This window comes from Amphibalanus amphitrite, unplaced genomic scaffold (genome assembly GCF_019059575.1).
Source record: "Amphibalanus amphitrite isolate SeventyFive unplaced genomic scaffold, NRLGWU_Aamphi_draft 000248F_arrow, whole genome shotgun sequence".
In the NCBI taxonomy this organism is placed as follows: domain Eukaryota; kingdom Metazoa; phylum Arthropoda; class Thecostraca; order Balanomorpha; family Balanidae; genus Amphibalanus; species Amphibalanus amphitrite.
In genome coordinates this window covers 413,588-534,180 of record NW_024881743.1, presented here as the reverse complement: position 1 = coordinate 534,180, position 120,593 = coordinate 413,588, and the positions used below count along the sequence as shown (strand labels likewise).

At 49.6% G+C, this 120,593-nt stretch overlaps 3 protein-coding genes and 1 long non-coding RNA gene across 7 annotated transcripts; 2 read left to right on the top strand and 2 right to left on the bottom strand.

Moving 5' to 3' along the window:
- The first annotated feature begins 7,816 nt into the window (after positions 1–7,816).
- LOC122386372 lies at positions 7,817–19,383 on the top strand. Its single transcript, XR_006257368.1, has 3 exons — positions 7,817–7,931; positions 18,306–18,440; positions 18,922–19,383. It is a non-coding gene; the product is annotated as an uncharacterized LOC122386372 (long non-coding RNA).
- A 9,808-nt stretch (positions 19,384–29,191) lies between these two features.
- On the bottom strand, positions 29,192–30,944 carry LOC122386371 (adenylate cyclase, terminal-differentiation specific-like). The gene is made up of 2 exons (XM_043375527.1): positions 30,710–30,944; positions 29,192–30,251 (listed from the first exon to the last, which is right to left on the bottom strand). Exons 1-2 carry the CDS (start codon positions 30,764–30,766, stop codon positions 29,334–29,336), a joined length of 975 nt encoding a protein of 324 aa, XP_043231462.1. The 5' UTR covers positions 30,767–30,944; the 3' UTR covers positions 29,192–29,333.
- Positions 30,945–45,887: 14,943 nt separating this feature from the next.
- On the top strand, positions 45,888–47,795 carry LOC122386370. The gene is made up of 2 exons (XM_043375526.1): positions 45,888–45,974; positions 46,886–47,795. The coding sequence occupies exons 1-2, from the start codon at positions 45,963–45,965 to the stop codon at positions 47,390–47,392; spliced, it is 519 nt and encodes a 172-aa protein (XP_043231461.1). The 5' UTR covers positions 45,888–45,962; the 3' UTR covers positions 47,393–47,795.
- Positions 47,796–49,377: 1,582 nt separating this feature from the next.
- LOC122386369 (transcription factor collier-like) lies at positions 49,378–99,081 on the bottom strand. 4 transcript variants are annotated; one of them, XM_043375525.1, is made up of 14 exons: positions 98,630–99,081; positions 92,823–92,979; positions 91,918–91,981; positions 91,545–91,600; positions 87,358–87,431; positions 86,374–86,442; positions 62,257–62,338; positions 61,320–61,437; positions 58,984–59,132; positions 52,154–52,280; positions 51,579–51,714; positions 51,037–51,182; positions 50,526–50,657; positions 49,378–50,189 (listed from the first exon to the last, which is right to left on the bottom strand). In XM_043375525.1, exons 1-14 carry the CDS (start codon positions 98,752–98,754, stop codon positions 50,089–50,091), a joined length of 1,536 nt encoding a protein of 511 aa, XP_043231460.1. In that variant the 5' UTR covers positions 98,755–99,081; the 3' UTR covers positions 49,378–50,088. The 4 variants fall into 4 exon arrangements, with proteins under 4 accessions (XP_043231460.1, XP_043231457.1, XP_043231459.1 ...); XM_043375522.1 differs by having other exon boundaries at positions 50,517–50,657; positions 92,820–92,979; positions 98,630–99,064; XM_043375524.1 differs by having other exon boundaries at positions 92,820–92,979; positions 98,630–99,064.
- Between the last annotated feature and the right edge of the window lie 21,512 nt (positions 99,082–120,593).

Here is a 120,593-nt window from a genome sequence, read left to right as displayed (position 1 = left end):
ACATATGAAACTTTTCCCGTAATTGACAAATTACGGATCTGCATGCAGATTCCGGACCCTTTCAAAACGCCTCAAAATCGGCATGTAGACCAAACAGGACACGCTGATCACGAATCTGAAGTCCGTTCCGCGGCACATCTGAAACTTTTCCCGTAATTGACAAATTACGGATCTGCATGCAGATTCCGGACCCTTTCAAAACGCCTCAAAATCGGCATGTAGACCAAACAGGACACGCTGATCACGAATCTGAAGTCCGTTCCGCGGCACATATGAAACTTTTCCCGTAATTGACGAATTACGGATCTGCATGCAGATTCCGGACCCTTTCAAATCGCCTCAAAATCGGCATGTAGACCAAACAGGACACGATGATCACGAATCCGAAGTCCGTTCCGAGGCACATATGAAACTTTTTCCGTAATTGACGAATTACGGATCTGCATGCAGATTCCGGACCCTTTCAAATCGCCTCAAAATCGGCATGTAGACCAAACAGGACACGCTGATCACGAATCCGAAGTCCGTTCCGCGGCACATATGAAACTTTTCCCGTAATTGACGAATTACGGATCGGCATGCAGATTCGAATCTGCATGCCGATCCGTAATTCGTCAATTACGGGAAAAGTTTCATATGTGCCGCGGAACGGACTTCGGATTCGTGATCAGCGTGTCCTGTTTGGTCTACATGCCGATTTTGAGGCGATTTGAAAGGGTCCGGAATCTGCATGCCGATCCGTAATTCGTCAATTACGGAAAAAGTTTCATATGTGCCTCGGAACGGACTTCGGATTCGTGATCAGCGTGTCCTGTTTGGTCTACATGCCGATTTTGAGGCGTTTTGAAAGGGTCCGGAATCTGCATGCAGATCCGTAATTTGTCAATTACGGGAAAAGTTTCAGATGTGCCGCGGAACGGACTTCAGATTCGTGATCAGCGTGTCCTGTTTGGTCTACATGCCGATTTTGAGGCGATTTGAAAGGGTCCGGAATCTGCATGCAGATCCGTAATTCGTCAATTACGGGAAAAGCTTCATATGTGCCGCGGAACGGACTTCGGATTCGTGATCAACCTGTCCTGTTTGGTCTACATGCCGATTTTGAGGCTATTTGAAAGGGTCCGGAATCTGCATGCCGATCCGTAATTCGTCAATTACGGGAAAAGTTTCATATGTGCCTCGGAACGGACTTCGGATTCGTGATCAGCCTGTCCTGTTTGGTCTACATGCCAATTTTGAGGCGATTTGAAAGGGTCCGGAATCTGCATGTACGAGATTGATATCAATCTGCATGCAATTATACAAACGTAAAAACGTAAATAGGCATTCACGGTATATATATCGGGGTTACATGAGCACAGTAAATACGTATTTAGCCGCTAATTCGAATTAGAAACGCATTACCGACTCATGTAGCCACCTGCTAGTACGAATCGGCGATCCGATCCGCGGTTACATGAGCAAAGCAAATGCGCATCACGATCGGATTCACCGCTAATGCGAATCAGGAGCGTACTACCGACTCATGTATCCACCTGCTAATACGAATCGGCGGTCCGAACAAAATCCGCTGGGAAAGAGGCTTAGAAGCGAATAGGACCAAGATACGTATTACAGGAACTATTTCTTCGCAAAAAGAAACATTAAAATGCAAAATAATTGGTATTTTTTTCATTTTCTTCTTTTGAAATAATATTAGAAAAATATGTCGGTATTTTGTCAAGTTTTCAACAATAAATATAGTGAAAACCAAATAGTAAATATCCACATAATTTCAGTTGAAACATTTTTCTGACAGCACTACAGACGAATCAAGAGAGGCAATTGCCCAATGAGTCAAAGCAAGACAACTTTATGTTCAACTTTTTTTTTGTTAAGTTAATTGAGAATGTTTTGAGCAGATTAAATGCAAAAAAGACATAAGATAATAAATTTTTAATTTAGTCACCTCTATTGCTACGGAAGTGCGCCACATTTGTATGCTATTCCGTTTGTAATGCGCATCGGGCCGAGAGCCAAACTAGATCCGTTTGACGTCACTGATACGAATTTGCTCATGTAGTCGGTGCACTGAATGCGTTCTTCGGGAGCTAATGCGAATTAGCGTAGTGCGTATTTGGAACGGATCGCTCATGTAACCGAAACGTCCGAGGCACACGATTCAGGCCGTATTTCACAAGAACTATTCTTTGCTGACTGGAAGCGTCAAAATTCAAAATACTAAGCATTTTTTTATTGGCTGCCTCGTAGAAAATAGCAAAAAAAATGTTGGTATTTTGGTTTAGTCTTTGGATGTGAAATAAAATGAATGAAATATTTTGATACATAATTTTTTCTGACTACCCTGCTGTCGCTGCATGGCGAATCAGTGCCCACTGACTTAAAACAAGAAAACTTTGTTTTCATTTTTTGATTTCATGTTAATTTTAAATGTTTTTGAGCCTATCAAATGATATAAGTATTTAAAATTTAGCTCAGTCGTCCCGGTAGGGGAAAGTGGGGTAAGACGGTCAAGGTAGGTAAGACGGGCACCCCCTCTGCAGACCAAACCAATAGCGCTACGAGCGAGAAAAATTAGGACCAGAATAGCCTTTCCCACTACACACCGCCATTGAAGTCTGGTGAATTTGTGTTCGGTCAATAATCTTTTATTTTGATTTCTTTAAAACACTCATTTCATTGAAAACATTCATAATGTATTGTGCAAGCTTTTGTGTGCAGCACTATAGAGTTAAAAACTGGCAATCACTTGTGGCACACTCATATGCCTCCAGTGTTCATTCACCGCGGATTTGCTTTGTCTGCATCAAATTGTCCACAGAGAAAAATCGTGCTGAACTTCTGACATTGAGTTTGGGGTAAGACGGGCAACTATGAATCCGATGGGTCTGTAATGGTAAAAATATTTTTGTTGCTGTAGGAAAAAAGAAGCATTTCTGATAAGAATATGTTCGATTCCGATACTCACAGACATGTTAGCAATATTCCTTCGGCACAGTTTATTCTCGAATAATGAATGTGAAAAACGGCTCTACATGGCTTCTGAACTAGGGCCTATATACGAGTATACGCCTTCTGCACGAATCTCGTATACTGCCATTTCCGAAGCACTTGAGACCAACGAGCGACTGTATCAATGCGGCTAATCTCGGGCATTTGCTGCGAGCTGTGCTGGTCGGTGAAAGAAGCTGGCCGTCTTGCCCTACCCATGTGACCGTCTTACCCCATGGAGTGGGGTAAGATGGGTTTTTGCAAGGTTTTGCAAAAATAGCTGCAGTTTATTTGTTGAGTCAGGTCTAAGTCTCATCTTCTGGCAAATGGAAGTAAAATGTCTGTAAAAGGTTTTCACTCAGTTTCCCGTTTCTATGATGTTTCTAACCGGCCGAAAAATGGCTCCAAAGTTAAGGTGCCCGTCTTACCCCACTTTCCCCTAAATGCCGCAACTGCGCCATGACTGTACGCTAATCCTATTCCGTTTGTGATGCGAATTACCGGCCGTCGAGGAGTCAGCCCGGGTGAGCCAAACAAGATCCGTTTGACGTAGATAAAACGAATTAGTCTCATGTAACCGGTGCCGTAGATCCGTTTGTGGGGAGCCGATGCGCATTAGCGTAGTGCGTATTTGGAACGGATCGCTCATGTAACCCCGGTAAATAGAGTACTAGGTAAAACCGGTTCGAAATTACAACACTAAGGTATTTTGACCACTATTTTAAGCTGACCCTTTAAGTCTAAAAAAGAGAACTAAGCAACAAATTTCAATGAGTTTTATTATTTGTATATATATTTTTGATTTATGATCAGACACCACGCCATGTATGAATCTGTGAAGCATTAATGAAAATAAATTGTTGGCTATCTCCGCCATTTCAAAAATTATATATCTTAAGTTGCAAGGATTGTTCATGAACAAAATTAATTTTTCACAATCAACATTTTAAAATTGAAGGACAAAAAGTAATATCAAAGGCCAACTCCCTTTTGTTGAATTTCGAAATTACCATGGTTCTGAGCTGTTCAGCCTACCGGACCTGCCAATGCTCTACCATGAATTGTCGAGTAACTTCAGTGATGTGGGGCTTACAACATGGTCAAAAAATATCAAAATTGAATTATCTATCAGATTCTGTGCCTTTTGTTGCCTTTTAAAGGTTGGAAACTGTGTTTAGTTGATGTGCAATACATAACCACCATTGCTGTCCATGGTCACCCTGTTCCACTATATGTAATAATTCTCAAAAACTAGTTCGATGTGGGGTCTAAATATTTCACTAAAATTAACAGAATCGCTTACATTATAACATATTAAAATGTCAAAACGTAAGAAACGCGGGAACTTTAAAAGATTTACGTCTAATTCTAAAACTTCAAATTTTGAATACAAAACAGTTCTGGACGAAAACATAGCTAGATGGCGAACTAGTCATTATTGGGCTCAAAAAGACCCTTTATTAAAATAAAAATTCAATTTTCTTCCAAAATATGTATGATTTATTGCAGTTTAAGAATTAAAAGATGCATTATTTTCACTGGCGGTCGCAGGGGGGGGGGGGGCCACGGGGGCCATGGCCCCCCCTTTGGTGCTGAAAGGTGGGGCCATACTATCTTTTGGCCCCACCTTTCAGATCGAACAAAAGTCCTAGAAAAGCTTTTCGAATGTTTCATTTTCTTTCTTGCGCCTTCAAAGGACGTAACTTTCACTCATGAGTGGGCTCAGTTTCGCATTCTGTCAATTTGGCGGTCAGCGTCGCTGGCACCGGTTCACGAGTATGGCCGGATCTTATATGGAATATCAGCGTGGGTTTACTTGAGGCTCTCGTAGGCCCAGCATTCAGCAATGGCTGGCATGAGACCCTCTTCGGCAGTGGCGGGTGGGCCCTGCTAAAGGAGATTGGCTCCAAGACACTAAAGTAAGACCTCATGGGTTGGTGCTGTGCACCTCAGAAGCCCGGTGGTGACGCCGTATGCCGGCTTGGTTTCTTAAGGATTAGCGTGGGACCTCCGGGGCCTGCATAGAGTTTGCATGAGCTAGTATGTAATCTCAGAGGCATGTGTGTAATGTGTACACAGTGGCGGTCGCGGGGGGCCGGGGGGGGGGGGGCATCAGGGCCATGCCCCCAAAGGTCAATAAAGGGGGCCATCATATCATTTCCCCCCCCCCCCCTCAAACAACCAATGGGCCCCCACATAGGTGTATGGGGCCCTGGCAATTATTCGATCGTCACGAGGCTAAAAAACCCACGCCCAGCTATTAATATAGCTCCCACGCCGGTCTTTGAACGTCCTACACTGACCTCTGAGGGAACTTCAGTGGCGGTCAAGCGCCCACGTTGACCGCTAAGAGCCTACATCAACCTCTGAGGCCCCATATCTGGCCTATGAGGGCCCCTAACCGGCCTCAGGGGTCCCAACCGGCGTCTGAGGGTCTCATACCGGTCTCTGGTGGCCTTATTTCTGTCTCTGGTGTCCCAAAACGAACCTTTAGGTGCCAATAAGGGCCCCGCACTGGCTGCTGAAGACCCGATGCCGGCCTCTAAGGGTCTGCATTGGCCTCTGAGGAGGGCCCATCTTGGCCTTTGAGGGCCCTCTGCTGGCCTCTGGGGTCCAACGACGGCTCATGCCGGTCTTTTAGGGCCCCACGCTGACCTCTGAGGGCCCATGCTGGCCTGTAATGAGTAAGGACCCACATTAGCCTCTGAGAGCCCAACTCGGTCTCTGATGGTCTCAAACTTCTGGCCTTTGTAGTTTGCAGGCCCTGTACTGGTCTCTGAGGGCCCTAAACTAGCCTCTACATGAAAACATACATGGGTGGGTTTCTGGAGATCAGAGAGCTCACGCAGTCTCCGGCACAGCCTTACGTTGGTCCTGATCGAGATTGCTTTACGTCCTGATGGTCCCGCGCTGATTCCCCCATATTTCGAGGTCGGGACCCCATGAGCCGGTGTGGGTCCTGGGGCTGGCAGAGACTGATGAAGTCCTTAGGGCTCAGGGCCAGTCTTTTTAGCAGTAGGACTAGGCAGGTTGAGTGAGCCCCAACAGAGCCGTTGCGAAGCCCCGCAGGAGTCGCGCGAGGCCCTCAGATGCCAATTCTGAAAGCTCGGAACCTGTGGGGGTCTCCAGAGGCCGGTGTACCTACTCTCTCCCGCCGCCACACAACTAGGTACCTATATGGGTAAATGTCATAGTCTAAAAATGCTCTCTGGGTTTCACATGCTTGTTCAAAGCAAGAGGTATCTGTACTTTTTAGCAAGATGTATCTGTACTTTTCCGAATTGTTTTATAGTGGTAAGGTCATGAATCCGCGTGCCTGACTGTTATGTCTCGCGGCCCACCATCGACACACCACCGCTCGGTTCCGACTGACTGTATTGTAGCACGGTGGTGGGGACGACAGGAGGGTCGTCCCCTCAGGCAGTCCCTGACCTGGGCAGGGACCGACCCAGGTATCACACACACAGTAGCAGGCAACTCACATATCGGCCACCGCCAATGCCCAGGCAGGGGTCTGCACAGGTGTGCACACGGCCCATTACATAACACCTCTCCACCCTATTTTCTTAGTATCGGCCTCGGCCTCAAGTTATAGCGACGCGGCGGATCATCAGGCTGCGGCTGAGTGGTACACTGAGCCGCAGACGGCGGCCGCGGCGGGGACGGCGGCGGCGTCTCGGCGTCCCCCGGCTGAGTGGTCCCTGGATCCGCAGACGGCGGCGGCGACGGCAGCGGCGCCGCGGACGCGGCCCTGGTCCCCGGCGGCCCCCCGGCCGCGGGATCCTTCTCCGCTGGTGCGGCGAGTCGTCCTCTTCCCTCCTCGGAAAGCGGTGTCCCAGGCGGAAGCGGCTGCATCCAACCCGGCGGCATGGACGGCGTCGGCTCATCGGGCAGCTCCATCTGACGGCTAGACCCGCTGGGCACCACGAAGTCTATCTCATCCTCGTCGCCAATGTTATGTCTCGCGGCCCACCATCGACACACCACCGCTCGGTTCCGACTGACTGTATTGTAGCACGGTGGTGGGGACGACAGGAGGGTCGTCCCCTCAGGCAGTCCCTGACCTGGGCAGGGACCGACCCAGGTATCACACACACAGTAGCAGGCAACTCACATATCGGCCACCGCCAATGCCCAGGCAGGGGTCTGCACAGGTGTGCACACGGCCCATTACATAACACTGACCTTCCAGTATACCTATGCTACACCGATCCGTCGTCATAGACGGTGCAGCGGCCCGACCGGTGGGCACACCGTGAGACGGTAAATGGAACTGGTGATTTTGCCTTAAATTGAGCTCAAAGATTTCACGCAAGAATGAGATGGATGAAGCATAAGTAATGCCAACTGTACGGCGCCTCGTGGACGTAAAAAATTAGCCGATCACCCCCCCCCCCCTCCCGGTGACGAATAAATGTTATGTCCCGCGAGTGTGACTTTGGCCCCCCCTTTTGCTAGCGGCTGCGACCGCCAGTGATTATTTTGGTCTGGTATGCGTTGGCTTCCTTGCCGCCTTAGGTCACACGGTGAGAGTTAATGGCATATTAATAGAAAACAAGACCGATGTGGGGTCTATTTAATGGATGATAGTAAACAAAATTGAATTTTGTATCTATTGGTATAGGTTTTTAAACAAAATAAACGCGGGAACTTTACGAAACGTGGTATTGAAAACTGCCGACCATAATTATCACCCGCAGTTGCGCGCAGTTTTCTGTACTGCTATCGCTAGCAAACGCCAGCTTTTGTATTTGATTGGTTTAACGGCGTTTCTTTTACTGATTGAGAACACTTTTAAGTTTCAAGCTATTCAGCATAGCTTTGGATTCAACTCAAGGCGCCCAAGGCTATAAACATTTTCAAATTGAATAAATTTTCTTGTTGGATTTGTTTTTGATAGGCCACGGAACAGGAAACGGATTTTGAAATGTATTTTTATTGTGAGTTTATCTGTGCCGGGTGGGGTGGATTTGTGTCAAGTTTCTTTTCTGTGGTTAGTTGAGATACAAATCAAAATAAATTTTTATTGATTTGCCATCGGAATTATTAGGTAGGTACCTATCCTACGAAGTATGTAGTCTACCTGAAGTCAAGTCTATATAAACCCCTCACCCAGATTCATTTTGGTCCTCTGCTCTCTTGTTTCCATGATCCTGATCCTCTCCTTCTCTTCTGCGTCTCAATCTCCTTCAGGTTGAGACCCTGCTGTGGTTGGCCATTTCGAGTTGTGCTTTTTTTTCTTATAGTCCGCCGCCCATGAACAGACGACCATGGGAGTGTCCACCCACGGTCCCGCACGACCACAGAACCATACGTTAACACCAAAAACAAAAATATGCAAGTCGTGACACTCCCTGCTAAGAAAAGGAAATTAACAAAAAAAAAGAAGCGAAAAAACCTGTGCAGCCAAATACAGATGCAAGTAGTGTTATGAGTCATGCATACAAGGGGCGGAAAGAAATCAAAGCTAAAAATAGCTTTGACTAGACACTACGTTTTTTTTTTTGTTTTTTTTTCTTCAGTACCTATACATTCATAGTTCATACCTTGGTTAGTTACACATTCGTACAGGGAGTTGGAACAATCACACAAGGACATGGGTATAAGCCGGTAGCATGCAGATCAAAAGGTCGGTGTCGGTTCCTGGTCAGGTTTCAGCATGGTCAAGTGCCCACCGAAATAGGCCACCCAGCTAAGCAAGCTTGTTGCTGGGCGAGCCTAACTCGGCAGGCGGGGTAGATGAGGGGCGAGTTATTCTAATATTGCTTTCTCTATCGGAGATAGAGACCACTACGGTATCTAAAACTTCTAGGACTTCCTCTTGCGGCAGGCGCAAAAAAAAAATCCACAAACGCACATACACAACATAAACGGCACATGACACATTTATCGGGGTTACATGAGCACAGTAAATACGTATTTAGCCGCTAATTCGAATTAGGAACGCATTACCGACTCATGTAGCCACCTGCTAGTACGAATCGGCGATCCGATCCGCGGTTACATGAGCAAAGCAAATACGTATCACGATCGGATTCACCGCTAATGCGAATCAGGAGCGTACTACCGACTCATGTATCCACCTGCTAATACGAATCGGCGGTCCGAACAAAATCCGCTGGGAAAGAGGCTTAGAAGCGAATAGGACCAAGATACGTATTACAGGAACTATTTCTTCGCAAAAAGAAACATTAAAATGCAAAATAATAGGTATTTTTTTCATTTTCTTCTTTTGAAATAATATTAAAAAAATATGTCGGTATTTTGTCAAGTTTTCAACAATAAATATAGTGAAAACCAAATAGTAAATATCCACATAATTTCAGTTGAAACATTTTTCTGACAGCACTACAGACGAATCAAGAGAGGCAATTGCCCAATGAGTCAAAGCAAGACAACTTTATGTTCAACTTTTTTTTGTTAAGTTAATTGAGAATGTTTTGAGCAGATTAAATGCAAAAAAGACATAAGATAATAAATTTTTAATTTAGTCACCTCTATTGCTACGGAAGTGCGCCACATTTGTATGCTATTCCGTTTGTAATGCGCATCGGGCCGAGAGCCAAACTAGATCCGTTTGACGTCACTGATACGAATTTGCTCATGTAGTCGGTGCACTGAATGCGTTCTTGGGGAGCTGATGCGAATTAAGCGTAGTGCGTATTTGGAACGGATCGCTCATGTAACCGAAACGTCTGAGGCACACGATTCGGGCCGTATTTCACAAGAACTATTCTTTGCTGACTGGAAGCGTCAAAATGCAAAATACTAAGCATTTTTTTTATTGGCTGCCTCGTAGAAAATAGCAAAAAAAAATGTTGGTATTTTGGTTTAGTCTTTGAATGTGAAATAAAATGAATGAAGTATTTTGATAGATAATTTTTTATGACCACCCTGCTGTCGCTGCATGGCGAATCAGTGCCCACTGACTTAATACAAGAAAGCTTTGTTTTCATTTTTTGATTTCATGTTAATTCTAAATGTTTTTGAGCCTATCAAATGATATAAGTATTTAAAATTTAGCTCAGTCGTCCGGTGAATGCCGCAACTGCGCCATGACTGTACGCTAATCCTATTCCGTTTGTGATGCGAATTACCGGCCGTCGAGGAGTCAGCCCGGGTGAGCCAAACAAGATCCGTTTGACGTAGATAAAACGAATTAGTCTCATGTAACCGGTGCCGTAGATACGTTTGTGGGGAGCTGATGCGCATTAGCGTAGTGCGTATTTGGAACGGATCGCTCATGTAACCCCGGTAATTTATCGGGGTTACATGAGCACAGTAAATACGTATTTAGCCGCTAATTCGAATTAGGAACGCATTACCGACTCATGTAGCCACCTGCTAGTACGAATCGGCGATCCGATCCGCGGTTACATGAGCAAAGCAAATACGTATTGGTATCACGATCGGATTCACCGCTAATGCGAATCAGGAGCGTACTACCGACTCATGTATCCACCTGCTAATACGAATCGGCGGTCCGAACAAAATCCGCTGGGAAAGAGGCTTAGAAGCGAATAGGACCAAGATACGTATTACAGGAACTATTTCTTCGCAAAAAGAAACATTAAAATGCAAAATAATAGGTATTTTTTCATTTTCTTCTTTTGAAATAATATTAAAAAAATATGTCGGTATTTTGTCAAGTTTTCAACAATAAATATAGTGAAAACCAAATAGTAAATATCCACATAATTTCAGGTGAAACATTTTTCTGACAGCACTACAGACGAATCAAGAGAGGTAATTGCCCAATGAGTCAAAGCAAGACAACTTTATGTTCAACTTTTTTTTGTTAAGTTAATTGAGAATGTTTTGAGCAGATTAAATGCAAAAAAGACATAAGATAATAAATTTTTAATTTAGTCACCTCTATTGCTACGGAAGTGCGCCACATTTGTATGCTATTCCGTTTGTAATGCGCATCGGGCCGAGAGCCAAACTAGATCCGCTTGACGTCACTGATACGAATTTGCTCATGTAGTCGGTGCACTGAATGCGTTCTTGGGGAGCTGATGCGAATTAAGCGTAGTGCGTATTTGGAACGGATCGCTCATGTAACCGAAACGTCTGAGGCACACGATTCGGGCCGTATTTCACAAGAACTATTCTTTGCTGACTGGAAGCGTCAAAATGCAAAATACTAAGCATTTTTTTTATTGGCTGCCTCGTAGAAAATAGCAAAAAAAAAAATGTTGGTATTTTGGTTTAGTCTTTGAATGTGAAATAAAATGAATGAAGTATTTTGATAGATAATTTTTTATGACCACCCTGCTGTCGCTGCATGGCGAATCAGTGCCCACTGACTTAATACAAGAAAGCTTTGTTTTCATTTTTTGATTTCATGTTAATTCTAAATGTTTTTGAGCCTATCAAATGATATAAGTATTTAAAAATTAGCTCAGTCGTCCGGTGAATGCCGCAACTGCGCCATGACTGTACGCTAATCCTATTCCGTTTGTGATGCGAATTACCGGCCGTCGAGGAGTCAGCCCGGGTGAGCCAAACAAGATCCGTTTGACGTAGATAAAACGAATTAGTCTCATGTAACCGGTGCCGTAGATACGTTTGTGGGGAGCTGATGCGCATTAGCGTAGTGCGTATTTGGAACGGATCGCTCATGTAACCCCGGTAATTTATCGGGGTTACATGAGCACAGTAAATACGTATTTAGCCGCTAATTCGAATTAGGAACGCATTACCGACTCATGTAGCCACCTGCTAGTACGAATCGGCGATCCGATCCGCGGTTACATGAGCAAAGCAAATACGTATTGGTATCACGATCGGATTCACCGCTAATGCGAATCAGGAGCGTACTACCGACTCATGTATCCACCTGCTAATACGAATCGGCGGTCCGAACAAAATCCGCTGGGAAAGAGGCTTAGAAGCGAATAGGACCAAGATACGTATTACAGGAACTATTTCTTCGCAAAAAGAAACATTAAAATGCAAAATAATAGGTATTTTTTCATTTTCTTCTTTTGAAATAATATTAAAAAAATATGTCGGTATTTTGTCAAGTTTTCAACAATAAATATAGTGAAAACCAAATAGTAAATATCCACATAATTTCAGTTGAAACATTTTTCTGACAGCACTACAGACGAATCAAGAGAGGCAATTGCCCAATGAGTCAAAGCAAGACAACTTCATGTTCAACTTTTTTTGTTAAGTTAATTGAGAATGTTTTGAGCAGATTAAATGCAAAAAAGACATAAGATAATAAATTTTTGATTTAGTCACCTCTATTGCTACGGAAGTGCGCCACATTTGTATGCTATTCCGTTTGTAATGCGCATCGGGCCGCGTATATTCGGATGCAGTATGAGCAGAGCATGGGTCCCGAAAAATTCCTCAGAAACTAGAGAAATTCTCGGACACACACGACGGGTACCATATGAATGCGGGTGAGACTAAATGCTTACTTCGAAATTTAAGCTGCGTTGCGGCATTGGCGGTTATGTGCGGCGTGTATGCCGCATGATTAGTAAGCGGCGACCACTAAATTAAAAACTCAATAGCTTTGACCTGTTTTCAATGGATAACACTGCATACCAAAAATGTCCATCGCTCTCGTCATACTCAGATATTTAGATTTAAATAACTAACTTATCTACATCATCGTTTTGAACCAAATTAATACTTTCAACTTGACCCTCGCCCGTATAGGTGTTTTTTTTTCCAGCCGCGAACGTATCAGGTATAACCCCTTGCCGTTTCGCTCCTGATCAAGCTAGAGCTTCGCGGAAAAAACCAGCGTGTTGCCCGTGACGAGAGGAAGCCGATGATACCCAATTTTAAGGTCCTAGGTCATCGGTTGACCTTCCAGGTCAGGTCAATGACCCAAAAGGCAGGAAAATTGGGACCTGTTAGAACGTTGGACGTGGTGAACGTGGGACCTGAAAAAGTTGCACCTCTATGTAATATGTGGGTTCGATATACTGTGTGACGTTCCAAGAACTATTTGGGAAAAGTTGCACCTCCGGAGAGACGGACGGACGGACGGAGAGACGGATGGACGGACGAAGAGACTGATGACGGACGGACGGAGAGAGTGACTGATGGACGGACGGATGGAGAAACGGACGGACGGATGGACGGACTGAGAGACGGAAGGGCGGACGGACGGACGGACGGACTGAGAGACGGAAGGGCGGGCGAACGGACGGAGAGACGGACAAAGAGATGGACAGACGGACGAGAGAGAGAGAGAGAGGGAGAGAGAGAGAGAGAGAGAGAGAGAGAGAGAGAGAGAGAGAGAGAGAGAGAGAGAGAGAGAGAGAGAGAGAGAGAAAGAGAGAGAGAGAGAGAAGGGTGGTGAGAGAGAGAAGGGTGGTGAGAGAAAGGAGGATCAGATGAAGGAAAAGACTTAGAGACATGGATATTACTTGTCAGAGACTCGGGGAGGACGGGAAGGAGACTGATACCTAAAGAGAGGAAAGATGATCGTGAGCAAGGGGTTTGGGAGATAGGTAAGGAGACAGGGGAAAATGAGATTTTATTGCTCCGGTCCCAATAACACTTCCCAAAATAAAATATAATTGGTCGTAATTATCGAATAAGAATCGGAAATTGTCAATTGAACGTCTGATTTGCTTACATCGATCCGCCCTATACCCTGATGTTAGTTGTCGGACTTTCGTCCCCGTCTTGAGTTGAGATGTTAGTTTCACAACGTTTCGGCCAGTTACTTCTCCGGCCGTCGTCAGGTGTTCTTTGGCCCTTAGAAGGACCTGGATGTTGGTGGCGTTGCGCCGTACGCGTCATACCGTTCGAAAGCTCCTGTAGTCAGCGGGAATCGAACTCGGGTTTCCCCGGTGATAGTCCACGGTTCTAACCACTCCACTATCGAGGCAGACATCGTTATGGAGCTGGAAACTTGGTGTCATTTATCCCCCAGATGTTTTTGTGATTTCCTTAGTAGTGGGAGCCATATTGGGCTGATGTCAACGCTTGGCTTGCTGATGGGGTTGCTAGCCAGCGCCATGTGTGCGGCTTCCTTGATTTTTCTGATTTTCCAGTGTGGCTCCTTGTCGATGATGGTGGTATCATCCCAAGCAGGTCTGTGATCTCCTTCAGACCATGCATGCTCCGCCACACCGGATTTCAGTGTTTCGCCTCGGATGGTGGCCTTCCTGTGTTCTTCGAGCCTGACCGTCAGTGGGCGGCCAGTCTCGCCCTTGTATGACCTGCCGCAGCTGCACGGGATGTCGTATATGCAGTTCTTTGTTTGCTCCTTGGTGGTTGGCGGTCTGACCTTTGTGAGTGACCTGCGGAGGGTGGTGGTACTTCTGAACACCGTCCTGATGTTGTATGCTCCGCAGATTCGCCTTAGCTTCTCTGACAGTCCTCTGTTGTATGGGAGGGATACTGTCGCGATTGGCTTATCCCTTGGTTGTTGTTGGGATGCTTCCTTGGGTTTGTGTTTCATGAAGCTCGTTGGGTATCCGTTTCTCCTGAAGGTGCTGGTAAGGCGTGACATTTCCATCTTTCTGGCTGCTTCGTCTCCACAGATGTTGGTGGCTCGGGTCTGCAGGCATCTTACGATACCTTTCTTGACTGTGTCTGGGTGGTGTGACTTGAAGTTGAGGTAGCGGTCGGTCGCTGTTGGTTTGCGGTAGACCGATGTTCTGAATGCTTCCTCAGATTTCTCCACTTGGACGTCAAGGAATGGTAGTTTGTTGTCGACTTCTGTTTCCATTGTGAATTGGATGGAGGGTCGGAGGCTGTTGAGGTGGTCTAGGAACGGTGTTATGTCCTCGCGATGGTCCCACAGGACGAATGTGTCGTCGACATATCGCAGCCACAGGGATGGTTTCAGTGGTGCTGTTTGTAAGGCCAGTTCCTCGAAGTGTTCCATGTAGATGTTGGCGATCACCGGTGACAGGGGTGAACCCATGGCCATTCCTTCAGTTTGTTGGTAGTAGTCATCGCCCAGTTGGAAGGCGGTGGTGGTGACACAGAATGTCAGGAGTTCCATGATGTCATCAGTCGGGATTGTCGTTCTTTCGGGCAGTGTATCGTCGCTCTCCAGTCTTGTCCTCACTATGCTCAGAGCTTCGGTAGTGGGCACATTGGTGAACAGACTCACCACATCGAAGCTTACCATTTGCATGTTCGGCGAAGGTCGCATGGCCTGAACCAGTGAGACGAAGTGGGCTGAGTTCTTGACATATGTAGGTGTTTTGCCACTCAGTGGGTTGATGATCTTGACGAGGAACTGGCTCAGAGGATGGCAGGCTGAGCCACGGCAGCTTACTATTGGTCTTAGCGGTACATTGGTCTTGTGTACCTTTGGCAGCCCGTACATGTGTGGAAGTTTGCTGTGATGTTGGCTCAGCTTTCTGTACTGGGCGTCCGTGAGTTGTTCCTTGTCCTTGTTCTTCTTAAGGAGCTTTGTTAGTTTGCGTTCGCAGGCCGGGGTTGGGTCTTTCTTCAGTTTGGTGTACGATCCATCTGTCACAATGCCGCCCTATACCCTGTTTGACATGTTTGCACCAAAGCCAACTTGCAGGCTATACATCGAGCCAGTGGTATATACTATACAATAAATACATCTCTCCCGGTGGTATACCTGCATAGAGCCGAGACCTCCGGCTGTATTTTCCCACGATCAGCCGGATTGCAAAGCCGTGTATTTTTCGTCCGTTGCAGGCGGCCGGCGCAATCTCCGTGAAAGAAGCGCTCCAGTGACAAAAGCACGAGCAGATCGCCTAAATGCCGGTGGCCGCGAGAATTTCTCTAGTTTCTGAAGAATTTTTCGGGACCCATGCTCTACTCATACTGCATCCGAATATACGCCATCGGGCCGAGAGCCAAACTAGATCCGTTTGACGTCACTGATACGAATTTGCTCATGTAGTCGGTGCACTGAATGCGTTCTTGGGGAGCTGATGCGAATTAGCGTAGTGCGTATTTGGAACGGATGGCTCATGTAACCGAAACGTCCGAGGCACACGATTCGGGCCGTATTTCACAAGAACAATTCTTTGCTGACTGGAAGCGTCAAAATGCAAAATACTAAGCTTTTTTTATTGGCTGCCTCGTAGAAAATAGCAAAAAAAAAAATGTTGGTGTTTTTGTTTAGTCTTTGCATGTGAAATAAAATGAATGAAATATTTTGATAGATAATTTCATCTGACCACCCTGCTGTCGCTGCATGGCGAATCAGTGCCCACTGACTTAAAACAAGAAAACTTTGTTTTCATTTTTTGATTTCATGTTAATTTTAAATGTTTTTGAGCCTATCAAATGATGTAAGTATTTAAAATTTAGCTCAGTCGTCCCGGTAAATGCCGCAACTGCGCCATGACTGTACGCTAATCCTATTCCGTTTGTGATGCGAATTACCGGCCGTCGAGGAGTCAGCCCGGGTGAGCCAAACAAGATCCGTTTGACGTAGATAAAACGAATTAGTCTCATGTAACCGGTGCCGTAGATCCGTTTGTGGGGAGCTGATGCGCATTAGCGTAGTGCGTATTTGGAACGGATCGCTCATGTAACCCCGGTAATTGATACAATACAAAGAAAGTGATACACATATAACCAAAACGGCAAACGACACTACCATAGGTACACAAATAATCAGTGGGTATTACCAAAATATTCCAATTTGGTATGACTGTAAAAACGGAACACTGAAATGTACCACCTCTCTCTCTCCTCAACTGATTTAACAAGACACTACTGAGAAAAAAAAACAGGACAGAAAAAATAGAAATAGTAGAAATGGAACGCAGACTAGCCCCACGTCCCCGGCGGCAGGCGCCGAGGGCCGGCTATCCGACCCCGACGGACCTATGCGGCAAACACAGCACCTCGACGCCCGCCGCGCAAGGTCGCAGGGCCATGAGGGCCTTCCTACCAGGATATCAGTAAGAATCTAAGGTAAGGTTAGGTGCATATGAATATCAGTACGAGTCTAAAAGAGAACCTCTTATTATATTTTTTAGCTGTCTTTTGGATGCCGGAATTGTCTGTATGTTCGGAAACATAGGACTGATTATTTGGTTCCAGAGCCTGGGACCAGCCCATCGTATCGTGTGTGTACGGTATAGTTTTTCAGTGAACATTTCATTGAAATGATGAGCTGAGCGCGTGACTCGGTCTGGTTCAGCTAAGGTAAAAAAGTTATCTAGGGATGTGGGCAAAGTTTCATTTAGCTTACGATGCAGTAAAAGTAATGATTGCTTTTGGAGCTTGCAGCAATGCGTGTTGCAAGTAACTCACCAGAAAAGATGATGCTCTGAGAATTAATAAACAAAAGCCCACAAAGTCCTGTAATTGACAAGTTACATGGATAAGTTTGAGTTATTATATCATTAAAAAAGTCTTGCAATGTGTGTAGCGATCATGAAATACATGCCCTCCGCGGGCTTTGTCCACCTCTCCCAAACATCCACCCTGCTAAGGGTTGGACAGACAACTATCCCATGGGGGAAGCCTGGAGGTTCCCCCAGGGTCCAATCTTATAAAATGTCTTACTATTCTATTCACGGCATTTGGTAACATTTATGGTGATGTCAGTGCTGTCAGTGCTGAGTCTGGGTGACTGAGTCTTGACAACTCACCTCAACCTGGGTGTCTGCCCAGACCAATGTTTCCTCATAATGTCTCCAGGTCTCCACTGCTCTCCTCGCCTGTTTCAGCTGTCTACCCCTGCACGCCTGATTCCTGACTCCCTCTCTCATTCGCTTTACCCAGGTTTTGCCAATGTTCTACTTCTGAGTGTGCAGTTGCTGCTTTTTGGTGCGCACACACCCCAGACTCTCCATCCAATTAACGCCTGAACAGTTGCTGAAAGTGCCTCCCACCAGACTTGCTGAATGGCTACTACTTGCATATGCTATCTGGACTGAAGCTTCCCCAACTAGCTGCCATGGCTCTTGGCAGCTGGGCTTAATAGGTCACAGGTCAAAGTTCATTTGGGTCAGGTTCATAAAATGTCAAGGACATGTGTAAAATTGATCAACTGGAGGGTACTGAAAGTTTCGTCGCAATCGGCGTCTTTTTTATGCGAGTTATGAGTTATCCGCGAAAAACCGAGGAGGGGTCCGTTCGACCCCCCCCCCCCATACGGGCGGGGGTTAGGCCACATTCGGAAAGTCAAGCTACATCTAGCTAGGCACATCAGCCTATCACGGGCGTTTGACTAGTAAAATATAGACATTTGCAGCCTTTTTTGACGTTGAATAAGCTGATTTAGTTATAGGTCGTCAATCGTCATTATGTGCCTGCCGCCGCTTTTGTCGTCTTCATTGTGTGCTTTGTGGTTTTTTAGTTTTGATCATATCATCCTCCATCAGGCTTGTTTCTGGCGGTGGTTCTGGAGACAGCGTGTCGATCCAGCTGTAGAACGTCATCCGGAGGTGGCAGAGTGTGATGGCCAGCCACGCGGCGCGCGTATCGACATTGACCAGAAACTATCACATCATCTCCAGGTCAGTACCTAATTGTGTGAGCCAACGCGTCCACAGGTCAGCTGTGTCCCTTTTCGTCACTAGATCAGCGACGTGATGGCAATTCTGTGACCCGTCACCGCGTCCTTAGGTGGGTGGCTCGGGAGAACTTTTTGTGTTGCCGGGATGGGATGTCTGCTAATGCAGGTGCCGCTGCAACTTAGTGTCGTGACGTATGATGGGTCTCAGGTTCGGGTTTCGATTTCTCGAGTGAGAAATGTGTGTACAGGCTTATATACTGTTATTATAGCTGAGTGTGCGTCAGGAAACGTTATGAGCTATGAGTCGTGGTCGACGTGGCTCGTAGTGGTATTTGACGACCGTCGTGACCTGTGACGGTCACCGTGACTGCTATGTGACGGTCGCCGCGGCTGGCATATGACGGCCGCCGTGACTTCTATAACGGCCTTCGTGACTGAAACGTGACGGTCGTCTTGACATGCCGCGACTCGCTGCTTTACAGGTCACTGGTCGAGGGCGCTCGAGCTGACGGTGTCTTCCGACGGCTCCACGGTGACCAGCGCCGCCACCGCCGAGACCATCCGACTCCTGAAATGCTAGCGGCCGTGCACGAACAAGAGGCTCTAAGCATCCAGGTGCAAGGCAAGCGCCATGCTCAGGTGTCATCCGAAGAAGGCCGCACAGTGCACTTTAGGCTGAGCTCGGGTGTAGTGCGCGCCGACGGATAGGATGAAATGACGGGCCGGCCATCAGATTTCAGTGCGGGGATCAAGATGGTCGGAGCCGATGTGGCTCGGTTGATGATGTGGCAGGGTTGATTGAGAGTGAAAGCGAGACACCCGGATCTGTAAAAAATACGCCGATACGGGTCTCGAACGTCGTCTCGCAATTTGTGCTCTGTAATATGACGGCTATGCCGTGGTATCATTCACTCTCGGTGCGCTAATAAATAATAAATAGGACAGAGGCTGGAATTAAGATATTATATTTGGATGTAAGGGGCAGGTTTGGGCCAGCGCTATTTTAGAAATCGTGAGCGTGCTAGTTGCAATCAATCGCGCGCTTCTTGTTGAGCATCTGTGAGCGAGAAAATACTTTCTCTGGAACTTAGCAGTTCGTCGTGAAATTTTTGTATCTTTGAAGTAAGTTGTCAGAACATGAATGCATTTTTGGTGTCCACTGCAGCTGCTGTTCTGGAACAGAAACATGCCGAGATCGGCTGTGTATGTATGTTGTGGCAAAATCAAGCAGCCGCACCATGAATCAAAAGCGATATGTGAATTAAAGTGAATATATTTCACTATTTTTCAGTTTTATCATACAGATCACAGAAATGCGTCAAATACTGATCACACCCGGTTCCAAACAAAAACGCTTGCGATCACTGGAAAATAAATAAACAATAGATACCCATGTGGCTGCCTGGCGTGATCCGAGACTCTCTCTCTCCCTCTCCCTCTCCCTCTCCCCTCTCTCTCTCTCTCACTGTTGTTGCTGACACACACGGCCGAATCGGCCAAGATGGAGAGCACGGAACGATGCTGGTGACTGGCGGACCAGCGAAAACAGGAAAGGAGATGAAAAGCTCTAGCTCCCGTCTGCGCGCGGAAGGGCGCTGATTGGCGCGGCTCACAGACTCCATTGGCTCATCAGACTGTTGTTGGTTTTCTCCCTCCCCTCCCACAGACCTAGCCAGGTAGCTTAGTTGTGCGCGGAAGCGAGCGGCCAGAGCGGGGCTAGGCGTCGCCCTCCCAGGTACCGGGCAGTGCAGCTGGACTTGCCGCGGATGGTACGCCTCTGATCTCGGCACACTCGGCAGAGTGCGGCCGGACACGCCATGGAGTTGCATAGCGTGGATAGGCCGTATGGTGTCGCTGTCGTTATTATAAAAGCGTAAGTAGAAGGTTGAAGCAAGATAGAATGCCATCTTTTTTCGAGCTTTGTTACAAATTATTAGTATTGACCGTTTCATTACATATAATATCGCAAAGCACAGCTTTATGCGCTGGCTACAATATATGCGCGTCGGTTGCGGCAGTGATCATCGAAGAAATATATGATTTATGAACGTTTCTTGGTCATAGAATGATAATACATTGCAATGATTACCTGTTGTAAAGAAAACTCCTATACTGCCGCTCTATCGTCCGGAATTATTCGTGTTTGATTACGGCGATTCCGCCACTCTATCAGCTGATTTTTGTTTCCGAGTCACGTGACCAACCGGTGTCTCCCTGTAGGCATTCTGTAAGACGTGCCAGCTACGTATTTTACTCGATACTAATAGGGAGGGTAAGAAGGGGACGGGGTACTGCTAACACAAGTTTTTATAGTGATGGTGTAACTGTACAGTGTACACATTTATGCAGATAAATGAGAAAAATAGGATCATACTCCGAAGAAACCGCCAGTGCGAGAAGTCGAGAAGTCGCCATGCACCACGACAGATAGGTAGGGGAGAGCGGGGCCAGTTGAAACACGGGGTCAGATGAAACATGGCTTTATTTTCAACAGCATGCAACATATGGCGTTGCCGACACCACTGCGCATCCGCGCTCGACCACTTCCTTTGTCAACGGCGTTTGGGCGGCAAACGGACGGTAATTTTGATTTGACACTTGTTTTTGTGTTTTTGAGGGGCGTTTTGGAGAAATTGTTTTTATGAATATTTTGTGATATCTCATATACCTTTGTTTGCTGAAAGAAGAACTCCTGGCTCCGGAATAACACCTTATTTGGCCCTTCATTCAGCATTATGCCGTCCCTCCAGCTCGTTTGACATGTGCTTTACGGCGCGTGCGAGATGGCGGGAGCGGATGGGGTCAATTGAAACGCTTCTCTGAGGGTCAGTTGAAACAGGGCCACAGGCCGTTTCAATGGACCCCGGTGACCTTTGCAATGGCTATTGTTCAGGGGCTGTAAACATTAAAGGAAATTGTCCACCTTTGAAATGAGCTTTTAAACTGAAATAGTAGTTTAACCCTCGCACCGACGGGGGGGGGCGGATATCCGCCCCCCCCCCCTGAGGTTTTTCGCGAATAGCGGGAAAACCGCGGCGCGTAGCGCCGCGAAATTTGGAATGACTATAACCTCATCAATTTTACACATGGTGTGCAAGTTTGAACCTCCTACCTTTTAAGGTCAGGTCACCAGGTCACTTTGAATGACCCAACCTCAAGTCACTTTTTTGCAACTTTGTCACCGTGCCAGAGCTACAGTAGGTAGATGTCGGAGGCCTTTGAAAGTCGCAGGATATTATTAGGTCATTAGTAGCTACAATTTGTATATCTCGGAATTTTGATATCGGTGACCTAAGGTCAGGTCAATTTCGCGACCTCCCCATTATAAGTTAATGGGGGAAAAATCAACTCCCTGTTTTTACCACTAAAACGGGTCGGAATGGCCCCATATACCATACATGACTTCATATACGATCAACCTTCACTACCTTGAGGTCTGTTTTACTGTTGGGCAGCTGTGAGGTCATGTGACGTCATCAAAGGTCACCAAAGGTTTTTGGCCAATAACTCCGTACAGGAACAAGATACAGACGCGTGGATGGTCTCATTGTGTTCAGCTTGTCAAGACGCATCGAATAATATACATGATGACCTCGAGATCACGTGACCTAAGGTCAACCTTTGACCTTGACCTTTCGAGGTCAACATATATATCATTCGATGCGGATTGACGAGAGGATCACGATGATGCCCTTAGTTTGTTCCTATCTTGACTAATTCGAAAGTTATTCGAGAAAAACTCTTTCCATATCTAGCGCCGCCATTTTGACTTTTTCGACCCCTGTGACGTCATCTTTGACCTGACCTGAAAATGACCTTAGCAAAAATTGTAGATCTTGGCCGTGCGTATCCGATGCCGTTTACCGCTTGTCGCTATCTTGCTTCGTTCTTGAGATCTCAGGGGGGGGGGCGGTCATCCGCCCCCCCCCCGTCGGTGCGAAGTTGGCGCAGACCCCCGTCGGTGCGCGGGTTAATAGAGCTCAATTTTTGACCCCTTTTGTCCAGCCTTTTGCTTGAAAGCACACTATAGCCTGAGATATTTCTCATTTTCCTCATCCGCCCATTTTACCATAGTCTATGTACTTTATGTCACCTATTATGAGGAACTTTGCACTTTTAGCTTTCCAACGACCTATTGAATGTAGCATTTGGAAAAGTAAACCGGACAAAATATCTCCTTAAGAAAGTGGCCTTAAAGAGGAAAACATCCCATTGTTAAGGATAGGTGCAATTGACCCCATGGGCTGGTTCAATTGACCCTCGCATCGGGGTCATTTGAAACGGGCGTAGAGCTGTTTTATAAGCATGCGTTTGGCAGCAAAATATGTTTGAAGTAGAGTTGCAAAGTTTTCCCAATGGGCTGCTACCGGCACCGCCCCGCCCCACAAACATTTTCTGGGATACCGGCATGCTACCACGACCCAAGCAAAAAAAACCGCCAAATTACCGGCATACTAAAAAACCTGCATTCTTGATTCTGGCTTACCCCTACATGAGATGCCACATTTTGGCAATTTCAGTAACCGCCCCACCCAGCAGCCACCCATTGTCCAACTTATTACAATTCAATAGCCTCTTAGTGTCCAAAGTTTGAATCATATACTGATATTTTTTTGTGCAAAATCAAAAATACCGGCATGCTACCGGCAAGACATGCCAGATACCACGAAAAAACCTGCGGTAGTGAAAAATTACCGGCATGCCGGTAGTGCGGTAGGGAAATTTTGCAACTCTAGTTTGAAGCATAATTTTACATATCTTAAAGTAAAGCCAAAAGAGCATATTTTTTCATGGTATTGTGCATGTTTCGATATGACAACTAGATCTCGCTGTGCATGTCAATATATAAAAAGTGGTTCAACTGGCCCCGCTCTCCCCTACATAGAAATACCTACTCGTCAGGTACCTACAACCAGGGCTGCGGAGTCGGAGTCGGAGTCGGAGTCGGAGTCGGAGTCGGAGTCGGAGTCGATTTTAGAAACCCGAGCCGGAGCCGGAGTCGGAGTCACCGAAAACCTGTCGACTCCGCAGCCCTGCTAGGTCTGCGGAGTCGGAGTCGGGAGTTGGAGTCGGTCGGAGTCGACAATTCTGCCCGGAGTCGGAGTCGGAGTCGGAGCTGGTTTTTGAAAGCCGGAGTCGGAGTCGGAGTCGGAGTCGCCGAAAATCCATCGACTCCGCAGCCCTGCGGCTACAACACAGGAGGAGTGCCCACTGACCGTCTCCCACTGACCGTCTCCCACTGACCGTCTCCCACAGACCGCCTCCCTGCGACCGTCTCCACTGACCATCTTCTAATGACCGTCTCCCACTGACCGTATCCCACTGACCCCACTGACCGTCTCCCACTGACCGTCTCCCACTGACCCCGCTGACCATCTCCCACTGACCGTCTCCCACTGACCGTCTCCCACTGACCGTCTCGTGGACCGCCTCCCACTGACCGTCTTCCACTGATCGTCTTCCACTGATCGTCTCCCACTGACCGTCTCCCACTGACCGTCTCCCACTGACCCCACTGACCGTCTCCTACTGACCGTCTCCCACTGACCGTATCTCACTGACCCCACTGACCGTATCTCACTGACCCCAATGACCGTCTCCCACTGACCGTCTCCCACTGACCGTCTCCTAATGACCGTCTCCCACTGACCCCACTGACCGTCTCCCACTGACCGTCTCCCACTGACCGTCTCCCACTGACCGTCTACCACTGACCGTATCTCACTGGCCGTATCCCACTGACCCCAATGACCGTCTCCCACTGACCGTCTACCACTGACCGTATCTCACTGGCCGTATCCCACTGACCCCAATGACCGTCTCCTAATGACCGTCTCCCACTGACCCCACTGACCGTCTCCCACTGACCGTCTCCCACTGACCGTCTCCCACTGACCGTCTTCCACTGACCGTCTCCCACTGACCGTCTCCCACTGACCGTCTCCCACTGACCGTCTACCACTGACCGTCTCCCACTGACCGTCTCCCACTGACCCCAATGATCGTCTCCACTGACCATCTACCACTGGCCCCACCGACCGTCTCCCATCGACCGTCTCCCACTGACCCCACGGACCGTCTCCCACTGACCGTCTCCCACTGACCTCAATGACCGTCTCCATGACCGTCTCCCACTGACCCCACTGACCATCTCCCACTGACCCCACTGACCATCTCCCACTGACAGTCTCCCACTGACCGTATCCCACTGAACGTCTCCCAATGACCATCTTAATGACCGTCTCCCATCGAACGTCTCCAACCGACCCCACCGACCGCCTCCCTGCTGAGTGCTGACCATCTCCCACTGACCGTCTCCCACTGACCGATTCCCACTGACCGTCTCCCAATGACCGTCTCCCAATGACCGTCTCCCAATGACCGTCTCCCACTGACCCCACTGACAGTCTCCCGCTGACCATCTCCCACTGAACGTCTCCCACTGACCGTCTCCCACTGGCCGTCTCCCACTGACCGTATCCCACTGACCCCACTGACCGTCTCCCACTGACCCTACGGCCCACTGACAGTCTCCCACTGACCCCACGGCCCACTGACCGTCTCCCACTCACCCCACGGCCCACTGACCGTCTCCCACTGACCCCTCTGACCGTCTACCACTGACCGTCTCCCACTGACCCCACTGACCGTCTCCCACTGACTGTCTCCCACTGACCGTCTCCCACTGACCCCAATGACCGTCTCCTAATGACCGTATCCCACTGACCCCACTGACCAGTGACCGTCTACCACTGACCGTCTCCCACTGACCGTCTCCCACTGACCCCAATGACCGTCTCCACTAACCATCTCCCACTGACCCAACCGACCGTCTCCCATCAACCGTCTCCCACTGACCCTGCTGACCATCTCCCAATGACCGTCTCCCACTGACCGTCTCCCACTGACCGATTCCCACTGACCGTCTCCCAATGACCGTCTCCCAATGACCGTCTCCCACTGACCCCACTGACAGTCTCCCGCTGACCATCTCCCACTGAACGTCTCCCACTGACCGTCTCCCACTGGCCGTCTCCCACTGACCGTATCCCACTGACCCCACTGACCGTCTCCCACTGACCGTCTCCCACTGACCGTCTCCCACTGACCGTCTACCACTGACCGTATCTCACTGGCCGTATCCCACTGACCCCAATGACCGTCTCCCACTGACCGTCTACCACTGACCGTATCTCACTGGCCGTATCCCACTGACCCCAATGACCGTCTCCTAATGACCGTCTCCCACTGACCCCACTGACCGTCTCCCACTGACCGTCTCCCACTGACCGTCTCCCACTGACCGTCTTCCACTGACCGTCTCCCACTGACCGTCTCCCACTGACCGTCTCCCACTGACCGTCTACCACTGACCGTCTCCCACTGACCGTCTCCCACTGACCCCAATGATCGTCTCCACTGACCATCTACCACTGGCCCCACCGACCGTCTCCCATCGACCGTCTCCCACTGACCCCACGGACCGTCTCCCACTGACCGTCTCCCACTGACCTCAATGACCGTCTCCATGACCGTCTCCCACTGACCCCACTGACCATCTCCCACTGACCCCACTGACCATCTCCCACTGACAGTCTCCCACTGACCGTATCCCACTGAACGTCTCCCAATGACCATCTTAATGACCGTCTCCCATCGAACGTCTCCAACCGACCCCACCGACCGCCTCCCTGCTGAGTGCTGACCATCTCCCACTGACCGTCTCCCACTGACCGATTCCCACTGACCGTCTCCCAATGACCGTCTCCCAATGACCGTCTCCCAATGACCGTCTCCCACTGACCCCACTGACAGTCTCCCGCTGACCATCTCCCACTGAACGTCTCCCACTGACCGTCTCCCACTGGCCGTCTCCCACTGACCGTATCCCACTGACCCCACTGACCGTCTCCCACTGACCCTACGGCCCACTGACAGTCTCCCACTGACCCCACGGCCCACTGACCGTCTCCCACTCACCCCACGGCCCACTGACCGTCTCCCACTGACCCCTCTGACCGTCTACCACTGACCGTCTCCCACTGACCCCACTGACCGTCTCCCACTGACTGTCTCCCACTGACCGTCTCCCACTGACCCCAATGACCGTCTCCTAATGACCGTATCCCACTGACCCCACTGACCAGTGACCGTCTACCACTGACCGTCTCCCACTGACCGTCTCCCACTGACCCCAATGACCGTCTCCACTAACCATCTCCCACTGACCCAACCGACCGTCTCCCATCAACCGTCTCCCACTGACCCTGCTGACCATCTCCCAATGACCGTCTCCCACTGACCGTCTCCCACTGACCGATTCCCACTGACCGTCTCCCAATGACCGTCTCCCAATGACCGTCTCCCACTGACCCCACTGACAGTCTCCCGCTGACCATCTCCCACTGAACGTCTCCCACTGACCGTCTCCCACTGGCCGTCTCCCACTGACCGTATCCCACTGACCCCACTGACCGTCTCCCACTGACCCTACGGCCCACTGACAGTCTCCCACTGACCCCACGGCCCACTGACCGTCTCCCACTCACCCCACTGACCGTCTACCACTGACCGTCTCCCACTGACCCCACTGACCGTCTCCCACTGACTGTCTCCCACTGACCGTCTCCCACTGACCCCAATGACCGTCTCCCACTGACCGTATCCCACTGACCCCACTGACCAGTGACCGTCTACCACTGACCGTCTCCCACTGACCGTCTCCCACTGACCCCAATGACCGTCTCCACTGACCATCTCCCACTGACCCAACCGACCGTCTCCCATCAACCGTCTCCCACTGACCCTGCTGACCATCTCCCAATGACCGTCTCCCAATGACCGTCTCCCACTGACCCCATTGACCGTCTCCCAATGACCATCTCCCAATGACCGTCTCCCACTGACCCCACTGACAGTCTCCCACTGACCATCTCCCACTGACAGTCTCTCACTGACCCCAATGACCGTCTCCTAATGACCGTCTCCCGCTGACCCCACTGAAAATCTCCCACTGACAGTCTCCCACTGACCGTATCCCACTGAACGTCTCCCAATGACCGTCTCCCACTGGCCCCACCGACCGTCTCCCACTGGCCATCTTAATGACCGTCTCCCATCGACCGCCGGCGCCATAGAAAACCAAATAGCACGGCGAGGGTTAATATCACTATAAAGCATGCTACAAGAAGTGGTCTGACGCAGCACTGAGGGCAGCCAAATTATGCTGGGCGGGGCCTCTGAGCGCTGGCTGATCAATGCTCGGGGTTACATGAGCAGAGTTAATACGCATTACAAACGGACTACAATGGTGAGCGAATAGGAAAATCCGTTCCTGATACGCATTTACTTGCTCATGTAACCCCGGTAAATGATATACCTACAAGCGGAGTGGCCACTGGCCAGTCCGTTTTACCACCCTCAGGCCGTTTGAGGACGTCAATGCCCCGGTCTGCTTGTTGGTAGACATCTGCTACCGCTGCCTCGCACGGACCGTCAAACGTGATCGCTCCGGCGCTCCTCCATCGCTCCTCTATCGCCGAGTGTCCGCCGTGCCCCCAACCCTACAGAGTATAGTCGACTACAGAATGATGTTCCACTCCTCAGAAGCTATCTGTTGACCGGAGCGCTAAGCTGTGCCGTTTATCGCGTGTCGATTGTGAGCATTGGGACAAAGCTATAATTTGTGAACTCAGCCCGTGTGATGCGGCACAGCCTACCACTCCAGGCAAATAATTGCCTGTGAAAAGTGGAACATCAGAGCCGTTCGGCTGGCGTCAGTCCTCTCCTCTCCGCAGAGGAGAACCACTTCCTCGGGCTGATGATCCAAGACCTGCCCGAGTTCGTCTGTTTTGGACTGGAGCACCGGCCACATTGGGGCGGCAAAGTGTTCCGCTAGATGGACGGCAGCACCGTGCAGTACTCACCAACTGGAACGTCAATGAAGGCCAGCCGAGCCTCGTAAGCAGCGACACGCTGGCCTGCTGGGAGAACGACACACTTACTTCTTTGGAGGGACAAGAGGCTCACATCGGGTGCTAATAGAGGATTCGTCTGCTAGATTTGATGAGAAAAAGAAGTTCTCATATCTTCTCTCAGACGATCAGAGAGAAGATCGACCTGGTCGGACTTTTCAATATTTATCATCGGCGTGTATGTACGAGTATAGTGTACATTTTCGATTAATAATTACTTGCATTGCCCCACAAGGTAGGTACCGGTAATGAGAACTACCTAATTGATAAGTACATATAGTATCGCGTGTATCCATCCATCCATCCTGGATAGGGTAGGGTATTGTAGTGTATGTTAAGTTTGAGTGCATAAGGGCCCAACATCCGAAAGACTCAAACAACCCGGTAATCAGCACCAGCATATCATACAGTTCAATTAAAACCAAATGTCAAACTTCACCTAGCTCATACAAATAAAAATATAACCTCATACACCCAAACTAATGCCCCCATTAACAATATCTATCGAATCTTTACAGTTATCGCGCAAACATGGCCATCTAGTTATCTCTTATTTATGCGTATTTACTCGTTCGAGAAGGCATCTACGGTAAGTGTTGAGTGAATGTTAAATTTCGATGCTCGATGGACTCTCGTAAAATGAGTCTTTTTGTGTTATTCTTGGAAAGTGTTTATATCCTGCGCCGCATCGATGTAGCCAGGACTGGTTATTACGACTCCCACTAGGCATAACCGCATTTATGCATTAGTTGTCTAGTGAATGCATACTTCAGCGAAATACAAAACAAAATACGTTTTATTATGATTCACAATAAAACACATTTCATCAATAATGACATGTCGGAGTGTTCCTCCCTCAGTCACAATACTAAAATTCACAGCATGTTGTCGATTGACGATAGGTTTACATTTCAGTCCGCTTACGCCGTCAGGGGAATGGGGCAGTTAGGGTACTGGGGGCAGTCGCTGGGGTCGACCCCGGCGGGAAAACGGGGGGCAGCAGGGACACCAGCAGCGGCGGGAGCAGGGGCTGCCTGCTGGGGAGCACGGACCTGCTGGGGGAACTGCTGAGGAGCCTGGAACTGCTGGGGAGCCTGGACCTGCTGGGGGAACTGCTGAGGAGCCTGGAACTGCTGGGGGAACTGCTGGGGAGCCCTGAACTGCTGAGGAGCCTGGAACTGCTGGGGTCCCTGGAACTGCTGGGGGAACTGCTGGGGAGCCCGGAACTGCTGAGGGAACTGCTGGGAACCCTGGAACTGCTGAGGGAACTGCTGACGGGTCTGGAACTGCTGAGGGAACTGCTGGGGAGCCTGGAACTGCTGGGGGAACTGCTGCTGCTGAGGAGCAGGGAACTGCTGCTGAGGAGCGGCGAACTGCTGCGGCTGAGGCGCGCGGAACTGCGGCTGCTGCGGAGCGAACTGCTGCTGCTGCTGCGGAGCGAACTGCTGCTGCTGCTGCTGGGGCGCGAACTGCTGCTGCTGCTGGGGCGCGAACTGCTGCTGAGGGGCGTCGAACTGCTGCTGAGGGGCCGGAGACGGCTGGGGCTGCGGGGCCGGCAGCGGCTCGGGCGCCTTCGGCAGGATGGGCGAGGAGACCTGGAAGCCGTTCTTGCCGGCGGTGTACTTGACGACGACGTTCTGGCCGTCGGCGTCGACGTACTGGTACTGTCCGCTGACCTCGCCGTCGTCGCCGGCGGTCTCGACGCGCGCCGTGCCGTCCTCCGAGGCGAACCCGAAGTCGTACTTGCCGGACACGTCGGCGGAGCGGCTCTCGTTGAGGATGGCCACGTCCTGGCTGCTCTGCGCCAGGACGGCTCCGATCGCTCCGAGGAGAACCAGCTGCCGGGGCACGAGACAGAGGTCAGGACACGCAGCGCACGGGCATCACCAGAAGGGGGACTGCAGTGCAGCTGCTGTACAGCGAGTTATGACCCACCAACTAAACAGCTCAGCTTATATCGTCATGTTTTTCACAAAATCTGCTAGTTCTGTTATTCATTGAATTTGTTTTCTGAATTTTCTTTTCTGATCTGCAACTTTTATGTTTATTTAAGTGATCAGGTAGGTATCTATATTATTCTTAAGCGTACTACAAGCTGGTATTACGAATTGATGTGCATGAAACCTTTCACAGTTCGCTGATTTTCTTGCTGCTGATTGTCCGTTCTTTTATGCCGATCACGGCAAAAAGAGTCGATCACACCTTCTTTCCCAACTCAACGTTTTTGATAAATTTCTGTCTTCACTTTGCGCGGCGGAGCGATCCGAGATCACACGGCACCTATTATCGCCCTCACCTTTCCGATCATGGTGGTGTTGAGGCCGGGTGTCCGGGACAAGTATGAGAGCTCCATCGGCCGGCGCACTTATAAAGGGCCCCGGCCGCACCCGGCCCGGCGGCGGCCTTGGTGTAGGCGTCCGCTCTCCGCCCGGCGCCGACCGCCTATTGTCCTATAGCCGCCGTCCGGGTACTTCCTGAACGGAGGTGAGGGTGAGAGCAGCGCTCCGTCAGCCGCTGACGCTCCCCACGCCCTCCGAGGGCAGCCTCACGCGCCGACGGCTGTTTACCTGTCGCTGTTGCAAGGTCAATGACCTTCGCGGTTCAAGGCGCCACTGATACAGATCCGCCTCCCTCCGGCGGGTGTCAACAAAAACGGTCGTTTGAGCGCGTCTTGAAAAGATCTATAGATTTATGGGCGTGAGCGTGGGGAAGGCATTGGTGCGAGGCATTCATTGGCCTGGTGACCACCGTGTTGTTATGGGTGTTTTATTGGTTTTTAATGTTGTGTGTGTCACTTTTTATTACCGAGTGCCCGCTTAGCAGGGTTTAATAGTGCCACCAAAAACGTCACTCGAGAGCTCAGATACCCGCATTGGCCGTCTCGTGATCACCATTTGGTGGGCAGTAGGATCTGAGCAATGTCAGTATGTAACAACTTTGATTAACCGTGGATTAACCCTGGTCCGTATATGTGGGCGGGTGGGGGGGGGGGGGGGAGGGTCGAACGGAGGTCCCACTCTCGGTTTTTCGCGAATAACTCGCGTAAAAAGCGGCCGGTCGCTACGACACTTTCAGTACCCTCCACTCCAATTGATCAATTTTACAACCACCCTAAAATTTCATGACCCTGACCCAAATGACCTTTGAACTGTGACCAACTTTTCGAGACCATGTTTGACCGGAATCGCGATTCGGCACATCTCGGCTCGCATTAGCCGCGCGTTTGCAGTCTTCGCGTAGTTTCAAGCGTTCAAACATGTGACATGATGTTGCTCCCATGCATTAGGGTGGTTGTCAAGGTCACCTGAAGGTCAGGTCAAGTCAATGACCTTCGATGACCTCGGCTCACTTTTTCGAGTTTTACATATATCTAGGCTATTTTTTGGAGCTGAGTTCGAATTTAGCAGCCATTTGAACATTTACGAAGTAGTTTTGATGCTTCATTATTCATGTAACGAAGCTGTCAGAGGTGATTGACACCTTCTACGAATACCCGTCAGTACTTCTACTGGTTGACCTGACCTGAGCTGACCTGGCCTAAATGCATAATGACATAATCGTGATCAAAACTAACATGATATTCGTGATCAGCGCCCCGAAAAAACCCGTAGTAGCCACACTTTACCGCGTTCTAACAGGTCCGGATTTTCCGATTTTTGGGTCATTGACCTGACCTGGACGGTCAGCCAATGACATACATAGGACCTAAACTCACAGGCGGTGGGCCTCCCGGCCACCTTCCGCGCGGTGGGGGGGGGGGGGGGGCATTTTTTGCCCCCCCCCCACCGTATATCTCCGAAACGACTGGACGGATCCGTAAATTTCAAACGGCGTTCGATACCCCTGTCAAATTTGTCGAACGAAACCAAATTTCATTGACCTCGGGGTCACCGATGACGTCACAGGTCAGTCAATATAAAATGTTTCACCGTTCACGAGTCTTCTAGGGAATACGCTATGCCTATAACATCGAGTAAAACGCATTTTCTCGAAAATCAGCGATAGCGCGTCAGTTGCCTAGTACATATGTTGCTATTAGAGGTCACTGATAATACCAGGTCTGAGGTCAGGTCACAGGTCAGGTCACCAAGGGCCAGCACATCAACCCAACTTTACTAAGGTTGTGCGATGCATGTTTTATGGCCAATTTTTCATTTCCAACTCAATGGTGTTGGTTATAAGACCATAAGGCACGGTTTAGGTCACTTTCTGGTAGAGGTCAGGTCAAGGTCAGGTCAAAAAGGTCAAATTTCAAAGTTCATAGTTTTGCATAATTTTTTTTCCTCAACTAACTAACTAACTACTAAAATGGGTATTGATACGATGCAGCTCGTGACGGCGAGTCTAATGGTGGTCTTTATTTTGCGCTTCAAAGTCTAGAATTGCTAAAAAATGAGTTTTAAAATTTGACGTCATTAATTTTACAGTTTTTTTTTTCGCTATAACTTGGCCAAAAGAAGAGGCATCGATCTCAAATTTGGTATGTGGATAGAATGGGGTAGGGACTATCACATATCATTCCGTTTTTTTCGAAATCAAAAAAAAAATCTTGGATTATTTGGCGCTTATAGGTATTCAAAAAATCTATTTTTTATTTTTGGGCGTCAAAATCCAAAAAGTTCAAAAATCCGAGATGGCAGTTTTTACTTCGACGGCATTAGCGGCCAACCTATCATAGCATTTGGAAACATTTTTGGTCACAATGTGCAAAAGCTATTCACGGGAGGGTACTGAAAGTTTGGTGACGATCGGCGCAGCGATTCTGGAGATATATAAAAAAAACTAAAATGGGGAGAAAAATTCCCCCCCATGTCTGGAAGGTTAAAAGTGGGATGGTCGGCTTCTTCTCGTCACGGGCAACACGCTCGTTCTTTCCGCGGAGCTCTAGCTCGATTAGGGGCGAAACGGCAAGGGGGAGGGGGTCCAACGCCCCCCCCCCCTTGTACGTTCGCGGCTGGCAAAACACCAATACCTACGGGCGCGCCCCGTTGAGGCCTGGCAGGTTCCACGTCCTATTGGGGGGGGGGGGGCAAAGGGCCCCTACTATGCAGTGTGTTAGAGAGCAGCGCTCTGGCTGTCGGACACAAAGAGGCGGGCGGTGCCGCAGCGGCGGGGGAGGCGGCGGCTGCTGGGCGCCGCCGCGCTGGCAGGCCGGAAGTGGCCGAACCGCCCGGGCAGCAGTGGGCCCGCTGTGAGTCCGCCGGCCCCGCCCTGGCCGCCGGTGGCCGAGACGGCGCTGGCCCGCTGTCCTTGGACATAAGGAGCCTGGCCTAGATCGTCCCAACATCCCGGCGATGGACTGATGCGGCGAGCTCCGCACTGGACTGGGAGGGTGAGAGGCTGGACGACCGGCACGAATGGTCTCCCACGCTTGGATACCCTCGAAGGTCACAAGTGAAGTGGAAAAAGTAAACTGGCAGGAACGGGTTACATGGCACTGGGCACTAAACATGTACTGAAATTGAGCAAAGTAAGGGGCTGAAACTGATAACATAACAAATCTTGGGTTTGGCTGAAGTGCTGATCACTTCACGATAAACGGAAGGTAACTGCTTAGTGCTTATGTTTTATTGGTTCTGAGCCTCCTCAATTCCAGGTAACCTTCGGCTGCCTGGTGGTCCCTCGTTGACTGACCTGCAGTGAGTTTCTGTGGATTTTTCCGGCCGGCGCGCCGGGCGGGGCGGGGCGGCGTGTCATCCTGCGCCAGGGTCACGGGCTGGTAGGATGAGATGGGGTCGGCAGGGCGGGGCCGGCGCCTCGGCTCCACGGAGTCGGCATCCCAGGAGGGTCCGGTGGGCGTGGTGGGCTCGGAATCACGAGCGCACGGTCATCCCTGCCGCGCTGCAGGCCTGTCCATGTCGGACCGGACTGCACCGCGTGGCGTGCCATCTACGGCCTACTGTAGCTATACGGCAAACGTTTTATGTTACGAAATGGACACATTTTATGCTTCGTGTAGGGTTAAATTTGACCTAAAAAGTTAACATAGAAATTTGACCTAAGTACAAGGTCATGTCCTGACCAAAGCATACCAGTCGATCCACATATTGTCGAACAGAACACATTAAACGTGCTGTATCGCAATAGATGTATAGGTTTATCAAAAGTTGTCCACGAAAAACGGTTTTTACCTTTAGTAACCTTAGATGACCTTAGGTTTCTAAAGTGGGGTCTTCGGCGCAATTTCCCGATTGATTTTGTAATATTAAACCTATTAGGTACATACCTACACGATGACTGAAAATGATTAAATGGCTTTCATCCAAAAAGTCGTAGTTCAATTTTCCCCATTGCCTCTTAGTAGTAGTAGTAGTCATTGATCTGACTTAAGCTCGCCGATATAAAAATTCAAAATAGCTAGGTATCCGTTTTGTTCCTTCTGACACTCTAATCAATATCTGAAAGTTTGTCAGTGTAACTGTCATGAGCATGGAAACTTATGAGGTTAGGTCACGACATAACCTAGTGGCCTGACTTTAAACGACCTTTAAATTTCTAAAATGCTCACAGCATGTGCAATAAACATGCATACCCTCGCCGGATCTATTGGTTTTCTACATACTCGCCGGCCGAGGGGGGGGGGGGTACGACCCCCTTGCCGTTGCGCCCCTGGTGGAGCTAGCGCGTCACGGAAAAAACAAGCGTGTGCGCCGTTACGAGACGCAGAAATTAATACTCGATTTTAAGGTCCTAGGTCAACCGGTGACCTCTGAGGTTAGGTCAAGTGCCCAAAGGTACTGTTCCGTTTTTGGTGAATAACTTCGCAAAAAACGGCTGCAGAGCCGTAACTTTGGCAGCATCGTGTTCGCCTTGCTCAGGCGCGTCGAATGATATACTTTTTATTTGGGTGAGATCAACTTAGGGTGTTGACCTTAGGTCACGGTCAGGTCAGCACCCCCAGGTCACGAAATTGGTCGAAGTGGGTCATGTCACATAGCTTTCGATTCGCCAGGTCTTCCCGAGTCCAGTGGTGACTTTCCCGACTCGCTAGCTCAATTTGATCGGGAGTTATTGACGAAAAACTAATATGACCCTAATGACGTCATAAATGACGTAACGCAAGGTCAACATTGCAAAAGTGACGCTTCTAACCTTGCAAGGAGTGCACCAACTCACGATTCTGCGTGCTTGAGATAGTTGGAGATCGTTCCCGGCGCCAGAATAGCAGTTCTCATTGTTCCCCATTGACTTAAATGGTGAGGTCACGAAAATGACCTGACCTCATATGATCTTTAGGAAAATCCGAATATACAAGTTGTGACACTCGTAATGGATATTAGATCCTACAAGTTTCATTTCCCTGTGAAAGCTCCTCTGCACTGAAAACAATTTAACCCAAGGCTGGCGAGTAAACCGGTGTTTTACGCGTACCCCTACGCAACCATTTTTAACCACCCTCCCAGGAGTAGTGCTAGGTCCCATTGCGGTGTAGTCGTACTTGCTCTGAGCGGATATAACCGCTGTCAGCGAACAAGTCCACTGAGAGCAGGGACGACTACACTGCAATGGGATCTTACTGTACTCCTGGGAGGGTGGTTAAAAATGGTTGCGGATTGGGGTACCTGCAAAACACCGGTTTACTCGCGGGCCTTGGGTTAAATTGTTTTCAGTGTGGCAGTGAGGGCGTTGCGCAGTTGCGACATCTGAAGATCGTGCAGAGGTTCACTTATGACGTCATAGGTCAGTGACCTGACCTAACCCGAAAATACGATTGGTGTCAAAAGATCTGGCTTGAAGCAGAGGTCAGGTATGCCAAGTTCCAGCTTTCCATCGCCAGCGTGCTCGGAGCTATCGCGAAAAAAAACCCTATGGGGGGGGGGGGGGGCACCCGCCCCTCCCCGTCAGCCGGCGAGGGTTAAAGGTATGCCAGCGCCACCGTTTCAAATATCTTTGCAAAACAATGTTCGAACAGACCTCCCCCTTCGGCACCCGGTGGGAGAGATAAATTCTGGGCTAGATGATGTATGTACTTTTGATATTGCAAAACGGTTTCTGGGTTAGACGGGAAAGCTTAAGAAATGGCATTACGGACTATCATTGCTCCCTTCTAAACAGAACTTGTCTCGAAACAGCCGTTGCCCCCTGCGTAAAGTAGCCTGATAAGCGCTGGCGCCATCAGTGGCCGCCGCGGTCGTCGCTAGTGAATACAGGTGTCGCCACGCACCACAGTTGGTGCACAGCGCATAGGCCGGTGCATTGTGCACTTCACACAGGCTGGTGCACTGCGCACAGGCTGCTTTATTGTGTGCAGGTTTGTGCACTGAGTGGCATCATGAACAATATTTTTTTAAATGAATTTTCTTAGGACTGTGAAGCTCGTCCTAAGAAGTCGTCCTAAGGCCTTCTGGTTAGAGGCGTGTGTTGTCTATCACTATTCTATCACGCTTTTCCGCATTGTTTGAGTGCTGATCTTCACATTCATTCTAAGCATTCCAATGGAATGAGAAGGATGAAACTTGAGCGTACATCTGACAGTGTTTGTGTTTTGATGCTACATTTGTCGCTCGTCTCTTGTAGTCCTGCATGCCGAAGGCCAAACCTTCATTTCGTCCTTTAGTAAGTTAGCTCGAGCTTCTCGGAAAGAAGCAGCGTGTTCACCAATATGATCTACCTACCTAAAACGGTTTTGATAACGTTCCTTCAGAGATTTCCGGACATTCACAGCTTTTGTATTTCTATGCTTTGTGTTGTTTATTTTCGAACTGAAGAAGGAACGTTTTCCGGATTTCATATGTTAATTGGTTTAGGCCTCGTTTAGACTTTTAAATAAAGAAAGCATACGGTCATTTCTTTACGCCATAAAAAACGATTTTATTTTATTTCAAGGTTTCATGGTGGCCGGTGACCCCTGAGGTCAGTTCAGCGATCCAGATGTAGGTTCCGTTTCGTTTTTGCTCAGAATAACTTAGACAAAAATAATTGCATATATTTAAGCAGCATTGTGCTTGCCATAACCATGCAGGAACGTCGAACACAATAGGTACGCTTTGTTTGAGAAAGATCAAATGAGGAAGACTTGTCTCTCTCTCTCTAAAAAAAAAAAACAGCCGAACCACCTCCCACCTTTGTTTGAGACTAAGGTCTATCAGTTGCTTCAATAAGTAAGTTCCGTTTTTTCTATAACTCGTTTACTTGTTGTCAGATCCCAACTAAACATGGCTCTTTGGCTCGACGAACTCGCCCTGCACGCGAACGCATCGGCCCCATCTCTTGGCCAGGTCCCGGCTGGCCGCACGGAAGCTTTAAGTGGGGGTCTTTTCGCCATACTGGTAAATGGCAGACCCAAGTGCAGACCGCGAGCCCGAACCTCCGGCCCCGGATATTTTTCTTCATGTCTGCGAACAGCTAATAGTCACTGGGTGGCGGGTGCAGGGTCGGGAGAGTAGGGAGGGTGCTTGAGCACCTCGATGCCCTCTGCCTGCAGGGCATCCCTCACCACGAGGTCACGGTGAGGAGGCGCGTTATCCTGGTGTAGGATGAACCGACCACGGGTCTTCTCGGGGCGGCAACTGGCGATTACTGGCAGGAGATGGTCTCTTATGATCCTGGCGTAGGTCTCGCCGGAGTTTGTAGTGCCCTTCGGAACGGGATATGACAGGATTCTCCCTTCTGCATCCCAGAATACTGCGTACAGCACTTTCTTCTAGGACTCCAGAGCGCGGCACTTCGTCGGAGGGGTCGAGCCCTTGTGCTTCCACTGCAGGGACTGACGTTTGCTCTCTGGGCTGAAAAGAGGAAACCAGCTCTCGTCCTCAGTTACGATGGAGTTGAGGAAGGCGTCCCCTTCCTCCTGGTACCGCCTGAGGCATTCTTCGGATATGCTCACTCTGCATGCCCTCTGATCGTCGGTCAGCTTTTTCGGCACCCAGTGTGATGCCACCTTCGTCATCTTCAAGTGGTCACGGATGATGGTGAAGACGGAACCAAGCGATAAATGCATATGTGGCGCTTATGTGTGTGAAATCGTGCAGGGCTGAAGATGGATAAAAAGTGTCGGACCTTGCTAGGAGCTTATAAAATCAAACTAGATATACAATGTGCTTGAGATACCGTACTAAATTATTTCCGGAGCTATTCAGACGAATTCTGCATTGTCCCATTGAGCTCTGATAATAAGGTCAAGTGACCCTCCTAATCATAGGACGTCCTAATCATAGGACGGTCACTTGACCTTATTATCAGACGGTCACCCTTATAAAAAAGAGATAAACAAGCTGTAAGAGATTGAGATCCTGCTACTTGAAGTATTATCTCCCTGCGCAATATTTCCTGGCACTGGTACTGAGAGTGTTGCAAAGCTGCCGACAGTTTTGGACCGTGCAGAGATTCACTTGGTGCGCCATAGCCCATAACCACTAACTAGGTCAGTGACCTCACCTGACATGAAAATGTGGCTAGTGGCTACTCCCAAAACAATTGTATTGAGAGCCTTCATCAGGTAGGTGATAGGCTGGCGTATAGTAATACAGCCCTCATCTTCCTTAGTTTCTTGTCCCAGTCTCTTGAGGTGTGACTTCGTATGTGTTCTCCTCGTTGCTGCAGATATTGGCCATTTTCACGACGGGCTATCCGGCGAGTGCACTTGATTTGACCAAATCTGCACCTAATCTCTTTTACAGCAAATATCTGTACTTTATGAATTTATTTCAGTGTTTTCATCGATGATACTCTCTGATAATATGACAAAGCAGGCATATAAGCAATTAGTGCAACCCTAGCTGATAGCTACACACTGTAGTTAGAGACACACTGAACCTGATTTGACCAAATCTGCACCTAATCTGCACCAAATGTGCACCAGATGTGTACCAGATGGCCGTCGTGAAAACGGCTATTAACGCTGGGGCTCAGTATGAGTTCTTGCAGCCCGTTTATCGGCGTGCTCTCCCCATCGCTGCGGTCTGTGGCTCGGTAAACGCTCCTCCAGTCCCATTGCTGCATTCCTGGACTGCGGCCCGGTAAGTGCTCTCACCTTCCTGCAGTCTATGAGGATATGGTTTAGTATGCGCTCTCCCTATTGCTGAAGCCTTCAGCTCAGTGTTCTTTCCTCCATTGCTGCAGTATTTTGAGCTGCATCCTCTGCAGTAATCGCGGTGCAGCGACTGACACGGGCGGGTGATGAGCTGGACAGCCGCGGAAGGGTGGGGCGGGTCCGGTGACGGGCCTCTGGAACTGGGGGAGGGGAGGGGCGGCGGGGCCAGGCGCGCCTCAGGCCCGGGAGTGGCCGCGGTGTACCGGGCGTCCTCGCCGCCGGCAGTCGCCTCTGAGACCGTCCCGACAAGGCTGGCCGTCCGCCCGGCCCGGTCAGCCGGGCTGGCTCGACGCAACGCCGCCCCGCCCGGGCCCGGCTGTCGCCGGTCGCACCACGCGCCGGCGCTACACATAGGTCGTCATATATTTACACACAAAAATAGGCGGCCTCATACCCAGTCAATACTCGGGAACAATTGCTTTTCAAGAACAACAAAATGACACGAGCCACTTCACCAGCTGAGTGAGTTGCAATTTAATTTAACTCTAGACTGTCAGACGCGTGCAGTTGTGACAATTTGTTTTTTAAATAAATTTTGCTCGAATGTTTGAATGGATGGATTGACAGAGCCGGAGTTTACGCTAAGCAGAGCTTGTTGCGTACACTGCGACCCCCTACCGTCCAATCGCGCAATTCCGGGTAACGGGAGAATTTAGATGCCGAAGCTCAACGTGCCCTACAAAGCCGAACACGGCATGTCCCACTCAACTGACTTCAACTGACTGCGGCTGCTCCCACCAACCGCAGACCATCCCCCAGGGCCATGAGTCTCAAACATCGAGCGCCTCGAACCCGGGGTTTCACTACCGGGAGTCCAGCGCTCTACCAACTGAGCTTCGGGACACGCTCAAGCTACCGGACATGCTCAATGAGATGGTAGCTGCAAATGCTAACAATAGCGAAATATGCCTGAAATAGATGGTGCTTCATGTTCATGTTAATACTTACCTCATTCGCTTAGCAATGACAGCTGCTCTTCTTTGATTGAGATTAGTTACCTTTTTTAAATTAACCCGCGCATGACTGCGGGGGGGGGGGGCTGCAGAGCCCCCTCCCGTTTTTCTGCATTATCTTCTAAACAGCTTGATGTATCAACGTGAAACTTGCAGTACCTTCCGCGGCATCAGTTTGACACGTTGTGTTCAATGTACAACTTTCTAGCTACCATAGGTCGACCCAAAATGACGTCAGAGTGACGTCATGTCGGCCGATTTTGATGCAAAACATCTAACTACGGTAATCGCTCTCAAAAGCTCAGTTTTTAAGTTACCTAAACCCGATTTCTTTGCATGAGAGGACTGATAATTCACATGGCGATCAAACTGGTATCTCGGATGCTTCAAATTTTGAAAATTTAGGAAAATATGCAAATACAATTACAAAAATGATTTTTCCCTTTTTTTACTTTTCGAGAAAACCGGAGCATATGTGATAGTAGGTACACCCACCGATGAACTATTCAAGAAAGCTTCATTCCAAAATCTTCAAAATGGCTGAGTTATACGCATTATAGTCAAAATTTCACAATCTTAGATTTTTCAGATCCTTTTTTTTAATGATGATTGCATTGCTGATTTCTTAAAAGCAGGAGAGCTGATTAACCCTCGCATGTGTAGGGGGGGGGGGGGGGTCGGATGGACCCCCCCCCCATGGTTTTTCGCGAATAAATCGCGTAAAAAGCGGCCAATCGCGACGAAACTTTCAGTACCCTCGCATTGATCGATTTTACACCTACCCTGAAAATTTCATGACCCTGACCCAAATGACCTTTGACCTGTGACCTCTTTTCCGAGACCATGTTTGGCCGGAATCGCGATTTCGCGTATGTCGGCTCGCACTAGCCGCGTGTTTGCAGGCTTTTCGTGGTTTCAAACGTTCAAACATGTGATTTGATGTTACTCCCGTGTGTGTCAAGGTCACCTGAAGGTCAGGTCAGGTCATTGACCTTTGGTGACCTCGGGTGACCTCGGTTCACTTTTTCGAGTTTTACATGTTTCTAGGCTAGTTTTTGGAGCTGAATTCGAATTTAGCAACCATTTGAACATTTACGAAGTAGTTTTGGTGACTTCGTAACATGTTACGAAGCTGTCAGAGGCGGTTGATACGTACTACGAATACCCGTCACGACGCCTACTGGTTGACCTGACCTGACCTGACCCGACCTGGTCTAAATGCTTCAAGACATCATCTGTGATCAAAACTAAGACGATATTCGTGATCAGCAGCCCGAAAAACCCCTTAGCAGCCACACTTTACGACTTTCTAACAGGTCCCGATTTTCCCGACTTTGGGTCATTGACCTGACCTGGAAGGTCAACCAATGACCTAGGACCTTAAAATTGGGTATCATCGGCTTCCTCTCGTCACGGGCAACACGCTCGTTTTTTCCGCGAAGCTCTAGCTCGATCAGGGGCCAAACGGCAAGGGGGGGGGTCCAACCGACCCCCCCCCCTACACATTAGAAGCTGGCAAACGCCGCACACATGCGAGGGTTAATATACGTAATGCCGTGAAGTAAAGTTTAACATGGTTTAACCATGGTTTAACTTTAACAATGGAACACATGAAACTGAGTGGCTCCGCCGTTCCATTTTGCAATTGCTGGCTAGCGCGGACAATTTTGAGCCAGCGCCCACGCCCCGCCAGCCACGGGGAGGCCTGGGTCTACAACGGTGGACGGCAGCCTATTGATGTGCCACTTATTTTACCTATCGCAACCTGATCGATTAAAATTGCCTAATGATTGGCCTATTTTCATTGCATATTCATTGCGCAAAGAGGAAAGTCAATGGACATTAAATGGCAACCAGCTGTTTTACCTCGCGACGAGATAATGGTAAGCAATTATAGGTACCTAATGAGTGATACATCCAGCAGAGATGAAGGGTTATACATTGTTGCTGCATTTAGTGTAGTGAACACCATTACGCCGTCACCAATTGTGCTAATTTTATGAATGGCTTCTGCCGGCTGCGTTCAAGTTGCGGTATGTTGTCGCCGGTGCTCCAGACTGCCTTGGGACGGCTCCGTGCCTGTCTGGCCGGGATGCCCGGTCCGCTGCTCGCCTGACCTTGCCGAGGCCGGCAGCACTCTATTATCAGGGATGCGGGTAGCGGTGCACCCTCGGTTATCACACGGGGCATTCCACGTCAAATCAAACACCGAAATCCGTCATCCCCTTCGATTTTTCTGAAAATTTGTAGGCAGACTGGGCATGGTTCAAAACTGAGTTACGTGTAATATTTTCGCAATTTGATAACGTATCGCCGAGATATAGGTCATCGAATATAGCCAAAAATGCCACACATCATTTTTTTAAATGCTTATAACTCTGGTTCCTTTTCTGGTATCAAAATGATATTAACAGGGTCTTGTAGGCAATTGATAAGGCTTTGATTTTTAATTATAGAATTAAATTGAAGTGACCTTGAAATGCATTTGACCTTGAATTAAAACAGAAAAATTTAAATAGCAAAAAACACGCCACCTTCGATTTGAGTAATTTTTACATATTATGTCCGTCACAATGTTCCTAACCATCTGTGAAAAAATTGGAGTGGGCCATTCATAACCTTCGCGGCAAACGCCGTTTTCATGCATCAACATCACGCAACCGCGCGTGACCTTGAAAGACAGAGTCAAGACATGCTTGCTTGTGTACACTTTCTGAAATGAATGATTGCTGATTAGTGATATCCCAAACTCTGCGAGAATGGAAATGCATAGTCATCGTAGTCAAGCATTCACGTTCCATTGTAAAAGTGTCTCAGGCAAACGGTATTTTGCGGTGAATTTTGAGCCGTGTGGAAATGCATCATGAAATAAATTCAACGAAAACATTATCACGCAACGATATCTTCACGTCTTTTGATCTTCACTATACGAAAGAACATACATTTTTGAGCATGTATGGGGAATTTCTAGTTAATCCGATAATAAATATGGCAGTTAGAGTCCTGCTAAGAGTAACATGTCGCCGGCTGAGGCGGGATCGGCCGACGCGGGAAACGCAGCAGTCACAATTTTGTGTTTACACGTTCATATTTCAATTGTTTACCAACCTATTTTCAGAATTCTTTCGCCAAAAGATTGCCTGTACATTTCTTAGTCTTCTCACAAAATTTGACGCGAATCGAACGGAATCAGCGGTAAGGAGCGCGATGTAAAGACGGAACCGTTCCGTTCCGTCCCGGCACAGTCTACAATTCAGGCGGCGCGTAGCGGTCGGCGCCGGCTGCCGAGTCGCGGCGCGACAGGATGTTCACTTTACACCGCTATTACTAGAACAGTTGTGAACCGATTTTCTTATTGCTTGCACGATGAGATGTGCAATTCAATTCTGGACAGGTAGCCATAAGTAATTTCGCATCAATATTATGAGATATTGGCGAAAAACAGGAGGGGTGGGGCGAAATTCACTCTTCCCCCTCCACTGCGTGTGCTAACATACGTTTGCATATGTGCCATTTTCTTCAAAACCTATGAATGGCCCACTCTAATTTTTTCACAGCTTGTTAAGAATATAGTAGGCAATAAAATATATGAAAATGAGCCAAATCGAAGGTGGCGTGTTTTTTGCTATTTCAATTTTTGTGCTTCAGAACAGAGTTAAGCAAATTTCAAGGTCATATATTTAAGTCGATGCCATTCTAAACAAATGCTTAAGAAACTACCTAAACAGTAAGGTTTATTTCATTCAAATCAAACAAGTACAACCAAAGTTATGGTCGTTCAAAAATATAAAGATGCAACATTTTGTAAAAATTTGATGCCCTATATTTAGAAGACCTGTGGTCAGAATGTGCAAAAAACATCAATGTAATGTCCGGGGCGACACAGGAACTCGCTCACAAATTTATAATGAAATCGCTGATGGTAAGGTGCAAAACAGCCGGTTTTTGTTCGATTTGACGTGGAATGCCCCACACGCAACACTCTGCCCGGAGCACCGACTGTCAACACACGCAACACTCGGCCGACGGAGAGCCGTCCCGATCAATCAGGCATCACCAATAACATTCAACTACCCACGATGGTCTGGCAAAATCGTTTCCTTTTTAAAATTCAATAATAGCCGTAGCTAAAAATGGTCAGTGATTGATCTGCAATCATATTCAGTTGTCATAATCAGTAATTACTTGATGTAATAATTCTTGGCAAATACCTACGTGTGGGACTTAGGTAGGTACCTATCCCATCAAGTTTACCCCAAGTCCATAATACCTATTTTTAGATATCGCTACGCTTCCTTTTTCGTTGCCCATGCAATATTTAAATATTGTTTCTATTTCTACTTCATTAGGCTATCTATCACTTCAATTGAATAAGCTACCAAGCTCCTGCTGAGGCATCTCCTGACTGCTACAACTATCCAATCATTTCATATAAAAATGGCAAAAACGTTTCCGCTAAAACATCTACCTATTTTTCTGACTTTTGCGTGAATATTTCATGGATTTTAAGTAACAGCTGCCCCAACACCGATTGCCGATTGTTGCCGCATCAGGTGCCGCTGTGCCGTCATCTTCCCGTCCCAGTAAAGCATAGATAGGTATTATCCAATATCGGAGCCTCACGTCCTGACGCGTGTCTGCACAAAAAAAGAAGAAAGCAGGGGCACAGCCAGGAAAAAAAATTCGAAGGGGGCTTGAATTGGTGAGGGCGCCAATTTTGGCTCAGGAGGGCGCCAATTTCGCATCTTAGCCCGTAAAAAGCTATAAAATTGTAAGCCTAAGCGCCAGTGCTGCATGGCGTACCGTTATGGCTTACCGTCGAGGGCGACTAGAGTGTTGAAAGGCGCCTTCAGCGCCCGGAAATGATCATGGAAGGAGCCATCCAGGGCGCTGAAGGCGCCCTGGATAGCGTCTTCACATAGGGCGCCTGCTAGATTTGGGAGGGGCTTAAGCCCAGTGTGCCCCCCTTGGCTGCGCCCCTGGAAGAAATAGATTAATTTTCACGATGTAAGCCATGCAGAATGGTTATGCCATATGTACTGCTGCACAGTGCTCAGTGTTCATTACCTTCATGCAATTTCTAAATTCTTTCGTTACATTTAGCTGTGCTTTCCGTCTGTCATGGTAACCCATGGAAAGGGATGAAAGAAATTTAATGGAAATGGAATCGTAATCACGAATCAGATATAAAAATGGTTTTGCTTTTTACAAATTGATTCATAACAGCATAAATACAGACCTCAATGATCCCCCGACATTATGTGCTAATCAAGGTGCTAATTTACCAGTCTAAATAACGAGTGTAACGGTTCTGCCAGTCATTACCGTGAGAAGCCCCCGTTCCGTTGCCCTGATCACGCCTCTGGGTGGTGTGTTGATTAGCACGTGGCACCGGTCTGCTCGTCCCGCCCCCGGTCGAACAGGCCACTGTTGGCGCCATTCGGCTCGCGGACGCACCTGGAATTTTAATTACAGCGACATTGACAGGCGACCTCCGGCGCTATATAAGGCCGCCGACGGATCCAGAGCGACATTCTCCCCAAAAGCTCGATACCATCGACACCATGCTGTCTCTGGTAAGGCGACTCTCTCAATAACGGCATGCGGGTGTTCTGGCGGGATCTTTGCTGTGACCTTGTGCGATTTTTCGTTTGCAATTTCCTGGTTATGTTTCATATTTCATTAGAAGTGCTTTCAAATCGTGGTATAGTCAGGGTAGCATAAATATGTGAAGTGTCTGTCAGCAGTTCTTTGAAAGACTATTTCCTTCCTGATTTGTTATGAAGTAGGTACAAGATAAGTAACTCATTTGTCATTCTTTTTTATTTTCATTTATTCATTGTTGTAAACTTTTTGTTTTTGTTTTATCATTAAATTATCGAGAAAAAAAGTCATTCATAATTAGGTACAAAGTAATCAAAATATCTGTTTAATGAGTGTTCCGCGCAGTGCCGTGTCGCATGTCAAATTAGTGGCTATCTGCATTTAAATCTTAACATTTGGTCTTTTTCAAACACGGACTAACAAAAAAGATATGTAAATCTAAATCAGCGGCTAGGCTGAGGTGCGACCGTTTTTCTTTGTGGAACATAAAGAGATAGGTGAATATTTCCTTTTTAATTGTTTTATTGAAAATGAAAAACGTATGTCAGAAGCGGTGCGACCGTCTGTGCTAATTACGCAAATCGTTCCCTTGCAGTCTGTGCTCGTTGCGCTAACCGTTCTACTCTGTCTCGCAGTCTGTGGTTGTGCTAACCGTTCTACTCTCTCTCGCAGTCTGTGCTGTCTGTGCAGTCTGTGCTCGTTATGCTAACCGTTCTACTCCGTCTCGCAGTCTGTGCTGTCTGTGCAGTCTATGCTCGTTACGCTAACCGTTCCTCTCTGTCTCACAGTCTGTGGTTGTGCTAACCGTTCTACTCCGTCTCGCAGTCGGTGCTGTCTGTGCAGTCTGTGCTCGTTATGCTAACCGCTCCTCCCTGTCTCGCAGTCTGTGCTGGTTGCCCTGGTGGCTGTCTGCTCGGCTCAGCCGGTCGAGTACCCGGAGGGCGTCAGCCCTGCCGCTTGCCCGAACTACCCGTACTGCGGCACTGATGCCAACACTCTGGCCGCCATCCAGCTGGCCAGCCTGGCGCCGTCCGTGCGTCAGTACCCTGCTGGAGTCAGCGCCGCTGCCTGCCCCAACTACCCTGACTGTGGCTCCAACAGCGCCATCGTCAGCCCCGCTGGAGTGCCCCTGACCCGTCAGTACCCTGCTGGCGTCAGCGCGGCGGCCTGCCCCAACTACCCTGACTGTGGCTCCAACAGCGCCATCGTCAGCCCCGCTGGAGTGCCCCTGACCCGTCAGTACCCTGCTGGCGTCAGCGCGGCGGCCTGCCCCAACTACCCTGACTGTGGCTCCAACAGCGCCATCGTCAGCCCCGCTGGAGTGCCCCTGACCCGTCAGTACCCTGCTGGCGTCAGCGCGGCGGCCTGTCCCAACTACCCTCACTGCTAGTTGTGCTGGTGCGGTGTTGGCAGCAGAGCTGTGAGCCAGGGTGTCTTCAGCGGTCAGTCAGAGGGCAGTTTGCCAGTCAGTCAGTCATTCAGTCATTCAGTCAGTCAGAGACGCCCGGAGCTGTGGCCACTGGCCGGTCCGTAGACCGGAGCTGTGGTCGCTGGCCGGAAAGCAAAGAGCATTGGGAGAATATTCATCATCAAAGTGTCGTGAGATGTTGTAATGTGTTGCGGAGTTTCCGTGGCCCTGAGTGAGTCCGTGGAGCCCGCTAGCACCACATAACTCACGAATGTAAGTCACTGTCACATTTCTGTGATCGGTTCGGGACCAGGTGAAGTGCCTTCCCGGTCCGTGTCTTACGCAGTAGTCGATATTTTGTTGTAATAAAATACGAAGTCATTCACACTGGATTTTGAGATTATACTTTTTAGGCAATATCATGCCGCGCGGTTCTGGGGTGACCAGTGAACAGCATTACAACACCTACTTTACTTAAGTTCTTAAGAACTAGTAGAAATAAATAGAAGCCTGCATTAATCAGTGCCATATAATTAAAGTGCATTCAATGCAAATCACCTCATAAAATTGAGGATGGGGAGGTATCGACGTTTCAGTGACGTTATGTCACGTCAGTTTGAATAAAATCAGCTACTGCTGGCCTGGGCTTGACTTTGGGCCTAGCCAAAGGCTCAGTTTCACCCGTGCTTAATGGTTTAAGAAGGTTCCGTTTCTTAACCCGCGCACCGACGGGGGGGGGGGCGGATATCCGCCCCCCCCTGAGGTTTTTCGCGGATAGCGGGAAAACCGCGGCGCGTAGCACCGCGAAATTTGGTATGACTATTCCCTCATCAATTTTACACATGGTGTGCAAGTTTGAACCTCCTACCTTTTAAGGTCAGGTCACCAGGTCACTTTGAATGACCCAACCTCAAGTCACTTTTTTGCAACTTTGTCACCGTGCCAGAGCTACAGTAGATGTCGGAGGCCTTTGAAAGTCGCAGGATGTTATAAGGTCATTAGTAACTACAATTTGTATATCTCGGAATTTTGATATCGGTGACCTAAGGTCAGGTCAATTTCGCGACCTCCCCATTATAAGTCAATGGGGGAAAAATCAACTCCCTATTTTTACCACTAAAACGGGTCGGAATGGCCCCATATACCATACATGACTTCATATACGATCAACCTTCACTACCTTGAGGTCTGTTTTGCTGTTGAGCAGCTGTGAGGTCATGTGACGTCATCAAAGGTCACCAAAGGTTTTTGGCCAATAACTCCGTACAGGAACAAGATACAGCCGCGTGGATGGTCTCATTGTGTTCAGCTCGTCAAGACGCATCGAATGATATACATGATGACCTCGAGGTCACGTGACCTGAGGTCAACCTTTGACCTTGACCTTTCGAGGTCAACATATATATCATTCGATGCGGATTGACGAGAGGATCACGATGATGCCCTTAGTTTGCTCCTATCTTGACTAATTCGAAAGTTATTCGAGAAAAACTCTCTCCATATCTAGCGCCGCCATTTTGCATTTTTCGACCCCTGTGACGTCATCTTTAACCTGACCTGAAAATGACCTTAGTAAAAATTGTAGATCTTGACCGTGCGTATCCGATGCCGTTTACCGCTTGTCGCTATCTTGCTTCGTTCTCGAGATCTCAGGGGGGGGGGCGGTTATCCGCCCCCCCCCCGTCGGAACTAAGTTGGCGCAGACCCCCGTCGGTGCGCGGGTTAATTGCTTAAAGAAACCAATAAAGTACTTTCATCTCCAGCATACGATACGAAATCATAAACTGGCTTACTTATGGCCACATGTGTCTGAAAGCGAGCGCGAGAGGCATTTAGCAACATAAAATTGCGCATAATTATCAAAATATGCATACCTACAACCGTGACTACAATGACACGCAACTAAGTATCGGGTCGAGTAGACGATTCTTGCTTCTTTTTATATGACACAACACTTAGAGAGGGCATGTCGTATTGCACGTATATTATTTACATCGTACACCACACGCATATATGAAATGTATATCGCGGCGATGGTTGGTGTCTGCCCTGCCTACAGTATAAGGTACAACATCCAAGAGTTCAAACACACAACTCAGGCAGCCCGGACAAAAGCGCAGGGAGAGTGACTAGATTATAACTGACGTAGTATGGCACATGTTTCTCGCCCCCGTGGCCGGCGCTCCGTTCCAGCGGCAGATATGATATGTTTGCACCGGCCGCCTGCGCGACGGCACCGCACCTGTGACCTCCTGGCTTCTGTCCGCCGCTGGTGAAAAGGAAATAACTAAACCGTGCCAGCAGCGCCGGCCAATCGCACCGAACGGCTCAGCGCCGGAACGATAAACAATCATCACAAAATATCAACGGTACAAAGTATGGATATCCCACGAGATTCGAACATCTCGAGAGCCCACGTGTGTTTGGCTTATACGAGACGAACTTTGTCCACAAGCAAGGCATATTCACTCAATATCACGAACAAGAAATAGGAAACATACTAAAGCTCAAAGTGTCCTATCGCTCTGGGCCGGCCCGGGGTCGGCCGGCACGCCGCGCCCGATATCGTCTTGTGCGCCGTCGCAGTCTCCGGCCCGGTGCGCGCCGCAGCACTGGTCGGCGGCCCATCCACAGTCCGCCGCCGCCGCCGCTGCCGCCGCACTCACTCGGCACTAGTATCATTTGGACGCCAATGAGGCGTATGGCTGCGCACCGCCGGCCGCCGACAGCGCGAACGCGTTCATCGTCGCGAACGGAGAGGACATGATACCTCCCATGCCTGTGAAGGAGATGGCATTACGTCAGCGTAACACGTAAGAAAACGTGAACACTGACAGTTACTATCAGCACCAGCCGCTTACAGACGACCATGGCTTCATTCATTCAACAAAAGTCTTCACTGTGAGGTGATGCCCTAGCAGCACTGAAGTAATCGATAAATCGTAAACACGAGTAACCAACTCCCTCAATTTGACCTGAACTAGCCTGCGTTAACTGCGCGCGGTTTGCACTCATCCCCGCCCAACCCACCCTGACCTGACCTGTGCCCGCCCACCCTGCTCAGTCTGCCCTGCCCTTTCCACCCGTCCTCTCCCAGTGAGCTGACCTGACGTACCCATGTTGGAGAACTGCGCCGCCGCCGAGCCGTAGCCGTTCATATAGGAGGCGTGGGTGTTGGTGTTGGGTGTGGGCGTGCCCGAGTAGCCGCGCGGGGAGGCACTGCTGCTCTGGCCACGAGCGTACTCCTCTGTGAACGAGGTACAGCACTGGTCAGTGGTCAGTGATCGTACTCCTCTGTGAACGGGGTACAGTACTGATCAGTGATCGTACTCCTGTGGGGACGGGGTGGAGCAGGCTGCAGGGGTCATCGAATGTACCTACTACACTATGCAGGAGTCCTTGGAAGTATTTAGTAGTACTCGTAACATTTTGGTCAACGGTTGTACTCTTCTGACTTCTGAGTACGGATACATAAGATGTAAAAGCGATAACTTTTTAATCCAGCAAGGGCACCCCTCTGCTGACCAGGGTGCCACGGTTGTCACCGAGTATGCACCCTTCAAAGCCAGGGTGCCACAGTTGCCGTATGCACCCCTCTGGGTGCGGGGTGCCGGAGATGGACCCACCTTCGGACCACTGTCCGTTGGCGGCGTCCGCCTGTACGCTGACGGCCAGCTGCCCGGCGTACGAGTTGAACCCGGACATGGGCGACGGCTGGTTCATGGCCGGGGAGCGCGGCGCCGGCAGCGACAGCTGATTGTTCCGAGGCATACTGGAACGTAAAGGGGGAGGGGGTCAGTCGGTGGGTTAGGGGTGGGATAGCTATGCGGGGTAAGAGGACCATCAAGGTGGCACCCCATGGACGAGATCGGAGTGGTGAACCTTGCGTTGACTCAAAGCTACAGGACGTTGATGAACCGATCCATTAGCACCTAAAAGTCTCCGGATGTCGTTGAGAAGTAGATATGTAATCTACACAAAAGCGTCACACTGGCTCCCACCATCAGCAAAAGCAGAGGTGGCGCCACCTACAGAGGCATGTAAGTACCCACAGAGGCACTTTGTGAGGTCTCAGTGGCGCCACCTAGAGAGGTCCCTGTGGCGCCCTGTGAGGCCCCGGTGGCGCCCTCTGTGGCTCTCCCGTCCACCCCGTGGCTGTGACCGTTACCTGTATAGCGCCTCGGCCAGGTCAGCAGCTCGCTTCAGTATGATCTCCTTGGGCAGCCGCTCCGGATCGCCGGGGTGACGCGGCACCAGCTTCTGCAGCCGCTGGAAGCCGTAGTCGATGGTCGGCTCCGTCAGAGCTGCAAGAAAAACGGAGGAGGTGTCACAGAATGGGATTGGCTGAAGAGCAGCGCTACGGAACGGAGTGGGCTGAGCGGCGGTGTCACGGAACGGAGTGGGCTGAGCGGCGGCGTCACGGAACGAAGTGGACTGAACACTGAACAGCGGCTCTCTGCCGGCGTTACAACACGGAACGGGCTGGGCAGCGGCGTTACAACACGGGATGGGCCGGGCAGTGATGATACAGCATAGGATGGCCTAAGATGGCCATCAACTGTCACGGAACAGAACAAACTAAGTGGTGGCACTCAAGAGACAGAGCATAGACCTGCGGGTGTGTATGCTATGCAGAGGTCTATAAGTAGTGTTACACCTTATAAACTGTGATAATTTAGCAGTTTTGGTAGCTAGATGTACACTTTTGAGGGCGTAGTGAGCTGTGGTGATCAGGTGACTTACAGACGTAGACGAACCGTCCGGGCGCGCCCCTGCAGAACTGTTTTGATTTGTAGCTCAGTGTCACCTCGACCACGCCGGGGATGTGCCGCGGCGGCGTCTGGACCCGAATGGCGTGAGAGGTGATCAGCTGCCGGCGAGGTCAGTGGGGTCAGATCACCGGGGTCAGGGCAGAGGGGCAGGTCACCGGGGTCAGGTCAGTGGGGTCAGGTCAGCTGGGTTAGGGCAGAGGGGTCAGGGTGTCAGTGGGGTTAGGTCAGCGGGGCAGGTCAGTGGGGTTAGGTTACGAGGTCAGGGCAGCGGAGTCAGGTCAACAAGGTCAAGGCATCGTGGCCAGGTCACCGGGGTCAGGGCAGAGCAGGGCGTATTTTAACATGTTAACTGGGTCGGCAATTGCCGACCCAGTCACGGAGAATGCCGACCCAGTGACAGCCGTTTGCCGACCCAGTTGCCGCCCCCTCTAGGATGCAGCACGCACATGCAGGCTAGGTGCCGTCATTCATAGTGAGGCTGCTGCCCTCCGAAATGATAATGCCGCCTCTTAAAGTGAAGCAGCCGTCTATAGAAAGTGATGATCCCGCAACTCAATGTGACAGTGCAGCCCCTAAATCTGTTAGTAGCCCCACTCAATGTATCTAATGGTGCCGCCCTTCTAAGCATCTGTGGAGCCCCGCAATGTGATGACACCGCCCCTCAAGAAGATGATGCCGCCCCTTTCAGTATCGGTGGCGCCCCTCAATGTGATGGTGCCGCCCTCAAAGTGCCGGTGGCGCCCCTGAATGTGATGGTGCTGCCCGCCAACGAGTCGGTGGCGCCCCTCAAAATGATGCTGCCGCCCCTTAAAGTGTTGGCGCCGCCCCTTATAGTGTCAGTGACGCCCTTCGAAGTGTCGGAGGAACCCACCAATATAATGGTGCCGCCCCTCTAGGTATCCACAATCCACATAGCCCCTCATTGTGATGGAGCCGCTCCTCAAGCAGACGATGCCGCCCCTCAAGAAGATGATGCCGCCCCTGAATGTGATGGTGCTGCCCGCCAACGAGTCGGTGGCGCCCCTCAAAATGATGCTGCCGCCCCTTAAAGTGTTAGTGCCGCCCCTCATAGTGTCAGTGACGCTCTTCGGAGTGTCAGAGGAACCCACAAATATAATGGTGCCGCCCCTCTAGGTATCCACATAGCCCCTCATTGTGATGGAGCTGCCCCTCAAGCAGATGATGCCGCCCCTCAAGAAGATGATGCCGCCCCTTTCAGCATCGGTGGCGCCCCTAAATGTGCTGGTGCCTCCCTCAAAGTGCCAGTGACGCCCCTAAATGTGATGGTGTCTCCTGTCAACGAGTCGGTGGCGGCCTTAAAAATGATGCTGCCGCCCCTAAAAGTGCTGGTGCCGCACCCTACAGTGTCAGTGGCGCCCTTCAAAGTTTTGGAGGAACTCATCAATACAATGTTGCCGCCCTCTAACTTTCTGTAACGTCCCTCCATATACATAATGGTGCCGCTTCTCAAACCATCCGTGGCGCCCCTCAAAGTGATGGTGCCGCCCCTTACAGTGTCGGTGGTGTCTCCTCAAAAGTCAAGGTGCCGCCTCTCAAAGAAATGCTGGTGTCCCTCAGTGTCGGAGGCGCTCCTCAATGTCATGTTGCCGCCCCTCAAACCTTCCGTAACGCCCCTCAACGTTATGGTGCGCCCCCCCCCCCCCATGTGCTCACGGCGCCCTTAAATGTCATAGAAGCGCCGGTCAAAGTGATGACTGTGCTCCTGGCAGTGTCGGTGGCGCCCCTTATAGTGTCGGTGGCGCCCCGAACAGTATCGGTGGTGCCCCTCAAAGTGATGATGTCACCCTCAAACAAACGGTGGCGCCCTTTGAAGTATCGGAGTCCCTAAATATCATACCTATTGCCGCCCATTAACGATCTGTAGCGCCCCTCCATATGATGGAGCCGCCCCTTAAGTATCCGCGGTGGTCCTTAAAGTTAGAGTGCCGCCCCTTACAATGGGGTGGCGTCCTCAAAATAAAAGTGATGTTGCCCCCCCCCCCGAGTAATGTTGGCGTCTCTTCTCCGCGCCCCGTAGGGGGGGGGGGCCGAAACGGCCCCTCCCTGTCCTTTTTCGTCGATATCTCCTAAACGGCTGGAGATATCGCCACCAAACTTTCAGGACTCCTCCGAGCATCAATTTTACACATTGTAACCAAAAGAATTTCCAGAGGCTATGATAGGTTGGCCACAAATGACGTAAGAATGACGTCATGTTCTGTCATTTTCGACCGAAAAAAGACCTTTGCGAAAAGACCTGTCAGGCCTACAGCTTTGAAGATACAGAAAAATGATCAGAACATAAAGGGTGTAGAATTGATAGGGCTACAAAACTGCTGTCTCGGATTTTTGAGATTTTTGAGTTTTGACCCCAAAAATCAAAAAAACTTTTTTTGGATATATTAGCCAAAAAATCCAAAAAGTCTTAAGTTTCGGGAAAACCGGAATAAATGTGATAGTACCTATCGTCTTATATCTACATACCAAATTTCAGATCGATGCCTCCTTTTTTGGGCAAGTTATAGCGAAAAAAAAACTTCAAAAATGATGACGTCAAATTTTCAAACTCAATTTTGGGCAATTCTAGACCGCGCAGAGCAAAACAAAGACCACCATTAGACTCCCCCTGACGAGCTGCATCGAATCGATACCCATTTTATGCAAAAATATCAACTTTGAAATTTGACCTAATTTGACCTGACCTTGACCTGACCTTCACCAAATTATGACCCAGGCTGACCCCAAAGGCTGCCTAACCCACATAATCACATTTGTCATGTAAAATGGACCATATAAAACATGTATCACAAGACACTTTCATATTGTGACCCCCGGTGACCTGACCCCGCTGTGACCTGACCTGGTATCAGTGACCTCAGATAGTAAAGTATGTGTTTGACGAACAATGTACTATCGATGGTTTTCAATAAATTACCAATTTACTCGATTTCACAACACATTTCTTGAAATGCCTGTGAACGGTGAAAATCCGACCTTTGACCTGACCTGTGACGTCATCGGTTTGACCTAGGTCAATGAAATTTGGTCACAAGGTAGTTCCCCGGTGGGGCTATCGAACACCGTTTGAATTTTGAAAATCGGCCGGTAAATTTCCGAGATCTTAGGGGGGGGGGCGAAACGGCCCCTCCCCTACGGGTGGTAGGGTCCGTCGATAGCCCTACGGGACGCGGGTTAAGTATCGGAGGCGCTCCTCATTGTCATTTTGCCCCAGATCACTGCGCACATGGCGCCCTTCAATGTAATGGTGCCACCCCCGACGCTCAAAGAGATAATTGCGCTTCTCACAGTGTCGGTGGTGCCCCTCAAAGTGGTTTAATTGCCCTAAAAAAGTTGGTGGCGCGCCTCAAAATGATGCTGTCGTCCCTTAGCATATCTGCAGCGCCTCCAAAATGATAGTGCCTTCCCTTAAAACCCGCGCCCCGCTGGGGGGGGGGCAGAATCTGCCCCCCTCCCGTTTTTCGCCAATAACTTCTAAACGCGTCACGCCAGTGACGTCAAACTTTCGGTACCTTATCATACATCAATTTGACACGTTCCCTGAAAATTTGAGCGAAATCTGTCGGAAAATTTTTGAGAAATTGACGTTTAAGTGACGTCATGTTCGCCATTTTCGCCTCAAAAACGGCAAAATTTCAAACGCCGCTAACATCTTCATTTTTAAAGAAATCAAGACGTAACAAAAAAGGTTATGCGTGATTCCACTTTGTCTATCAAATGACTATCTCGGTTTTTTGAAAATTTTGGATTTTGGCCCAACTTTTTTCAAAAAACTGACTTTTTTCAAAAAACTGACTTTTTTGGGAAAATATTTATAAAATCCAAAATTTTGAGTGTATCGAAAAAACCGGAATATATGTCAAGGAAGTGGTCTATGTGCACCTACATACCAATTTTTAGAAGAATCGGTTCAAAAATGTGGGAGTTATTCAAAATTTTATGACGTCACGACACACAATTTTTTTTTTTAAGTTCTAGACCTCGTACGGAAACAAAAATAGCACCATTCGATTCGCCGTGAAAACTGCATCAGATAGACACCTTTTTAGGCCTTAATAACCAACTTCAAAATTTGACCTCACTTGACCTGACCTTGACCTGACCTCGACCTGAAATTCATCCAGAGGTGGTCCATATCACTTATTGAGTGTGCCTATTGAATTCTATGAGTAAAATGACCCATAAAACATGTGTCGCACATGCCCTTTACTATATTTTGTTTTTGGTGACCTGACCTGACCTGACCTGACCTTGACCTTGACCTTTGAATGACATTGTATGCAACGAATATTGTCTTGGTAGTCTAAGAATACGTTTTGGGCAATCAGTCTCAGTCCATTCTTCGGCAACTACGGTGCAAGGCCGATACTGTAGGAACTTGTATTTTGTACCCTTGACCTGACCTTGACCTGACCTCTGACCTACTTAAGCAAAAAAATTTGGCCTCTTAAGATCCGCCTTGTTGAGAGCTTTCGATTGCCGTTTTCCCCGTCTTTATACGACCATCGGTTCGGAAGTTAGACAGGGGGGGGGGCAGAATCTGTCCCCCCCCCCCAGCAGGGCGCGTATGGCTGAATAGCCCAGCGGGGCGCGGGTTAACCGGCGCCGGGCTGAGGTTTGAACCCCCCTCCCGACCCCTATATAACTTGGCTACTGGGCCACGTAGCGACACGCGGTAAGCGTGTCGCTAAACTACTCGAAAGAGTGTCAAAAACTACTTGGGTTAGTTGGTTAACCGTACTTTGGTTAGGTCAAGTCAAATGTCAAATATCAGGTGACCAGAGGTCATTAAAGGTGAAATGTGGGTGAAATGTTGTCTGTTTCAACATTTATTGACAAACTGGCGCATAACTCGGGGAAGAATAGAACTACAGCAACGCGAAAAAAGCGCATTCGATTGCTCTTCAACGTTCCTATAAAGTCATCAGGGCTCAGACTTGACCTAACATCAACGGCTTAACCTCCAGAGCACAACTAGTTTAACCCGTGCCGGGCCGGGGAGGGTTGGAGTGGACAGTGGGCCCCCCTCCGCCCCTCTACTGAGCTGTTTTAATGAAGAACCTTTTTACTGTAATAATTATTGACTCACGAAAGTTATGACATTGTTTTTTCAGTACTGTGCTCCTCTCGTCGAGATGCGTCGAATGAACTATAATTTGACATTCAAATGTCATTTGGGAAATTTGAGCTCAGGTCCAGGTCATGACCTGACTGGTAAAGGTCACGTTGCATATCAGTCGATTTGTATCGTCAAACTGAAATCCTCTAAGGTGTTTTCATCGCTCAGGCATGTCGCATGTCTCTATCAGAAGTTATTGAAAAAAATGTTGGAGGCCTTCCATGACCTGACATGACCTCAAGGACATAACGAGGGGTCGTGGGTGGCAATTTTCCGATTAAGTGTGTCATTTTTAATTGTTTTAAGATGTTTAAATTCGTTAACTTTGACATTTGTCTACCTATAAAGAGAGGCATGCATGCCCTGATTTTCTCCCATTTCCTTATACCTAATGGAAGGGTCGCAAAATTGTCCTTACCTTTTATCAAAGACATAGCAATTTCGAGACTTACATTTTCTATATACAGTTACACACTGTTTGTCTTATCAATCGCTGAAGTTATAAAGGGATCGTTCAGTCGGTGTATCTATGGTGAGCATTTACCTGTTCCGTAGCTCAGTTGGTAGAGCACCGGACTCCCCGCATTGTCTTTGCTTGCGTTTTGTCCGCCGGCCGATCCGGAGAGAAAGTTACCATTTCAAAAACTCAATGAAAATGTCACTGGGGTCACGAAAATATTTGAGTAGGTAGGTATACCATTCATTAACTTGGGGGGGGGGGGGGGGGATGAACGTATCGTTACATTACAATACGCTGTTCATTACGCGAGTAACTAATGAATAAAAAATGTAGGACTTCATCCTTACTCCACCCGCTCTCCCTCTCCATAAAAAGAGAGTTAATTGTGTTGCATTTTATTTAGATGCAGAAAAATAGAGGCGTCAAAGGATATGGCCGAATATCAGCGACCCTTGCTGTGTAGGTAAGCAATGGGGCTTGCAATGGGGTATGACAAGTGAGGGTAATGGCCCCGTCCAGCGCCCATAAAGTGGGCACCACTCGTGCGACCTGCCGACCACTGTTCTAGAGCCATAAAACACCGTGAATGTTTTAAGCTTGACGATACGGATTGACTGGTATGCAACATGTTTTATTTATGGTGAGGTCATGAACTTGACCTCAGGTAAAATTTCTAAATTAATTTTTGTAAAGTCAAATTAGAGTTCATTTGTCGCATTATGACAAGAGAAATACTATGTATATCCAGGAAAAATAGACGTAATACCACTGAGCTTACATAGGTAGGTTGAATCTGAAATCATTACTTAGAAAGAGTTATAAAAGAACCGTCGAACGTGTCTTTTTTGTCATTAAATATCAGTAGGTATGGCGCCCCCCTCAGATGCCAAGTGCCGCCCCTATGAGTGCAAAATGCCGCCCCTAAATGTGATTGCCGACCCAGTGAAAATCCCTTAAAATACGCCCTGGGGCAGAGGGGCCAGCAGGTCAGCGGGGTCGGCAAGATCATAAGTCAAAGATCATATCTTCAAAATTTTGAGGTCGGAAAAGACCTCAATGAGCTGGAAATAAATAAGCGATGGAAAAATTCAAAAATTGTAAATATCCCATTCATGTAAAGCTTATAGCAGTACCTAAGCATTAGCAAATGCAATAGGCCCTTTACGAGAAGCACTTAACGTCATCAGAATTCGATTCCACTTACCTCGCTCCAGACGAGCATGGTGCCGAAGACGATCTGGAGACCGTCGAAGAAGTTGTCGCCGATGATGATGACGGTGGAGCCGCCGGTGGTCCAGCCCTCGCTGGGGCTGATGGCCTTTATACAGGGCGTCGCCGGGGGAGACAGGAAACCTGCGGTACCATACACGGCCGTCAGGTGGCGGCAGACTGCGTCGGCCTCTTGGACGATACAGAGTGCATGGAGGAGGTCTCAAGAGTCAACGGCAAGGACACGCATGAAGACTGCCGACATAATAAAGCAGAGTAACGCGTTGAGCATTGACTGTAACCGACGCTGCTTACATGCTATTTTATTGAGGGTTATTAATTTTGAAGGTAGATTCAGTTTGCCTTTCAGGTCATTGCTCGAGAAAAAAAAAACAGAACCAGGACAAAGATAAGTAGGATGTAATCCTGCTCTGTGCTGTAGCGTATGTTTCCATTTTATTCGGAAAACACTTAAGGAAATAAGATCTCATCTACGTAAAAAGCTCAGAGATTGAATATGAAGATGAATACCAATGAGCATCGTTATCAATCCATAAAGGTTAAAACCGCGCGGAACAAAGAGTGCCGTTTAACTTGTCAAAAGTTATAAAGGCAGGTCAAGTTGGGAATCCTTGCGATTACCTTGTCATGAAGATACGTATCCAACTATCCATCTCACTTAAAAAAATCTGCTAACTTTTATAAAGGAGTGATGCGTAAAAGAAAGCAAGAACGCTTTGTCTCATTTCCTAATCTACATATTCTGCGTATTGGTCCCCATAAAGAGACAACAGGATCTCGCACTAAGCTACCGCCGTGAGCGCCCGTCCAATCGCAGCACCGGAGACGGCCGGCGCAGCCAGCACCCCAGACAGCTCCCTCTTCGATTCGCCGTCGGCACCCAAGTGTGTTTATTGGCAGGCCAATGGAGACAATGGGAGCGCGCCGTTGGGGCCTGCCAGCCAATGAGCACGCCGCTGGCCGGTCCCTGGGGCGGCGGCGGCGGCCCCGGGGACCAGAGCCCACCACGCCCTCTGGGACCGCCGCGCCTTCGATCGCCTCCGCCGACGGGAGGGAGGGGAGGGGAGGAGACGGCCACCGACCGACGCGGGAGCCACGGAGCTCGGCCATAACACAAGAACAGGGGGTGCGGCAGGGCCGGTCTACAGACTGACCGCGGGGTGGATGGCCGATCTGTATGTAGAAGTGAGCAATTTCTCCAGCCCCATATCGCTGGAGTAACTGCCTGATGAAAACGCTTCATCAAGGTGACGCAGACCGACCACTATGGCCTACGGTATGAAACTTCTACAAGCTGATGCAGCTCCCAGATGTTATCTTGGATAACATGGCTGAGCTAGGAAAGTTTGACGACAGAAATAACAGAGTTGATGAAATTACAAAACGATACTCCAACTAAATGGGCAGAAAACCCAACATGGCAGTAAAACGAAGCTCCAAAGCTTTTTAGCACGTCCCACAAACAAATTCATGATGCTAAAAAATATTTTGTCTAAATATATTACAAAGTATATGCATATAAATAGCTTTTATAAATGCCACATTTTCATCATTATTCATCATTATTTCCTCACTGTTAATTAATTAATCTAAGCACAAGCCCCAGAGCCATCAGACCTTTGAGCTTTCATCACCTTTTCAGACACTTCACACACTAGGTTTTGAATAACTGTGATGTGACTGTAAAATATTTGAATGTGAGCTACCGCTGGGAGTTGGGGATGGTGCGGCGCCGGGCCGTGCCCCCGGGGGGGGGGGGCTGTACCCGCTCCCCTGTCCCACCGTGTGACCCGCGTGCGAGCGGAAGTGGCGCCGGAGCGGGGTGTCGCGGGGTGACGTTTGGTGTCTCAGCTGTCGGCCTCTCGCCGCGGCCAAATGAGTGGATAAATCACCCCCTCCAGGGACAGCGTGCCGGCCATGAGCCGTTTTTACGGACCCGGCGCCGCGGCGGCCGGCACCGTTCGGCGGAACACCGCCCGGTGAATGCCGACCCACCGCAATGGATTGTTGCTTTAATGATAGTGCTAACACGCTAACAGCTGCTAAGAATAACATCGATCCATCTTCGCACAAGTTGCGAAATGTCAACACTTGTAATGTTTAACGGCTTCCGTTCACTAATTAGTCGACCACGGCTCATGAAACTAATATGACCACCATTACTGATGTATGGCCCTCCATTAGTGATGTCATTCACAGGAGAATGGCAGCGCATTCCTTCGCGTGCTACCGCGAGCCAACTGGGGGCAGACACTCTTAAGTTTCTGACCCCAGCTGCCCTGTTCAGCAGAATTGGAGGGGGGAACTCACCGTCGGTGGGGTCCATCCGCTTGGCCCGGCGACCGTGCTTGCTGTTGTTGTGCACGAACATGTTGTCGGAGACGGCGAGCAGAGGTCCTGACACGTCCACCGTGGGGCCGATCACCACCTGCCGCGCACAGAGGAAGGTCGCGTGTATTTATATCTCCGGGCACAACGCACATTTGGAAATAATAAATAAACAAAGTCATGCCTTTGATAGATACGTCGGCCGTAACAGCATGTTGTTATGAATTTTGAGGGTTTATAATGTCGCTTATGCAAATTGAGGGTTTGTGAAAAGGAGTAAAAATAAATAAATAAGAACATAAGTAATGAGCATTGCTCAACAAGAGAACCTTACAGTTATGAGATTTGCATACAACATAAGTCACCGACCGACCTCACTTTTTGTGTGTCAGTTTTGTCACAGGGTCAGCTGTCCTCAGCAGGGCATCTGGCGATGGCCTTCCGAGCTAACGGAAACAGGCGGCTTGGACACCCGTCCGTCGCCCTTCGCTCTGTTTTAAGAACATTAACTTTTTCAGAGATCTGGTAAATGAGATGTGAAACTGAGCCCAGCGGCCGTCAGCGCCATCGTCGAGCCCAGTGTTATGGTTTGGGCTGCAGCAACTATTTGACAGCATTGCTAACTGCTCGTCATTTTGGCGTGTTTAATTTCCGATCTGAAGTGTTTATTTACGTGTCAGGCGGCTGAGCCGCCCTCCATGTCTCGTGGGGCGGGCCCGGGCCCGGTCAGAGGCGGCCGAGGGCTCGGGGGACGCAGTCAGGTACAGTATCGGCCACAAGTGGTCATCGACTCACACCGCGTCACAATCACAGCTGAGTGGTGGGTGGAATCCAGTCTGATAGCATCTGTTGAAAATAACCATCAGCAAAAGCCAAAAAAAGCAAAAGAATTGAACGGCAGCCTATGTAGTAATCTTACCTGGAACCGGCGCATGTCCCGTGGGTTGCCGGCGTTCTTGAGACAGTTTTGATTGCATTTCAGGAAGAACTTCAAGAAAAATCTGGGAACAAAGGAGCCATGTGTTAGCCTGTGGGAGGCAATGGGGCTAGCTTCTATCTACGGGCAGTGATGAGTGATTGGTGATATTCATCGACGTTGTTTGATTACATATACTTCACAGTGCTGCAGACACTTCAGTATAACGGTCTCGTCAATCCTGTCGCACAATTCTCTCGATGCCGATTGACACTTGCATTGGGCCATGTAAGTGGCAGTCATATGTCAGCAGCTGCCTAGGTGTGCCGCTGGGTTATCGTTTAGCTATTGGGCTCTTCGATGCAGTAATAAGAGGCGAACGACCATGTCACTTGGGGCGGGCCCCGAGTACCTATGTAGATTGTAGGTCACGCCAGTAGCCCATCCTCAAGCTTTTCTCCTCAGTGCTTAGTTGAAGGAAGCATTTAAAATAATAGATGTCTGTATTAAATGATAATTAAGAATGAGAAAGGCTTTTAGACGATGCCGAACATTTAACTCAAAATATGAAAAGAATTTAAGAACATCCGCCATCTCCTGGCTGTCTATACCCGCATGTTGTGCCAATCAAACTTAACTTCTGGCAGCAATTTAGAACTTTAAACTTGATTGTGACATCTAACTCTTTTGGAAATAGCCCAATTCGAACAATTCCAGTGACTAAATTACGGTGTCGCTAACAGCGTCAACAGTCGAACAAACTGAAATCACCAATTCGCCTACCAAAATAACAGTAACACGCAATACACGAAAGGCGTCACGGAAAGTCCACCCACCAGAAAAACATGCTCAATAATATCGTAAACCGCACTCAAGACAGTGACAAAGCTGACCTATTTTGACTATCAACACAACCTGTTTCGTGATTCACGCTGCACGTATCATTTTCATCACTTATGCCTAAAGGCCTAGCTACACTATGCGTTTTCTGCGTGCGTTTTTTGCGAGTTTGCGTGATTTGCAGAATATCGTTCTAGAAAGAAACGACATTACGTTTTTGTTATATGTTTTTCATATATACTTTTAATTAACATAAACGTTTTATTAACTTTTATATAAATATTAAAGAAGTTTGATTAATAATAACCTTTTTTTCTAAAACGATATTACGCAAAACCAGCAAACACGCAAAAAACGTACGCAGAAAACGCATAGTGTAGCCAGGCCTTAAGCGTCTTATTTGAATTCGAAATAGGCAAACTATATTAACAGAGAAGTACAGGTCTCGCGGGTTTTAGCGGTAGGTTTTGCACCTAGAAAATTTAGTGTACTTCAGGCTATCTCTTCGTCGTTTTAAGCTTTTAAGTGTTGAAGATGCGATCGACTTGTTGGTTCACATGCCGGCCATGATCGTGTAAAATGGCTTCATTGTAGATCGATTAGTTTCTGAGATAGAACCGGAAATGTAGAACTGCAAAACCTACCGCTTAACTCGCGGAAGTCGTACCAAACGAACGGGTTAATTCTGAAAATATATAAAAAGTAACTGTTTTTCTGTTTCTTTTTAATTCCATAGAGTGAAGGTCTATACACTGAAAAGTGTTTTTAGAACGTTTTGCGAAGAATTATATGAGCGCAGGATAGGAGCTTCAGCCTACAGCTGTAAAACATTGATCACAATACCCTAAAAAAGACGACGAAAATAGCGCTGACTCCACTGTGTGAAAACATATAGCTTGTTCAATTATGCTTTATCGTGTCCACTTGAATAATACAAGGACAATGTTAGAAGTTGGGACGAAGTTTTCATTATAACAGCATGGAGTTGAATTGTGCTATCAAAAGATGTCAGGTCGCCTGTCGCCATTTCTTACGCCCATCACTCCTTGCGATCTCATCCAGCACCAGACTTTCGTGGCAGCGAACTAATTCGATACTCGATGCCTTCTCCTCGACAAATATCTGGTGTGGGTCGTAAAAGCCGTTAGGCTGGCCGGCCACAGATTGAGTTCTCTCGAACACAGATAGACGTCAGCCGTAGTAAATTGGCGCTGTTAAATGTCACGATTATCTCTGGTGCTATTGATGGTCATCTCATCAGCCGGAAATCCAGTATAAACATCGGCCTGGTCGGGCCAGACGGTAGACAGTGGAACTGGACACTTAATTGTCTGCTCTCCATAAATATGGCTCCCGTCTCGGGCTGACGATCACTGGCTCAACCTGTCGCTGCAATAGGGTCCATCAACAGCGGCACCTGGTGACCAGAGCGGGCGCTCGGTAGGATATGCAAGAATAGAAGGAGAGGAGAGATTGATAAATTTGAGATTAACCCTAGAACGCCTAGGGGGGGTTGTATCAACCCTCCCCCTGAGGTTTTTTCGAAGTGCACGCTAAACGGCTTGTCGTAGCGGGCTGAAATTTTCAATACCCTCTGGGGCAACCTTTGCGCATCTTTTGCCGAAAAAAATTGATCGGGTCATGTCAGGTCACGGAGTTATGACGTCATAAGAGGTACAGCCTCCGGCCGGATTTTCACAAACTGAGTGCCAACGCCCGAGGTTTCCTGCCGGTGGTACGGACATCGGTTGATGGATCATGATGAAACTTCCCATGCATGTTGGGGCAAGTATTGGCTATCATATGGTATAAGAAATTTGACCGGGTCAGGTCAGGTCACGGAGCTATGACGTCACAAGAGGAACAGCGTCTGGTACTATTTTTGAAAAGCGCCCGAACCACTATTTTGCTAATTCTTGTCACCTTAATGGGAATATGCAGCAATATTAGCTTCTATAGGGAGCAAATGGACCTCCTAAATCCAAAAATACAATCAGATTTCAAAAATTTAAATTTTGATTTTTCGAATTTCTGCCGCCGACTGTGACCTTGCCGACTTCTGGCGCTCCCAACGCGCCATTTTTAGAGCTAGGGAAACGAAATACATACCAAACGATAGAGAATTGATCAAGGAACACGATAATGAAGGTTTCAAGTCGATATCTCCCACCATTTTGCCGCAATCGCCGCCGAAAGTTGAAAAAAGTCTATTTTTCCGAAAATTTGACCTTTGACCGGTCAAAAGTAGGTCAAATGTTGACCTAGGACCAAAAAATATACCACCAATCGCGAGATCTCGTTGAGAGCAATCCGTTGGTTTTTTCCGCTAAGCTCTACGACCTTCCGTTTCGAAACGCCAGGGGGGGGGGTCGTAACAACCCCCCCCCCCCTGGTCGTTCGTGTTATGAGAAATGGCCTGGTCGTGCGAGGGTTAACCCGCGCCCCACTGGGGGGGCTATTTATAGCCCCCCCTCCCGTTTTTCTGTAATAACTTCCAAACCGCTTGACGAATCGACGCCAAACTTTCAGTACCTTCGGCTGCATCAATTTGACACCTTGTGTCAAAATTTGAACTTCGTAGCTACCATAGGTCGGCCGGAAATGACGTCAGAGTGACGTCATGTTCGTCCGATTTCGACGCAAAACATTGAACCACGGCAATCGCTCCCAAGAGCTCAGTTTTTAAGCTAGATCCAATTTCTTTGCATGAAAGGACTCAGAATTGACCGCGCTATCAAACTGTTATCTCGGATTTTCAAAATTTTGAAAATTACGAAAATTTTATATAATAATATTCAAAATTTATATTTTTATATTTTTTCAAAAAGTTTTTGACTTTTCGAAAAAACCGGAATATATGTGACAGAACGCATGATTATGACTAACTCTAGCAAGTTTTAGCTAAATATCTTCAAAAATGGCCAAGTTATACGCAGTATTGCAAAAAATTCACAATCATTAATTTTTCAAATCAATTTTTCAGTACGTATTTGGCATCGTACACCAATATAAATGGCACCATCGTGTTCCTGAGCTCAAACTGCATCCAATAGACACCTTTTTTGTTGAAAAATTTCAACTTCAAAATTTGACCTTTTTTGACCTGAAAGTGACCTGACCTAAGCTAATTTCGACTCAAAATGACCTTGAATGACACAGACGACATCAAATTCGAAATCTATGGCCTAAATGAACCATAAAACATGTGTCACGTGACCGACGCATGATATAATATTTTCGTGACCTGTGATGACCTGACCCTGACCTGAAAATCAAAGTACAAGTTTGGTACCCTCAAGGTATCTAGAGCATCTGTTCACGAGTGTGGAAACCAAAAATGAGCCTGATCTGACTTGTAAGACGGCGGCCAGAGCCCAAAATGTGAACAAGCCAAAGTGCTAATAATTTTTACTTTGACCTGACCTATGACGTCATCGGTGACCTCGAGGTCAATGAAATTAGGTTTCGCTCGACAGTTTTTCCGGGGCTATCAGACGCCGTTTGAATTTTGACGATCGGCCCAGTAGTTTCGGAGTTAGGAGGGGGGCTATGAATAGCCCCCCCCCCCCCCAGTAGGGCGTGTTATACACAGACCCCAGTGGGGCGCGGGTTAAGGAGTAAGGACTGATTACACCGGTTAAGCAGAACAAACATAGTATTACAGCAAACACTTCAGTGACTAATCGAGATATCGGAGCCGAATATCGTTCCTTCCTGAAAAAAGAATGGCGTGCCTACTAATCGAACTATAGCACATCTTGTGCACCTACCCTTCCCGTTTCTAAAGAGAGCAGCGTGATACCGACCCCAAGAACATCCCTTCCTCCAAGAACAGCAGCTCTTATAACAGCTCTTCTGAGTTCTTTCAGAAGGTGTTCACAGCCTGTCATCCCATCTATCCGCGTCGGTGCTGTCCGGTGTCGTCGACCACAACTTAGCGGCGCGGCCGGCCGGTCCGTTCAAGTTCAAACACTTTGACGGCGGGTCCGGCGGCCGATCTCGTTCTGACCAAATGATAAAGCTGGCCATGTGTCGCGTCGCGCGGCGATCGGTCCCCGGCCGGCCATCCGCGCCAATTGATGGCGCTCGGCCGAGCACAGCACCAAACGCAGCCGCGCTGCCGCACCGATTGAAAAGTTGGCGAGTAACGGCGTCTCGGCTGGCCGGCGGCGACGCCGGATGCTGGCCGGCGCGGCGGCCGGTCAGCCGGTCACTCGACCGTCGGGCCTTCAGACGAATGGCGGACTTTGGCTCAAATGGGAAAATATAACACTGGAGTAAAGAAAACACAAATTACCCTTTACCGGCCATGCTGGAAGATTTTTTTCGGCGCCATCAATCAGCAGTGTTAAAATTAAGATAATATAAATCCACCATATCTGTCATGAACATGGCAGGACGAATTAGCACCAAACGCCCCGGTGCATGATTTCTTTCGTCGCTCATCACCGTGTCACCGTCACATAAATATAATCACGTTTCATTTCCGCTGTTCTTCTGGCCTCCCTCCCCTCTCTCAGCGAGGTGAACGGACCCTCGCCGACCTACGTCACCCGTCCACAAGAACTGGCGAGGCCGGGCGCGCGCGCAGGGCCGCGGACAGCGAGAGAGCGGTCGGCGACAGACGCGACTCGCCGGGCCGCGCCAGGCGTCGCGGCCCGCTTTGGAGGCGCGCGTGCGCTGACAGCCTGTCCGAGGAGCTGACAGGGCCCAGCCAGTGTCGGCCGGGCCGGAGTCGAGCCAGAGGGCGAGAGACAGACACAGAGCTGACATGTGGCAGCGACGCTGCGACCGGCCACCGACCGCGCGTGGACAACTGACCGGACGGCACGTCGTACGACACGGGGCTGGACTGGAGGAGCCGGGCATAACCGCAGGAAAGGACGTCCCAAAACGACTGTGATGGGAAAGATGACTTATTCAGCTCTGTCCAGAGTCCTGGAACAGTGCCGTTCGACTCGTCTCACTAGCCCGTCCGACTCCGTCCGCAGCCCTCGGACCGTCATCCGTCGCCATCGGACCGTCGCCCGTCCGCCGTGCTGGACTTTCTCGCAGCAGTACTGTCCGTCTCCGTCCAGCACCATCGGACTGCCGTTTGTCTCGCCGGACCGTCCGGCTCCGTCGCCCCCAAACCGCCGTCCGCCTCGAGCCGCGGCCGGCGCCCCGTCCAGACGTCGCAGAAGGCGAGAGCGGGCCGGCGGTCGGCGGGCCGCTCGCGCCGGCCGCCCGGGTCTTGTTAGTGACAGATGTAAACAGCGGTGCGCCGAGGCGCCGTCTCCGGTTACCGTCACGGCCGCGGTCGACACGCGCGCGATAAACGGCATCGGTAGCCAGCCGGCGACACGGCGACCGCCGCGCGCCCAGCGGCTGGTGGGACGGCTGGAGGGTCGGCTGGTGGGACGGCTGGAGGGTCGGCTGGAGGGTCGGCTGGTGGGTCGGCTGGTGGGTCGGCTGGAGGGACGGCTGGAGGGACGGCTGGAGGGGCGGCTGGAGGGGCGGCTGGAGGGACGGCTGGAGGGACGGCTGGAGGGGCGGCTGGAGGCCGTGGCTGGAGGGGCGGCTGGTGGGTCAGCTGGAGGGTCAGCTAGACATTGACTGGAAGATCTACTGACTGCCTACTGGAAGGTCGGCTGGAGGGGTGGCTGGAGGGTCGGCTGGAAGGACGGCTGGAGGGTCGGCTGGTAGGACGGCTGGTGGGACGGCTGGAGGGTCGGCTGGTGGGTCGGCTGGAAGGTCGGCTGGAGGGACGGCTGGAGGAGCGGCTGGAGGGGCGGCTGGAGGGACGGCTGGAGGGACGGCTGGTAGGACGGCTGGTGGGACGGCTGGAGGGTCGGCTGGTGGGTCGGCTGGAAGGTCGGCTGGAGGGACGGCTGGAGGGACGGCTGGAGGGTCGGCTGGTAGGACGGCTGGTGGGACGGCTGGAGGGTCGGCTGGTGGGTCGGCTGGAAGGTCGGCTGGAGACGGCTGGAGGGTCGGCTGGTTGGACGGCTGGTGGGGCGGCTGGTGGGTCAGCTGGAGGGTCAGCTGGACATTGACTGGAAGAACAACTGACTGTCCACTGGAAGGTCGACTGGTGGATCAGCTAGAGGGTTGGCTGGCCGTTCATTTGAAGGGTCGACTGGCTGGAAGAATCAGTCGATGGGAAGTGGTCGAATGGAACGCCAGGTGGGGTTAGTTGGGGTTACTCATAGGGCATGAGTCGGTTAGGAAAGCAGCAATGAACTGCAATAAAAAAAACGTAATAACGTCAAACAGAAATAACACTTTAAATAAAATAATGCTTAAATAATCAACGTAAAATTAGAATAAGTAAGATAAAAGTAGATTGAATTAATTGACTGTCATATCCCGTGGCTCACTGCACCGTGCCGTATCACACCAAGGCTCCGCGCCACCCCTCTCGATGCTGCATCATTCGCTCGGACCTCTATTACGCTGGTAGGTATATGCTATCACATCTTCCCTTGTAGCCACTTCCATATGGACCCATCTCATCCGGCGTGAGGGCTAATTCAATATTGAATCAATATTGCGAAACCCTTCTGCCGATGATTGGGCTCATGCTGAGCCATTCATTTGACAGAGGCTCTCAATTTAATAGTCTATTACATGCTCCGAATTAACTTACTGGCCACGCTTCAAGGGCCAAAGGGTAGCTGCAGCAGGGGAGAGAGATTTGATGGATAAATTGAATCATCACCAAATCAAATAGTGGGATGTAATTTCCTAATTGGTGGAGCTCGGACCGGCGCGCGCCCCTGAGATGGCACGCGGGAGGCGGGACGAGTGTGGACACAGCGCACATGGTAGTATGGGAGGGAGGGGATCAGAGAGAAACGCCGTGCCCGGTAGGACAGAGAGCGGCTTATGGCCATATTTACAGTGCAGGAAGTAAGTTATATTTGATTATGTGTTCCAGCCGCGAGGTGAAACTAAAAAAAGGATTTCGGTGGACGACTATTTTTACCCTCGCTGGTTTTCATTTGAGAGTTTCCGTCCGTGCCGCTACATCTGTGCCAAGTTTGGGTGGAGGCGCCAGACCAGGACAAATGAACAGGACAGGGGCGGCGGAATGCCGAGACGAGAGAAGGCGCCTGTCGCGTCCTCAGACTGTCCCTCGTTATGGCACTGCGCGACATCATCAGTCAGCTGGGGACGTGCGGACCGTTGGTCCGGTCCTAGTGGGATCGGGCGGTCAGCCGCTCTGGCTCTTATTGGGTATTCCAGTCAATCCAGCCTCGAATAAGAACAAAAAGCATCAAGCTCTGGACATAATCTGGACAGTGCTGCAGTCTGCCAATAAAGCAATGCTGACTCTAGAAAAAAGTCTCTTTTAAGCTCGAGGTGCTCGCTGGCAAAGCAAATGTTGTATCGGAGAGGGAAAACATCTGTATTGGGTGCGTTTAATTATGCGCCTGCCTCACACTGCGCTCGCAATTCTGTCCTTCATTACGACAGCTCGGCACCTTGAGCCAAAATCCCTGACCAACTTCATCGATCGTTGCGTTCCATCTCCATGTACCGCAACATTCAGCGCATAGCAGCGGCGCGTGTGGCGGCGTGTGTGGCGCTCCGGCGGCGGGGCTGACGCGCCGGCCGTCACCGGCCGCGTCTGAGGCCGTGTGTCTCGCCGGCGGCAGTGCGGAGGGTCCGGCGCCGCAACTGCTGCTGATGGTACCGCCCGCCGACAGCTTTACCGCCGCCTCCGCCGCCGCCGCCGCCGCCGCCTCCTCCAGTTGATGCATCAACCGGTGACTGCGCGCCGCCGCTCGCCGCCGCTGCGCCGCCGCACGTCGCCGCCGCGTCGACGGCCCGTTTGTCAGACGTTTTTTGTGCGTCGCTGACGTCGTTTTCGTGGCGGCGGCCGACGTCCCAGCATCTGGCAAAACCGATCAACAAGTCTGTGTTTCCAGTAGATTTTCGCCCTCAGCGACTGGCTTTACATGCAACTTCTATCCTAATCCATATCTCAGTTATATCTCCATCAGAGCATGGGAGCGCCGAAGCCATCTCGCATAAAGCCGGGCTGTCAGCGTAGCTTGCCACTTGTTACCGATCATGCCTCTAGCCTCGGGAGCCTCGGCAGTCCCATCTCCGTCGCGTCGTCATATCCCAGTCGTCTCCCCAATCCACTTCCCCACCGGAAGGCGATGTCACCTCCTCGGATGTCCCGACTCCCCCGACCATCGGCGGCGCCCCTCCGCCAGGAGACATGACGCCCACTTCATCATCGCCGCAGTTAAACGAACACTTGGCGGCCCGCGTGTTTGTAGCTTTAGGCGCGGACAAATATTGTTGTTCCTGCGGTGGCCGGCGCGGCGGGCGGCAGCCCGAGCGTTATGGAGGAAAGGTTCCGGCCAGATGACAGCCGCTGTCAGGACAGCGCCATAGCTGCGCCCGGCTGTCAGCGCGACGATAATGACGCACGAGGTCCTCGTCGGGCAAACTAGTGGAGCTGGGGCTGCAAGTGCAAACGATGAACGGTGAGCCGGTGGATCGTGCGGGTTCCAGAGTCGTGCTCTTGTAGCGGCTACTGTTCCAGCGGCACTGCACAAACAGAGGTCATCAAGTCAAAACTCACAACAATGGAATGAAACGGCTGGAGAGCGTGAAAGCTGAAACCGATTGGCCACAGTAATATTCAAAACCAAAGGAAGAAACGTTGAGAGCAGGTTTCAAAATATCTCGTCCACGGAGGAAACTGTACAAAGATCCAATAATTAGCCAAAGGCGAGGTTGTAGTTAGGTAGGGGCTGCGGCACTTCTTGAAGGCTAGAGACAAAGACCGCCAAAAGTCGATTGCCGGCATGCGAAGCACATAACCATCGTGATCAAAATACCAGACTTGCGCCCTCAGTCCTTCTGCTAACAAAGCCAATGGCTTTGATAATTGGTATCCAGAACCGTGACCCCCGAGGTGGCAACTGCTGCGCGGAACTATTGCCCGAGGCACGGCTGCAGTCCCCCTCCCCAATCGCACATTTGGCCGGATGGGCGACGAAGTTACTCCGATTACCAATTGGAATATGAACCGACGCTTGGAAACGGTCGAAGCCATATTACTTCAAAGAAGCACGAACACATGCTGTAGCACGCAACTACTTTCAAGTGCTGAAATGGACTGACGAAGATTGCCCCGGTTCAACACTGACGCGAAACGAGCCACTAGCAAATGAGTCACCGACGGCTGGATAGCCGGCAGAATGTGCCGATAGTGCTGGCGTGACATGAACCAATCAAACATTCCATTACCAGGCACATTCCTTTATTTGATTCGGATAGCGGCCCGGTAGCCATCGGACGGCGATGATTGTCTTTCGCCGCGGCAATTATCAAAGCGGCCGCCAAAGTTATCGACTGTCTGACCAGCTACGTGCGCGGGTCACGCGGCCGCGGCCGGTCGGCTCGGTGGCCGCCGACCATTAGCACTCGGTGCGCCGGCCAGCCCACCGGGCACAGGTAATTGGGCCGATATGAGCGCGCACCGGTGCCAAATTGGATTACAAAATCGCTCAATACCGGTCAGCAAGGGTCACTCAGTGGTGAACGGGGCAGCGGGGTCGGGGACGGGCAGGGAAAGTACCGACCAAATAATTGCTCCTTCAACGCGGCCCTGGCGACATAAGTTATTCATGCGGCTCGGCGGCGCCGCTGCAGAGGCCGCTCCGGTAATGGAGATGGAGTGGGCCGGCCGGTGATGGCGACGGTGCCGCTGGAGGTCCTCAGACCCCGCTGGACGCCCTACAGAGCACGCTGGACGCGATACAGAGCCACCAGTACACTAGAACGCGTTCCGACCGGCAGGAAAGGACCGGCCCCAAGGAGCAGCCAGCATCATCTGGGTTGCCGTGATCGGTCGTGACGGCGTGAAAATGGACATTGGACAGTCACTTTCCCCTCAGTCTTTTTTTGTTGTTAATTGAGGAAAGCAGGGCATTTTTCCCGCTTGAACAAGTGAAAATTTGTCAACGAGGAAACAAGCACATGTTATTGGATAGGCTGATTTTTCTTTGAATATGTTATGTTGTGGGCTGTTCACGCATTCAAGCCCAGGGTCGGAGCTTCCTATGCAGTTAGTGGGCTGGTGCCCCACCAATTTGTATTAGCTGATTTGTAGGGTATTGGTGCTTTGCGAATCAATCTTTTTCGCATTGAGGAGCTTAGGAATGTCTCTATAATGCAAAATATTACCTCTGTAATGATAGGAATTAATTCAGTGTAGCGTTTTATTTAGCTTGACAATCGGACATTGTAGGTTTGACGACTTTTTGTCCCACCAACTTTCCTGGAAAAGTTTCACCCATGTTAAAACACTTTCGTGCGCCGCCCAGTTCAAATATAGGTAATAGGTATGTTATATAGTGTTGGTTGACCGATAAAGTAAGGAAGCACTTTGCGTAATACCGGTATGATTTAGGAGTAAAAAGTATATTGATACAGGTGAATCAGCGTGTCAAAGGCGTAACAGCAACTCAACGTAGGTACCCCGCTAAAGTATATGCTACCTGCACGATAGTCTAGTAACGTGTAAAGCTGCACAAATATTGAACGACTGTCTGCGCCCATTTGCGCCCGAGCCCCCCGTCGGCAAGGTATCAGCTTCTACCTCTTTTCAACATTCAACCAAAATACGGGTGTACTGGGTTGCAGGAGAAGAGCGCACCGTCTCTGGGAAGAGACTGCCGTTCGACAAAGCCCTGTTGCGTCAGAACCGGGGAGCTTAGTCACCATATTTCGCTGGAAGCCGGCCCTGCCCGGCGGCCCGTCGTATCAGCACCGGTGTAACCCGCAGGAGGCCTCGCCCGCAGGTCGCCGGCTGACTCAGAGCCCCTGGCCGCGGCCGCTCCCCTTTCTCGGCACTATCAGCGAACACCGTCAGTTCCACACCGACCCGAGATCCCGGTCCCGAGAGAGACGTCCCTGGCGGCCGGTATTGTCAGCGCGGAGCGCCGCCGCGCCGCCCACTACGCCGCCCTCACTGGCCACCCGATACACCCGACCTCGGCAGAGCTGGGGACGAGCGGTCCACCCGGCCTTCTGTACTCTCTGGAGCCCTGTCTGCGATCAACAGTCCGAGACTGAGCAGTAAACAGGGCATCAGTGACTGTAGAGCATCGGAAACTCCAGCGAACGGTTCGTATATTATGGCCTATTCTTGGACTGCAGATTGTCCGCTGGGCAGCTACATGTAGCAGCTGGGTGGCGTCACCGCTGGGCCTGTATCGGCGGTGATCTGCTCTGCGTGGTACGGCTTTTCATGACATCAGAGATAACGTCAATGAGTTCTTCTATGTCCCTAGCTCGAACAGCTTGTCACAGGCTTTCGGATTCACTATCTACCTACTTTGTAGCTCCTCATTCCTAGCGTGTTTAATTTTGACAGCGATGGATCTGAGAAGTATGATGCACTTCAATTTTTCTAATTAAAGTGATTTTCAATTTTTTATTTAAAGTAGTGCATTCACATGCTAATGCACATTCCTTTGGTATCTCCTGAAAATATGTCCGACAAGTGAATGTGCGCACCCCGCTATCATGCAGGCCCTGTTGTAAACATCACTCCGCCTTATTCCACCATTAGTCCGCTATTCCTAACGCCGAGTCATTCGCCTTCCTGTGTCGCTCTCCGCGCCTGCTGAGCTGCTCCGCCGTTCTGCAGCGCTGCCGGCAGCTGCTGCTGTGGCGGCGGCCCGGTCCCGGGAGGCCGACGGCGGTCCCGCAGCGCGCAGCGCGTCGTATCGACCTGGCCAGCCCCGAGGGAGGCCGGTCCCGGCGCGCCGCCGCCGCCGCCACGCGGGACCGCTACCGAGCGCCGCCGACACGGGAGCTGCGCCACCGCCGCCACCGCCGCCACCGCCGCCGCCGCCGCCCAGAATACAAGGCGGTCGGGGGGTGGGGACTTGGGGAGTATAGGTGACAGGTCAGTAACGGTTGAGTACGAAAATTGCCAAGCGCTAGGGATTTTCATGAGAATAACAAGCCTCTCATCGACGCCGTTTTCACATGGCTTTGTTATCCATCCTCATTTTGATGACTTCTTTCAGAACGTTAACAAGCCAGGTCGAACTTGGCACCCGTTATCTCAAACATATGTGGTATCAGTGAAGTCACATGTATTCCGTCGAATGAAAATGTACGTCAGCCCGATGATAGTTTGCAGATACAATTATTATTCGCCCGTCGGTGTATGTTTACAGAGTGGCGTACTCTGCCGTCCCGTCCACCGGGCAGACGGGTGTAAGCCAGCGGCGTGTGCGAGCCATCAGTCCGATAACAGGCTGAATGCCGCATACAGCTCTGAACACGACAGGGGTGTCCGCCGCCGCATTACTGGAAACGGCTCGGACCGGCCGACGCCAACCGATATCCCAAACACAGACGGCGCTGCAGCGGGTGCCGAGGCGATCGGTATTTTTATCGGTCCGGTATGCAACAGAGCGGTCCCAGCTGAGCCTGACTGACGCCGACTGCGGACCGCCGAGCTGGACATCAGCATATTTAACCAGAAATTAGCCACCCCTTCATTGTGTCGAACACAAGCAGCGGCCGATATATGAGAAATACGGCACGTCTCCAGAAATTGGGCTCGTCGATAATTGATAAGCCGCGCCTAATCAGCAGACGGCGCCTTGAAATCGCCCCATTCATTCTTGAATTTCAGCCAATTCCGATCAAACAGCACTACATCTACAGGGCGCAATAAATTCCAAGACTGTAATGTTACAGGCCGCATACCGGACCCAGATATCAAATGATAATGGACTAACTCGTGTCTCACCAAGTCGAAATCAAATACGATATAAGAGCATCGAATGACGTTGTTCTCCGCTCGACGCCTGACAATTTACGCCCGTGTCTACACTTACATACATCTTATAAGCAGCTCTGTTGACCTCTTCACGAACAAGTAAAGAAGGACCGATCTCTTTCAAGGCTTACCTCGGCGGTCGCGCCGGAGAAAGGACAAGTCTCGCGGCGATCGAGAGGCTGAACAGGCACAAACCGAACTGGGGGATACCACACCATACCGACTCGAGCTGTCAATCTTACCGCGATGAGACGACGTCGCTCAAACGACCATCTTGGCCGCTGGATTCCGCCGGTCGGCCATTCCGCGCTGCAACCGATGCGGACCTGTATAAACAGTGGCCGCCGGTCGGCTGCAGCGCGCACCTCGGCCAGTCGCGGCGCGCTGCGACTCCGCACGACCAGCCTCTGCGATAAACAGCTGCGAGTCGCCGTCGCCCGGGCCGAGCGAGCGCGGGTGACCGGCGCGACCGACCGACCGGCCGCCGCGCGGTGCCCGACCCCTGTTTATGTCCGTCGATAGAGCGGTTACACAGTGCGGGACGGCGGCCGTGCAGCGGTCATCCACGGACCCGCCTCGGACCGACCACGATGGACAGTAGGGAGAGGACGGCTAGGAGAGAATAGCCGGGAGGGAGTGCAGACACTTAGCACGGCACCCGCAGAGAGTTGCCGATGGTGTCAGAATAGACGAGACACTGGCCGAAAGCCGAAAATTCCAAGGAGCCAAGCTGGGGACCAGTATTGAGCCGGTGTTGAGCCAGGATTTAGCCGGTGCTGAACAGTGAACCGATACTGAACTGGAGCTGGCCCAGTATTGAGCCGATGCTGAGCCGGCATTGAGCCGGTGTTGAGCGGATGATAAGCCGGTGCTGATCCGGTGCTGCGCCAGTGTCGAGTCGGCGACGGCCGCCGTTGTTCAGTCGGTGTTGAGTCGGTGGCATGCCGGTGTTAAGCCGTTGCTGAGCCGTTGCTGAGAGTCGGTGCTGAGCCGGGTCTATGCCGGTGCTGAGCCGGTGCTGAGCCGGTGTTGAGCCAGAGCTGAACCGGCGTTGATCCAGTGCTGAGCGAGTGCAGTAGATTCTAGTGACAGTATATCTGTGCAGGGACTATCGGCAGTGCCTATTGGGCCTCGTCATGACTGCATTACCATCATTAGCTGTATATCAGTGGCCTATCGGCGCGCCATCTCCCCCGCGCCCTTTATTTACGGTACATAAATCGGCGCCCCGAGCGCGCCAGAATGTGCCGCTCGCGATATGATGGGGGAGATAGCCGGAGAAAAGCTGCTCAAAATCCCCCCCCCCATCGGCGCACACACACACACATGCAGACCAGCTGCAGCAGTGTGTGGCTCAATCTCGAAACACATCCTGATAAGGTCTTGAATTTTCATAAAAGCGCTAATGATTATGATGATTGCCAATGCAACGTCCAACGGTCCTTCCATGCAGTGTAACGCCCAGACATTTGGTCTACCGCCTAACGAACGCCAGCCATTGAGCCGGCCGTGCACCGAAGCCAATGCCCAAAGTGGCCTCCTCGGAGCAGCATTTCTGGGAACGATTCACCCCATAAACGCCTACCACAGCGGCTGTTTTACACAGCATGAGCCGGAAACTTTGTGCCGCCGCGGGTCAAGTTTTGGTCAATTTTTCAGCGCCGCTCATCGGTACGTATGGCACGAGGCTGGCCGGCCGGCGGCGAACGAGCGCTCGGCCCGGTCACTGCTCCCCGGGCGACCCTCCGGGCGACCGCCGGCATTCCAGCGGCAATTAATTCCCGGTTAAAGGGTAGTTGACAATGGGCGCGCCGGGAGTCGTGCGCGGCTCGTTTTGATCTAGGTCCGGTCACTCGGGTCACATTGAACGGTCGGCGGCGGTGCTGGCCGCGGCGGTCTGCGGAATTATTCAGACGCGCGCTAACGTATGGCAGTGGAGAGGAGGCTGCACCGAGACGGCCGACCAACGAGACGGCACCGTCCCGCTCATGTTAAATGCAACACTATGATGAGACGGCGAGCCCCGCGAGACGGTCCCTTAGCTTTGAGATGAGCGGACATTTCAGCCCTGAGGTATAAGAGGAGCTGTTTTAGTAAAGTATGACCAATATCATAGCATTTTGTGTCGAAGCAATAGTGCGAGAAGAAAGGAAAGCTTACGGTAACCAGATGAGTTGGCACTGGGTTCATTCATAAGGACCTTGCCAAGCGGCATCTCTAAAAAGCACTTATCAGGAAGATGACGACCTAATGCATTTCTTTCCTTTGTTTTAGTTCATTGGTGCAGTCTTTCAGACCTTCAGTCTGTAGATACGTGTAGACCTTCAAGGCAGCAACATCACTCGCAGATTTGTACCCATAAACTCCAATTGCAACAGTAACGCACTATTTCGCCTTATACGAGTAGCCGTCATCTCTGCTGAAAAGCCACTTACTGTGTGAATGCCAGTTACTACATGAAAATAATATCATCAAGCATCCCTAACATTTCTCATTACCAACACGCGTGCCTAATCAGTAGCTTTAAACAGTCGAATTATATCCAGCATTGTTTATATATGACACATAATGGACTTCAGATGGCTCGTCAGTCAAATACGAGTACACATCGGATTATTTAGAGAGCTCTTCAGATCGTGCAACCCTAACTTATACATAGGTCGGCAGCCGACCGTCGGCTCCAAAGAATCTGTCGTCTTTGCTGAAAAGTGTGGTTGTCCTGCTTCTGGGATAGTGCTGCATTCGTGCACTCTGGGCACTCAAACCAGATCTTCAGCAGATTGTGAATCATGTAGGGAGGGGTGCACCCACGTCTGAGGTCCATTCATGGCCAGTCGGGCGGAATAAATTGATCTGCCGCGCTGGTGGCGGCCTTTACCGTAAAAACAGGGGCCCTAACCGAACAAAGTGGATCTCGGTAATCCAATGTCAACAATGTGCGCGCCGGCGCCGCCCCTACCGACCGCCGCTGAATCCTCTTAGCACGGGCCGCCCCGGCTGACGGCTCCCTTAGTTAGTCACTTACAGCCGCAGCCCGCGCTGATCCGCCGGCTAAGGCCATTAATGTGCCGCCCTGCAGGTTATTATTTTCTCCAGTCAGCTCCCCTGTCCTCTCATTAGGCCCTGCGCGCCACCGTCACGGCGGCGCCATTTTCGCTGTTCCGGGGTGAGAGGTGCGCAGAGGAGCGAGCGGCCTCTGACAGAGCGGCAAGAGAACACTGACAACGGCGAGGAAACCATTTTATCCTGCATACGTATAAAAAGTCTTTTGGCACGAATATTTAGGCAACTTGTTTTTCATTTTCACTTCAATATACAGTATAACAACATGATTTTCTTGGAAAATATACGGCAACAAAAACATAATGCGAAAAAGGAACTTTGGTTAAGTGTTTTTTAATGCTGAGAAGCGGAAAAAAGGATGCATTTGTCTGTCGAACAAGCCATCTGACAAATCAGTAAGTTCACCAGATATGTGTCTAAAAAATAATATATATGATATCCGAAAGGTGCTTTTAGCTTTTACTTCTAAATTACATTGTATACCTACTCTACGACCAATGCTAATGCCAGTTAGTTTTGTACGGTCAAAATCTTCTTAGGTGTTCTTCTAATCTCTAAGACAGCTTCCTGAATCGCGTATCTTTTCCGTTCCTCCCCAAGTATCGAATTATCACACCCCAATTGAACGAAGAGACTTATTGGACTGACTAAGTCACCCATTTGCCGCTGTTCCTTTCCTGGTTGTCGCCCTCCATCTCCATCTTTCCACAGTCTAGAAGTGATCTAATTTAGTCACCAAATGAGGTTAGCTGAAATTACCACTACCCGAAGAAACACTGACCACGCTCCAAATATTCCGTCTGGTTAGCTGAAATAACTGAAAAGAAACAGCGAATTTCGATTGCTTGAGTTTTGACTGGGCTGATTTGGGCGGGAGGACATGGCCTGTTAATGCTAAAAGCAAAAAAGAAATTGCGAGAGATTTGAGAGGTCAGATATGCTTTATGAATTTGTCAAACTTGTATACTATTGCATATAATGCGCGCCTCGTAAAAGTACCAGTATAGACGTTCCACCCCAGTGGTCTTCTGTCCCTTACTCCTAAACGCATAGCTTATTACAAAAATCACATTTTTGCGCTGGTCTTCACAGAGGAGCTCCCGTGCTGTCTGAATTATCAATGCCCCTACAGGTATGTACCTACCCGAGGGGCTCTGTCTTAGAAGCCAACTCTTATTCCAGGCTAGCTAATCCCATTCTTCTTACGTCCTCCACGTCCTCCTACTACTGCACCTTAAAACTTTCCCCGTATCAGCTCCCTGCGTCCCTGCTCCTCCGTGCCCGTCTGGCGGTCCCTCCCCCGGCGTCCCTGCCTCCCCGGCGGCCGACTCAGTCTCCCGGCGCCGCCCCGGCTCCCTGGGGGCTCAGACCGCCGCTCCGAGGCTCGCGCCGGTCGTAAACGCTCCCGTGTTGCAGCTCCGCCCCCACTCTTCCTCGCTCTGCGCTCTCTCCTCTGCCTGGGCTATTGATTTTGCCAAGGTGATGGTATACTCGCTGGGATTAGGAGCGGCGCCGAGGGAGCCGCCGCCGGCCGCGCGGGACCGCCGAGCCGGCCGTCGAGCAGCCAAAATGGCCGGGCGGCCGGGCAGCGCAGCGCGCCGCGGCCGCCGCGGCTCCGTCTGCGGCTCCGAACCTGTCTGCACCTCAGGGAGGTCTAACCCACTGGGGACCCTCCAGACACACTCATCGTCCCCAGAGACGCAACGCACGCTTGTGGCGCTGCTATGCGGAACTAGCACGAATTCAGCTCAGGAAGCCGCCCGCGGGTGCGTTTTCTACGCGTGTTTGCTCCAGCATTAAACACGAACATTTTTCCTGTCTGGCACTCGAAAAGATCCCGGGGACTCGTGGCGTGTGAGTCGAAAAACGAAAGGGGTTGACTAAAAAGCTGTACAAGAACTGCCCTAGCGCGCGTGTAGCTTGGTGGCCCCATGACAAACTTAGCACTGCAGCGTAGCGAGGTTGCGTCGGGAAACTGCACGTGCAGGGGCTTATGGTTCTAAATCGTTCGACCGGCGTTGGCAGTTCTGTCATATCTAATTTGGTCAGTATTTGAGCCATACTTGAAGTGCCCTAGTATTGTTAGCTAGGGTTTTCTCGTATATTGTTAGTGAGATGAGTGTGATTTTCAAAAAGAACAGACTTGGTTACGGACCTTTCACAAAATGAGCTATTAGCCGGTTCATGACGGCTATCTGGTACACATTTGGTGCACGCTAGGTGCAAATTTGGTGAAATTAGGTGCAGATTTGGTCAAGCTAGGCGCCGATTTGGTCAAATTAGGTGCCGATTTGGTTAAATTAGGTCCAGTGTGTTTCTTAGCAGCTATCAGCTAGGATTGCGCTAGCTGCTTAGGTGCCGGCTTTGTCAAATTAGAGATTATTATCGATTAAACACTCAAATAATTTCATGAAATGAAGATATTTGCTGCAAAAGAGTTCGGTGCAGATTTGGTCAAATTAGGTGCATTCGCCAGATAGCCCGTCGTGAAAACGGCTATTATTTATAGTACCATACCAAGGAGAAGAATAAAGAGATAAGCACAGAAATAGATAGAGATATACAGAAAGTTATCATTGTGCTTAAACAAATCCTGCGTCTGACGAATTAAATTGATTCAAATACAAATTGTATAGGCACATTTGCTGCAATTAATTGATTTTTTACTCTAGTAAGTTACGTGCGAAAATTTAATTTAGTAAATAGAAATTAGCCTGAGCCCAGTTAAGATCATAAACCTAGTCTCAGAAAATAATAAAGCTAAAAAAATGGAATGCCTTGATATCGTTTAGTTCCATCAGTGGTCGGTATTATTTGTCTGCGAAATGTCGGCAGACGGACGCCTGCTCCAGTCCCGCACACTGGTCGAACTGGTATCGGTACCGGTGCGATGGATAGTCGGTGTGTCGCAACTGCTCATATTTGTGAAGTGATTCGAAGTTGTGATAGGGATGATAACATCTCAGGTGAATGTAGCAAGTTGATTGAGTTAAAATGGGTAGGTATGACTTTGAGGCTTGAATGAAATATGAAAATATTGCTATTTGCTAGCTTAGATACACTGAACCGTCCGACTGCCAGCGGACCAGCCGTCAGTTTGTGGACCCCTCACAGGTCGGTGGCGGACCCAGCTCCCAGCAGTTCTGTCGGCGGACCCAGCTCCCAGCAGGCCGCCGCCGGCCTCCCGAGGGCTTCGTTATGGCCCCAGAGCTGCGGCCGAGATCGATTTTCGATCCGCGGCGCCGGGCGGCGCGCTGGGCCGGCCGGGGGCGCCTTACCTGCCCGCCCGGACAGCCGACCGACCCACCGACCCATCCACCGACCCACCGACCGACCGACCGATCCACCGACCGACGGACGGACCGACGGACCCACCGACCGACCCAACGACCGACCCAACGACCAGCGGACCGACGGACCGACGGATCAACCGACAGACCGACCGAAGGATCCATTAGGACCATTGGACAGGCAGACCGACGGCACACGGACCGACCGACGGACCGAAAGAACGAATGACCAGCCGACGGACCGAAGGATCGACAGACGAACCGACCGACGGACCGACGGATCGACTGATGGACCAACCGACGAACCGACTGACTGACCGACTGACGGCCTGACTGAGCAGCCCGCAGACCGATGGACCGATGGACCGTCTGACCCACCGACTGAGCCCGCCGACCGATAGACCATCGAAGCGACGACCGACCGACCGACGGAAGGATGCCAGCCGGTCGCCCGTGGACTGACCTATCAAGGGACAGACCAACACATACTGAACGCTGAAGTACTAGTTGAAGAACCGACCGACAGTGGAAGAGGCAGAATGACTGACCGAAGGCCCTACTGACCGACGACATAATTACTAGGCTAACCACCACCAGTCCCAGCAGGGAGCTGATTTTCCAGGAGGGTCAGACGGTTCAATCACCAGGTCGCTGATGACGGCACTGCCGCCTTTCGAGGAGAGGACGGAAGGTTATCAGGGGCGTGTAGGAGACAGTCAAAGCGGTCCCCAGACACCCATAGCGCGTACAAGAAACGGGCTCTGCGCGTTCCTCAGCTCACAGCGGCCTTGATGACACTCTGAAGCGGACCCGACTGCTGCCATGATCCTGGGTGGGGCTGTCCCGTATTCGGGGACTCCTAGGCCATCTCTACTTCTCCTCGCATTGGCGGATCCTGGGCAAGGTTGTCTCCGTCTCATGGTTCAGGGTACCTGAACAGACACTACCTTACTTTTTCATACCACGAGCCAGCTGCCGTAATTTTAGAGCTGGACTCTGACAACCCTGAGTCAAACCTCTCCCCGTCTCGACTCGAGTCACACAGTCGGTGAGTCAGAGACAGACGGGCGCTCGCCGAGGCGCGCTCACACCTCCCCTGCCTCAATGCATTCAGGCCTGAACAAAGACACGTAATGGGTAGCTGCGGCGCGGGAGGGGAGGGGCGTAATTGATCTACAAGCTCTCAATCGTCCGTTAGCGCGCCTTGCCAGATTGAAACTGACGGCACGCGCGTTGAACCGGTCGCGAGCATAGACGTCTCTGCGCCGGCCTCATGCAGTGGCTGCTGGCTGGGTCGGAGAAGAGTTGGAATGGAAGGGGAGGTAGCGCGCCAACAGCCCTGCGCTGCACGACTGGGAGAGATGGCAGCCAAGATTGTCGTTCAAATATGACGATATTTTTGCTAAATATCTTAGAGAAACGTATTATTTCGAAGAATGGTAAGCACCACTGATTGTTTCATGGCGACCAGTGGACTCAATCATAGCACAGAATGTTCTTTCAGTTCACTGAATATTTCTAATCTTACCTCAATATATCGAATTCATTATGCAACCAGATATTATGAACTTGCTCAATTTTGGGTTAACTGGATGCATCTTGTTGCTTTTCTTTGCTTATATGTTTTTGCTGAACGAAAGTAAGCAAAATAGGAAAGGAAGTCCTAAAGACTCACATTGAGCTGTCGGGTAGCTGTCATGCTGTCATTTCTTATCGATAAATCAAGGATATTGTGAAAACACAACGTTTATCGTAAATTATTAGCTCAGGAAGAAAACAACTTCACTGGTCGCGTTTGATTACAGGAATTGAAGCCGTTGTCAGGTGTGTGTGGGTGGGTAGCCGCAATTTCCCTCGCCTCGGACACCCATAATAAATCCAGCCAAGGTGCAATCGGCGCCAATAGCCTGCACATTGCCGCCGGCCGCGGCCGAATGACTGCGACTGGACGGCAGTGGTTCACGCCGAGTGCCCCCTGGGGAACCAGCAACACATGCCACTTCAGCGGCCACGGCTCGGCCGCACCGGGGCCGGGCCGCGCGCACGGCAATATACACTGGACAGCAGGTGCACGCCTCGGCGGCATGAAGGCCGAGCGGCCGCGAGTGGCACCCTGGTCACGGCCAGGGCAAGGCCTGGTTAGGTAGGTACCGACTACCGACCTTGTAAGGTCAGGTCCCATGCCCTCCAGGTCAGATGTACCGTCGACCAACTCAGGTCCCAGACTGCTGACACAGCTCAGTCAGCAGTACCTATTGCGAGCCGGGTCAGACTACGGTGTAACAGCGGCCCAACTCTGAGCAGTTGAACAAGTCCAGTGGGGCACCTGTGGCGCTCGGCGTCATGACCCCCAACCCAACGACCTGGGAACTTCGGACGTATTCGCATGGCATACTTGCGCGCAAAGAATGGCCCCGAAATCATGTGCAATTATCAGTCAGAGAAAAAAAAATCCAAGGGCTAACATCCAGCGTTAAAATAAGTCAGTTTCAAGCGTTTAACGAACTGAGTCCCCCTTTCGGCAATCACGGAGGCTGAATATACCACTCTTTTGCCATCCTGTACATACAGAGGCTGTCAGTTCGTATGCCAGTCTGTGCGGCGACTGGTGGTGTCTCTGACAGCCCGCAGGGACTGCTCTACCCTCTGAGTCCCCCGACTGCCTGCGGGGACCGCCGGGCCCCCCGGGTCCTCCACCGCGACAGGTGGCGTTATGGCCTCCAGCGAGCGGGCCACCCTTGCAGCCCGGCCAGCCGAGCGACAGACCCGCCAGTAGTTAACATCGATTGAAATTTTATACTTGTAACAAATGTTGGGCGTCCATTGACATTGCGGATTGAGTCTATTATTCGCTGTGTCTGTGGGGTGGGAGCCGGGGAGGAGGGCGCAAATCGGTGATCCTCTCTGTGCTCGGCCGGCGGCACACAATGAGACCGTGCCGCGCGGCCCGGTAGCATTGTTTTACGACTGTGTCGCCAGCTGGTGCGCGGGATCTGTCATTGTTACCGAGACATGGCTCAGTCGAACATCAGTTGTGATCTTTAAAACAAACCGGGATGATCGGCCGCCATCGCTCATCCCATGTGTCACATTGGAGCCGCAGTGGAGAGGCAGTAGGGTCGACTGATTCTCGTACTCTAAACTTCGGGTTTAGGCCGTCTTTGCCCGGAGTGGTCATTCACTTCCTGGCTTTTCGTCATCCAGCCATCCTGTCGATGCCTTTTCTCCGATTGATTATGTTCTTCCCTGAATGGGTTACCTCACATTCACTCAGCTATCAAATTGGTGCACGTAAACAAGATATGACTAATGAAGGGTACGCGGAAGCAGCCCCTCTGCTGGCTCAGTTTCCGCGCAATCGCGCTGTCTCCGTGCTGTCGGCGCTGTTGTTCTGACCCAACTGGCTGTGCGCGGCCGCCCGGCCCGGTAATGGCATTACGGGGCGCGGCCACCTGCCCCCGGGGGGAGACGGATTCCCCAGGGGCCGCGCCGCCCGGGACCGGCGCTGCGGACCGCACGCGTACACTCCGACACAGCGGCCGTCCAGACACCCGAGCAGTGGTGAAAACGACGGCATGGGCAGGAGGCTCGAAAGTCGAGTAGGTATGCTTAGTGATCTGACCCAACACTAGGAGACACAGGTTCATTATTCACATTATGGCGAAGGGCGTTGCAAAGGTCACTACACCAGCTACGGAGGGCTAAGAAGTTGTCAATTGAGTTGTCTCTAAATGACTGCATTGTACTCAGGAGAGTGGGCTATCTCAAGTCACAACCTTGATGTGTAAAATTAGATGCCGGCGGAGACGCTGGAGAAGTCCGCATAGACAAAACACTATACATTGTTTACCATGCTTATGAACTCAGCTTGCGAAAGCATTGATCGAACTAAGACTCAGCTTGCAAGAGCGTGGATTGAACAAGGTCTGGGCTTGCGAGGGCGTTGATCAAGCTAATGAGGCTCTCCTGCTATGTGGGTTAATATATCGGAAAAGCCGCTCCAGCCTGCGGTCACTGCATGGCTTGGTGTGCGGACTGACACTACGATGGCCAGACGGAATGGCGCATGTTCCTGGAGATGACCGTTTGTGTCGGGTTTGGCAGCTGAGACCGACTCACCTGTCTATGATCACCGGGTCCGACGGTGTCTCGTTGCGGTTTCCGCAGCTCTTCTTGTCGCAACACCGGCTGAAAAAAATACCGGCATTGTGTCACATAGCGGACACTCGATCGAAAAAGTTGAGAAATTAGGGGCATTTGAGCCAAACTGAGGAGCAAAGAATAATCCTTTTTTCAATATGAGCAGCGCACATTGATCAAATGCAGAAAGTGAATCAAGGGCTTTTATAAACTTTGCTAAAATCAAGCAACGCAGACCAATTACTGCGCAGTGCGCAGACTCCTGCTGTTAAATGCCAGATCTATCGATGTGTGGCGCATTTAATTCGTAAGCAGATGGTGTTCTCGTCCCGTTGACCGGTTCCGCTCGACGCGGCCGGGCCGGGGCGGTTCGGACCCGTCCTCTATCCGACGGGCCCAACAGGTGCCGGCGCGGCGGCGCACGCGCCGCCAAAGGGCGCCACATTGTGCGGCTTCGTTCTGGCTGGTGGTCCCATTTTCGCGGCGGGGAGGTGTCCATTGTGCCGTCATTATCGTGGCCACGCACGGACGCGCAGACAAGTGGGGGGCACACGGCTGTGCGACAGCTCGTCTGCGAACCAGAGCCGCGCCTCGCCCTCAGCCCTCGGCCCGGCCGGCAGCCGTTTTGTTTGGTCGGCCGGTGCCGGGGCCTTGTCATCTGCTGGCGTTTGGCGCTGCTGACGTCCGACGTGACGGCTGGCCAGCGATGTGTGACGGCATGGTGGCCAAGATAACGGCACCGACGGGCGCAGACGGGTGAGCAACAGCAGACGGCAGACGGTCGGCCCGACCCAGTCTGGATCAGAGCTGATCAGGAGGGCTCAGCACAGCTCAACCACTGTCACTGGTGCTAACAGGGTCTGAGCGTCCGTGGAAGTTATGTCACAAGGGGGAAATATTGTTATGAGACATGTGGATAGGACGACCCGTGAGACGACAAGGAATGCATAATAGATATCTCACCTGCACATGACTTCGTGAGTGAGCAGCACCCGGCACATTTCCGGGTTCTTGTCCTGACCCTCGTAGATGATTGCCTGGAAAAGAACATCAATTAGGAAAGCACACGTTCAATCGTTTCGAACACTTTAATGCAAGTTGATGCATTCTTCGGCAAGTAAAAAGAACCAGCAGAATCGACCACTTGCAACTTGTTGCATGGGTGTAATTGCATGATAGCACTGCCCGAATGGGTGGAAAGCAAAGCATGAAACGGCCTAAATGTGTATGATCTAGTAACTCCATTCCTTCATACCTCTCCCCTCCTTTCCCCTATCGCCGTGTTACCCATCCCCAGTCCCTTCTCCGAGTTTCCCTGCATCCTTTCGTCTGTTATATCTCTCATCCACCCTATCTCCGTTCCCTCCGTCTCCACCCCTTTATCTCCGCGTCTCCACTCCCTCTCTCCGTCTCTCCACCCTATCTCCGTGTCTCGGTTGGCGGTCGCCGCGCCGGGCAGCTATCCGGCTATCGGCCATCTTTATTGACGCAGAGCTGGCTGCCCGCTGCCCGTCGGACAGTCGCTCTGCTCTCCACTCCCTGCGTCGGCGTCGACACTCGGTCCGACGGCAGATCGTCGGCACAGATGGCCGCCCCGCAGCGCCAGCAAACACCCGCTTAAAGCCGCATTGTGCCGGACGGTGGCCGCCGGCAAATTGCTAGTCGGACGGATTACGGGAGGATCAGTGCGGATCTCCGGGGAGGTCGGGACGACGGCGGTCTGTGGGGTCGGACCAACAGCACATTGTGGGGTCGGACCAACAGCACTCCACAGGACCAGCTGGACTCCAGGGGTCGGACCAACTGCACTCTGCGGGGTCGGACCAACCGCGCTATGTTGATGAACCAACTGGGCTCTGGGGGTAGAGCGAGCAACACTCCAATGGACCAACTGGGCTCAGGAGCATAGACGAAGTCCGGATGTAGATGAACAAAACGACGGGGTCTTACAAGCTTGTCCGATATTTGATTGAAAAACAGACGCAATTTCGGCATTTCGCAAAAAAAAAAATCATTGACAACAAAACTTGGTGTAATTTTGACTCCGTTGCACCCCATCCGTTTAGAATCACCCCGAGAGGGCTGTTTGGGGTGCTGAGACTGCTGAGAAGTCGGCGAGAGGGGCCCGTTAGAGCGCCTTCTGTAATTAATTAGTGTCGAGCGCGGTAGCTCTGTCGGCAGATTGATGGATCAGGGGGAGCGATCCGGTGAACCGAGAGCCGGTATGCCACCTCTGAATTATGGATGTACATAGTGAGTCACCACCGGGCCAACTGGTGATACCGCACCGGTGCAACAGGAATGCGGTACTACTTCACAGAGGGAGGGGGGGGGGGGGGCTTCACCGCAGCTGCTCCACGCACTGGTAACGAGCTATGTCTGAGCATTTGGTTCATGGGCAAGGAATCAATCATTATCTGCCTAAAATTACAATTCGCACTTCAACATATAGGTGCTGCTACGAATAAATTGTGTGTTTTTCAGTGACTTATGTATACCAAACCTCACGCCTACTAATGCTGCTAATAATTACATTTAGTTAATAGTGCTAACTGCTATCAAATGGACAACATTTTTGTCGTAAAGCAACCTAACTCTCGGCTGATGTTACCGTTTTATGTTGTTCTCTATGAACGTAAAGAATTGAAGTGTTCGGTACGTAGCACGCTATTTGCAACGATATTTGCGCAACAGTTTCCGTTACGTAATTGTAAGCCCTCATTCACAAATGATTAGCATAACAGCTCCAGTCAGGGTGTAATTAACTATCGATACGACATGTGCAGCATGTGAAATGTGAATGCCATCGCTTCACTTATACCTTTATGTCGAATGATAAGGTAAAAGCTAGTCTTATGAATGGAATGTTAGCGCTCACATTTTCCGGAAATCATAGTCACCATTCAGCCATTCCCGTATTCATTTGTGAATATTTGTTAATGATTTCAAGCACAAGCGACCATCAGAGCTAACACCATTAGGCGTTGGTTAGGCTGCCGGTCCCTCGCTGAACATATGGTCGTTGCGGGAGGCTGACGGCGCCCCCGGGTTCGCTGTCAGAGGCTCCCAGTGTCACAGACTGGCGGGACCAGCCGAGACCGCCCCCCGCCCCCCGCCGGCCCCCGCGGACCGCGCGGCGCTTTGTCATGCATATGGCCCGCTGATGATGGCTCTATTTTTTGCGTAATCTGGAAAACGAGATAGAAGGCCGGTGGAGGGCGTCCTTTGTTGGCCCCCTAGCCGAGCCGGGCGCGCTATGCCGTCAGCGGAGCGCTAGGACCGACCCTTCTGGGTGCCACCGGTCCGGGACCAGCGGTACTCGGTCGGTGGCCGGCCGGGTCCCACGGCGCGGCGCCCCCTCAGCCGACCGGATCCCATGGCACTCCGAGGTGAGCAGCTGACCCATGGCCATGTCGGCCTTTCCAATGCCGCGCTAATCATAGTCATAGTCATAGTCATAGTCTGGTCATCAGAGGATAACGAATGGAAATGAATAGAAGTCGCCAGGAACAGAACCCAGTGAAACATATCACAAGCACACTCCATGGACCATGGATCATCCATTCCATGGTGGAACTAAGTCCACTCAAATGACGTGGTATGTTTCAATAACAAATAGCCTTACGCTACAAAAAGACTTCGAAGGATACCGTTGCAAGTTGTCATGGAGCACCAGCTTAAAATTGCTGCGCATGGTTTTACTTTACACGCTAAATTATATAGTCTTAGACGGATTTGGTTTAGTGATGACCTCTTGTGACCTCTTACGCATACGCAAATATTTTTGCCAGTAACAGTTCAGAGAACAGTAACAATAACGACCACGTCAACATCAGACAACAGGCTAAAACTTAATTGAATCAATAGGTACGTTTCTTGTAAAGTCGAGCTTTTTGTTTCGGTGGGTGATATTTTCTAGATTTCCGTCAAACAATGTGGGGGAACTAACGCATTATCTTTTTCTCTGTCACTTAATCAGACCAGTCACCAGCTAATTTTAATTTGAGATAGCTGAATATGAGGAAACCAGGCGTGATAATTAACTTTATTGGGCCAATTAAGATGCTAAATTCTGCACATTTTGCGTCGGCGGTGCCTCAACTGTCGCTCGTCTCCTGTGGCGTGGGTGCGGGAGGATTGGCGGGTCGAGTCGGGTCGGTGCGGGACGGGTAGTCGTCTAAATTCACGGGTAATCCGATTTTCTCTGACTGCTCTCTGGCGGGCGCCGTCGCCGGGTCTTTAAACAGAGCCGGAGCGGCACAAAGCGGTACAGGGACGGTGTGTTTGCACTGGGCCGAGTATCGCTCCGAGGGTCACGTGCCGCCGCCGGCCGGAGCCGAGTCCGCATGCTCCACCTCGGGCCGGCCGGCGGCGCCTGTTTGGTTTGGCCGATTGGTTTGGTGGCACCCCACCGGCGCCCTCCGGCGTCCCGGCGCCCCTCTGACTCCGCCCCCAGTGACACGTGACCGGCACGTGACCCGGCCGGGGGCTTACCGGATATTCGTGGGCCTGTTGGCGCGGTAATAGGCGGTTCCGCCGCTTATCGCCCGGAAACAAAGGCGGCGCGGCGCCTGCCGATGACAAAAGCGCGGGTAATCCGGACCGGGCGGTCAGCCGACGGCTCCATCGGCGAGTCCCCCCCCCCCCTACCCCCATCGGCAGCGGCACCGACGGTGGGGAGGGGCGGTCGAGGGGCACAGAGAGCCTGACTCGCGGAGAACGGACACTCACGGGGACTCACGGGCTCTCACGGAAGCCGCGTCCGCACGGAGTCTCACAACACTCGCACACCCCGGTATCCACAAAAGCGCTCAACCTCACCCCGCGGGGAGGAAGGGGCCAAAGTGGACTGTGGGCAAGGCTCGCAATGTTCGTTTTTATTGAGATTGTGCTGCTTCTTATCATCTTTAGCATTGCGCCTCTCAATAAGGGCTACTTCAGACCACTTCAATTTTATACGTTGCACGGTGCCCATAGAACTCTTTAATTTTCTTCCTGGGCATGTTGCTTGCACAAAAGCACAGCATGAACTGCTGAATTAAGTGATAATGCACAAATCTGAATGGAGTTTTTGAAAATATTCAACTAAGGAGAACATTTCGTATATGAGCCACAACATGAAAATCAGCAGGAAATCCAGCGGGACTTACCTGTTTTGTGACTGAATCGATGAGACGCACAAAAATGTCCTGCTCTTGCCGGGCACCTGTAATAAGAAAGAAAAAATGACATGAATGCGAGTTTAACAAGGAGCGCGGTTTTGGCAGGTGTGTTTCGACATTGAACTCTTGGATGAATTATTACTTGAAGTGTGAGAGCTGCAGGACAAATGTTTCTAAAAGATACAGCTGCATAAAGAAGCTTCATCACGTTGAAATATTGCTGTCTCTGAATATGAAACTGGTTTTAGTTATTTAACGATGCGATTATTGCGAAAGAGATTATTTTATTAAATTTGTGTAATATTTTTTTTTATAAAAAATCACTATAACTGTGTACTGGATAAGACAAGTAGATACTTACCATTGGCAAATAACAGCTGCAATCGGTAATGAATACCATTATTCGTTTTTTGACCTTCGGGTTCCTGTAAAGGAAGAGATCATTATCATTGTTTGTTCTTCGTGTAATTGCTAAGACGATACACTGCTTATTTTGGGGATACTTTGTGCTTCGGGTTGTTATCCATCATAACGACGGAAAGAAAGACAAAACATGTAAAAAAAAACAAGTTTGTGCGCGATGCTAGTAAAATCCTATGTGTCTCAACCTATCAGAGACAGGATAGACTTTCCCCCTGTGTTGGTGCGGTCCCGGTTCGCGCCGTCCATCGACTACAGAGAGCGGATGACGGGCTCCTTCAGCGCTGCGGAGAGAGAGAGAGAGAGAGAGAGAGAGAGAGAGAGAGAGAGAGAGAGAGAGAGAGAGAGAGAGAGAGAGAGAGAGAGAGAGAGAGAGAGAGACCGGGCGACGGGAGCGGCCGGGGGAGAGACGGAGCGGCGCGCAGTGGCAGATCGATCCCCAGTTGAGCACACAGACGACTCCCGCGGGAGAGCCGCGAGGGGAAGTCAAAATAATATCGGGACTCAGAAAAAATACCCCGGATGAAGGAGATTAAGTATTTATCATTTCTCTTACGGCCGGATGAGGGTGCGGAGAAACGACGCGCGGTGGCCGGTCGGTCGGGTGCCATCGATCGGGGTAAGGAGCGGTGACACGGGCACGGACTGCATTCATACGCACCGTGTCCTGACCGACTACTCAACGGTCCACTGGGATAGGGGCCATTTCGGGAGACGAGCCCATAGAAATGCGGTCGTTGAAAACCAGATGAGCGCGTGTCCGGACAGCTGACAAATGGAGACCTGGCTGACAGATGAACTTAGCTCTACCTAGCACATTGTGATGAATATGAACCTTACTCCTACCTCGTCCTTCTCGACGAAGCCGGCGAAGGCGGTTCGTTCGACCTCGACGGGCTGGCCGATGCGGTCGTACAGGGCGATCACAAAGTGGAAGAAGTTGCTCTTGCGCAGGTTGGAGGGCGGCTGCTTCTCGAAGTGCACTCGGCCGAGCCCCACGCCGCTGCAAGAACGCATATTTGAGTCAGGGTAATCAGTGTGCTGGGTGGCGCCAGCATTTTAAACGGCATTCATTCACGCTGTCTCGGCCGCAACCCCTTGGCGTCGCGTAACGGAGCAGTTTGTTAAAAAAGCAGATCCGAGCATCACAATGTCCGTCAGAGACCCATGACAGTGTTACTGGCACAATGTCAAAATCACAGCTCATGTTTGGGTTTCGTTGATATATAAAGCAGCAGAGGAAACATACTGTAATTTGTTTGCAGAGTAAGCTTTCATTCCTTGGATCTAATTTCACGATGAATATCAAGACAACTAGGAAACGTGCTGTTAAAAGGAACACCTGTGGCTGCAATCATTTTTATTTGTTATTCTATTAATTTCACATATTAATCTCTGATAATATAGATTAAATTGAATGATATCGCATTTTGTAGGTGTGTATGCAGCATAACCTCCAACCGTAGCACGTTCAACATCAGCTCGATAAATTCCAGCTTGAAGTACGATGTGACAATAGAACCTAAGTAGCACATTCAGGCCGTTGCCGTCTGTCCATACACAGTAAACAGCTACTCCAATAACTCATGTCAACATTCGCCGTGCAATTGTCACATCATTGAGCTCATGTTGAAGCGGTTCGGTACACACTCCCTTTGTCACCTCCAGCGCGGGGGTGTCCCGATCCCCAGACCCTGGGCCGAGGTGCCGCTTTACCGGCCATCACCACCGCTTGCAGCGCGCGCCTCGGGAACACCGACAACATTATCCAGCGCTATTTTCCCATGGATTACCGGCGTCGAGTGGAGTCGATTATTGTTGTTGGGCCGCCCGGGTGCCCCCTGAGAGCCCTTGACGAGCGCCCCCGGCCGGACGGTGCGCGGGCTCTGCACCAGACAGCGGGGCAGGGCATGCACTGACGAGCGCACACATGGGCAATGTCGCGAGAGCGCACACATGACCCCGAAAAGGCGCTCAGCCGTCGCACCGCGCTACCTGCCCTCAAATACGAATAAATGCTACTGAGGAATATCGATCTCTTTTCAACTGAGGATATCATTTTTATTTTTTGCATTAAATATATATAATATATATGTTATACATGGTACTTGGTAGTCAAACTTGGTGTTCAGCAAACGTATATGCAAAGAAATTATTTGTGTGTTTGATTTTGATGATAGAGAAAACAGATCGGATATATCAGATACCTACGTTTTTCGTTGCATGGTGTTTAATTGTTGTTAGTAAGTGAAGTGAATGTCGTGGACACATGTTCCATACAACGTAATCCAGAGACTTTACCATGTTTATTGCAAGTAGACGCACAGCGCACACATTTAAAATGATAAAGATAACTTATCGACAATGTGCAGAGTAATGCATGTGATGCATCGCATGTTTGTTCTAAAAGAAAAGTAAGAATAAAACAAAATGAACTATGTATATCGAGTTACCAGGAGTTACTATCCTATATCATTGTATTCTGACATCACAGTCGAGACGCGTCCAGTGGGTCCAGTTTCGTAATTTGGTGCACGGACAACGTAATAGCACGTTGTCCTTTGTTTCATCATACCGTGCCCGGTTCCGCATACAGTAACACACTGTGCCCCTTGCCGTGTTTTGGCCGCACGCGGTAGGGCCGCCGTTTTCACGCTGTCCGCCTGTAATGGCCGTGCATCAAATCAGGAGTGGTGGCACACGCCGCTCGCGCCGACCCCTCCGACAAACAATGTGGTCGGCACGTGGCGCGCCACGGCGCACGATCGTGGCACGTGAGCGGCAAGAGTCAAACGCCGCCGGAAAATAGGTGCCGTGCTTATTACGTGCGGACCACGCTAATTAATTAAACAACACCATCGATTTCCGGTGTGGGCGCATGACTGGATTTGCCGGCGGCGATCGGAGCGATCCAGAGCTCCGCGCAGCGCGTCTGGATCTGCGATGCGGGACATGAACAGACGCTATGTGTACATACAGTCGTGGTCCGCTATTTTTCTTCTCAGTCATGACTAGTTGTTAGTAAAGGCTAGAGTAAGTAAAGCTATAAAAAGCTCTCACTTTTTCCAGCCAGCCTGACGGTAAGACAGATCCTCGTCTTCGCCGGCTTCGCGATATAAGATAAACCATCCTACTTCGGTCAAAACAACCGCCTATGGCCGGCCATGTGACTCACAATTCACAGCTCATCGCTGGTTCAAAGCGGCTGATACTAGACCGTAAACGCGCATATTTTAGGTGGCATAATCTAATGCTACATACACACTCGATTCTTGATGCTTGATGCGTCATGTTCAAGATTCCTCGTACGACTTTGGTCATCAGCGACCGTATCACACTAGTCTGTGGACTTGGGACGTACAGCTGTGTCTGAATCAGACCACAAGGACTGGTCTGTGGACTAGTCTGTGGCTACATCAGACCACATCAGACCTACTGGTTGGAGACGGAGTTTACGTAGACTACCAATGATCGGCTTTGATCATCTGTTCTGCACTGTGCAGCGCGTACACCACAGCAGTTGCGCGGCCTCTTTGAAAGACCGGTGGGCTCTCTGAAGGACCGATAAGCATGGCACCGGGGACCCATCGTCACCTGTTTTAGATAACCGGCTACCCAGCTGAGGGACGGGGAGTGGTGGATGGCCACGCGCCGTAAATCACTGCTCCACCTCATCAATGACGTCATTTCTGTCCTTAAATCACCGGCCATACTGTGGATTCTTCATCTCCCGTAACAATCAAAAGTCAGTTAATACCCTGTCAGGTGAATTTCTTAGATGCGGTAGGATTTAATGTCCACATCATGTGGTTTCTTCAATCGCAGCTCAGGACGAATGGACGGGGGCGCTGTCGGTGCGGATAAAACATCTTTCTTAGGCTTTTTTTGCGGCGATTCTGCTTGAGGCCATCTCGCAACTTCTTCAAAAGTGTGCAGTAGTGCTTGCTTATCATTATCCGACCATCATCAAGACAGTCGGTAATGACTATTCTACGCCAGATCCAGAACACTGATAGCATTGACCTTCCATATCGGCTTCTGCATCTTCGCCTTTTAAGAAGGACAGATATGCCGTGCTTAAACTTCTTGATCATCTTTTTGTCTCTGGATCATACACATAGACCCAGCATTCGTTACAAGTCATCAAATGATCGAAGATGTCTTCAATTTTCTAAAAAAAAAACCTAAATTTCATTTCGAAAGGCCAAGACGCATTTTTCTCTTGAACAAAGTAGGCACACGAACTTCTAAGCGGCCTGACTCTTATATCGTCCGTAGTTCTTCGCTGATAATATTTTCAGGCACTGCCAGCATTGCGACCTTTCTGTTGCACAATCATCTGAAAGGTCAGACGACGATCTGTAAGGATGAGGTCCACCACTTCCTTCACAGTCACCACCTTGTCAGTCACTGGTAGTCACCCACTTCTTGACTCCCCTGCAAGTGCCATGCAACCAAGTTGAAAATTATTTCTTCATTTTCGGTAAGTGCATGAGATGGGCTTTCCTCGACATAAACTAATTTCACGTTTTTGATGTATTGTGTCAGTGTGATGCCGTTTCAAATGCGTTAGTTGGATGACGATTCCGTCCTCAATGGGCCCAATACTCATCTTTTTTACTTCTAAGTCTCTCCTACATAAGATAAAACCACTTCTCAGGACTCTCTTTGCGGGAGCATTGTTCTTAAGAACCAAATACAATACCAACCAAAAATCATCAAAATCGGTCTATATCTTCTATGTGATGATCAGGACTTTTCGATACCCCCTCGTACAATGTCAATGATGTTAATAATGTCGATATAACACGCTTCAATGTTCATCGTAGGATGTTCATACAGCAACGGAAAATATGGTTTATCTAGGTGAATGTAAAGCAATGACCTGAGCTCCGCTGAACAATCTTCCACATATTCCATGTTGACAAACAATGCGGCGTCAATGCGTATCATGGTCAATATTACTTGATTCCTTTCTTTTTACCAACAAGACTCAATACAACGTTTTAATGTTATCTAAGCTATCATACCCACCATATCAGATGTTCAGTAATGCCACACATGTGTAACATTCAGAAGCCAATCATATTCAGCTTCTGAACGACGACGGCGCAGGCTAATTGAAGCCATTGGACCCCCCCCCCCCCATGCATGGGTTGAAATGACTGGCCATATCCTTTCAACTAAGCACTCCAATCAAGAGGCTCAAAGGCGAACTTTGTAGGTACTAACTGACTATCCACATTGAAAACTCGTGACTATTGCACATAAGGTTTACGGAGAATTACTCGTACTGATCAAATAGCATGGCGGTCTGAAACATGTCAGCTATCTAGAAATTCCCGCTTTGCCACTTGAACATTTGCGCCTGTTCAGAAGTCGTCAAAAATCATAAACTTGAAACATTCATCTGAATAGTGTATGAGTTTCTCACAGTTCACATGTTCATGCATCGCTGCCCATTGGTAGGTAATGTGTAAAAAACCTTTCAGCGTTTGTCATGTTTATCGTGTATACTGACCATCTTGCCTTTCGTAAGATGCGAATTTCAGTTTATTCATTTTTATCAATGAGGCTCATCTCTCATTTTCAAAGCGTACGTAGAACTTCGAATACTACGCTAAATCAATCGGCCGTGTTCTGAGCTAAGTTGAAGTCATCTTGATTTGCTGAAAAATTGGCAGCTCTGAATAATATCTTATAGCATTTGACATGTAAGAAACCTTAATATTGCCACATGGTTTCCACATTCAATATTCATACCATTGAGCTTTTGCTAAATTCCTGTCATTTCTGTTTTGTGCTTTGTCTGACGTGCTTTATGTAGAAAACATTGGAGGCTGCATAATCTACTTAAAATGACGTGCTGAATTTATCAGAAAAGCAGAGATGTACATTGTACAGCCTGCCGATGTTATAATATATGATATACCTATTTTTGTTTTCATCGCATTACGTCGGAGCTGCTTCATTTGATCCAATGGATGCCAATGCCAATGGATGTTACAATTTTGATACGCATGACTGAAAATGTTTTTATCTACAATTCAGAAATTATAATCCAAATCCGAGACTACCTATTCCATGTCAGTAATACAACAGTCTACGCCCGAATAAGCCAGCAAAGTTTACCGGTTGGATAAGTGGCATTTGATATTGGACGTTTGTCATTATTGGAATAACATCCTGTCATTGAGTACATGCGCGATGCTTGTTTTTATTTTGGTTGTGCCATTATATACTATTTGCCCATGCATTTCTGTATACCTAGCATCCACAATTATCCTCCACCGTCCACAGTTCACCGTCCACCGTCCACAATACGTCATCCGACATCCATCGTCCACAGTTAACAGTCCACCGTTCACCGTCCACAGTCCACAGTTCACCGTCCACAATCTACAGTCCACCGTCCATAGCTAAGCATCCACCGTCCACAGTCCACTGCCTACCGTCCACCGTCCACCGTCCACCGTCCACAGTCCACAATCTACAGAGTGAGTGGCGTGTAGCGCTGTTCCGTAACGGCCGGGCGGCGGGGCCGGGAGTCCCGACTCCACCGCTGACGCCCGACGCGCCGCCACACACCCATCCTAATCAAACCCAGCCGACACCGACCTGACCTGACATGACCCGGCCCACACGTGACCCACCTGTGTGTCTGGTCCACTCCGATGGCGGGCTGGATCCAGGAGCGCGATGTGAGCGGCTCCTCCTTGAGGCCAGAAACGGGCGCGCGCGTCTGGTGCAGACTGCTCTCCTGCAGGCCAAACATCATAGTGGTGGCTTGGTGGCCTCGGCCTGTCCCGCCGGCCGCGCGTCACAGGGGACCGCTCGCGAGTTTTTAGCGCGTGCCACTCTCTGCTTGAGGCTGTCCAGGGAGTCCGACTAATTAGCGCAGGAGCCGAGCGGCGGCGGGGCGGCGGCGGCGGCGGCGGCGGCTCAGGAGGAGCCGGTCTCAGAGGGCTCCGTCTCGCGCGGCTCACCACGGTGCTCTGCGCCGCGTCCCTGGGGCGGACTGAGCGCGCTGCGGACGGATCAATTTCGCCACGCGCGGTGCCCCGGACGCACCACCTCTATTTGGTTTCCGAACTCCTGGGTATAGACTTTTGATGCGGGCCGATATTGGCGGGCGGCGCGGCGCCCTGGGGGACCGCCCCCGGAGACGGATAAGGCCACTTGAGGGCTGCGGTCCGCCGCTGGGCCCGCCCACCGACTACCGCTGGCCAATAGCCGCCGGACGCCCGTCGAGCCGGCCAATCAGCGCGCAGTGACGTCAGAGCCCGGGAGCCGGACCGGAGGAGAGACCTCGTGGAGGCTCAGTCGGATGCCGAGGGCGCCCCAGGTCGGATGCGTGCGGTCCCGCGCATCAGAAACATCAGAAGTATAGTTTTCAAAAGGAATTCTTCCAGCGAAATCCAAACATTTAAAACATTTCATCTTACTTTAAAATGCTAATTTATCACTCCAGAGCCAAATTTTGTTTTTGGTTATACCTAAATGAGGCTTCAATGACAATCCCTCTTGAAATGAGGGGCTCCACAACGGTTTTAGTATTACACGGTCCGAGTCAAAAGTGCACACCCATATCTATAAAGCTCTCATGCGCATTGCGCACATAACTTATAGGCATGCCGTATAACTACAGAACGATTGCTGAACCTGTGTCAAGATAAGGCAAATACGTTTAAGTACAGGGTGTCCCAAAAGTTTTGCAGCCTAACGATCCCTGGGTTTTCAACGCTTCCTTTTCGCTGAACAATTGGTATTCAACAACCGACACAAGTACTGCGAAAGCGGGCTCATTTGTCGGCTCACAAAAACGGGCTCACATTCGTTGCATCAGGATGATGCGACGCATCATGCTGATCAATCACCAAGCTACACAGCTTGTATGCTGATATTTCTCTCCAAGCCTGTTCAGATGTCCTTCTAATGGGCCCAGTGTGATGGACAGGTCCTGCTGGTTGAGGCCATCTTTCACAGCCACCCAGGGATTTTCAATTGAGCTTAGATCGGGCGAGTTGCCGGACAATTCGCCTTTATCCTCAAGTTCTGGAAACTTTCACGCACGATACTAGGCTTTGTTTTGCCATGCATCCTTTGTTTCATTTCGTCCGTTGCATCTTGCATGGAAATTGTCCCTGACATTGGACCGACGACCTTTCTTTTAGTGACGGCGTTCGTTCTGCTCGCACGTCAACCGCTGCTGACTTGTGTGAGCATTCCAGTACACCTTTTTACGGCCAAATATAGAAATAGTGCACACATTTCAGAAATAGTGCAACCATTTCGACAGTTCGGCATAGTGCACCGCTTCTTGGGCCGAGTGCATGAAATTCAGTAATAGTGCACACGGCTCCGAAACAGTGCAAGCAATTTAAAAGAGAATGCATTCATTTTCAGTAGTTGCGATTTCAGTTTCGCCAGAGTGCATTGCTTCGTCATATGCATTGGTATTCGGCGTACCGCAAAGCAATTTAGTTAACCTTCAAGCGAATTTCGGTGCCCTACCTAGAAAATATTTTTGACAACGCTCTTGCTGTTCATCAAGTGTAGCGTGGTGCTGTTCAAACAAGCTGGCGCTGCTAATGAAATTTTACTAAATTATTGAAATTTTACTGCTAATAAAAATTAATGAGATTTTAATTAATGTAATGAAAAGGCCCAATTTAGGCGGCAGTGCACACATTTAAAAAATAGTGCAGGCGATTTCGACAGGACGGCATAGTGCATTGATATATTGAATCGCGGCACGATATTCGCCATATTGCAGCCATTTCGTCATAGTGCAGGTTTAAAGTGACCCAGTTTCAGGCATATTAGACATATCGCACATTATTCGTCAGATCGTTTCAATTTCGGGGGCCCGCATGTAATTTAGGCACTGTTCAGTAACACGGCATTGTATAAATAAGTAATAACAATTTTTATTTGACATTTCACTCTACCTGAGCCTCCAATGACACTCGTAGTCAGTCAGCAACGCAAAAAAGTCAAGTAGCCAGCTGCACTGCTAAAGGTACAGGGTATTTAATGTTTCATCTGGATGCCTTAGCTTCAATCATATAAGACATAGTGCGCATAATTCGTCGGGTGCTTTTATATTCGGCATGAGCAATATTTTTTCGGCTTTGTTCAATGAAATTCGCCATGATGCTGAAAGGCGATAACAAGAATCCATAGCATTTCTGATCTTTTTGAACCAGCAACGAAGTTATGCACCCGATTCAGAATCCCTGAATGCCACGTGAGCGCCACTTGACCGTGTCACCGAGTTCTTAGAGCGAGACTAAAGATAAGTTAATTCCTGAGAGCTGAAACTGCATTTGAGCAGGTTTTTGACCAAGATTCACGCTACTCTTGACAGACAGATAGGGGCTTTCAAAAATATTTTCCCAATCCAGCAGCGAATTCACTTGAACATCGCCTAAATCACTTTGCTGGACGCCGACTATCAGGCCACATGACGAAACCGTGCACTATGACGAAATTGAACCTACGGCTCATTGAATTTGAACGCACCATCTTCTAAATTGATTGCTCATCATTTGAAACGTGTGCACTATTGCCGAATATCATGCACTTGGCCGAACTAGAGGTGCACTATGCCGAACTGTCGAAATAGGTTGCACTATTACTGAACTGTGTGCACTATTTCTATATTTGGCCGTAAAAAGGTGTAGCGCATTTCACGTTCACGTGACATCCCACATTCTTCATTAGCTCCAGAGCTTTGCTGAGGGCTTAAGTTGCGTAGGAAGTTGAGATTTGTTTACATAATCGCTTATTTATACCGTGCTGGATTTATTTGAACGTTGCCGTAAGCACATGCCGTATGTCGAAATTGAATTAACCTGACGAATTATTATTTGCACTAAGTCCAATATGTCTGAACCTGAGCCACTTTTAACTGCACTATGACGGAGTGGGGTGCACAATGACGAATATCGTGCCGCGATTCAATATATGAAGGCACTATGCCGAGCCGTCGAAATCACCTGCACTATTACTGAAATGTGTGCACTTCCGCCTAAATTGGGCGTAAAAAGGTGTAGTTCCAACATCAAACAGCTCAGCTGTGCTGAAAAGCAGCACCCTTGTTTTCGCATAACTCAAGAATCGCTAACGGTACCTATCGAGCTAAAACAAAAGCAGCAGGTTTCCCGGGTCATTTGTTATTCATATTAGCATAATTCTACCTCCCGTGGTCAAAATCGTGAACCAGAGAAACCTGCCAGCGTTGAGCCATCGTGAGACGGTCACGGAATAAATCCGTTAACATCAGCCGAAGCTAGAAGCTACCATGCGTACCTACCTTAGCTCTTACGTTTTTCGTCCAGCGGAAAGTGACGTACTCGGAGGTGCTGTTTGAGTTTCTGAAACATAGAAAGCCACTTGGATCATTCTCAAGTATGGGAGAGTCCACGGCCTCTCATTCCAGCTTCCTGGCCGTCTCACGTGTGCTTGCGTCGGCATGCATTGGGTCTGTGCCATGCTGAACATTAAAGAATTTCTGATTGTCCAGCTGTTCTCGAACGAACAGTGTTGATATCGATAGTCCCAATATGATTAACAGCCATTATTTTATTTGACCTATGTAAATATTGACTGATTTGACCGTACCTGCCGTCAAAAAAGGCAACAGCACGTTGCTTGGCTCGATTTGTGGAAGAACGTCTGCTAATCGATTCTTGTCTGTGGCTGACCCAGGGTCAGCCATGATCCAACGGTCGCCGAAGCTGAATTCATTCATGTGTCGAGGCAGCACCCACAAAGTATCCATGCGGGGAACAGTGTTTTCTGCGTATGACAGCAAGAAGATCGCCCTTACAGAGTTTATATCAGCCTTAGAGGCGTAAATCTTGAGAAATGGATATTGCAAGGCATCTGGGACACCCTGTGCACAAATCTGGTGTTCTACATAACAGGGTGTGACCAGGGGCGGAGCTTCCTATACAGTTGGTGAGGCGGCTGCCCCACCAACGTGGTATTTTGCCCCACCAATAGGTAAGCGTTTTCCCCCACCAACTTAAGCTGATTTCTCAGACTTTGTTGCATTGCAAATGAATCTTTTTCGCATTGAAGAGCTTTGGAATGTCTGTTTAATGCAAAATGTATCTGTAATGATAGGAATTTATTAAGTGTGGCATTTTATTCGACTTTATAATCGGACATTGTGGGGTTGACGTCGACGACTTTTTGCCCCATCAACTTCCCTAGAAAAGCTCCACCCATGGGTGTGACTAGGGTGTAAAATTTGCACATCATTGGTGTAAAAGCTAAGGAATGACAAAAAAGTGGTGTTGCAATGTATTTATGTTCGAGAATGTCTTATCTAAAAGACATGAACGGGAAAGCGTCCCCAATTTCGGTATGGGCAAATTAAAATATTAAGGAAGCATCAAATTGAATTAGTTTTACATTTAAGATATGCCTTTTTATTCAATGATCACGGGTCTGCGCCTGACCACCATCGATGTACCTTTTCGGGTGCATTTGTTGCCTGCCGATATGGCTCGCCTCTGCAGGCTGGTCGCTGATCACCTAGCGGATAACTCGTGAACTACCGGGCTAGTCGGCTGCCGCGCTCCATTTCCTCTCGGTGCTGCAGAGTGAGAGAGACCACGCCAAATGGCCGAATGGAGCCTTAGCCAGCTTGTCCTTTCATTACACTTTTTCGTGTGAAAATTGCGCAAAAAAATGATGCATAACTGTGTTTTGATAAAAATGGTGACCTATGACTACCTTCACTACCTATTGCACACTACATCTTTAGCTTCAAACTCGTGTTGTTTTCATATACTAAATCTAATCACTGGACAGATTGATTAATGAACTACGAATCTGACATAGCAGAACTGCAAAGCAAGAAAAGTATGCAGAAAAGCTGCACATTACACACCTAGCGGCCAGCTTCAACCGTCTTTCCCGTTGTTCTCAACTATCACAGCTTTGCCTGCCACCGCGTCACCGCCTCCTCAGTCCACCATAGGCGCGGGAGCCCGGGGGGCAGTGGGGGCAGCTTGCCCCCCCCCCCCCCAACTCTGGGGCCGTGGGGGCGGTGCCCCCACAGCTTTGAGACGGAATACCACACTTTTTTTGCAAATGTTTTCTTTTTTGTTGAAAAAGCCGAGGGGTGAAAAATAAGTCGCCTAAAACCGGTGAGAAAACTAGATTTGGGGGTACCCTAGGTTGATCTCTATAATGGTGTGCCCCCCCCCCCCCCAGTCGGAAAGTAGTTCCCGCGCCCCTGCAGTCCACCGCTAAACCGCCATCCACCGTCGCTTTTCCACCACTCTTCCACTCCATCAGCGCTTTCAACCGTCTCTCGGTGGACTTGATTCCACTATCCACAGTCACCATTCCACTGTCCACAACCCTACCATCATCCACCTGACACCTTCTCATCGGCGTCTACCGCCTCTTTCCGCCTCTCCATCGCTCCTTCCGCCGTCCACCATCGTACTGCATCCACATTTCTGCCGTCCACCATCGTAATGCATCCACATTTCCGCCGTCCACCATCGCACTGCATCCACATTTCCGCCGTCCACCATCGCCTCTCGGCCACCCGTTTCCACATATCCGCCGCTCTTTCTGTCGTCTTCTGTCGCCATTCCATCGTCCACCACCACACGGCATCCACATTTCCACCGTCCACCGCCACACGGCATCCACATTTCCACCGTCCACCATCGCCTCTCAGCCGTCTTTGTCGGCAGTAATCGAGTGCCCTTGTAGGCCGGGCAGCCCCGGCTGACATATGGCCGGCCGCATCATCTGTCATGTTTTATTCGGTCTCCTCTGGGGCTTCCGGGACCCCCTACACGTATTTTCACTCGGCACGTTTCCGATATGATATCGGCGCGGCAGACTCACGGGCTGCTGCGACGGTATGGGAGAAGGTGGGATGGCCGGGGTGGTCCGCACTGAGCCCAGTACATACTACATACATACTTACGGGTGGGCTGGATGCGATCACATTTAGGCTTTTCTTTATGCGAAGTGCATACATAAATGGCAGCATGTATCAGTTAAGAACAAAACACATTTGGACGGACAATAACTGCTGATGACCTCGTGCAATCTGGGTTGGAACAGGCACTGACTGTTCTGTGTTCTGTTCTGTTGTTATCACGGCATTCGTCTATTCAACGTGTGGGGTTAAAAAATGACGCTTTTAAATATACATATGCTTGAAAGGCTTCACTGCAGTAGCCAGTACATAATCATACGACGAACGTGGCATGATGGCAGTAGGTACTTATAAAATATATGGATTGAAGTAAAGTTGATGGCTTTCATTTTCTAAAAAGAACACACAATTCTCAATTTCTAAAAAAAGGCACACAACAATCGTCAATTTCATCGTCTGGCCGTTGAAACTGATTGGTGTTTGTTCCGGCTGAAGTAAAAAAGGGGTGTCGGCCGAATCTGTCGAGGGTGGAGAGCCGGGCGGGCCGCTGAGATATGGCCAGGGGCAGAGGAGAGCCACCGGCCCGGCCCGCGCCGCATCACCGTTCAATTTAACTACCATCATAGCCCGCGCGGCCAAATGACCATACGGCCCCGTTATGGCCCGCCAGAGGGCAATAAACGCACGAGAACAAAGTGGAGCCCAATGCCCATCTAGACCTGAGCACGGTGTTAAAGTCGGAACGTCACCCCAGGGCTTTATATTGCATTCAAAGCGGCGCATTTGTATTTATGGGTGACCAAGAGGTGCCGTGTCCACTTCCAGTCCACATCTCGACGCTTTCACACCTTGCGCTGGTGAAGAGGGAGCCAAAATATATTATTCATGAGCGCATCCAGAAATTAATGGGAGCTATAAAGTCCTTCTCAGTTTTTGTTTATCAACAGTGATGTATGCTAGAAATGTAGAGAGCTATTTTCACTGCTATTTTTTGTTCATGATCCACCTGAATCATTACTTAATTTTCCCCGTAGAAAATCAACTGGAGGGATTGATCAACGGCAAATATGTTATGGCATTCAAAGAGTTTTTTTCTGCACATGTGTAAAAATTTGATAATGCCGAGCCTTGCTTGACACCCAAAAATATCGCAGTTCATGCATTAAGCCTGACCGCTTTCTCCATACTCGCTGATGGCACAGGCGCCTTTAACAATCCTTAGCGAAAGCCGGCACATGCTCCTGTCTCTGTCTATAAACCTATCATCCACAGCTCAGTCATGGCTCAGTCCTCTTATTGCACTCGCCTTCAGTTCTCAGGAAAGTATGTCTCATATGATTACATACCTACTTTTGAAAATAAGTAAGGCTTAATCCCGCTAGATAAAGTTAAACCTGACAAAATCACATTTTTGCAATCGTCCGATGACAGTGTGGTGTGCAAAGTTGTGGGATGCCAGGTGAATGTGTCACTCCGAGTATCATATTGAATATAATACAAGAAAAGGAAGGAACTGTGAAGAGCGGCTTCAGGACCACATTGTATCTACGTGTGCACTCTCCAAGCTTTCGGCCAGAATGACTTTCTCTTCTGGACTCTAGACGAGACGTGTGCGAGGAACGGCGAGCTGAGTCACATACACACACACACACGCACGCGCGAGGGTATAGCCATGACCGTTCTGTAGACCACCAGCCGTTCCACGCCCAGTACAAGCCAGTAAAACATGGAGATAGGCCCATGGTGTCTTGCAGCTTCCACCAATGGTCGGGACGCCCCCCCCCCCCCCCCACCCCCCCCCCCCACCCCCACCGAGCACAGCCTCTGAAACGGGAGGCGTCCTGGTCATCAGCGGCACATATCTGGCTTGTGGTAGAAGCGAGTTTGATGCACCTTTGTCATAACAGCTATATTGTAGAATGTTTATTCCAATCTAATTGCAAACCACCTTGTTCTCTTTTTTTTCCACTAAATGCTCGCAAACACATGTGACTGGACGCGCAGCGAACATAACACCAAATTCCCTCTGTCCCACTTGGCCTATCTTCTGCCCACTCGCCTAAAACGCCTGTCTGAATGAGTCAGTATAATTGTGCCTTAGTCAACAACATGCTAGTTTACGCTGCTGATGGCGAGGACATTTGCTCGGGTATAGCTCCCACTGAATAGCTTAAGGTAAACATAAAACTGTGCGAGTGAGCGGTCAAATTGGCGGCGCACGTGGCCGACAGGCAGCGGCGCTGTCCGCCAGCAACTGATGACGCTGATTCCGTCATACAGTCGGCGCTTTATGGCGCAGCTGGGCCAATTTTCGCCGCGAGTCGGCGCCGCGCCGTCCGCCACGGGGGACCGGCCCGTCGCCGCGCCGACAGCGACGCTGGCCACCGTCCTCTGGGACCGGCAGCGACGCGTGCACCGCCGCCGGCCACCGCGGCGCAAAACTACAACACAAACACGGCGCGCCGAGAAACGCGCCACGGCACACAATCACACTGACGGGTAATTTAACAAAATGAAGACAGGTCGACTACAATAAACATAGATGTACGGTGAAGACAGCGAGGCATTTCATCAATGTGCCTGAGGTGTCATTAGTACGCAACAGGTAGGACGTAACCACCCAAACAACAGTCAGAGCTGTTAGTTTTGTAGCTTCTGTTGAATCTGGATGTAAGATGCAATATACAATACTTGCATGTGCATAAAATACACCCAAATATCTGAATGGCGCGTCGTTGCCCCGTGAATAATTTCAGATGAAAGATCCTTTGTTCAGAATTAATTTTGAAGACAAAGAACGGGGCAGAGGAGTCCAATTTTCAAACCACAGGTTTGCTACCTAAACGTGCAAGTCACACCAAACACAGAGCAAGATGCTGTGGTGCTCCAAATATTGCATCTAAAAGCAGTGAAGCACATAGCGTGAGACAACATCGTGATAGCGTAAGATGCAGGTTGCTATGCTAGTTGCCTTTCAACGCCGGCACCGTTTTTGCTTAGGCCGGGACACAGCATAAATGTTGTGAAAAGCACAAAAGAATGTCGGTCACTATATTCGCCACCCATTACCGACAAGTAGCCGGCCCGTAATTACCAGGGCGACATACCGTCCACTGTTGATCAACTGCTGGATGTGTCACTAATGACGGCGTTCGTCTGATAGTGCATTACTAACTGTCCCACAGGCATTGTTTGCCAGCCGAACATTGTGCTGCTTGTGTGTTTGTGACACTTGTTTTTGTGACAATTTCCAGCATATACTAATTGAAGGTCAGGATCGTTTTTTTTTTATGCGAAACACGCGAGTGATATTTAGGTATTGGCTTAGAACCACGTCATGCTGGAAGCGAATAATTACAAAGATATTCCTAATTTCAAGTTATCCGTCTCATGACTTATTGTCAGAATTATTTTGGGGCTACTTTGGGATTGTAATAAAACGAACGGGTCTGGTGGCAGCTTCAGAACTCGTGCAAGTAAAACGAGAAAATATTTGTGGGAGGCCGGTATGTGTATGAACTCGTCCAATAGAAAATCCTTTGCAGAACAAATCCGTCAGCCGCACTCCAGCAGCGGACCAGAAGTGGATCAGCACTTGCAGGTCCGTGTGATGGACCAGCGTGTCGTCATGGTGATCTAGTAGGTTCAACAGGAGCTCCAGGAGTGTCCCCGGTAGGGTCACAAAGCAAAGCAGTATTTATAGACTAGCAAGTCCGTATGGTGATGCATCGGCAGATTCTTGCAGCGGTCCAGCAGCATGGATCAACCGTAGTCCCATCAGCACCGGGGATCAGCGGTGGGTTCCAGCAGCATGGATCCGGGCCGCGGCGTTGCGTGCTTCTAACTATTGCTCCGGTCACTACTGCCGTAATTGAGAAGGATGTAACGTCCACTCGACACGGACAGGCCAGATGGCCCAACCACTAATTCAGAGAGGCTGTCACAGCACGGAGACCACGACACGACTCTACTGACTCTGTCTCAGCAGCCAGTAGAGGCTCACAGAGCGATTTGGAGCCAAAGGTATTTCAACTCGAAGTGATCTAGGAAACAAATAATCAAATTACATAAGTACAACTTCCAATTGGTCGTTTTGGTACTTATATCATTACAGTTTCTCATTTCCAAGCGTACTACATTCAAACTTTTCTCTTTTTTCGCATTGCCGAATGTGTAACATAGGTAGTTACTTGTATTTTCCTTACCAAATTTTATAGGCATCAACACTAACAATACAAAGCCTGGATTTATCAGGAAAAGTTCTAAAGAAACATAAATTTATAAGGAATTCCATTTAGGAAATGAAGCTCCCCGTTTATTTTAACAAAGCGTGAATACTTTTTGATGCAGTACTATTCTTGGTATATTCATATATTAGGTATGTACTTTTTTTGAGAAGTTGAATGTCGGCGCTTCGCGCAATATTATCCCCATTGGTGGGCTCTCTGGACTAGGTCAACTGGTGGAGGGAGGCCGATTCGGCCCCCTTGATATCTCGAAAACTAAATGTCCGATCTTAATGGGACGAATGCCATTCGATTGCTCTCATCGTGAACTTTTAGATTGACTTTAAAAGGTCAAAATAAAGTTCAACATTGGGTTCCTGGAAGCAAAATTTTTTTGAAAAAAACTCGCGTTTTACACCTCATCACTAAAAATGCTATAACTTCTTTATTTTTCGACCGATTTTGATGAAACTTCAGGAAACCCTTCTTCATGAGCTGGGTCTTCATATATCCCGGTATTTTGGATGTTTCAAAAATTATAGGCGGATTCAGGTAAGCTAACTTGGGATGATGTTTTGAGTTTTTGTCATGGCATATCATGTGTCTTATGACATGATGTGTCAGATATCATGTAAAATATGCAACGTGGGCACAAAATTCACGTTTTCGTTAAGCATAGGCGGATTCAGGCACACTAAGACGTGGGGCAGTACATTTATATTTTCTTTACCCCCCTTTCTCAGGTACCTGGATCCGCCTATTCTAAAAAATTTGTTGTAAAATGACGTCACATAGTCTTAACCCTCGCCCGTAAACGGTGTTTTGCCACCTTCGCCCATGCAGGGGGAGGTTGGTGCGACCCCCCCCCCCCCCCTGGTGTTTGAAAACGGAGCGTCGTAGAGCTTAGCGGAAAAGACCAACGGATTGCTCTCAACGAGATCTCGCGATTGGTGGTATATTTTTTGGTCCTAGGTCAACATTTGACCTACTTATGACCGGGCAAAGGTCAAATTTTCGGAAAAAATCTAACTTTTTTTTTCAGATTTCCGCGCCGATTGCGGCAAAACGGTAAGAGATATCGACTTGAAACCTTCACTATCGTGATTCTTGATCAATTCTCTATCGTTTGGTGTGTATTTCGATGTCATAACTCTAAAAATGATGCGTTTTGAGCATCGGAAGTCTGCAAGGTCATTTGTGCATTGGGTCACGTCAGGCTGTGACGTCACTGACCTGACCCTGACCCAAAATGAACAACAAGAAACAACCGACAATGCCTGAAATGGATAGCAAATTCGAATTAAGGGCATCAAAATACCCCGAAAAGGTATACAAGTGCAAGAAGTCATTACAAGTCAACCGAGGTCACTGCAACCTTACCTTGACCTTTAGTAACCTTCAAAATGTCAACGGACATTGTGCCAATGTCAAATCAGCCAGTTGTGATTCTAAAACAATCCATCAGTGTGTCAGGTCAGTCGGCATTTATACCAATGTGAAGCAATATCCAATTTAGCGTAAATCTGGCCGGAGGTTGTTCCCTTTATGACGTCATAACTCCGTGACCTGACATGACCTTGACAAAACAGATACCAAAAGTTGCGCAAAGGATGCCCCTGGGGGTACTGAAAATTTGAGCACGCTATCTGAAACGGTTCGGCGTGTAGCTAAGAAAAACCTCGGGGGGGGGGGGTTGCACCAACCCCCCCCCCTACATGGGCGAGGGCTAAGGCACATATTTATGACGGGTGGTGCCACTGGTCACCAGTATAAACCTAAGTAAGTCGCTGCTTAGTGGCAAATGTCGAAACAGTCAAATCTGGGCCAAAATTACCCCCGAGAAACTCGTCCTGGAGACGCCTTTGCGCAAGCTAGAAACTAAAAAATTTGACACAATGTGCCCAATGAATAGCAAAGTCCCCAAATTTCGAGTCCCTAGCTAAAGTCGTTTTCCGTCGACAGCAAAAAAAAACTACAGGTGGGGCCGATTCGCCCCCCCCCCCAACCAGTAATAGGGTTAAGCTGTTTTTGCTTAAAAAAAAGTCTTTAATGTTGGGTTAAAAAACATATAATTTCTTTCAAAATGGCTGAACAATGTCAAATTTATTCAAGATAAAGTAAATGCAATTTCATGCCATCACTTCTATCTAAATATTTTGAAATAATCACAATCATCCCGAATGAGGGGCATAGCCTTCCTTTAGCCGAGCACGAGTTAGCGTCTGGTAGCCAGGGGCGCTGTACCAGTTTGTCACCCCTGCAGGGTGGCCGGGGGCGTCTTGCCGCCAGTTTGTTAACACGGAGTGGCCGGGCGGGCGCGCGGCGGCGCTTTATCGCCGGCGGCGCCGGTGTCGACGGCGCGTGGCGGCCCGCCGGGAGCGACGGCGGGTCTCGGCCGCCGCGGCCCGGCCGCACACACCATTACACATCACATTAGGTAATGAAAAATCCAGTCCGCCACTCCCAGAGGATAAAAATCTGAACGGCCCGCGAATGTCGTCTCCAATCTGTGCCAGAGGAGCGCGGCTCTCACTTCTCGGCAGAGTGAAGTGCAGCTCGAGAAGGGCGGATTTCTGCCGCAGATGTGGCATTGAGAAATTGACAGCCCTACGCTAAGATCTTCTCTGCGCAGCTGACATTGCATGCATTGCCAAATTTGCAGCTATCTACATTGTATTATTTTTGCATTGGCTGGTGGCTGGTGCTTCGTTTTGGTGATGAGTAGCTTCTGATTTCGAATGTGATTGTGTAATATGCATTATGCACTTTGCGATTCACACCTTTTAAAACACTTGAAACTCACAGCTCACTTATACCATAGCGCGACTATGCGATGTGTCATATAGTATCGTGTGTTCTTTTCAACAATATGTCGTACAGTACCGTTCCGTGCAACGTACGGTATAAGCCGTTTTCACGACGGGCATCTGGTACACATCTGGTGCACATTTGGTGCAGATTAGGCGCATATTTGGTCAAATTAGGTTCAGTGTGTCTCTAAGATAGCTATCAGCTAGGGTTGCACTAGTTGATTACATGCCTGCTTTGTCATATTATCAGAGAGTATCATCGAGCAAAACACTGAAATAAATTCATAGAATAAAGATATTTGATTAGGTGTACTCACCGGATAAATTAGGTGCACTCACCGGATAGTCCGTCGTGAAAACGGCTATAGTACTGCACAGCTCGGTATTGTGCAGTATTGTAACTGCACCTACCGGCTACCCCTTTATTTTGTATAAAATGGGTGCTCTATTAGGGTCATCCTACTGGTAGCCTCTGCGTAGCACCTGCATTCACCACTCGCCGTTTTGCTCCTCTGTTTACACCCCTCGCACGGACCGCCCGGGAATTCGAACGGTCACCGTAAGCAAACACCGACCGCCAGTGAGTCATCCTAACACCCAATTCGACTGGGATCAATTGCAGACAACACACAGCCATAACAGCGCTATTCGGCGAACTCGCTGCATGGCTGCAACACCCGCAGTGCGCAGTTCCTCCGCTCAAAGCTAGCCGTGGCTGCACATTGCACATTGCACATTCATGGTACACAATACACATAAAACTACAAAGCAATGTTTGTACAGAAATATTTATTACGCAAGGAGGAAAAGACACCTGCGCTTGGTGTCAATCAGTTTGTAACTGTTCCGTTCCGTTTATGCCATACTTTGGAAGCAGTGCACATTAAACGTTATTGAACGGCATTGTGGCACTGGTTAATGAAAAGTTAAATGGAATAAGGAATTCAATGAATGTCATGCCATCATCAGGCTTACGGTCTTGCTGTTGGTTCAACTAGTGCATTCTGACTAGAGTTGCAAAATTTTCCTACCGCACTACCGGCATGCCGGTAATTTTTCACTACCGCAGGTTTTTTCGTGGTATCTGGCATGTCTTGCCGGTAGCATGCCGGTATTTTTGATTTTGTGCAAAAAAATATCAGCAAAAGATTCAAACTTTGGACACTAAGAAGTAAGAGGCTCTCAAATAATAATAAAACAGCAATATTAACCACTGCAAGATACATTTTGTGGTAGAAATTCCATTGCTCAGTGTAGGGGTAACACATGGACCTCAGCATTTCACAGGCTTGGTTATAATTAGAATTGTCAAGAATCTACTGTGGTGTATAAACGAAAGAATTGGAATGGTACTCATTCATGCCAAACTCAGCCTGCTGGTACCTATTTGTGGTTGGACAATGGATGGCTGCTGGGTGGGACAGGTACAGTACCTACTGAAACTGCCAAAATGTGGCATCTCTTGTAGAGGTAAGCTAGAATCAAGAATGCAGGTTTTTTAGTATGCCGGTAATTTGGCGGTTTTTTTTTGCTTGGGGCGTGGTAGCATGCCGGTATCCCAGAAAATTTTTGTGGGGCGGGGCGGTGCCGGTAGCAGCCTTTGGGGAAAACTTTGCAACTCTAATTCTGACTTCCTCTGTAAGTATTTGGTCTATTTATCGCATCCCTAATGTGTTAAAAAAGCATGCTTGCAGCATTTTAGAATTATGCGAATGTGGTTTTCCGGGAAAAAATGCAACACATCGAGCAGGATCCGTGGGATCTCACTATACGGGTCGATTTTCTCAAGCTTATGCTCATTGGCCTTACCAGACTGCCCTGACAAAGGCCGGGCTGAAGTACCGAGACGCCCCAGGCAATAATTCACCGGGACGCTGTGTGACGGTCTGTATGAGAGAGTCCCAAGTCCACACCGACATCAGCTGGAGCGGAGCGGACTCGGCGAAACCGGCCCCCGTCGCCGGGGTGGGACGGGGCAGCCGAGCGGAATGGACGCGCCCTTCTGCCGTCACTGCGTCACGCTGTAACGACCCGTCACGCCTGTCGATGGCTGCCGAGAGGTCCGCACCGAGCTCCCCCTCCCCGCCCCTCCCCTCCCACGGCAGCTGATAACGGGAGGGGCACCTGAGACTCGGCGGGCACACACGAACTGACGTCGGCGTTTTTAAAAAGGCGGAAAGCACCAGACTTCCAAATTCGTGTAAGAGTGTTTTTGATACCAAAGTACTAATTCAATGGCTGATCTCAGCGCATCAAATGTACCGAGAGGTCGAACAGATATATATATATATATATATATATATATATATATATATATATATATATATATATATATATAACAGATATATATATATATATATATATATATATATATATATATATATATATATATATATATATATATATATATATATATATATATATATATATATATATATATGTATGTACATACTTCAGTCTCTGTGTTTTGACTATATGTAATCAAAGTATCGACCCGTGGATGATAGCTAGACCCGTTCGATACGTCCCTTTAACTACGGGCAGTCGGCCGCTCCCCTCCCCCATAAACATGCATGACCCTTCTCTGCAGTCGGCGCCCTCGGCTGCCCTCTCTAATGTCGTCATTGCCCTCTCTCCGATAATCAAAAGCATCATCACAAATAATTTTCAGCCGGGTAATGACTTTTATGCTCGCTGATCATGCTGTCGTACAGCTGGGCAGGTGGGGGAGAGAGAGGGGCGGGGAGGCACCTGCACCTGTTGACCACTGCGGCGGCGCGGCGGGGGCGGCGGCGGGGGCGGCGGCGGCTGACCAGGGGCGCGGATTATCCCGGCTCGGACACGCGATGAGCACACCTGCGCTCAGGACGTCAGGCCAATGGGCCACGTAATACCGGTAAATAGATAATCAGCCGGTGGTCGCCGGTGGCCCCCTGTAAAATGACTTATACTGCCGAGGGGAGCCCGGGGCACTGAGAGGGGGAACGCAGCTCATCGTTTGTTACTCAGGTCAATGGATAGAAATTTGCACCCGTGCCGACTATTATGCATTTGTAAATGTTTCGCATTAAAGAGGGTCGAATGGAGCTCCATCCGAGAGGTAGTAGTCAATCAGGTAAAGCTTCAACAATGTAAACAAATCAACTTGTTCACAGTATGCTTATCGGCAGCGGCATTGCGATTAAATCGGAGAGTTGCGCTAAGTTTTTCTCTTATAAAATGAGCCAAATGATATATTTCTTGAAACTTTTTGCATGCTGTTTAGTGCTGTCACGCTCCTTGGACCTGCCTTTTTCACCTAAAGTAGGGAACGTATGTGGTCAATTAATTAGGTAGAGGTATTTAAATGCTTATCATTAAAATATTGAAGGGAAACATCTATCATTTCCAGGTGGCAAATATTGTGGGCGCAGTATTCACGGGCGTTACATATTCCACACTCAACAGGCAAAATGAATAAAGCTCACAAAGCCCACAAAACCGCGCTATCATCCATCCGTGCTGGCTTCGGCGATGCGGTGAAGACGGCCCGGATTGACGGTGAGGTAGGCGGCAGCCGAGCTCCGTCCGTCTGATCCTGCCGTGGTCCGGTCTCCACCTGGTCTCCATCGCGGTCCGATCCAGTCCCGGTGAGGGAGGCGGTCTCAGCTCGGTCCCGGTGAGGGAGACGATCCCAGCTCGGTCCTGGTGAGGGAGGCGGTCTCATCTTGGCCCCAGTCTGGCGAGAGAGGTGATCCCGATCCGGTCCGGTCCCGGCGAGGGAGGTGGTCTCGGCCCGGTCTGGTCCCGCTGAGGGCGCCGCGGCCGGTGTGATGTGCGCCGCAGCCGGCTCCCGGAGGTGCGTCTGTCGGTGCCTTCTGTTTGCCGCCGCGCCGGCTGCTTCCGTTCGCCTCCCCCGACACCCGCACCGACCACGGCCATTGTTTGATCTGGTCGCCGGGCCGATTTGTTTGACACGAAGTTGGTCGCCCGAGGGAGCTCTCCTCGACGCGCCTGGACGCCCCGCGCAAACTCCAAATTGAATAAATCATAAACTTTGGCGCGGCCCTGCGTCCCAGCTGAATTCAGCCGTCTCGAAAATATGCTGCGAATCGAACGTAAACTACCGTTGGTCAGTGCTCAGTGGAGCTGATCAAATTTCACTCTCTCCGGGCTCTGAATCTGCACGGCGCGGCAGAAAAGGCTGCTGCGGGGCGGCGTCCGAGCAGCGGCAACCGCGACAGTGCGGCAGCAGTTGAATCAGCGCCAGTAGCGGTAGCTGCGGTAGCGCTAACAGCGCAGGTAGCAGCGTCAGAGATAGAGCAGCAGCTCTGCAGGCCGAGGGGACGGGTCGCCGAGAAGGCTAATTTCGCCCCGACTGCTGCCGCGTCACCCCACGGCAGTATTAGCATAGATCTGCCGGCTCATCCCGGCGAGAATAGCGCCGCTCCCCTAACGCAACTATATGTGCATCGAGGGACTTATCCACATTACGGAGATATCATAAACAGATAGCGGTAATTCGGCTGTAATCGGGCACGCTGCGCCGATGACGTCACAGCTGCGTCCAAAGGTAACGTGAGCTGGCGGCGGCGCGGCGAGCGCTGCGAGGGACAATGCGGCGCTCCAGCCGCCATCTGGCGCACTCAGAGCCCAGCCGGAGAGAGAGAGAGAGAGAGAGAGAGAGAGAGAGAGAGAGAGAGAGAGAGAGAGAGAGAGAGAGAGAGAGAGAGAGAGAGAGAGAGAGAGAGAGAGAGACGGACAGACAGACAGACAGACAGACAGACAGACAGACAGACAGACAGACAGACAGACAGACAGACAGACAGACAGACAGACAGACAGACAGACAGACAGACAGACAGACAGACAGACAGACAGGCAGACAGACAGAGTTCATTGTTTTTTAATTTATGTTATAAAAAGGAAACAACCATCAAATTAAGCAACTTTTAACTACAATTGAGAGTGAAAAGCTAAAGAAATCCTATCAGTTTATAATAAGACAATATCTTAAACACTAAGAGCAAAAAGACATAATCTACTTTCAATGAGCTATTTTTTCGTGTCAAGCGTAAAGATTGAATTATTTTGAGATCAGTAGCGGCAGAACACCTTCAGTTAAGGGGGGGGGGGGGGGGGGGGGCACTACTGACTTTTGATCCCATTCTTTCCATGCAACGCCCATAGGGCTAATGTTAAAATGCCAAAATCAAAGGGGGCACGGTGCCCCGGTGCCCTCCCCGTTCCGCCGGCTATGTTTGAGCTTCTGCATTGGTCAATCGCCCGGTTGTTTGAATCGTTTTTAAACTATCCAGCCCACTGTAGGTATCAGCTCGGCTCGTCCTAAAGGCGGACTGCACTTGCACAACTTTTGGCCACAATTTTGTCGTGGCAAGTAGTGCCAGTTTTGGGCACGAGCTGGGAGGTTCCCGCACTGTTCACGACTAGTTTACGCATGATTCACGACGAGTTCACGGCGATTTGACGAATAGGTAGTTCACGAATGAGCACGCAACAGTGTGCACATTGCACAAGGTGACGATGGGTCACGCCAGGTCACAGAGATCAGTCAAGGTCACGATAGGTCAGTCCAGGTCAAACTGGTCACATTACGTACGGTCAGGACCAGGGTTGTATACGACTCAATCAATAGCAATCAATTCAATCACGACAAATTTGGGAAACCAATCAAATCAATCAAGTCAGAGCAGTTTTCGGGAATTGATTCAATCGACTCAAACGCGACAATGAAAGGAATCAATCAACTCAATCAAACGACTCAAACCAAGACATACATTAGGTTTTTTGCCCCACCAACTTGGAAAAGTGTCCATAGCAGTCTGGTGTACCTACCTACCTACCTACCTACCTACCTACCTACAGAAGAAACATAAAAATATTGTCATTTAAAATCATAAATTGCCATGCCATTCAAAGTTTCTATGTAATAAGGAAGGATACCTAGTGATGGACAGGTGGATCATGATATTGAGGTTCAATGGGTAGAATTGGAGCAGAAGTTTCATTTAATGGGTGCAAAATGACCCAGTAGTTGACTCGCCCCAAATCACCACCTTTTACCTAAAAGTTGTCAATTTAATTTTGGCCATATTCCAACTCCATTTACACTAAATATCAGATATTGCAGTTGAAAGTTGGCTGCTCGGATTTTGGGAGTGTTCGTGATTTGGCCATTTACCCTACACCAAGTCTATTTTAATGGATAATATGCATCAATAACATATTAACCATAGTGAAATAGAAATAAATATCTTACCTGCATCATGCATGTGACGGTTTCGGTTAGACAGAGACTGACGGGCAGCCTGAAAAATCATTCCACACAATGTGCATTTGAGACATGGGATGTTGTCAGATTGGGAAGGAAGAGATTTGAAGTATTTAGCGGTCCACGATTCTGGACGTGGCATGTCAATGTTAGGTACCTATGTGAAGAATTGAAAACATTTTATTGCAATACAATTTGAAACTGTTAGGACTGGGGGATAGGGATGAGGATTAAATTAAAAGGAAATGGAGAGGACAAGGACTCTGGGAAAACGGCACGGCGCGACTGCGAAACAACGAAAACGTTTGGTTTTGCCAATAAATAGGTATGCTAAGCTTTTATAAATCCTTATTCTACTTCTTTTGACTTTTTGGTAAGATGACGTCATTGATTATCATGTAGTATGGCAGATCATCATAAAATAAATCGGTTGTACAACACCAATTTCGTTTTAATTATTATTTTATTTGAAATAAAAGTACTTAATAATATTCGGTAAAATATTTTAAGGAAAATGAAATATATTAAGTATGTTATGCTTAGGCTCTCAGGAGAAAAGGATCAACAAACGTTCTGCTGCAAATTAAACAATGCAGCAAATTAGCTATTAATTGTACGTAAACGTAATCAGCGAGACGAAAACGGCGCTTTTGTTTCAGTTATTTTTGTAGGGGTTTCAGATATTTACATATAGAGTTCAGTGGGTTGTTTCTGAGGAGATGTGGAGATGTGAATTATTAATTAATCACACTTTGTTAGTATATAGGGCCTTGCACTTTATCATCTGGATTAAAAAAAAAAACGTTTCCTGCTGAGTGCAGAAAGGAAGGTAGGTGCATCGCCAGGTTCTATCACCAGGATTGGAGCAGTCATTGCAGTTGAAAGTCAACGTTGGCTGTTCATGTTGTTTAGGCCCTGTTCTTTATTTGGCCATCTACCCCATATTGCAGTTGTGATGACAAGCAGTTTTCAGTGTAGTTTTGTGATCTTTGGTGTCATCAATGGGTGTCATTATTTTTCGTCAACTAAAACTTATTTGAACTTTCCATTCAATCGACTCAATCATACGAGTCACTCTAATTTTCGGGAATCAAATCAGTCAACCAGTCGCTAAAGTCAAACGAGTCAGTCAACCAGTCATCTCGAAAAGTCAATCGACTCAATCCAATCAACTCAAAATACGCGTTGAAACAAATCAATCAATTCAATCGACTTGATTGGTATACAACCCTGGTCAGGACATTTGTGTCACTGGAGGTCACGATGGGTCTTGCCAGGACACGGAGCTTAAGGGGCCCTGACACTTGCACGATTTTGAGGCACGCATTGGCACGAATCGAATCGTGCCCGTGCGCAAACTAGTCGTGAACTGACGTGAAGTGTGCGTTAACTCGTCGTGACTTCGTGCCATGTCGGGGCAAAAACTTTGAAATGTTCAAAGTTTTGGTCACGACAAAATTTCGCAACCGGATCGTCAACTATGCGCAAACTGTTCGTGAACTCGTCGTGAACTCGTCGGGACGGTGTGGGAAGTGCGTAAACTATGCGAAAAGTATTCGTGAACTCGTCCTACCAGCCCGTGCCAATCTGTGGATCTCGGCTTGCTTCGCAGCGCGAAATTTGGGATTGTTGGGTGTTTTTCCCGAGTCGATTGGACGCCTAGATGGGAAGTAATGACCGAAAATGTATTTAACGGGTCATTTCAGGTCAAAGAGGTCAAACTAGGTCACACGGGCTCATGTTAGGTCACAGAGGTAAAATTAGGTCACACGGTGTCAGGTTAGGTCACAGAGGTCACCATGAGGTCACGATGGGTCACGCCAGGTCGCAGAGGTCAGCCAAGGTCACGATAGGTCAGTCCAGGTCAAACTGGTCACATTAGGCACGGTCAGGACATTTGTGTCACTGGAGGTCACGATGGGTCTTGCCAGGACACGGAGCTTACAGCCTTACATTAGTGAATGGGAGGTCCCATTTTTATATGGCATGCCCAAGTCGGCACAAATTGCGCAAACTTGTCGTGCCAATGCGTGAAGTGCGTAAACTATGCGCAAACTATGCGGAAAATATGCGTGAACTCGTCGTACCAGTCCGTGCCAATGTGGACACTGATGGGCACGCATTCGTGAATTATTCGTGAAATCGTCGTGAACTGGTCGTGCACTAGTCGTGAACAGTGCGGGAGCCATCCCAGTTCGTGCACGAAAATGGCACGGCCTGCCACGACAAAATCGTGACCAAAAGTCGTGCAAGTGTCAGGGCACCTTTACATTGGTAAATGGGAGGTCCCATTTTTATATGGCGTGCCCAAGTCGGCACAAATTGCGCAAACTCCTCGTGCCAATGCGGGAAGTGCGTAAACTGTGGGCAAACTATGCGGAAAGTATGCGT

Coding starts and splice junctions, on each gene's coding strand:
- LOC122386371 (XM_043375527.1), bottom strand. CDS start 30,766: ATGGAGCTCTCATACTTGTCCCGGACACCCGGCCTCAACACCACCATG. Junction 30,252..30,709: donor ACACCACCATGATCGGAAAG/GTGAGGGCGATA, acceptor GTGCCCCGGCAG/CTGGTTCTCCTCGGAGCGAT.
- LOC122386369 (XM_043375522.1), bottom strand. CDS start 98,754: ATGATGTTTGGCCTGCAGGAGAGCAGTCTGCACCAGACGCGCGCGCCC. Junction 61,438..62,256: donor GGGACATGCGCCGGTTCCAG/GTAAGATTACTA, acceptor TGTGCGCGGCAG/GTGGTGATCGGCCCCACGGT. Junction 50,190..50,516: donor CTCCAACATGGGTACGTCAG/GTCAGCTCACTG, acceptor TCTCCTTCACAG/GCATGGGAGGTATCATGTCC.